This window comes from Nyctereutes procyonoides, unplaced genomic scaffold (genome assembly GCF_905146905.1).
Source record: "Nyctereutes procyonoides isolate TBG_1078 unplaced genomic scaffold, NYPRO_anot_genome, whole genome shotgun sequence".
Lineage (NCBI taxonomy): Eukaryota > Metazoa > Chordata > Mammalia > Carnivora > Canidae > Nyctereutes > Nyctereutes procyonoides.
Window position 1 is genome coordinate 35,963,104 of NW_026575134.1, and position 144,179 is coordinate 36,107,282.

Consider the following 144,179-nt stretch of genomic DNA (forward strand, 5'->3'; position numbering starts at 1 on the left):
TGAGAGAAGCAAGGGCAGCTTTTTGAAAGCCGACTTCTTCAGCTCGACAATAACACACAATGAGTTATTGACTTGTTTATATACGGAGCTCTTTTCAGTAACTAACTCTGACTCCCACAGTCTGGACAAATGATTGATTTCGTGGTTAGAAAAAGAGAAAGCTCTTGCGCTAAACTCTGTAGTGCAAACTACTTCTTCCCCATTTGTTCCCTAAATGAATAGGACCTTATTAAAATGCACTTTCCAAAAAAATACCTGCAGCTGGCCTTTATAACCATGTTTTGTATATATAAATAAGTAATTTGTCCCAGTCTTTTGTATATTAACAGACCATTGGGAAACTTGTCAATATATATGAAGGTTGATTGTCCTGTTGTTTATGCTAAACTGTATTGCCTGTATTGATCTGCATGTAAAATATGGATCAAATAATTTATTATTAAAGCAATTTACTGGTCAAAAAGTTAGGTTTTTGATAGAGATTCAGTTTTCTTGTTGGGTTACATTGATTTATTAAGGACATTATACATAACACATATCATATATTTCACATTGAATCACTCACTAGCTGTTCTTCTGAATACAGAGAAAAATACATGCAGAACTATAATGCAGGGCACCGAGAGTATGGTTGAACTCTTTGGTTAGCACCTATCTGGAATGTCAATATGAATTTAGTAGACAGTACATTCCAGCTTGTTTGATAGTTGTGCCTTTTTAAAAGATATTAATCATTGGGTGCTAGATTTCATTGAGAGTTATTTTCTCCTATAAAATAGATTTTATTTTATCTTACTGTCATGGTAAAATGTTTATGCAGTTAGGCTTTATGATTTTTATAAATATACTTTAAAATATTTGGGAGGAAGTTAAAAGAAGAAAAAGGCATGCTCTGTTAATGATACACACAAAAGAAGCTCACTGCTGTTCTGCCTGTATTTCTGCAGCAGGAGGTCTTGAGCCTGCTGTCCTCTCTAGGATGTCCATAGTTGAGCTTCCTGAGCCAGCAAATGTTTTAAAAACTCCTTAAATGAGCACTTGTTATTATAATCACAATGGGCCATACATATTATGCAGAACTATATGTTACTAAACTATGACCCTCTAGGGCTTAGAGAAAGTTTGGTGCCTGCTACCCTAGCATTAGAAGTTTTATGTAAAATACATATGGTCTGAAAGGTAACAATTGCTAGAAATCATTTCATTGAACCTCTGGCTTCAGGTATACTTCTGTGGACTTTTTTCTTAGTTCCTAAACAGATTGTTTGAGGTAAACTTACTTCTTTTTAATCCTATTTCTCTAACCAAACCATTTTTTGAAAGCACTTTTTGTTTAGTTTTCTTTGACAGAGCCATTATGTTTCTTGGTTTTTGTTTTGTTTTGTTTTGTTTTTTTGTTGTTTTTTTATTGTTTTTTTCCATTTCTGCCACTGTCTTTCATTGGTCTCCTGATGGTTCTATTCTGGTCACTATTGATATTGAATAAGACCAGCTTTAACCTGATCTTGGATAGCTAATATTTATTACATATTTTTAAAATCTTTGCAACAAAAATAGTAAATCAAATCTTCCTCTTTAGCTGTAGCTTTAGATTTTGATGTGCACAATGAATATTTATGGGTACTTTATTACATTTAAAAGGAGCAATATAAAGTTAGAACAAAGTAACACTTCCCTATTTGTTTATTTTTTTAAAAGATTTTATTTATTTATTCATGAGAGACACAGAAAGAGAGGCAGACACATACTAAGAGGGAGAGGGAGGAGTAGGCTCCATGCAAGGAGCCCGATGTGGGACTTGATCCTGGGACTCCAGGATCACCTCCTAAGCTGAAGACAGATGCTCAACCACTGAGCCACCCAGGCATCCCTACACTTCCCTATTTGGTAGAGATTTGGGTTTTCATAGTTACATGCAAATTTTAGCCATCTTTCTGTTTATTTTTTTATTTTTTAAAAATTTTATTTATTTATTCATGAGAGAGAGAGAGAGAGAGAGAGAGGCAGAGACACAGGCAGAGGGATGTCCTGGGTCTCCAGGATCAGGCCCTGGGCTGAGGATGGCACTAAACCATCTGAGAAGAACTGAGCCACCTGGGCTGCCCAACTGTTTATTTTTTTTTTTTTGAGGTGTAATTGACATATTAGTTTCAGGTGTACAACATAATGATTTGATATTTGTATATATCATAAATTGATTACCACAGTAAGTTTAGTTAACATCTGTCACCATACACATTACAATTTTCTTGTGTGTAATGAGAATTTTTTAGATTTACTCTCTTAATAACTTTCAGATGTGCAATACAGTATTATTAACTATAATTACCATCTTATACATTAATTACATCTCCATGACTTATTTATTTTATAGCTGGAAATTTGTACCTTTTGACTTCCTTTATCTGTCTCACCCACCTTCCACATCTGTCCCTTGGCAATCATCAATCTGTTCTATCTATGAACTCAATATTTTTGATTTTTGTTTTTTTTTAAGATTACATGTATAAGTAAGATAATATGGTATTTGTCTTCCTCTGACTTATTTCACTTCGCATGAAACCTTTGTTTTTTATTTTTAATTTCAAGTTTCTACCCTATTTATAAATGAAAAATTAACCTCAGAAATTTTTAATCCGTTAGCAAAAATTATTTCATAAATGTCAGATAAGAACAGCAAATCAAAAGCACATTGTTTTGTCATAATGAAGAAACAGGATCTTCTCCTCCAAAGTGATTGTTATCATGACATGGGACTTGAGGGAGAGATGCTATTAACACTGCATATTATTAATATCTCAGGGTGAAAATGCACTCTCTTAATTTGACCTTTTACTTTCAATAATGTTCTGTAAATGATTATATTAAAATCTCTCTCTTTTGGAATGGCTGGTCTGTTTCCAGAAAAGGCCCATGTCTGTATCCTTATATTTTGTTAACTATTTCTCCGTATCTTACTGGATTCTCTATTTGGTATGCATATGATGTTTTCCAGTAATTTTGATATGTTTTGACCTCAGCTTATATAGATTAGTATAGTACTTCTTTAGAAGTTGAATATTAGAATGGAGCTGATTTTCCCAACTGTGATGCTTTCAAAGGTAAAGAATTCCCACCTTTTAAAGAGTTGCTTGGAAGCAGTTCTAAATGTCATGGCCCTGGGAGACCTCATTAGAATCTGACTTACTGCTGAGGCACTGAAGAGTTTAGTAGCTCTGTTTTTGTTTTGTTTTGCTTCCCTTCAAAAAAGATCTGCTTAGAATGTTTGTGCATTTGGAGATTAATTTTGTAAGGAATGGATGAGCTTGGTGAATATTTCCCAGTACCCTCTCCTTCACACCTATCTCCTAAGATGAGAATCTTCCTATAAAGAAATAGCCATAGAGACTCGACACAACTATGTTGTACCACAGTTTACATCTAGGCATCCATGAGGTAGATATTTGATGTTTTATAATACGTTTTTTATATTACTTCAGAACAGGAAAAGAATTCTTTGGGGAGAATGATCCCAAGAACAATTTCACATGATATTTTCCCCCATTTAATTGAGATGTAATTGACATATAGCACTGTGTAAGTTTAAGGTGCACAGCATAATGACTTGACCTTCATATATATTGTGAAATGATTACCACAAGAAGTTTAGTTAACATCCATCATCACATACAGGTACAAAAAACAGGGAAAAAATGTTTTTCCTTGTGATAAGAACTCATAGCAACTTTCTACTTTCTACGTTTCCTACTCTTTTAGCAACTTTCAAATTTACAATTCAGCATTGTTAACTATGGTCATCATGTTGTAGATTACATGATGCTTATTTTTTAACAAACTTGTTTTGAGTGGTTCTTAATCCAGGACAGGCATTGTCAAATGTTGCCTTCTGTTCAAATTAAGCCTGCCACTTGTTTGTTTAAGTTTTACTGAGGCAGAACTATGCTCATTCATTTATGTATTATCTATTCCATGCTGCAGGGTAGAGTTGAGTAATTACAGCAGAGACTGTATCCCTGCCCACCCAAGCCTAAAATATTTACTCTCTGGCCTTCTACAGATGTTTGCCAATTCCTTATCTATGATCATCAGAATCACCTAAAGATTCCTGGGCCTGTCCCCGCTACCAAGACAGAATCTCTGATATACTGAGCTGTATCACATGTCAGTGGATGAAAAGTTCACTGGTTTGATACTATTCTTATAGCATATATATATGACTAAACTGAGGAAACCATATTATTGGCTCCCACCCCCATTTTATCTCAAGTATGAGTGGATCTTCAGACAGGATATGGATTAAAGATTTATGTTAACTCAAACATGACTTGCCAGGCATACAACAGAGAAACGTGATTTAAAGAAACAACAACAGGGGAGCCTTGGTGGCACAGTTGGTTGAGGTTCCCACTTTTGGTTTTGGCTCAGGTCATGATCTCAGGGTCTTGGAATTGAGCCCAGCACAGAGTCTGCTTGAGATTCTTTCTCCCTCTCCCTCTGCCCCTCCTGCTTGTGCTCTCTCTAGGATAAACAAATCCTTAAAAAAAGAATAAAGCAACAACAACATTAATAAAACAAACAAAACACATGGTCATTATTCATTCTTTATCCTCAATAGGGAGATACAACATGACAAGTCCATTGCTAAAGAATTGTTAAATATTCCAATTCAGAAGGTTCTGTGTTAGGCTGTTATTTTCTTTCTTTCTATTAATACCAGTTTGCTGAGTGAATGTTATTGTGTGAGTTCAGCTTTTTCTTTAGTTGAAAATAGCATTTAGTTTCAATGGGGACTATTTATAAAAAAAAAAAACACAGAATGGACCACATTCACCTTTTATTAACGTATGGGTTAGCAGCAGTATTGAAGACCTTTATCTGGCTTTCTAAATGGATCAGTTTGCAGGTAACTGTTCAGGTATTTAAGACATTATTTCTTGTCATGAAATATTATAAATCATTTTGAACTGTTCTAAAGTGTTTGAATTGATATTTGCTTTTGGTTTATGTTGGTTTTATCCTGATGTAACAGCAGCCAATTTATTCCCTACTGGCAATGAGAAATTTTAATAGGAAATATCAGCCTAATTTTAAAAATTGCTATGCTTATTTTGATAAAATAAAAAAGTAATTGTTGGTGTCAAGTGTCTGCAATTAAGGATCCCCTTCCAAATCATATTTTAGTAAACTTATAAACAGTAAAAGTGGAAGTGAAAGATTCGGTGTTAAATGTCTTAAATATAAAAATGTACTTTCAACTTACTTAACCTAAGTAGAGTTCCTTTCCTAAAAATATGGGCCAAATTAATTCTAAATCACTTTCCATGATTATGCTAAGTTGGTTATTTGAATAAATGTTGTAGTTAAGTGTCAGTAAGTGCCGATTTTCATGCAATTTATTTATTTTTTTCTAGTTGAACCTGGCTGTAAATGAACAGAAAGAGAAAATTACTGAAAAAGTAATTCTTTCAATGACAGCAAAAGAACACCATAAGGCACAAGAAGAAGTAAGAAACTTACTTTTTAAACTATTATAAAACTGCAATGAGTGCTAATTTCAAAGTTAAAACATATTTTACTTGGGTCTGATAGTGAACCAACTATAGTTATCTGATAACAACAAAATGAAAAAGATTGGTTAAAACTGGAATCATTTTATTGATATAGGCAGCTTGAAAAAGAATTATATGCTTGAAAGAGTAAATATTGTAATTTTCTGGAAAATATTTCTGAAAACTTTCTCATAAATTTCCTAAATTAGGAAATTATTACATGCAAGTTGAATCTGGAAATTATAAAACATGCTAACATAATAAAAGCATTAAAATTTTATTGAACTTGGAATAAGTACTAAATCTTATTTTTATTTTCTGAGTTTCTAGGAATTAAATTGTTGTTCTAAATTTTAGAAAAGCCAACAATGCTATCTCTTACCAAGAAAAAACTGTAGTTTACAAATGTCAAGCTTAAGTGAGCTAATCATAAGCTTCCGTAGGCAATATTGTAATGAAGAACTATTAAAGCAAAGCTTCTTCTCTCTAAAGCTCATGCTGTGAGGTTGACAGCATATTCCATAAATGAAATAATAATACAAAATTGGTATTAGACAAAAGAAGAAAATGATTTTTATGTAGTTTCCTGGAATGCAAAAGCATTTAATCTTTCTGAGGAGAGATCATGAATTTACTAATTCCCATGTATCATTGTCAGTGAATAAAATCATAATCAACTTAAAGAATAAGATAATGTGGATATTTAAAAATTAAACTTTCATGTAATTCTCTTTTGACATTTTGGCAAGGAAATCTATCCAAGCTTTGGGGTTTTAATATTTTCTCATCATTATGATTGCATCTGTTCTGCTAACTATGATACAAAAATTGAACAGGTACAATGTGTCAAATTTTCCTGAGTGAATTCAAGTCTTTGTATTAGAGACCATATTAATCTTTGAGACTTGTATATGTCCAATTTTAAAGACTACATTACAAACATATATTGGTAATCTCAGCAGGGAATATTTCATAAGAAAAATTCAGCTTTAAAAAAAAAGAAAAATTCAGCTTGAATGGGTTACAAGTATCGCAAATAACAATTGTAAAGTTAATTAAATTGTAAAGTTAATTTAAGTTACAATTTTCACTCATTCCACTTAATATTAACAAGTTAAAGACTAGATTTTTAGTTAGAAATTTAAAAAGTATTGCCCTCTACTCATTTGGAAAATGCTATCACAGTTGGAATGTTATATTGATATAACTTTGGTATGGTCAACTTTAAATATCTCTAATTAGTATCATTAAAATTATGTCTAAAATAACACATTTTTATCAGAAAGTAAATATAAAATAATCTGAAAATGAAGATTTGATATTTTCTGCCTTTTAAATATTATAATTATTTTTCTCTTTGATATTTTATGCAGAACTCCAGTTTCAATGGAATGGAAAAATTTGAAGTGACCCCAGAAAATTATCATTATGCTAAATATATCATTTCAATGACATCTTGTTAGCAACATGAAATAAAAATTATCTTTTCTAGAAAATCCAACAGTATTTATATTTATTTGATACTTCTTCTTTATTACCATCTTAATATTTATTTAATATCCATATCCTTCAATGATATATCCTTCAAGGATATATCCATATCCTTTCCTATATAGTGCCTTACTTGGTCACATATTTGCTTGATCAGCTACAGCTTCAAATGTCTCTTGTTTGCTTAAGGAATCAAATATACAATAAAGGGAATATGTTTTGTGTGATGTGTGTCTGTGTGTGTGTGTATGTAATAGTCTCTAAATATATTCTATACAGTATGGGAATTACTTCTATGACATTACTTTGAAAGTTATTATATTAATCCTGATGTGTAATTTCGAGAGGTTTGGCTAAGAAAAGTAAGTGACAGCAAGTTTTGGCCCTGATTCATATACAGAAATCTGAAATCCTGATGATGAAGAGAAATGAAAAATTTGGGGGGGATTACTCAATTATGAATATTTTTTACAAAAAATATTGCATTTCTAAATATATTTCCAAACCCAAACTAAGTATGACAAAATCTAAGATTTAGATTTAGATTTCTACTGTCTGTGGTTTTATCTTAAAATATTGTCTTATTTCATGTAATTTTTCCACACGAAAACTGGGAATAATAATGTATATATCATACGATTACTTTGTGGTGTGTTGTGTATTAAACCACTTTTTGGAAATGGCTTATTTGAAATGTGCAGGTAATTTGTTATTGTTGGCTTAAAATTTATTTCAAGTTCCTGAAAAGTAAATACCAAGATAGTATTAAATATGTATGTAATGTATGAGAAGAAATGCTTATGAGAGAAAATGGAGAGAGCTCTGGGTAAGGCTGGGAGACGTGTCAGATTGAAATGCAGACTAGGGAATAAAGGGGAAAGGAGAAAAAATGAGTGGGAAATATCAGAAAGGGAGACAGACCATGAGAGACTCCTAACTCTGGGGAATGAACAAGGGGTGGTGGAAAGGGAGGTGGGCGGGGGGTAGGGGTGACTGGGTGACGGACACTGAGGAAGGCACTTGATGGGATGACTGGGTCTTATGCCATGTGTTGGCAAATTGAACTCCAATTTAAAAAAAATGCAGACTTGGACACAAGTGAAGGAGAAAGGAAGGGAAGACTGGAGGGAAGCATCTTAGATGGCGGTGCAGTCTAAGGAAGGTTTGGTGAAGCTGGTGGTGTATCCTTGACCTAAGTTGTCCTTCAGAGGAGTTCTGTGACTCCCTAAGTTAGACCTACCTCAGTATCCTCAGCTATTGGTGCCAACCTGGTGATGGATTTCAGAGGACAGTAGCTGGGACCTTTGGTTCATTATGCTCCTGTAGTTAGAAGCCTGTGGAGCACATTCTCATTGCTTCTTCAAAAAGTATAAGTTGACATTATTTTTGTTGCCATCAACATAACCCTATTGCCAGATGTATTATAAAGACATTTAAAATGTTTCTATTTTAGGTGAAGGAGATTGTGATTACCATATGAGCATGGAGTAGTATATGTAAATGTTGAATCACTATATTGCACACCTGAAACTAACATAACACTGTATATTAGCTTCACTGGAATTAAAAATTTTGTAAAGTCTCTATTTTAATTGCCCCTTCCTCCATGAGTGGATGGGAATGTTAAAGTCTTGAATAGGCTTAAAGGTGGCACACATGATGGACCTCTGGCTGGAAACAAGATCAATCTCTTTTTGAGGTATCTTCTCCCTCAGAAGGGTTCTAGAAACTATTAAAAAGTTGGGAGTATTTGAAGTGGTATGAATAGAAGGTGGTACACACTTCAAGTTCCCTAATAGTTACATTGCAGCCCATCTTTCTAAATCAAGAGATACTTAACTTTGCTCATAGGTTCTCGTGTCTTTTCTAATCTTTGTCACCAAATCTGGGTTATGTTTCTTTTTACACTGAAAAACACTGTACCCTTGGGCCTGAAAGAAAGAAGAGATTTTAGGAAATTTAAAATACCTATTTTCTTTTTTTTTTTAAAGATTTTATTTACTCTTGAGAGACAGAGACAGAGAGGCAGAGACATAGGCAGAGGGAGAAGCAGACTCCCCACAGGGAGCCTGATGCCGGACTCAATCCCCGGACCCCGTGATCATGCCCTGAGCCGAAGGCTCAACTGCTGAGCCACCCAGGAGTCCCTAAGATACCCATTTTCATCTCCCTACCCTCTTTCTGGCTCTTCTTAATTATGTCATAAATTACAAAGTTTCTTGGTCTTAAGTTTAAGCACTGGCCTAGCTTTGAGTCCATTCCCTGTGTGTTGCATGCCAAGATGCCATTCCCAGCATAGAGGCTGCCACCTTTTGTGCTGATTTCAAGTGATAATTTGGTGCAAAGTTCTCTGGAGTCCTCCTTACTAAAATAGATGGGGACTCAAGGCCCTGTAGCAATCAGGCCAAGAACTGAACTCACCATTAGAAAAACCAGGAGCTCCTCAAAGTATCATTCATAATAGCCAAAGTACAATATACAGAATGTGTAATTCAGAACACATAACTTCAATGTGCATACATTTTAGAATGATTAGAAACAGAATAATATTTTATACTGAATCTAAATCATCTTGAGAATAAATTCAAAGGTTATGTAAATATGTTATAAAAACATGACCAAACTACCCAGTGTAGGTTTTTAAGCAAAAACCTCTGTCTATGTTTATAGACAGGTGTGCATTTGCATTCTTTCAGAAGTTTGGTCTTTTTCCTGATCGAATACTCATTTTTTTTTTTTGCTACCTTCTGCTCATTTGTCACTCTCCCAAATTCTGTACAAGTGTCACTTCCGTGCTGCATTTCCACGGAGAATGAAGAGTAGAATGTGTAGGCTTTCTGCTGCACAATGAGATGGTGCATTTTTTCAACATATGCATACGTAAGCCTTCTTTTGTGAATGGGACTGATAGGGTCAGATAATGTTTAAAGGAAAAGGCTTTATGTCTCTCAGGCCTCTATGTTTCCACATGGATGCTCCCACACACACATAGATTGAATTATGAACAGACCCATTAATGCTGGGATCACAAAAGGTCAAGTTTTGTCTTCTTTTACCCCTATTCACATTGCCTTTGTAGAGAGAGAGAGAGAGAAAAAAGGATTTGCAGGAAAAAAAGATTCATGATGAAGAATTTTAAAAAGCATTTTTCCCCTTCTAGCAACATCTGTGATTTGAAAAAAATCATATTATGTAAAATAATTCAGGATTATTGTATTACCTACCCAATTTTGGTACATGAGTTATACCATGTGTAGGGTTATCTTTAAGGGTAATATGTTCTCATAATAACTGAGAACAAAATGTAGCACTTTGAGGATAAAAGACCTTATGAATATGTAAAGTAACAAAGTTTTAGTATAATTGGATGGAAATTTTACCAAAATGTCAGGATTCTTGATATATTTTTTTCTATTTTAAGATCTGTTAATTTTTGCTAGGACATCTTTTTGGATAGTTTTATTTTAATAAAAAGTTGATAATTGATGTAATCATACTTCACATACATTAATAGATAATCATGGGACAACTGAAAATAACAAAAATGATAGAGAAATTTTTTGAAGCAACAAAAGATTCATAGGAAATAAAACTTTTAACCAATAGCCCTTTAGAATGCAAATGACATCATCAATTGTATGGTTGGTTGATTTCTGATGTCACATGAAATCCCCTATCTGTGAAAGGCTATGGATTGTGACAGTAAAATCAGTCATGTATAAAAATGTTCTCAAATCAAAGCCTGAAATTCCTTTTTTTTTTTTTTTGGTGGCTCACTATAGTACAAAGTACAGTACGTAAAATCGAAGAGAGCAGAATTACTGACTAGCATAATACATTGCATGACACTTAGTATACTTTAAAGACTACATAAATTCTATCTTTTTGAATCATATGATGCTGGGGCTGAGCATAGGTTCAGAGAGGATCAGTGCTTTGCAGAAATGGCATCTGGAGTTATTTAAGTCCTTTCTTTTTGTCAGACAGCTATAAGAGCAAGTCACTTGGCCTGGTTTGGTCTCTAGTTTTGGTATGATAGATATTATTATCCATCATTTTGAGGATAATACTGGAAGATAGTATGGCAAAGATGAGGTTGGAAATATTGACTAATATTAGATCATTTATCATTTCTATATTTTAAATGTTACAATTTTATAGTAGCGTTAACAGTACTATGGAAAGCACAGAAATTCATTCCAAAAAATGGAAAGGTTTTTAATCTTGAATACCAAGCTGACGAAGTTGGGGGGGAGCAACTGGAGGGTTCAAAATGCAATTGGACATAGATTAATTTGGTGGAGGGGGCAGGATGAATTTGAGGTGGAGAGACCAGGAACAGGGAAACCACTCAGAAGGTGTTTTAGTTGGGGGAAAGGATGAAAAGATGAGGGCTTGGACCAGAGTATTACTTATAAGAAAAGCAAAGAAGGAGAAGAAATATATGAATTTGGAAGAAGGATTGGCAAACTATAGCTGTAGGGCTGAATCCAATTTGTCAATTATTTTTCTGAATAAAGCGTTATTGGAATACAGTCATGCCCACTTGTTACATGTTGTCTTTAGCTGCTTTCAAAGTGCAACTGCATGGTCAAACAGGTTTGATGGAAACCTTATGGCCCACAAAACTGAAAATATTATCTATCTCTTTTAGAGAAAAAGTTTGCCAATGCTTTATTTAAGAGAAGGATTTTTTTCAAAGGGACTGTTTGAGAGGCTCCTGGGGGGCTCAGCTGATTAAACATCCAACTCTTGATTTTAGCTCAGATCTTGTTCTCGGGGTTGTGAGTTCAGGCCCCATGTTGGACTCCGTGCTGGTTATGGAGTCTATTTAAAAATTTTTTTAAATAAAAATAAATTTAAAAAAATAAAGTATTAAGGAAGTAGATGATTGATGACATAGAGACAAATAAGAGAGATATGGAATACCAAAGAAAAATCGGAATCATTTAAATTAGTTTGTTTATATGCACATGCTTTTAAAGTTGCTGGGGAAAGTTAAATGTCATTGAGGTGTGTGTGTGTGTGTGTGTGTGTGTGTGTGTGTATAATCTTGAACTAAGTAGGTAAAGTAGAAAAATTAATATTCAATTTATATGGATAATAATACAAATTTGCTTTCATTGACTTCTCTGAATCCTCTGTAGAAGGGATAGAAATCATGGATTTAACATCAGAGTTGGAGTACAGACAGGGACAAATACCATATTTTTATGAGAAAAAGAGAAAAAGAGGATGAAGTATCTGTACAACAGAGACTCTTGGAGAATGATTTCCCCTTTTTTTTTTTTTTTACCTTGGATACTGAAGTGAGATGGAGAATTTAGGTAGCAAATAGTTTAAAATTTTTATTTGCTTTATGTGAAATAAGGGTAGGGATAGAAAACACAGACCAAGACAAACAACTGTAACTTGATATGCAGAAAACACTTAGATTTAAAAAAGAAAATACTATAATAACCTAATATATATTAGGCACATTACTATAGGTTAGACATGGTGTCATTCATTCTGTAATCTTATTTAATTCTTAGTATGGTAAGGATATTATTATTCTTTATTACAGATGAGGGTTTTATTACTTGTTCACAGTCGCTCAGTCAGTAAGTGGAAGAGCAATGATTTTTAACCTAATATTTCAAAAAGCCCATGTTCTATTCAGGGTCATTCATAATTCTAAATGAGTCTCATTTAATAACTTTAAAGGGCCATAGATAAAGTGAACTTCTGCTTTTAATCTCTCTTGCTCTACCATATATCAACTAGTGTTTGTGTAAGAATCCAATCTATTAGAGAAAACATAAATTTGCACAACGCAGTGTTCATATAATGAAATTAAATATTGTCATTGGTACATATATTGGATTAATTGAAGTCTTAGGAAGATTTTATTCTGTTAAGCAGTTTAGAAGTCCTTTGCAAACTTGTCAGGTGCATGTTTCTTCTCATATCTAGAGACATTTTTTATTCATCAATTGTAAATGGCTATCTTTTCCATATTACTGAAGTGCAAAGGTTATAAATTTTCCCATAAATAAAATTAGCTGATAAAGGAATGCATAGCTCTCTGGCTCTTTACTTGAAGATAGCTCTATACTCAAATTCTATATTGAAGTCATTTTCCCTCCCATCAAACTAGGTACTCAAAAATCTAATAGGTGTGACATCAACAATTACTTCTTGCTAACAACCCTTGTAATTTAACCCCTTCAGGTGAGCAGGCTGATTGATGAATTGCAGACAGCTATCAAAAGCAACAGAGGTCATCTCTCTAAACTTGGCCCCCAATTACAGGCTGAGCAGGAGCAATTCTCCTCTTATGTCTACCAACACATTAAAAGCCTTCCAGCAAACACTGTTATCCCAGGAGGCCTGCAGCTCAAGGTGGGTGTCATTCTGTAACTCTCACTGAGTTCAGCTAGAGATGAAAACACTCTGCTCCATTTGAAGGCCCTTCTAACAATGCCACTCAGCTTGAATTTCTTTTAGTATTGTCTTTCTCACACCAGAGTTTGGCTTACAAGTGCTATGCTAATATTACCATTCAGGGAGTATGTTTTAAAAGAAAATACCAAGAGGCATTTAAAAAGCGGATTTATAAACTTTAAATAGTTTTCAACTCAGAAAAGTAATTATAACGAATAAATTTAATCATGTGAATGTTGCATACTTTTTCCAGGGAACACATATTTTTAACAGAAATCACTTTGTATTTCAGTTTTAAAAAATAATTTATTTAGAGAAATGGGAAAGGCTTTAATAATTGACAGACAGTGGCAAAAGGAATTAGAGGTGAAAGGCCAGGTGACTGATTGATGTTCAAACTACATTTCCAAGGAAAAGGATCTGTATTGGATAAGTGTGACACATGTCTGAGTTCACTTGGTAAAATCAATACTTAAGAATATACTGGGGAAAAAAGGTGAATTGGTTATTTGTCAGGACAAGATGGCTAAATGTCTTGGGCTACTTTTTGCTATTGCATCTCTGGAAGAGAAAAAGAAACTCATACTTAGTTAAAGCGAACTAAGTACTGAAAGTTTAAGGAATTTAACTACTTCTGTTGATCATAATTGAGTTCCCTTGTTAAGTCTGTCAAGTTAATGTTGTTTTATAATTTCATATCCCACATTTCAAGAGAAAAAAAAAGAATTACTCAATGGATGGCTCTTTTCCATTGAAGGAACAAACTTATAACTCATCATTTTCTTTTGATTATATTTATATTTGAATTGATAACATTCTGAGTAATTATATTTTGATCAATCTTTATCTCTATAATTCTTTTTTCTATTCAAGTTTGTTCTACAAAGATAAACTTTATATTGTAATTATGAACATTATATTTTCTATCTATAATTCTTTAAAATGACATTCTCAAGTTTGCATTTGGAATGAGAATATTATCGTGCAAAAATTGACCTTTGGGGAAATGTAACTCTACAATAAACAAGATAATTTATTTTCCATAGTCTGCTAGTCAGCTAAAAGCTTAGGAAGTGATGTTCAAGATCTTAAATTCAAGGGTTCCCATCATCCAGTAGCATTTTTCTTTTCCAGATTCCTGACTTGCTTACAGATCTAGTCCAACATTTTGCAAAGTGCTTGCTTTGATTATGGAAGAGCTAGGGGAGGGAGCATGGTTACCTTAATATCATTTATTTATGTTTGATGATCTATATAGTTCTGTTGAATATGTATGTATATGTATTACACATCTATGTTTATACAGATATGCACATGTATGTGTGTATATATGTACACATATCCATGGCTCAGCTTTAAGAACGAAAATAATTGATTGTGGTTGTCATCATCTTCTAGAGTAGTGGATCTCAACTATGATGTGATTCAAAATCCCCTGGAGTGTTTTTTCATATTGTATATGGTTGTATTCACCTCTTCACTGAGGTTCTCATCCTCATCATATCTTTCATTGGTCACTTAAAAATAGGGGCTTTTGGTCAGATCTTAATACTAGCAGGTCACCTCTCAAAAGGACACACTCTTTCTGTATTCTGTATTGTGTCAGTCCCATGCGTGCAATTACATGACATAATATAGTACCAAGTTTAAACGGACATAGAAGACAAAGGACTGAGAACGATCTATACTGGGTGTCCATCCCTGGTATGGGAAAATTCCCTGTAAAAAAAGTTGAAAACATAACAACTTTAGACGAATTTTAAGAAAAAGTTGCATCACTCATAATCACATTATTCATTATATGACCATTCTCATTTTTGCATGTATTTTTAAAAGATTTTATTTATTATTTGACAGGGAGAACACATGTAGGCACAGCGGCAGGCAGAGGGAGAGGGAGAAGCAAGCTTCTTGCTAAGCAGAGAGCCCAATGCAAGGCTCCATCCCAGGACCCTGGGATCATGATCTGAGCTTAAGGCAGATGCTTAACCGACTGAGCCACTCAGGTGCCCCTGAATATCATTTCCATACGCACTCATTTGCCCTATGTAGTCAAAACCACAATGTGCAAGCTTTGTTGTTGCTGTTTTCTGGTATACTCTGTTGCATTCAATCATAGGACCTTTTAGGTTGATGAAATATTATTGTTTTTAGCTTTAGTAGTCACACTCAGTATGCACCATAATTTATGAAGTCCTTCAGGTTTTTGGAGTTATTGCTTATAGTCCAAACTTCTATCCTCTGTCAGTCCTGCTATCCCCGGCCACTTTGAGAACATCTGCTATAGCCATGGCTCAATGACTTTTGCTTTTCCAGTCCTGTTCTTTCTTGCAACTCCCCCTCTTCGTCCCCATGGAGATGCTGTCAGAAATGTTAGCATTTCCCTGGGAGAGCAGGAAAGAAAGGATTGATAGGAAAGGGTATTAGCAAACCTTTAAGGGATGGTGGGTGGAAAAACTAGAAGGAAGTTGGGTGATTGTGACAGAGAATTGATAAGCAAGAGTGTGGGATGTGTGAGTGGGTGGCAGACAGCACAGGGGAAACGAGTGGAAGATGGGTACAGGGAAGTCCTTTCGCTGGAATTAGTGCTTTTCACACACAATTGGTCAATAATGCTCTGTGGGTTGTCTTCCATTTGCTGTGTGTGGAGGCAGATCCAGTTTCTGTGAGATCTAGAGCTGATACAATCTGGGGGAGAGGAACTTCTTTAAAATTAGTCCTGCAAGTGGATATTTATTTAGGATGAGAATGTAAATCACTATGAATTAATGGAGGATTGGAGATTTAGATCCTTTCTTCTGAGACTTTTTAAAGGAACTTCTCAGAAATACTTAACATGGAAATACTCCTTAATTGCTGGGGAATTGCTGGCTTCCCCCTTGTGATTCTCTATACCTCCCAGCAACTTCCAGTACTCTAGGACTGGAACAGGTAAGGCCCTTTTGGCCCATGCCTATGATTGTTTTCATACAATTAGAGGAATATGACATCTTTTGAAGATAATGAAACTAATGTGTGAGTTTTTTCAGCTTTTTACTACAACTTTACCATTCTAGTTCATCTTCATCGGCTTGTTTATCTTTAGAAAATGGGATAATTTGATAACAGAAAAGATGCTAATTTTTATCTGCAATACCCTCCTAGGATTCCTTATGCTTTGGATATCTGAATTTGTATTTAGATATTTGACTTTGATATTTGCTCTGCCAGTGGCACAAGAGCACCATGAATCCATTTGAGATTTATGTTCTCTTTGATGGTCAGTTTTTTCATAAGTTTAAAGTTTTCATTATAACCATATGAATTGGTAGAAAGTTTATTTAAATGTTTAGGAGTCTCGGGATCCCTGGGTGGCTCAGCGGTTTGGCCCCTGCCTTCGGCCCGGCCCCGGGCGAGATCCTGGAGTCCCGGGATTGAGTCCCACGTAGGGCTCCCTGCATGGGGTCTGCTTCTCCTTCTGCCTATGTGTCTGCCTCTGTGTGTGTGTGTGTGTGTGTGTGTGTGTGTGTCATGAATGAATAAATAAAATCTTAAAAAAAATAATAAATATTTAGGAATCTATGGAACAATTAAACAAATAGAAGGAGATAACTGAGGTTATCCATAAGATAGCGGCAAGATTTTTTCTTGAATAGGTTCATCACTGAGTGTGTATTATGTCCTTATTTCCATTGTACATCCCTTGATTTTTATCTTTCTATTTAACCTGCTCTTTTCCAGATATGTATTTACAATCCTTGAGCTGCTTTGTTATTTCACCTACATTATTTAAATAAACAATGGAAAAACAAATTTAGTATATGCATTAAGTATAGATACTAAAACGTACCAACATGACATTCATTTTCAAAGGAATTATGATTAAAGCGGAAAAATTGGAATATTCAAGGTTATTATGATTTTAAGAACACTCATTAAATGTTGGGCAAAATGTGATGGAGATCATCAATTTTCATATGTGGATTTTATCATAGTAGGCAAGTATTGGGCTGCTCATTTTAAAGGCAAAGAAACTTGAGATCCTATGAATGCCTTCCAATATCTTACAGGATAAATATTAGCAGTAGGCACTGAAACTGCTCCTCTACCCTACTTTCCATTCTTTCTTTCTCTCCCTTTCTTCTTACCTTCTTTTTCCTTCCTTCCTTCCTTCTTTCCTTCCTTCCTTCTTTCCTTCCTTCCTTCCTTCCTTCCTTCCTTCCTTCCATCCATCCATCTTTCAACTGTTGGGGGGGAAATGCCAGTATATTCACCTCAGCCTATTTCCTGACAGGCATCTGCAGCCAGGTGTAAATCTCTGTGCAGGAAGATACAGTCTTCCCTTCCTTGATGGGCTGAAGCGAAAAACTGCATCTGTATCAAAATCAGGAAGAGCAATTGGTTGGGGCATCAGCTCCCACGCAGAGCTGGTTGTAATGAGACCAGCTTTCCTTGTGCAGTCCTGACAGCCTTGAAGGTGCCCAGAGAATTGCCAGGTGGGCAGTCAGCAGGGAAAGTCCACAGGCCAGAGCTGGATTACTGTCCCAGCAGTTACCCAGACTAAATGCAACCACTGAACCTTACTGCTGTAGGCACACACTCTCTCTCGGGGAGATTGTCCTTCTCCATAGCAGTTAATTTGTTTTTACCTCTCAATTAGCTTTTTCACAGAGTGTTTGAGATGCTCAAGTTGTTGAGATTCTCTTCCTACATATGCTCCCGTCCCCTGGATTACTCACTGACATCTATGTTAGCCCAACTCACCATGAGTATTATCAAGCGTCAGTTGATCATCTGAACATAGAAATGAATACAGATTTTCTAATAAGTGCAAATGAAGTGATACATTTACACCTACTTAAGATTATACTTACAATTTCATTAATATTTTATGACAAAAAAATGGGTTATTCATTAAAATAAAAATGTGCTGCCATTGATGGCAAACTTTTGTATAGGTTTTAGTTACCAAAGATACTTATTCATATTAAGGGAAAAAATCAAATTTATAGGCACATTTGATATATTTTTAAAAGACACTGAATGCATAAAAACATATATTCTATCCAAATATGAGAATATGATCTTTGAGGCTAAGAATTTGAAGAAGTCTGATGATTTAGCTCATACTTAATCTTAAAATGTTTCATTTCCCCCAGTGAAATAAAATTTGGGGGATCTATGTTTTTCTCATCAAAAAGAAGTCCTCATTTTCTTTGAAAAGAAATATATTGAGTCCAGGAGCTTCCAAAAACCTTAATTTACCAAGCTCTTGTATATATTATATCATATTATATCCACCTACTAGGGCCTACATACCTGGTACTTGAATCCCAGTTAAATATAATTTTAAGCACTAAATTAATATAGACAAAGTGAGACCCTTATTTCATTTCTTCTTCAAACATCTGAATGTATAAAGGGTTTATTGAAATTACTTAGGTTAAGACATGATAGGCAGGCATATTTGCTTTGCCACCATCAGCTAGATAATTTTGAACATTTTCATATCTTTAACTTAGTGAGAATTGTAATTGGATACAAAGAAAATATTTTTGTAGACCATCCGCCTTGTTTTGGAAATTTCACTTTGTCAATAGACACAGAAAAATGGGATGGGAGATAAGCTCTTTAAAAATAAAATATAACACCAGGTGTGTTATACTGTATGTTGGCAAATCAAACTCCAATAAAAAATACACAAAAAAATAACAAAATGAAACATGACTTTTTAAAAAAGATTTATTTTTTTTATTTTAGAGAGGAGGGGAGGAGTAGAGGGAGTGGGAAAGAGAATCTCAAGCAGACTGCTAAGTGGGAAACCCTGTGCAGGGCTCTGTCCTACAATCCTGAGATCATAACCTGAGCCAAAATCGAGAGTCAACTGTTCAACAGAGTCACTCAGGCGCCCCTGAAATGTGATTTTAAATGCTTAACGGCAGCGGAATGCAGTTCTTCTCCCAGGTTAACTGTGAAGCCTATGATGGTCATTTTGCAGGCCTCTCCATCCTCAGCCTCTGTTGGCTTTTTTCCACCCTCACTCCCTGAACTCCCAATTTAGACTGCCTGGTGCCCCGTGTTCTCATTTATCACCTTTTTTTCAAGATTTACTGTTTTGAAAAGGGCAAAAGCTTCTTTCAAGGTAAGACAGTTTACAAAAACATATTTTTCTCAGATTAAAATTCTTTTTTGGAATCTACTATATAAATGAAACTAGGCTCTATTTGCCCTATTTGAAGCCAGGATGGTGGCTGTCCCCACAGACTCACTCATTACGTTTGTTCTCCCACTTGGGACCATAGACCTCCATCCACCAGCCCCACTCCAAGCCTGCTGAGGGATTCCAGAGAGCTGAGATCAAAAATAACAGCCTCAGAGGATCAATAACCTATAAGGCTGAATATCATTTCCTCCATGGTATTTTAATTATGATAAAGGAGTAAATCTCTGAGTGGAATTTCAAGTATTGACAAGTTGGTGGGAGACATATTTTGAGGTCAGAGTCTTTTGGCTCTACCTAAAATCCTACCCCATAGGCAGTCAGTTAATTTACATTTGCCAAATGGTGGGTTCTGCTTCAATTTATAGAGGAAATTTAAAACATCTCTTTTTTAAAATCAATCATTTTCTGTTATCCTTTTAATGGGCTTTAAACATTATTTGATTGTTGGTCCAGATACCACTTAGACTTATAAAGTTTAACAATTATACAATTCATTTTCACTTAAGTGAATTTTCATTTCCTGGGACAAAGCATACTGTCTCCTTACCTGTTAAATACTAATTAAAAAACATCTGTTAGGCACTAAAACACTTTTTCTTATATGTAGTATAAACATATTAATTCATTATTAAATTTTCATTGCCCTAATCCCATAATTTTAGTATTTGCTTTGTGATTATCACTTTATCTAAGTTAGACATGTTTACTGTTTGATTTATAATACACATTTGAGGGGATCCCTGGGTGGCTCAATGGTTTGGCACCTGCCTTTGGCCCAGGGCACGATCCTGGAGTCCTGGGATCGAGTCCCACATCCTGGCATGGAGCCTGCTTCTCCCTCCTCCTGTGTCTCTGCCTCTCTCTCTCTCTCTCTCTCTATCATAAGTAAATAAATATAAATAAATAAATAAATAAATAAATAAATAAATCTTTAAAAAAATATAACACACATTTGAGAAAATATAGAAACTGTGAATATTCTAAAAATTATCTTGCAAGTCTATAAAAATGAAAAACCTAACAGTACATTTATTTGATTTAATGTACATATAATGTTAATTCAGTTAGAGTTGATTTTCTATCTCCAATTGTGATTTTGAATTTTGATTGGATAAAGATTTTTTTTTCGGGTTAATTAGCTTCTCACGTAAGACAAATATTTCATTTTAATTTTCATGTTCTTTGACTTACGTTGAAAAATCTTTTACTATAAAATACTTTTCTGTGCCCTTAATTTTTTTCATATTAAGTTTCATCTTATTATAGTCTCCAAAACTAGATATAAGAATAAACTTTGATATTTGTAATTAAAAACATGATAGGACTTTATTTCTGAAGATCTCCTTATCCTTTATAAATAGATTTGCCCCAGGGCAAGTCATTTAACCTTTGTGAGACTTCCCTGTAAAATGTGGTTGCTTTGAGCATTGAGCGATTTAATGTGTGTGATTATGCACCCTGCACTATGGATTGCCATGCATGTGTGTGTGGATGCTGTGCCACGCTGCCAAATCCCCTCTTCCAGACTGAGGTACCCATCCCTCAGCTCCCACAGCTATACCTTATTGTCCTCCATGTCAAGGAGCTGCTTCTCCCAAGACTAGGCCCACATCCTGAGGGCAGCTTGCATTTGGCTCATACTCAGTGCAAAGACATGGTTCCCTTTCTTCAGTTCTGGACAACTCTGAAGGGCTGGCCATTCCAGCTCTAGGGCTCCCACCAGAGGCTTCTGTTGCAACCACATCACAGTTCACCTTCAGCTACCCATGCCGGCTTTCCTCATTCCCTCACCAGTGTTACTCTGGCGAAGGCTCACCGGTAAACTTCCTGTGAGTACATCTTGGTCTCAGAGTCTGCATTCTGGGGATCACAATCCAAAACAATGTGAGTTAACTTTGTTTCAACATATTTAATTCTATCCACCTGAAATATGCCACATATTTTTGCGTGGCTATTTTATATTCCTGTTCTTCACTGGACTTCTTATAGTAAATCCTGTTACTGTACAGCCTCTCAACTTTTGGCAACTCACTGCAGTGTCATTTTCCTATTATTGCCTCTTGACAGCATTGTATCCTGAGGTATTTTGAAGCTTAGGTGTTTGGCCTTCTATTCACGCACAGAAGAGCTTCCTGGGTGGTCTGCCTCGCTGTTATGGAGAGTTTGGGAACCTGCTGTTCCCCCACAGCTAGCTCTTAACCAGACTTATAGTATTAGAGGCTGGGTAATGGCACTGAACTAGACCTTATACAAGTCCTTAAATAGATAGGATACATGATGCCGAGCAAACCTGTCAAAGAACCACATTAGGTCAAAACTCATTCAGGTCATGTTTCCCCATAAAGTTTAAGTTTTTGTCACTGTATATATAAATAAAATTCTTCTAGTTCTTCACTGGTATTTTTCTGCCTTCACAAATACTTCATATGAACAGTTATATTTCGTTTCATTTATTTATACCCATACACACAGACATCATATTTCAGAAATATTAGCCTAGCTGCAAATTTTAATTCCCAACCCTGTTTATACACAAATAAGTAAGTAAAATTACTCAGGGATGAACAGTAGAAATGGACCATTTCTCACCATGACTATTGTTACTACTCTGGTTTGAGCCACCATCATCCATTCTTTAGATTGCTGTTGGTCCCTACAATCTACCTCTGCCCAGCAGCCACAATAATCCTTTCAAGTTAGATCCTGTTTTTGCTCTGTTCCAAACCTTTCTAAGGGTCTCCATTTCTCTATCCCTTTGCTCTAATGACACTAGTCTTCTTGCAGTTCTTAGAATGTACTGGGCACATCCTTGCCTTAGTTTCTTTGCTCAAGCAGCTCCCTCTGCCTGCACTGTTCTTCTCCAGCCTATTTGCTTGGTTAACTCTCCCTGTCAACTCCTTACTCAAGTCTTTCCTCTTTTGAGGGCCTGTTCTGGTCACCTGCTTCATATGGTGTTTAACATGCCCATCATACTCCCTGATCCCAGACCCTATATCCTCTGCCCTTTTTTAGATAATACCACCTTCTAACAATCTCAGAGGTACATTTACTATGGAGCTAATGAAACTGAAGCTTCAGGGTCCCTTCCCTGCACAGGTCTCTTCCAAAACTCTGGGAGAAACACTAGCAATGGGTGCAGTGCACATGGTCATGTGTTCCTATAAAATTTGCAACTATATCTGAACTGTAATTGGTTGAGACCACTGTTTCTACTCCAATTTCTTCTCTGTCAAGTTTGCCCTTGTACCAAGTGGTGTTGAAGTGGCCGTGTTTTTGAGGTCTGGTGGGGGAAAATTGAATTTGGGATACATTTAGTTTAAGTATAGTGGAATGTAATTAGTGTTTTGCAGTCACTTCCCTGTATAGTTCAGTTAGCTCTAACTGTTCTGATGTGGAAAGAGCTTCCAGGAAGGTGGCTACTGCCCGCTAGCCATAGAGCGTATTGCTTTCTGATGGATTAGAGTGCTTGGCATCAAAAGTATATGGGTGGTGGAGGAAAAAAAAGTTGTGAAAATAATAAAGCCAACTATTTGTAGGAAATTTTTCCTACAAATATTTAAAGAAACCTGATCAAGATTTCCCCTAATTTGACATTAATCCTAAATACTTTTATGAAATGACCAACAAAGTCGTGAAGCTGAGAGAGATTTTTCTTTTAAAATTTTTTTTTAGATTTTATTTATTTATTGTAGCTTAATTCCATGACTGTGGGATCACAACTTGAGTCAAAAACCAAAAGTTAGGTGCTTAACCGATTGAGCCACCCAGGCACCCTCTTTTTTTTTTAAACAATTTTTTTTTTTAGATTTGATTTATTTATTTAAGAGAGAAAGGGGATGGGAGGGAAAAGAAAGGAAAATCCAAAGTAGACTCTGTATTGAGCGTAGAGCTCAATGGAGAGAGATTTTTCTAATTAGTAATCAAAAATTTTTTCATTAACCATGCTAGAGGGAAGAATTATCTTTCCATTCTCCTTATAGAAAATGTTACCAAATTACCACAAGAAAAGGTGATCGAAGACAATTCAGCCAAAATATGTGTGTTTAGATAGTTAATGGTAATATTTTGTAATTTTTTGCTATGGGTGAGCTTTTTAATGTGTGTAAATTGTGATTTCTTTTCTCATTTTATTTACTTATTTATTTATTTTTTAAAGATTTTGTTTATTTACTTATGAGAGACGCACACAGAGAGAGGCAGAGACACAGGCAGAGGGAGAAGCAGGCTCCATACAGGGAGCTCCATGTGGGACTCGATCCCGGGACTCCAGGATCACACCCTGAGCCAAAGGCCGATGCTTAATCACTGAGCCACCCAGGCGTCCCTCTTTTCTCATTTTAAATGAATATTTTGTATCTAGTTTTACATTTGTAAATTTGTATTCCTTTTGTTAAAGAAGGCCCACCAAATTGTATTAAAGGTCCACCAAGTTCATTTAATTTGGTGGGCCTTCTTTAACAAAAAGAATCAACAATTAGCATTTACAAGACCTGGATGAATCCTGACTATGCTATATGATTTACTTACTTGTTCTATTCCTTAAAAGCAGGAATCTTAGCTCCTTGATATTTCTTAAGCACCTGAGCAGTGCTTGGCACGTGGTAGGCACTCAGTAAATATTTGTTGAGTGAATGAATCAATTACAACATTACAATAAAACATAGTGTTAATCTAATTTAATCCTGTTTAAGAAAAGTCAATATTGACATGAAGGAGAGTAATTGATGGAAAACACTCCTTAAAATTTTTTGGTTGTTAAAACTAATCATAGAAGTAAATCCTTATTCATAGATATTTTCTTCACTAGTCGTTAGCTACAGTGTTTTTCAAGAGGATCTGGATCACTTTTTTTTTTTTTTTTTAAGTTCTATTACCTTACTCCTTGGAACCCAAGACTAGCCTCAGCTAGCTTTTTCCATCATCCCACTCCAAGGGTAAGAATTTAATTTTAGAGCTATAGGGAGGCGAGGCCATGCAGAGAGCCACTGAGGAGCCAATACAGCAGTTGGTTTTTCGTAAGCCAAGGACCAGGCAGAAGGAAAGTAAAAGTCAACTATTCTTTAATTTTTCTATATCTAGTCAATCACAGAACTTCTGTTTAGAGAGTGATCTTTGTTTAGACATTGGACGGTAGAAGTTAAAAAAAAAAGTGCTTCCCATGCAAAGGAAGAAAAAAAATAAATATAATACTTGGATTTTATAAAAATGAGCATAGTATAAAGAATGAGAGGTAGGCCTTAAGAAAAGCAGAATCTCATAGTATTTCAGCTTGGGAGATTTTTATTTTTGTAAAAATACAGAAAACAATACATTATACCTAATGGAGGGCAGCCTTCTTTCACTGAAACGCCTAAACTTGTACTTAAACCCTAGAACATTTATATCTTTTTAAATGCCCTTATAGAGATTTTGGAAACCAGAGCCTTGTTTGTTTGTTTTTGAGAACAATTTTGGACGTAGAAGGGCAGACTTCTTACTGGTAGTGAAAGAAACAATGAACTAATGAAGATCTTAGATGTTGGCCAACTCCTCTTTGCTCTCTCAGTTTGGCAGTTAGCGCTCACACTGCTATTTTCTAGAACATAATTTTCTGCACTCTGATTCCACATCTAGCAAGTCTTGACAAAGCAAGGAACATCAATAAGTTCCCCAAACTGAGCTTTTGTCAATGCTAACCTTGCAATATGCTTGACATCCAGAATTGTGACTGTCCTTGCCAAATGTCACCATTGTTTAAGAGCTCTGTTCCAGGTTAGGGCTCTGAAGAGATTGTTGGGAGACTATTCTCCAACCACATTATTTCCCATGGGTTTGCAGGCAACAGCTGGGTTTACAAAGTTCCTTATAAAAGTAGAGAGATTTTTTTTTTTTCTCAGAATTACATATGTACTCAGAAAAGAAGTTTTTAAAAATCCTGGTTAGCAAAAGATGCTATAGGGTGTAGACAAGGCTGATAGCTTGTGCTATTTCCATGGACTATCAGCATGATGAAAAGTGCTGAGTGGAAAAAAACCTACAATTTTTGAACATTATTACGCTTTTTTTTTTTAATCTCTCTCTCTCTCTCTCTCTCTTTTTTTTTTTTTGCTAAAGCCTAAGGAAGTACTATTGAAGCACATTATTTCCCAAATGAGGTTAGGACTAATTAAATAACTCTCAAAACTGTCTTAAATAAAACAGATGGTTTTCTTTCCTTACAAATAAGGTATTTTCCTAAATCATCTTCTCTGGAAATAGCACGAGAGATAAATACAATGACTACTTGATGTGATATATGTATCAGAAAGGGAAGAAAAGAACTTTTGGAAAAAATTAAAATAAATAAGGACTTAAATTATTCATCAGATCTCTCTTGGCCTGCTTCTATTCTTAAGAGCCTGGTGAATGGATTGGCACACCCCACGTGGGTCCTCAACGTGGTTAGGGGATGGTGTTCACTCTAGTGGATCCTTCCTGCTGGACTGGTTTGTTTGGATACTCTGGACCAGAACGCTTGCTAGCACTTCTTTCCCAGCAAGTGTTGCATAATGCAACTTAAGAATTTTCTCTCTGTTCTCAACAACTTGTTGCATATGTGCACTTAAAATGGATGGCTTCATCATACTGTTACGCAATAAATATGTCAGGTTGTATTTCCTTTTAGTGAGTCAGAAGATGAGCTGAACACTGATATATATATATTTTTAATTAATTTATTTTTTAAAGTAAATTTTTTTTTTGGTGTTCAATTTGCCAACATATAGAATAACACCCAGTGCTCATCCCGTCAAGTGCCCACCTCAGTGCCCGTCACCCAGTCACCGCCACCCCCCGCCCACCTCCCCTTCCACCACCCCTAGTTCATTTCCCAGAGTTAGGAGTCTCTCATGTTCTTTCTGATATTTCCCACTCATTTTTTCTCCTTTCCCCTTTATTCCCTTTCACTATTTTTTATATTCCCCAAATGAATGAGACCATATAATGTTTGTCCTTCTCCGATTGACTTATTTCACTCAGCATAATACCCTCCAGTTCCATCCACGTCGAAGCAAATGGCGGGTATTTGTCATTTCTAATGGCTGAGGAATATTCCATTGTATACGTAGACCACATCTTCTTTATCCATTCATCTTTCGATGGACACTGAGGCTCCTTCCACAGTTTGGCTAGAACACTGATATATTTTATTATTTTTATTTTTTTTTAAGTTTCTTTTTTTTTTTTTAAAGTAGTCTCTACACCCAGTGTGGGGCTTGAACTCACAACCCTGAGATCACGAGTTGCATGCTCTACAAACTGAGCCAGCCAGGTGCTCCATGGACACTGATATATTTTAGATATAAATCAAAGATTGCTCATGCAATTCATGGCTTTATGTTCTTCAAGAAGAATGAAATAAACTAGTTAATTGGTCACTAACTGACCTTTTTTTGATGTTTGTTCCATTTAAGCATCCATTGCAGTCAGTGATTTTTTCCTTTAATGTCCACTTTTCCTTCTATTTTAGAACTGTAGGGGAATGCCAGTCAGGTTAAAGACAGTGAAACTGAAGGGAGAAACCAGAGACTTTCTTATATGATTCTAGTCCTGCTGATTTTCACTGCCAATTACTTGCACATGTTCATAGAGGCAGGCCTTACTTTGGATAGTTCCCATATGCATGACTTTCAGTTGAAGCGCACATACACATTTTACATATGTTCACACATACATATATAATTTTGAATATGATTATTTTTCAGATATTTGAAAATGGTAAAGACACTGGAGAGGTCTCTCTCTGCATCAGCAAAAAAGACCTGGAGTCTAATAGCCCAGTTCAAACTGGTGATATGATGGAAAAAGTGAGTTTACCAACTATTTATAGCTGTAAATGTCTCTCAAGTTACTTGTTAATTTAGATAATTACATCTTTAAAGTTGTTTTGAGAAGATTAATAATTTGCTGCTCTGTAAAGATCAATAGTCTCAAGCTTGACTTTTGAATTTCTTAGGCTCTCAGCTTTAGAAGAGTATTAACTCTTGGCCTCATACTTAACGGTGCCTTCATTATGCCTGTATTTGGAAATCTGTCTACAGTGGACTCTGGGATTGCCCTATTGTTTACACTTTGTAAAGAAGTGACATGATATTAAGTGGAGAGTATGTTCTGGGCTGGGGGTATTTCTAAGCCTCAGACCCTGAGCAACTAACATATAGCCTTAGTCTTCTCCGGTGCTCATTGCAAGCACATCCAGATGGTTTATCTTAGGCACTCTTACCTTTACTTATTTTCCAGACAATTGGGATGTTTCTCAGGCAGAACCAACATGTTCAGGGTCTTTATTTTGAGTCTTTGTCTTGCATAAAAGGACAATGAATACCCTGTTGTTTACAAATTGGGGTTATGCACCCGAGCGCACACCAGTGTTTTGGGCTCTGCTCCTTGGCCTTTGTTCAGAGACTTGCTCCTTTTTTTTTTTCCTACAGTTTAGCACCCTCAGACTTACTTCTCCCTAGTAGTATCCATTACCTGGCCTTCACAGTTGTATAGAGTTAGGAGAGTATACAACACAAGAGTTGAATATAATTAAGAGGTTTTCATCTGATCTGATCCTTGACTGGGCTCAGGAGAGATGGGAAATGCTACATTGATTGATTAGAGAGAGAAGGCTCAAGAGCCTTGGTTGGTTTCTTTTTGCTATCACATCCCTGACTATATGAATCACCATGGTAGGAAAACCTTCCTAGAATTCTCTACGTGTTTCCCTTCTTACTCACCTTAGAATATTTTACTTTTTGGTTTACATTAAGATTGAAGACAGTATTTATTTTATCTTATACAGGAAGATATTATTTTGTAGAGTTTTTGTGCTGCCTGATAGCACACTGAAATTGATCTATGCTTGCTTTTATGTGCAAGTAACTCTGGAGGAAAAACTTGAATTAGGGGCACTGTCAAGTTCTTTGTTATGGGGATTCCCTTGTGATACCCAAGGATGACTATTCCCTTGGTGCACACTTTTCTCTATCATTAGCCTAAGATGTTTCACACTCTTCTCAGGTCTCTGAACAAATTTGTGTCCTCTAAAGGCCTGGCGATGATAGCTTTACAGATAAATGGGTGAAGATTATCACAACTTTTGGTTGCAATAGCCTAACCCTAACCAATGACCTAGAGATGAAAGGCACTGAAGCCCTTACCTCCTGTAGGCTGTTGAATGCTCATCTTTGAACACCTAAAATGCAGTCTGTCACCAAGTTGAAAAAAAACAGATTGCAATGCTACTCCTGTGAAAATGAATTTGGTTAAGTTGTCAGGTGTTCATATCCTTCTGCCAAATACTCCTATTCTTTGTGTATGCATTTATTTTTTGGATCAGGCCTTAAATCTTTATATCTTTCCCCTTTATGAAAAAGATGATGCCTGTAAAGCAAAATCACTGTGATTTAAAAGATGATCAACATTACGCATTTTCTGAAATAATAGCAAAGCAACAAAAAATAAGCTCAAGGGCTTAGATCACACAGAAGTGTTGGGGCTTTATAAAAACGATCTATGAATTCAAACTACATTTGTGGTTCCAAGGAACAAAACCAAAACCAATGCAGATTTATACTGTTCTAGCATCCTGTCTATTATACTCGCAAAGAGAATAGTAATCATTATTTTTAATTCAAAGGATTTAGTTAGGCTGGATGAGAAGTAATAACTTTAATGAAGTGAAAAATGTGCCATTGTTTTCAGCCTTTCTTATGTGTAAGGGTAAAAATCCAGTCAATGTAGAGGTGATGAAAACAATGTAGAGCTGATGAAGTTAGAGATATGGGTATTTATCTCTTATTGCAACAAAACCTAAATCTTAGCTGTTCTGTAAACATAGTTGCTGGTCAAAGAAAACATCTTGCCTGGACAGGAGTTGATAGCCAATAGTGAAGAAACTGAGATACATGGCAAGATCGCAACTTTGTTTTCCTCTGAGCTTCTTCATTTAGCTACTCAATATACCTTCAATGGGAATTAATAGAAGGAGCAAAAAAAGCATCCTGTACAGCAGCCAGGCAAGAAAAGGCCACAAATGTATCCGCATCCCTGCGGAGATTACAGAGTAGCAAGAAATTGAGAGACACAAGACCTGACAAGGGAGAGAAGAAAAGGAAGCCTGTGACAGAAGGCTGGGGGTGGGGTAGGGGTAGGGGAAGGGAGTGATGGATAGTGTGGGGTGCAGAGCAGGAAAGAGCAGAGGCCTAAACATTCATACAAAATTGATGGATAAGGAAAAATGTCCTTTAAAGTTCCATATGCAACACATTTCAGTTGGATTTACTTTCACTTAAAATGTGCCTTAAATTAGGAATATCATGATGATTTAACAACCTTAAATGTAAAATAAAAGCGAACACTCAGAATGCTATTATTTAAAATATTAGAAGACAGCATTTCAGACTTCACATTTCAACTATGGCTTACTCATAGCTTGAAAACATTATTGAAGCAGCTCACAAGCATTTGCAAGGCTCTTAATTAAATTAAACCACCTTCAGAAAGAGTTCTAAGTGAACCAACATAGGCTGCAAATCATATTTATTTTTGCAATCCTGTAAGTGGTGAATTGTCCTACCATTGGTTCTCTGAGGTTAGTTGAGGATGGGGACGTTGCTGATTGTAAAACTTGAACGTGCTTTAGAAGGGTCCTAACAAAATGTGTGGCTCAGACAAGAAAAGCATAACCCTTATCAAAGAGGACTGTTACCGTGTGTAGAAGCTAAATGCTCTTTCTGTAAGACTGTCACATCTGCTTTCAGTCCCCGTGCCAAAGGGTCAGAGCTCAATCACAAGCCTGTGGCACCCCCTGCTGGTTAAAAGCCCATGCTCATTTTGTTACTTTACACTGAGCTAAACATTGCCGTCATTTCACACTTCTTTTAACATTCTATATGAATTTAATTATCATTTGTTTGGATTCATTTGTTACCGAGTAGAGACAGTTTATTATAGAGGTTCGCGTTTTACATTATTTCTTCTTCTTCATTATTTTCCCCCACCACCAGTTACTTCTCAAGATTCATCAAAGGTTTCAAGGCTCTCCCATCAACCCATCAGGCCTCAATTTTTCTTCAATCCGGCTTTTTGATGAGCATGGTCAAGAAATTAAGAATCCACTTTTGCTGAAGAATGAGCAAAAAATTTGGGTGTCTTATGGTAAAGCATACAGGTAGGAGCAAGGTGTTTATTCTCTGTCTGTCCTCAATCTTTCCAGGGGCAAGCTAATTTAAAAGGAGAGTTGAGAAGCCAAGTACCACCTTTTATGAATTGTTTTTTTAAATTTTGAATTCCAATAAAATTTCAGGGGCGTTTTTTTTTTTGTGAGGCAGTATTGTTTGTGAGATATGACATCTCTCTCTTTCTCTCTCTCTGACTTTCTGTCTTAATGCCTTGTCATAGTTCTTGAAGTCTGCCTGTCAGCACAGCAAGTGGGATTTGTTCATGTCTGAGTAGTCACCTTAATGATAGCAGATGGAAACGCCACGGGGGGCCCAAGCCCATCACACTGTCATTGTCGCACACTGCCCTGACCTGCTTCCACTCCTCTATTTTTTTGTCCCTTTTTAAAGGAGAAATGGATGGTAATTGAAAAGGATCTTAAGCAAGATTTATGAAGCTGTAGACAACATGATTCCCCACTATCTCTCTATGTTTTCACAAATAAAGTCTTAACCTTTTAAGCACCAATGACAGGACAGCTAAAGATAAATTGGTAAAGCTTGTAAGCCCCATCCCATCAAAGTTATATTCCTCAAAAGCGGCTTACATTATCCCACAATAATTACTGGTTATTGCTGCGCATTGTGTAAATTTTTGTAGATTGGTAAATTCCTGCATAAAATTATCTGTGTTTCTGGGAAAAGAAAAAGGCTGCAGTCTATAGGCACTGATGAGCTGGGCTGTTGTGTGGAATATCTTAAAAATTTATGCATATTTTGACAGGACACATCCAGATGAACTCTGAAACTGCTTGTCAGGAAACTTAAACACACTTTCTCTGTCTACTTTAAAATTTTTTAAGCCTTTATTTATCTGAATAAGGGAAATAGAGGAAAATAACTTTGCTTGTCGAGTATAATTGATTGTATATGAATTATAATGAAAATCGTGTAGACAGACTAGGAGGCGATTGGATTTGCTATGTATTCTAAGAGTCAAAATTTAAAATACCGAAATAAATCTACCCAGAAATTCATGCAGGTTTTGGAAGAAGTTGTTAGGATTAATTGTGGGTAGTATATTATAAAATTCTATTTCTTCTCTCCTAGTAGAGTAAAATTAAAGTGCTTAGTAATTTCTTATGCTGTGTAATTTATAGAATTAAAAATATATATGTAAGGAATGATGTTTTCTTCCATAGACATATTTCAAAATATAATTTAATTACATTGTGAGAGTTGTTTTTATGATGGTAGAACAATGATGAATTCTACAGTGGCAAGAAATCTTGAATAATTTAGCAAGCTCTTCCAATTATAAGGAAAGGCTTTAATAAAATATGTATAATAATTTCTTCTTAAATATCATTATTAAAGTGAAAGCAATGACTAATCTTAATGTTTTAAAGATGTGTGATATAATACAGTATTTTAATAAGATGAACCACTTGTTCTTGGTTTATTGAATCATATTTGTGGAATAAGTAAATGCTAAGTATCTGGAATAGTCTAAAATCAACTGAGGATTGTAGGTGCAAGAATTCATAAGTATATATATTTATATACCATTGTTATTTTAATAGGATCTTTTATTTTCTGGTTTTGAATCCAATATAAAGTACTAGGAGACCATTATAGCATTTTTTTTTGCAATTGGAATTTCTGAAATTTATGTCTAAAAGTCATTTCCTAGATCTAGTTTAAAACATATTGAGAGAATGTGCAGTATGTATTAAGTAAATGATACTCATTTTTAGACAGTAATTCTAATGTGTTGACACAGGGAGTTAGCTTACTCATTTATGAAAGATGATTTTGCCAACATCTGCTTTTATTTTGAGTCCTGTAATTATTTTTCTCCCAGTTTTCATTTTGGAAAATATCCAATCTACAGAAAACTTGAGAGAATAGTACAACGAACACTTAAGTGCCCTTCACCTAGATTCACCAGTTTAGAGTCTGCCGCATTAGATTTACCTTTTATATCCCCCTTTTCTCTTTTGAGAGGTTTGGGATTATTTCCAGGCCATCATTAACACTTCACTCATAAATGCTTCAGATCATGTATCTGAAGAATAGAATGTTCTCCTGTGTTACCACATTGTAATATCTAGAGCAGTCAAGAATAATGTAGCATCATCTAATATACAATCTATGTTTAAACTATCCAAAATGTAGTTTCGAGTTTTTTGTAGTCCAGGATCCAAATAAGATTCATGTATTACATTTAGTTATTTTCTTTAGTCTCTTTAATCTAGAATAGTCTCTCACCTTTTATTTTGTTTTTCATGACATCGAATTTTTTTTTTTAAGAGTTCAGGTACTTTTCTTGTAGAATGTCCCATATTCTGGATTTGTCTGAATGTTTTCTCATGATTAGATTCAGTTTAAAAATTTTTGACAACCCTACACGGGTGATGAGGTGGAGTCCTATAATTATGAAGTTAAATAGCAAGTCTTTGTCACCACTTTAGGAAAAAAATGGCTCATAGTTGATATAATGCTGGTTGCCATTGTTTTAAGAGATGTTTCCTATTTGATTTTAATCTCAAATAATTAATGTAAAACAAAGTAGCTAACAGAATGTAATATGAAAAATCAGATCACCATAACATTTAGTGAGCTCACAAAAATAGTAATTTATAGCTAAATATTAAGAATTCATTTAATTATCAGCTCCGGAGAATATTAATGGTGTATTGCATTGTAGTCATACATAAGAAATGAAAATTGCATGAATGATAATTGGTTGTTTTTCTCAACTAAATCCTTTTATTATTGAAATTATTTTTAAAAATTACATGTGTTACCACTATCCTTGACATATTATAAATCAGCCAAATAAACTAAAATGTGCATTTCAGGTGTCAGCATAAGGTATCAACAAGAGTGCTATATAATAAGAAATTCACTTATTTCTGGATCTTGTTACCCACTGATATTGTAGCTTTTATTGTTTATTTGTACTCAAATTTCAGTGTTTGTATAATTTTACATATAGCTTTGATGTTTTTTCCATTTTCCAGATCTCCACTTAACCCTGTTTTGGGTCTCACCTTTGACCAGGTGACTACATTCGACAGAGATGGCATTACAGTTGCATATAAAACCTCCTTGGATCCTAGTGCTGTTCTGCTACCTGGATGTGACAAGTAAATTAACATGTTCTTGGTTAAAGTAACTTGAATTACCTAATTTATATTTCAAAACTAAAAGATGTTATTTGAATTGTCTTAAAAAGCAATTATTTATGTTATTGAATTATTTCATAATATAATGAAATAGCTAATGTCTAAAAGACTTATCAGTAACTTTTCTTGAGTTTTAAAAACAACCATATAAAGCGATGAGTGGACTATAGTTTCTGCTTTGCAGAGATAACAATTATATTTGAAATGTAAAAACTGTTTTTAGTGGATGTTTCTAAATTAAGAGTTTTGAGTGGGATTATTAAAATATTAAGTAATGTTTTCTTGTATGAGTGCTCGTATTTAAGCATCTCATTTGATGATGACAAATTGAAAATAAAAGCATATTGCTTTTGCAATATGCTGGAGAATCGGTAGAATGGTGGGAAGAACAGGAGAGGATTTGAGCATCTAGCCTCATCTCTGCTCATGATTGTCCATGACCAGATGGGTGTCAGCTTCTTATCTGTAAATAAAAATACCCAGTATTTACTAAGTGTTGACCACACAGTTCTAAATAAATCGGGTAAGGATTTGTTTAATCCTCAAAACAATTATCTTAATCCCATTATTACATTATCTTATTATTACTCCATTTTATAGACACAGAACCGAGGCACAGGGGGGCAGAGTAATTTGCCCAAGCACACAACTAGTACATGACAGAGCCAGGATTCTAACCCAGTCAGTCTTTCTTAAGAACTGAGGGCTTAACCACTATCTAGCACTCTCTCATAGAACTTTCTGGGATGATGGATGCATATATTGTGACTATCGAGAACTTAAAATATGACTAATGTGACTGAGGAACTGAATTTTTAATTGTGTTTAAATTATACCAATTTTAATTCAAATAGGTATATGTGGCTAATGGCTATTATTGGACATTCAGCATAGTTCTGAAAGTATATTGGATTAGGTGATCTATCTTTAGTATTTTGTAATTTAACAAATTACAGCTTTCCTCAGTATTCAGGAGAAAAGGCTGTATGTACAGGGAAAATCCAGAGAACCAGAAGTGGTCTGCTGATGAGGTCACTCAGTGTAGCTAGACATTGCTCAACATATCTACAAAGATGAATTCTTTGGTCTTCCTTGATTGTTTAAACAACTCTAGCCCTCAATGACTGTTAGTATTATCCAGGCAAGATTTGAATGTTTTGTCTTGTTCTTTTTCTTTAAAGATACAAAATAATTTATCTGCTTTCCTTTTTTTTTTTTTTTTAAGATTTTATTTATTTGAGAGAGAGGTCGCAGGTGAGGAGGGAGGAGGGGCAAAGGGAAAGGGAGAAGCAGATCTCCACTGAGCAGAGAGTCCAACACGGGGCTCGATCTCAGGACTTGAGATCATGACCTGAACTGAAGGCAGACGCTTAACTGGCTGTGCCACCCAGGCCCCCCTCAGCTTTTTCTTTTTTATAAGCATTTCCACTTACAAGAAGATTCATTTCATGCGCCACAATCTTTCCATAAGCTACTAAATTTGCCCAGACCCTTTCCCTTCAAGTTTTAGCTAGGAGTTTAATTTTTAGTTCATGTATTCCTTCTTAATTTCCCTTCCCTGGGTGCAATAAGGACTGTTTTATTGAGCAGTTTTAAGTTAGATCTAGGTCACTAAGCATAACAATTTGAAGCTATCCTTACTCAAAACAAACTTATTTGAAGATAATTTTCATAATTTTTGGATTCCCCTTGAAATTTCTTTCTATACTCTAATGTGCATCATTTGAAATCTTAATAATCATACTCTAATTTATATTTCTCAGGGTTTTGAAAAAATACTATTACAAGTCTCAGAACTGGTTTCTCTTGAATAACATGCCATATGATATGTCTTAACATATCAGTGTTGAGCCAGATAATCTTTTTTTAGGGTAAGGATTGGTTCACTTTTAAAATAAGTGATTTGGGTGAACTAAGATGAACCCCCTACCCCCAGTTTGTGGTTTGTCCATGTGCCCACTAGACGGTGCTGCTCTATAAGACTCTCTAAAAATTGTGAAAATAATGTGATTAAAACAACCATTTTAAGTATAAAAAATATCCTTTATTCATAGTCCATTGTACTTAGAATAAAAGTTAACAGTGAAGATGGTCTCCACTATAAGTGATTCTGTAAGATTAAAAATCATTTTTTGTTTCCCTGTATTATTAATAATTAGGCATTGAATCTCCCAGTATTATAAATAATTGCAAAACACAAATTTAAAGTCTTCCTTTCCCAATTATAGAAAACAAAGCGCTTTACAATTTCTGTTTATTTTTTTTTAATTTTTTTAAATTTTATTTATGATAATCACAGAGAGAGAGAGAGAGAGAGAGAGGCAGAGACACAGGCAGAGGGAGAAGCAGGCTCCATGCACCAGAAGCCCGACGTGGGATTCGATCCCGGGTCTCCAGGATCGCGCCCTGGGCCAAAGGCAGGCACCAAACTGCTGTGCCACCCAGGGATCCCTACAATTTCTGTTTAAAAAGATTATGGACTATACATTTGTTTTTCTCTCCCTAGTAGAGTATACGATGCATAAATTATTATACTAGTAGATTAAAGAGAGTTATAATTAACTGCATTTTATTTTAACACAAATAATTAAATATTTTATTTTTCTTAGTTGGGAAGTTTGTGAAGGATTTCCAATTAATTCCAATGGTGCCAATCAACCGATACCTGATCAATTTGAAAAGGTGGATTTGGAGAACCATTTCCTACAGAACAAGGTTGGAATTATTTCTTGTATTTAATATGGGTAGTTTAAGTATTGGACAGTCATTCACTACATGGTGACTGAGTAGATTTTTTGGAAGTTTTTGAAAAATAAATTATTTTATGAATATTGGGGCAAGTTACTCTTTACTTCCTGTTAATTAAACACTTTAAAACTGAAGGGATATATGGTATTCCTACTAGAAAAATTTTTACCTGAATTATGTCACTTAACTACTATTGCTTGGTATATTTCCTTTATATCTGTATTAAAAAGTTGGAGTTGTTTTAAAAAGTCTTTAAGATGGCTGTTAAACAAGTATCTGATCTATTTGCTCTATGGGTCAATGTATTTAAGGAATAGGAATTCTTCAGAAACCCAATTCCTGACAACCCAATCCAGAAGTTCTGTTTATTAATTTACATGTAGAAATTTGTCATGCCAGTAAAGAATTTTCTTCTCCAACTGAGCTGGGAAAGGTATTTTAAATATGTCTCAATAAATGAATAAATAAATGAATAAATAAATAAATCTCCAAATATTTTAATTTTCCTTAGTGGCCGGGTTGTTGTCCACTTCAGCTGCATAAGCTTTAGTTTTTAAACTCATGAAATGAAAACCAAAAGGCACCCACAGAGATAGAGATGCCCCCCCAAAAGTTGGACTTCCTGTTAAATGATCTGGGCCCTTTATTTCCAAGAGACAATACAAAAGACACGTTGTCCCAACCTGCTCTGTTTTAATTTCTCCATGTCTGTTCAGTTTATTATGTCAAAACATATACTGAAAATATTAGTTGTTTCAAAACACATGTGAATATAAACTGTATGATTATAAAAGTAGAATAAAATAAATAATTATAGTTGACCCCTGAACAAGGGAGTTAGGGGTACTGACCCCTCATGGTTGGAAATCCATGTATAATTTTTTTCCACGTATAACTTTTCACTGCCCTAAAATTTAACTGTTGATAGACTACTGTTAACCAGAAACCTCACCAGTAACATAAATAGTCAATTAACACATAATTTCTATATTGTATGTATTATGTACTATATTGTTGCAATAAAGTATGCTAGAAGAAAGAGAATGTTATTAAGAAAGTCATAAGGAAAAGAAAATACAGTTATAGCATTGCACTGTATCAAAGAAAATCCACATGTAAGTGGACTTGTGCAGTTCAAACCTGTTATTCCAGGGTCAACTGTATCTCTAATCCTGTCAGATTTGAAGCAAATTTAGAAAATAAATAAATGCAAGTTGAATGGTACACTAAGAATTAATGTCTATATTTATATTTTATATACATCTCACATTAAGATTTATTTACCGTAGTTCTGATCCTGTTGGCATTTCTTTTAGGTTTTTGCTGTGATATTGTTTCTTGTTAAAAAAAACTTGTATCCCTGGTTGTTACCTACTGAAATTCCAAATCCTCATCAGGCTTTCATTGATTTCCATGATTCTCCTCTAATCTACCCCTACTCTCAACTTACCTGTCCAACATTCTCTTCTTGATCTTCTTTGTATACTACACTAGAGTTAGAGCTAATAAATTGTGCGCCATAACATGTTTTTCACTTTGGTACTCTTGACGTGTGTTGTTCTTGGTCTAGGATATACCCCCAACATTACCCTTCCTTCCCTATTAAGGCTTTTTTCAACTTCTTCTATGGAGCCTTCCCAGATTCTCCAGGAAGAATGAACCTTGTATTATTGAGCCTCCTTTTCATCTTTGAGAATGTTCTTAGGATTTGTGTTTTGGAATGGTCATTTGTTTTTGTGTCTTTCTCTCCCACTAAATTGATAATTCATTGGACACAGACACTCATCTTTATATTTTTGAATTCTAGCACAGATCTTGAATGTAGGGCAGGTACACAAATACATTTTTGATGAGTGATTTTTTTAAAAATTTGCCACAACCTTATCTTTCAAGGCTCAATATTCCCTAATATGTTCCTCATATGTTAGCCAAGCCTGCTTGTTCACTTGTTGCTTTCTGAAAGTACTTCATAATTTTTGTTATTATGCCCATATGGATCCCTTTACTTGGAATTCAACTTCTCTTTCTTTGTCACCACCCACTAGCTTTCTTTGTCACCCTTCTACTATATTCTAACACAGTGCCTGACATACAGCAGACATTCATTAAATGCTCACTGAAATTCTGTCATTCTAGCCTTAATCTGATTTGTACCTGTTTCATGAAATCTTTCTTTACCAACCTTCATCCCCAAACTAGGTATGTTTCTGGACTCATATCCTCATTGCATTCATGCTATACCACTTATGACATTGAGCTTGATGCTGTTTCTGTTGAACATTTTTTACAAGAATCAAGGTCAGCCAGTGCTCCAGGCGAACACATTTCAGGTCACACTGGGGAGGAAAAGAGAGAGAGTGGTAGGTTCTACTGAGAATATTGGGATCAGATCATAAAGGGTCTTAATTAAATATTAGAGATTCTGGATGTTGTTCTGTAAAAAAAACAAGGAGCCATTGGAAATATTCAAGCAGAGGCAGGATCTGATTTGATGTTTGTGTTAGAAAGATAACTCAGGAGTCCTTTTAATATCCTCCCTGCTGGATTAGACATTTCTCAAGGCCCAAGGGCATCCCAATCTTCCTTGTCATTGCTGTAATATCTAGAAGTTCAGAGTTAGCTAGATGAAATTGAATTCACTAGCTAATTAACTCATTCAACAGAAATCAACTCAAACCTGAAAAAAAAAAGGATATTAAAGAGTTATCAGAGAAAAAGAACTCAAAGGAGGCTTCTTTTTTTGATTCTATGCCAATGTAGGACTTTAAAGCTATTATTTTCTTTTCTTTTCTTTTCTTTTTTATTTACGATAGTCATACAGAGAGAGAGAGAGAGAGAGAGAGAGAGAGAGAGGCAGAGACACAGGCAGAGGGAGAAGCAGGCTCCATGCACCGGGAGCCTGACGTGGGATTCGATCCCGGGTCTCCAGGATCGCGCCCTGGGCCAAAGGCAGGTGCCAAACCGCTGTGCCACCCAGGGATCCCCAAAACTATTATTTTCCAATGTTGAAACATTAGAGAATAACAATCCAGTTATTTCACCATTATTAACTGGTTTTAATGATTTGGTGAAAATGAGAAACCTCTCATCTTAAATAAAAGTGTGTACACTATTATATTTTTAGAAGAAGAAATTGGTTTTGAACAAAATTTCAGTCCAACCAAAATAGTAGTATAAGAAAGCAATGATTTGATAAGCTGGCTAGTAAAAAGAAGCTTTCAAAGAAAAGTGGCCCTCTCCTAAAGCTATGAAACCTTTACAATCCTTTCAGAAAAGCGTCTCCAATTATATACAAAGAGGTGATCAGTGCATTGGAAATAGTAATTTAATAACCTGAAACGGAGCACTTTTAAAGAAAGATTCTACCAGAGGTGATAGATATCTATAAGGCCTTTTATTGTAGAATCTTGATGCTCATTGTGGTAAAGAAGACACTAAGAGGATTACAACAGGGGTAGAAAGAGGGAGGCAAAAGCCGATATTCTTGATGCATACGTTTTAAAATTGGCTTGAGATAGAGATATCAGTGCCCAACCCCTGACTGTTCTTTTAAATCTCTTATTGACAAGTAAAACCTTTCCTACAGAGAAAAATTTGGAACATATAATCCCTATTAGTAATGTGGGAGCTAGATATAACCCCAACAATTACAACCTGTTGCTCTTTTATCCATTTCAAAAAAAGATTTGGAATCCACTACAAATTGACAATTTGGCAAATACATCTTGCAATAGTTCTCTATTGTTACATTTTTAGATTGCTTCAGTTTAAGGGCAATGAAATATTTCTATGTACTGGAAGAGATTTAAACTTCATGGTAGTTAAGATGAAAGAAGAAACATTTCATGAGAAGAATAGTTTGAGTAATGCCTGGTTATGGGGAAAAATAGCAGAAAAATGGACTCAGTGTTTAGCAGGTAATACATCCTATCAAAATGGAAAGAAAACATATTTTGATACTAGCCTTTTGGTATAATCAAACTTTAGCAGGACATTGGTGACAACCTCTGGTATGGAAATGGTGAGGACAGTACCAAATAATGATTTAAAAATTATGGCATACTTGTTATGAGTTATAGGCTTATAACTTGGAAGTAGTCATGGATGCTAGCAGAATAAATTATACGTCACAAAGGAGGCCAGGACAAAAATGAACAATTTTTTACTCTCCTATTTCTTTGGAGAGCAAGTCATTGAAAAATAATACTTTCTACAAATAATTTATGCTGGGGGAAAACACAAAATTTTAATTTTAATTTTGAATGGATTGTCCTTAGCATAGGACACAGAACTTTAAATAAAATCCCAAGTCCCTTCCTTATTTTTAGACCAATAGTTGGAAGCTAATGAGGACTGAATATTGATATCTTAGGTATTTTGCCTTGTTTGGTAGCATAATTATGTACTCACTGGTGTTTTTCTGCCTTTAGACTTTTCCAGTTCTTGGCCTTTGAGGTGGATGTATTGATCAGCTATAGATTTAGGGAATGAAAACAAAAGAATGAACATTAGGGACACAGGAAAGAGATTTTAAAACATTTCTTATAGTTGTGATTTTAATCTGTATGTCAATTTTTTCTTAACCTGGGCCTAAATTCACTATCAAGAGTAAAAAACCTTATAAAATTTCCATTTAGTAAACAATTTGGTTACAATAAAGGGTGTGATCTGTGATCTACTCCTTTCAAGAAAAATTTCACTGTCCTGTGTTTTATTCCTCAGATCTGTAAGTAAAGACCATAAGTGGTTCTCTTATTATTTGAACTTGCATAGGAATATCAAAGGCTGCTCCACTTTCATTAGTAATCTGGGAAAAGAAAATTAAATACGTTTTAAAAGGCCCAGAATATGCATGCATCACATATACATATTTATAGATCCTGTGTATATATATGTGTGTATATATACATATACACACACATATGTATGTATTCAAAAGAACAAAAGAGTTTCCTAATGACCTATATGATGATATATTTTTAGAGAACAGTCTCAACATAAATACTGTCATACACATATGTGTGTGTGCACACATGCATACACAGCATACCATATTGCAGGTTGTCAGAACACCTTTCTTTTATCAATTGAAATTTCCACAGTTTTTATTTTTCCCCCACTTTCATAAATGTTTGGTCTAAAGGTAAACTATCCGATTAAACTAACAAGAGAAAAGAAGGTAAAGTCATGAATTGAAATTTAATGGCCATTGTCAATTATAAGTGTATCAGAACCCCAGACTTGGCAAGATTTTTTTCTTTTAATAACAGGCAATGAAGCTGAGTTAGTGGCCCTGGCTGTGTCTGGTCTATGTAGAATCACTTGGGAACTGTCCAGCAAAATATCTCCCGAAGAACAGCATGGTGTTAATACTGGGTGCCAACCCAAGACAGACACAAAGGACCCCTTCGCTCTTCACCAATAAGCCAACTGTTAAAAGATTAAACCATGTTGTGGAGATAACAAGAATTTAGGCGCTGGCAGCAGGTGCTGTACAAAGAAGCAGTTGGCAGTACGGTTCTTCTGACTAATTCCAGTCAAAACAATCTTCCTCCCTGTTGCAGAGGAGAGTTTAGAGTGTGATGGCAACTTGGAGTTAGGAGGTTGAGTAAGAGTGCCACTTTAAATGCTGAGTCCTGTGGCGGGTGGATTAGTAGAGTATAGTTTATCATTGTTCAGAAACTATGGGGGATTTCCCTCCAGAATCCAGCCACTACTAGCTAACTGGGGAATACACAATCAAAGAGCTGTAAGTCAAATCTGTTTATGTTGTAGGGTTGCTATATTTTTAAAATTTTATTTTCACATATAGGAGTCCTAAAACATTTTCTTCTCTTGAGGAGTGACTATCTTCCATTGTAGAATAATTACCAAGTTTATTAGTTATACCCTTTTGTTATTGCCTGATCACATTTGTGAATATTACCTTTTAAATTGTTATTTAATTTTTGTATTTTTAAGAATCAGTTGCTACTCAGCAAATATCTAGTATTAGCACAGATTTAGAATACACTTTTTAGTATTAGAAAATAACGTAAATTGTTATTGAAGCAATGCCATTTATTAGGTTTAAAGTATAAACTAATAGGTTCCCATAATCCTATACAAATAAATAGTGATACTTAAAAATTTAGTATAATTGCTAAGAAAAAATGATCATATAAGTCAGTGGAAAAGTTTATTAAATGTAAAGTAGAGTGGCATCCAGGTGGCTCAGGTCATGATCCCAGGGTCCTGGAATGGAGCCCTGCATTAGGCTCCCTCCTCAGCAGGGGGTCTGCTTCTCCCTCTCCCTCTGCCTCTCTCCTCACTGGTGCTCATGTGTGTGCACTCACTCGTTCTCTCAAATAGATAAAATCTTTTAAGAGATAAATATGAAGTAGAATTTCTACAGGTAATGTGAATGCCTATTAATTTTACAATAATGTCTAAGTGGGAAATGCTAGAAGGTGTACAATATTTTTCACATATGTAGTCTGATAATAAATAGAGGATGCATGGATGCTGTTCTTACCAGTTAGTCCCCTCCTGTCCATTCCCATAAGTATAACAAAATTCTCAACTTCCATCCCTTTATTCTTAGGAGATTGTGGGGACTCTTAACTGCTCTCCTTTGATGTCCCTATTCTATAATCCAATGTCTGCCCGTGTGTGTGTGTGTGTGTGTGTGTGTGTGTGTGTGTTATTGACTCTTCTGTTGCAAGTTTCTCTAGGTCAGGAAAAATATTTTCTAATATCCCATACCACACAGTATAGGGCCTTGCATGTCAGAGCTGACACTCAACAAATTGAATTAAATTACATGGGATTGGGCACTACTGGTTCAAAAGAGACCTTCTCAATCAGAAATATAATGTTCTAAGATAACCTGTTTGGGGTGTGTTGAAGAGGGTGGACTTTCTGACTGTAAGTTTAAAAAGTGCGTATTTCTTCTCATGGTGTAGGCGGATCCCAATATTGTCCTTCATGCCACTGTTTCCATCAGAAGGCGGAGCTCCTCATCTAGGGAAGCGAGCCAGGGAGGTCAGACCGTGCCTTCCATCCTGTCACCTGCAGCCAGTGTGTGGCTGATTACGAAGGTACCCAAGTGTCAGCTGTCCCCGAGTGACTTCCCATGGTTCCTGGCTCACAGTGTAGCTCCAGCTCCTGTTGCTCTCATGCACACAAGTATGCAAGTGAAAGCATGATAAATTGTTGAGTGTTATGAATGCTACTTCTCTGCTCCTGATTTGTCTAGTGCAGAGGGCTTCTGTAGATCCCCACGGGCGCATTCAATTCACTTTCAGATGTGCTGATTAGCTCATACTCCAAGAGTATTTAAACACAGTATAAAGCTTATGTACAGTCCAAAAACTCACCATTTTCATGAAATTTGTCTGAATGTCATTTGCTTCCACTCCTTAGTCTTCACTGGTGAGCCCCATGGAGCCTGTTGGGTTAGCACCATATAAGGACAGTGTATGGTCTTTATAAGGACAGTTTTAAGAGAAATTCCTGAGTATAAAATGTGAACAATGACTAACACACTAAATTTTATACCCATGTATTGACACTATTTAATTTTTTAACTTTACTATTATACAATGAATCTGATTTAGATTGAGAACACATAATTGCTCTGCCCTTCCTTCTTACTATTGAAATATGTTTTGTAATTGCCACCAAATATTTATGTCTGGAAAGAGATGGTGCAGTTTGTATCTACCCTTCTTTTGTCTTCGTTTGCCCCCTCACTATAGATTATTTTTGCCTTTTCTTAGCACTTCTGTGGGTACAGAGTCACTCAGGCAAGTTTGTTGCTACTTTATTAGGGTGGGGAGAGGTTGCAACTCTTTTCTCAAATGAAATCTGGATTGCCCTTAACTGTTAGTATTTTATTCTTTGAGAGCTAAAAACAAAAATATAGAGTAATTAAGATATAAAGGCACCAAGAAATATTCATTTCATATACCAAAGAGGAATGAATTTAGATGAGATACTTCTTCAATCTATTTCCAACTTGAAGATTCTTTTAAGTAGATGCACCTTGTTTCAGATTTTATAACAATATTTGCCATTTTGTTAAGCATCTGCTTTATGTTAGGCATCTTCTATGTATTTATTGTCTCATTTAATCTTATACATTATACAGCTGAAAAGACTGAGGCTAGTAAGAGGCAGAGGAAAGATTCTTGGTCTATATGACTTCAAAACTTACACCTTTTCACTGTAATATAAAACACTGCTCTGTATTTGGCCAATTTATGAGTATAATGGACGTGTTTTAGTGTTAACTTTGCCACTGAAACTCGTGTGACCTCAAGTAGTCACACACCGTAGCTGGGCTTTAGTCTTATCTGTAAGGAGTTGGACCAGTTGATATGGAAAGTTATTTTCTAGATCTCATATTTTTTATCTGTTTCTAGAATTTCATGATAGCAAAAGCCCTTTACTTGTCTAAAATTTTCTCAAAAATAATTGAAATGCTTACTGAAAAGAGTATGGGTTTTGGAGTTAGATAGATGGGAATTAGAATCCCTTATATGACCTTGAGAAAGTTACTTAGCTGCACTATACTCTTGTTTCCTTCTCTATAAAATGAAGTTAGTCATACCTATCTTGCCCAGTTGTGTGGTGATTAATCAGAAAGCATGTGTGAAGTGCTAGTGTAGTATCTGGTATTTAGAAAGTGCTTGATATATATTCTTTTATCCTTTCCCCAAGCAGATTTCTTCCTGTATAGACAAGCATGTTCAAATGAGGATTCCATCCAGTGTTTATTAGAACCAAAATTTTAAAAAATACTTTTCTAAGTTATCATATATTTTTTTTAGCACATAGCAAAAACATGAGAAAAGTTATGTGCAAAGAAGAAAGCAATTTGGAAAATCTTTTTAGGTTGAATGCTCTCTCCTTTTTTCCAAAATAAATATTTTTACCTGTTAGGATAAACAGATTTGCATGCTTTAAATCCTCAGTGTGTGTAAATAAATTCCTCAGTGGTTGTCACTTATTTAAAATGTGTTGTTGATTCCCTAAGTAAGAAAATGGCCATTTAAATGATATTCCCAATCCATTTCCTTATCAGAGTATCCTAATATTTAAAACAAAAGCAGTTCACAAACTACCTTAAAATATTTAACCCATGGTATTTAAACTCAGAGTAAAACTTTAAATTGGTACGAAGGTTAAGGATTTGTTTCAATCTCTTCAGTTCACTGCACTTTTTTTTTCCCTCTGTGCATACATATTTCAAGTAAGCTCTGTAGTTATAACTATAACAAGTGACACATGATGGACCCCAAATCGCTGCACTGTGAAATATGCACAGAAAAAAAGGACAAATGAAGATATCAAGGTCTGTTTTATTTTGCGCTGAACTGTAAAATGCCACCCTTGTCGGACAGAAGATCACTGATTCTGAGCAGGGCTCGCTGACTGCTAAGTTGTGGGTAGTGTTTCACTTTCAGCAACTGTTAATATCCGGGGTTATCCAGGCATAATGACCTCACTATTTGTGACACATTGTTGAATTTTCTGGTTCTTTTAACTTATTTAGACCTTTCTCCCCCCTCTCTATTCATTGGAAGACTGGAATGATCCTGAGCCGGGTGATAACGCAGGGCTGCCTAGCTATTGGTCATCCAATCAGAGTCAAGGCTGCTGAGGGAACATCACTAGAAGGGTATAAATTAATCCTACAGAAAAGGTAATGCTTATGAGCTATTTAGCTCAAAATAATAAATGTTAATTTTAAGATTTCCAAGCAGTCAAATCATGATGCCTACCAATTTAGATGGAATATTCAGTAGGTGTTTAACTTTGTGTTCATAATATCAATATTAATTTTTCTAATCTAAAACAAGCTTGAAAATGTATGCCACTTAATATGGTGGTATTTTCTAGGTTTTTTTTTTTATGATAGTCACAGAGAGAGAGAGAGAGAGAGAGAGAGAGAGAGAGAGAGGCAGAGACATAGGCAGAGGGAGAAGCAGGCTCCATGCACCGGGAGCCCGACGTGGGATTCGATCCCAGGTCTCCAGGATCGCGCCCTGGGCCAAAGGCAGGCGCTAAACCGCTGCGCCACCCAGGGATCCCTCTAGGTATTTTTAAAAGAGAAATGTTGGCGTTCAATGTGTACCTATGTTGTAGACAAACTACTGCTTTAGTCTGTAATGGAACTAATTTTCTTTATATCCATTTTGATTGTTAATTTAAATATTTAATGTTCTATGTGTATTCTTAACCTTCTCTAAATCTTCTGAATATGAAATACTGAACTAGGAAAGAAAAATTGAGAAGACAGAAAATTGCTAATATGTAGGGCAATAGAAGTCTCTTTCCAATCCATTTTTACTGACTTGGGAAAATCAAATTAAAAATGAAAACTAGATTTAGCAAAAAAATAGCAGCAAAGAAGAAAGTTGATTTATCACCAATGGTTTGGAAATCTTATTTCCTAGGTACTTTTTTTTTCTTGCCCATGTGTCTTTTGATTTCATCTAACATTGACAAAAACAAATTCTACTGTGCTTCAGGACTTAGAAAGCTATTATCCAACTACTTCTACATAGGATGTGCTTTCGGCCGAAACCAGAACTAGGGCACCTAGGCACAAAAGAAACCAGCCCAACCACAAATACAGAAGGGACATTTTCTTTAACAGACAGAGCAGAAATTCCAATAGTTATTAGAATATCACATAATGGTTAAGAATGTTGTTTATAGAGTCAGATTCCTTGATATAAATCTTACCTGTACTTCTCAAACTAACAACAACGACAACAACAAAATTCTGAACCAGAGTCTATTCTAATTTCTTTATATTTTATTGTCACATTTAATCCTAACAACAACCTGAAAGAGGAATGCAAACTCAAGAGGTCAGACTCTATAACCCACTCTTAGCCACAAGGCTACATTGCTGATGGGTCAAAGTCCAGACAAGTAATTGCTATTGAGTGCCACATGTGGTAGTAAATACCTCCATAGATGAGTAGGAGTATATTAATTAGGAAACCTAGACAGAAGGGAGAAGGAGACAGTATGCTGGTATCATGCAAACTAGTTAGTGCTAGTAGGGTTCTAAACTCATATTTCCCATGGCAGTTCCCAATTTGTTGAGGTACTATATGTGGAGTGGGTAACAAGATTTCTGGGGCAGAATCAGTGCTGTAACTGGAGACAAAACAAGAATCAACTTGCAGTGATAATGACAGGTTCAAACCATTGAACATGGAACCCAGTGATGTTTCAGCTGATGTTGTCCATGGTTATAAGAAAAAGTCAATAAGTTGTAACTGATCCAGAAATGACACAGGAAATTAAAATGCTTCTTGTAATTGCATTCCATATACCTAAGAAGCTAAAGGAAAAACTGAGCATGTTAAATAGACACATGGAAGATATAAAAAGACTCAAATTGAATTTCCAGAGATGAAAACTACAGTTTATGAAATGAAATATGCTGTGAGCAGTGGTAGATTAGACATTGTTGAAGAAAATATTAGTAAGCTTGAACAGATAGCAATAGAAACTACTTACAATGAAAGCCAGAGAGACACAATATTGGGGAAAAAAAGAACGGACCATCAGTGAGATATGAGAAACTTTATATGGCTTATTCTTGAGTAATTAGAGTCTCTGAAGGGAAGAAGCAGGGGAAAATATTGGAAGAAATGATATCTGAAAATTTTCCAAATTTTGTGAAAACTATAATCCACAGATCCAAGAAATTCAACAAATTCCAAGGACAAGAAACACGAAGAAACAACCAAGTTGTCCACTCTGATCTATTCAGCATTACATGGAAACTTTTAGCCAGTATAACAAGAAAAGGAAAAGAAATAAAAGACATCTAGATATGAATAAAAGAACTTAAATTATCTTTGTTTTCAGATAACATGATTGCTATGTAGAAAATCCTATAAAATGTACAAAAAGTTTTTAGAACTAATAAATGAGTTTGGCAAGTTTGAGGACTTGAGATCAATATACATATATTGCTTGTATTTATATATACTGGCAACTAACAATTTTGAGAATTGAAATTTAAAAACACCATTTATAATAACATCAAAGATATGACATGTTTAAGGATAAATCAGACAAAATATGTGTATGACTTCTGCATTGAAAACTACAAAACAGGGATGCCTGGTTGGCTCAGCGGTTGAGTGCCTGCCTTCGCCCCAGGGTGTGATCCTGGAGTCCCAGGATTGAGTCCCACTCGGGCTCCCTGCATGGAGCCTGCTTCTCCCTCTGCCTGTGTCTCTGCCTCTCTCTCTCTCTCTCTTTCTCTGTGTCTCTCATGAATAAATAAATAAAATCTTTTTCTAAAAAAAAAAAAAAAACTACAAAACATTGCTAAATGAAATTAAAGACCTAAATAGATGCATCAATATACTGCATTCATGAATCAAAAGACTCAGTATTATTATGATATCCATTCTCCTCTATATACTTAAATGCAATCTCAATCAAAATCCCAGCAGGTTTATTTTATAGAAATGATCAAGCTAATTTAAAAAGTCATACAGAAAGAATCTAAAATAGGTGAAATAATTTTGGAAAAGAACAAAGATAGGAGAACTATTTTATCTGGTCTCAAGACTTATGATAAAACTACAATAATGAAAACAGTATGCTGTGGCACTGAAGTATACAGTTACATTGGTGAAACAGAATAGAGCATCCCTAGATAGATCCACACATATATAGTTAATTGATTTTTGATAAACGTGGGAGATTCATTGGAGAAAAAATTGTTTTTGGACAAATAGTGATGGAACACCTGGATATCCATATGTTAAAAAAAAAAAGAAAAGGAACTTTGATCCACACATCTCACACCATATATAGTAATTAACTCAAAAGGGATCATAGAACTAAATATAAAACTCTACATATTTTAGATGAAAACATTGGAGAAAATATATATGATCTTGCGTTAGCCAAAACTTTCTTTGACATGATACCAAAAGCATGATCCACAAAGATACAAATTAATAATTGCACTCTATTAAAATTAAGAATTTGGGCAGCCCTGGCGGCTCAGTGGTTTAGTGCCACCTTCAGCCCAGGGTGTGATCCTGGAGACCCAGGATCGAGTCCCATGTCGGGCTCCCTGCATGGAGCCTGCTTCTCCCTCTGCCTGTGTCTCTGCCTCTCTCTCTCTCTCTCTCTCTCTCTCTGTGCTTCTCATGAATAAATAAACAAAATCTTAAAAAAAAATAAAATTAAGAATTTTTGCTCTTTGAAAGATACTATTAAAAGATTGACAAGGCAGGCTACACAGAAAGAGAAAATATTTGCAAATAACGTATATCCTAAAGTACACACACAACTTGAGAAAAACGTAGGCAGATAAATGATTTGGACAAATACTTTAACAAGTAAGAGATACAGTTGGCATATTAAAAAGTGTTAATCATTATTTGCATGCAAAATAAACCTACAATCAAGTACCACTACAGATATAGGAATGTTTAATGTTTAAAAGACTGACCATACCAAGTGTTGGGAAGATATGGAACAAAGACGATGCTCATGCATATTTGGTAGAAATATGAAATGGTGGTCATTTTGAAAAAGAGTTGGTAATTTACTAAAATACATGCATATATACATGCTCATGTGCAGGTATATACATGTTTCAGGTGTAAACATGTATCTATGTTATTGCCAAGCCATTCCACTCCTAGAAATTCACTTAAGAGAAATGAAAGCATACATCCTTACAAAGAACTTGTACGTGAATGAACGTTCAAGCAGCTTTCTTTCTTTTTTTTTTAAAGATTTTATTTTATTTATGTATTCATGAGAGACACACACAGAGAGAGAGGCAGAGACACAGGCAGAGGGAGAAGCGGGCTCCATGCAGGGAGACTGATGTGGGACTTGATCCTGGGACTCCAGGACCACGCCCTGGGCCGAAGGCAGGCACTAAACCACTGAGCCACCCAGGGATCCCCAAGCAGCTTTATTTCTAAAGCCAAAGTAAAATCTGGAAACAGCACAAGTGTCCATCCATCAGTGAATAGATAAATAAATTATGGTGTATCTGTATGAAAAAATAGTAAACAAAAGTAATAAAAAGGATACCAGTAGTAATAATCAGTAATAAAAAGGAACCAACTCTTAATACACGTAACAGTGAATCTCAAAGTAATTATATTGAAGGAAAGGAGCCAAACAATGAAAGGAGTATATTGCTTGATTCCATGTATATAAAATTTTAGAAAATGGCAACTAATCTAGAAAGCAGATTAGTGTTTGCCTGAAGATAGGAAGATGAGAAGAGATAGGACACTGGGATTCCAAGGGGCAGAAGGAAACTTTGGGGACAGATGGATATAGGTATGTTCATTATCTTGATTGTTATGATGTTTTAACAGATATATACAAGTTTCAAAACTTGTCAAATTTTACACTTCAAATATGTCTGTCAATTGTGCAGTATTTTACAATATTGTGTGTCAGCTATTTCTCAAAAAACCTGTTTTGAAAAATACAAAAAAGACAAACTAGGGGAACAAACAAAAGAAAAATCAAAATGATAGGTAAGGAATGACTGAATGCTTTCTTTAGAGAGAAGTGGGGGGGGAGGAGCACTCTCAGTGGAATGGTCGACCAGTGGTCCAGGTCAAAATGTCAGGTGTCTGGGAAGGTTATATATAGCTTGATGAACAAGCTTTTCATGTCCAGGGCTCTCCCTGGATTTAGTGGATACTGAAATCAGTGCCAATCTGGCCTTAGCCCACTGGGGTTATTTCCTACTCTGGCCAGGATTGTCATGGACCTGGGTGGGACTAAAACCACAAATGACATCCTTGCTACCTAGAGAGAAGAGAGCCTGGACAAGAAAAGAGATGATAATTTTTTAAAAACTGTAGTAAGTTAACTTGAAAAAAATCTCCATTTACAAGAAAAGATTTTATTTAATCCAGGAAAGAAGGAAAGGAGAGAAGGAGAGAAGGAGAGAGGTAGGATGGGGGGGGGTTGGGGGGAGAAGAGAGGATCCCAATGCAAATGAAGACTAGTTGCCTTTATATTAATGCAACTTGATTTTTTTTAAAGATCTTATTTATTTATTCATGAGAAACAGAGACACAGAGAGGTAGAGACACGGGCAGAGGGAGAAGCAGGCTCCATGCAGGGAGCCCGATGTGGGACTCGATCCCGGGTCTCCAGGATCATGCCTTGGGCCGAAGTCGGTGCTAAACTGCTGAGCCTCCCAGGCTGCCCTGCAACTTGATTTTTATCTGAGAAACAAAACCTATTGCAAGGTGGAAGTAAATAGTAGAAAATTTGGAAAACTAGAAGTTCTGGCTAACTGTGAAGCTACATTTTGTTTTTTAGAAAGCAATATGGACCAAGAATTTTAGAGATTACCTCACCTCTGGTACTTTCAAGTATATTTATTTTTTCCACAGTAGCTGAAGTGCCTATTTGTCTTTTTTTAAAAAAACACAACCATATTTTATTATAAATAACATAAATATCCTCATGCAACTTCTAGAGACAAATTTTTTCTTTTTCTCCAAGTAGTATAAAATGACCTTAAAAGCTATGAATCAAGATATAGTCTTTTAAAAACTAAAAATAATAGAACTAGCACTTAAAGTAGAAACCTGACAACTCACAGAGAATATTGTAAACATATCATGCCTCATTAGTTCGGTTATGTCTCATTTGGTGTCACTCATCTTATTCTTATTCAATATAGCAAGTGCTTGCACATATTTGTATATTTAATATTTTTCCTGTGATGTACATCTGGCTATGAGTGGATGAAAGACAAACCAACGATGCTATTACCAAGTGATCTGAAAATCATAGAAAATTATAAAAATCATAGACATTAAAATCAAAGATGCTTCTTCCTAAAAGGTATTTTGGATATCTTACAGACAAACCAGTTGCATCAAAGTCCTTTAATAAGGCCACCATTTAATCTTGATTTTACTTCATTTTTAAAGAATGTGGATATGTTGAATCTGGCTTTTAGTGTTAAATTCACTAACTAATTTAAAGCAGCACACACACACACACACCATCCATCCATCTACACACAGAGATTAGATTATGGAGACTACAAACTTAGGGATTTTGTTTGGCCTGCACAGTATTGTAGTTTTTTAATTGGTTATGAGTCCATAGAAATAGGGAGATTTTACACAAAAAAATACATATTTTTGTCTTTTATTGAAAAAAATCAGAAGAATGGGCAATACTGGGCTTTCATTGTCTCATGATACCAATGATATAGAAACAGATTCAGATGGGATATATACCCTTGGTTTGCTGCATTCTCCACTGTTTCAAATAATAGCCCTCACACTAGCTCTAGCCTGCTTCATTCATTTTTCTATTACCAGTCTCATAGTCTTTACTGTCTTCCTTATTTCAATGTGAATCTTTCAGTTATTAGATGTTTTTCATCTACTGCCCCCCCCCATCCCATGTAGGTCTTGCTGAAAATGGAGTGATAGCCAGCCAACATTAACATAGAGTAGGTTAAATGAACACTGCTCTAAGGACACTGTTAACTACAACCAGCAAGTGTATCTGTGTAGTGCTAGGTGCAGAGACGAAAAGACAAATAGGAAAACAGCACATCACCAGGGAATCAGAGAGACTGAAAATCATCTCTTTAGTCAAGTCTTGAAGTTTAGGAGGCTAAGAGTTAAAATAAAGGAGAAGGACAGACTGCACAATTGTAGAAAGGACCATTTGCCATGCATTGGATGTTAAAATAATATTCAAACATACAGAAGATTGTGTAACTTCACAGTTGGATTGATGGATCAAATTTCTTACCTCTACTCCAACTATGTTAAGAAGAATCATGGAAGGGAAATCCTTTTCCTCTGTTCTCTATGGATCCTACTTTTGGTCCAGGTAGAATTGGAAGATGCCAGAGCTATCTGAAGCTGTCTGGGAAAATAGATTTGTAATTGTGAAGCATGATGATGATGATCCTCCTTATAGTCAACTGGGAAATAATGAGCTTTATTTAGCCTATAAGATTTCTCAAACTGAATTGTGGTTATGGGCTGCCTTCTTGCCTCTACTCCCTGATAAATGGCATATTTCAAAGAAAAAAAAAGTATGTGTGTGTGTGTGTGTGTGTGTGTGTGTGTGTACACACACATTTTGTAGATTCCTATAAATAGTAAAATGCATATGCATGCATATTCAACGAGCAAGTTTCCTAGGGCAGATAATTCTCTCCTGACCTGTAAAAGGAGAGTATGTGACTAGTCTTGGAAGTCCAATGCTGTCAGAGAAGGGAGGGCTCTAAAGAGCATCTTTTCTAAACCCTTCTTTATTAGTAGAAGTAGTAACAGTAGTGATGGTGTTGGTTGTGATAATGACAATAATATCATTATCTTTATAAGAAACTCCATGTCCCCTAGAGAATAAATGTTCTAGAAAGGTCATATATCTAATCTAGTTAATGTCAGATCCAGGACCAGAATTTAGTCCAGCATGTTATAATATTTATCTGTTTCTCTCTAAAAAACCTTTTTAGCTTGCCACTTGTTCATCAAGAAGAGGAAATTTTGTGGTATTTTCTAATTCAATCTCATATGAGCATCACTGCACATTGGATCTAAGTTTGATTTCTTTACATGTAAAATATCTTGAAAAATAAATAGTTGCATTTTTATTTGTAGGAATTTTATTTTTAAAATAAGTTATTATATATTAGAATGATTATCTTCTTATCCTGGGTAGTATAGATGCCACATGAGAGATGTGTTTTTTTATAACTTTGGTAATAAAATTTAAAGGTTGAATTTATGTATGTATAGAGAGACTCCTGATAGGGAAATTACTAGCAAACTCACAGGTTTATATATGATTTGAAACTACGTGTTTGCAAAATTTCCTAGTCTATTCTTGAACAGAATTTGAGCTGTGATAATACTTGAGAAATGCTAGGAAACTTATGTTTCTTTCAGATTTTTTTCTTAATCAAGGTATAATTTATGTTCTTTAGCTACGCACTAAGAAAATGCCCTAAACTGCCGTATACTAAATTCAAAACATTTTTTGTAGTGGCCTTATTATTAATTTTTAAGGTGATAACATTTTGACACTTTATTCACATATATATTTATTTATTCAAAGATCTCTTTAATGTCCTATCATATGCCTGGCACTGTTATCAGCTCTAAGGACACATGTGGTCTCTGCCCTCACATTGTTGACAATCGGGTGAACATCTCTCTTGTTATATTATTTTTTGGGAAAAAGATGCTACAAATTCAGAAAATCAAAACTCAAATTGATGTAGTTAATGTTTTTATAATCACACTCATCCTCAAGTCAACACTATAATTCAAAAGACAAAATTCTGAATTTTATAGCTTTTGACAGCATCAGTACATTTATTACCAATTGCAGATGTCTTACACTTGGAAAATTATCATTTTCTACTTTATTTATCTTGAAGAAATATACTCACAATAATTTATGCAACAGGAGGAATTGCCTGTAAGCAATAATGTTGTACTGAGCTATAACCATTCTAAATTAAAATGAACTAAGTTTTATCAAAACCCAGAACATTTCCATCAAAGCATTACAGCAGTCACTCTGTTGTTATTTTTAAAAGAAAAGTAGTTATAAGCTTGGGATTGACAGCCTTAATGACCAGCAATAATGTTTTTATTATTTCTTCATTTAGTGGTTGAAACATGAGCTTTTTCCGTACCTCAGAAGAATTTGTATAGTCTGAGAATATTTAGTGATTACATGAACGCAACTATATAAATAAAAAATCTGGGGTGCCTGGCTGGCTCAGTTGGTTAAGGAGTCTGCCTTTGGCTTAGGTAATGATCTCAGGGTCCTGGGATGAAGCCCCGAGTCATCAGGCTCCCTGCTCAGCATCTCCCTCTGCCCCTCCTCCTGCTCATGGTCTCTCTCTCTCTCTCTCAAATGAATACATACAATCTTTTTTTTTTAAGTTGATAGTTTAAAAAAAAATCTATGTTCATACCAAAGTTTTTTTTTTTAAGATTTTATTTACTCATGAAAGACACACAGAAAGAGAAATAAGCTCCACGCAGTAGCCTGACGTGGGACTCGATCCTGGGACTCCAGGATCACGCCCTGGGCGGAAGACAGGTGCTAAACCGCTGAACCACCCAGGGATCCCCATATACCAAAGTGTTTTAAGTCACAAAGATTATGAATCAAATTCTAATCAGTGAGCCTAAACTATTGATTCCATTTTTAATTTCAAGTGACACAAGTTTCTTCTCCAGTCTAATTCCAGCACTTTTCCAATCTAATTGAGAAGATGTTGAACTGCAAGTCAGATGCTCTGGGTTCTATACCTATTTGATACTACCTGTAATTTTTTGACCAGCTCACTTCATATCTCTCTATCTCAGTTTATTCATCTCAGTTTCCTTCAAATTGTCAGTCTATATGTTGTCTTGGATAATGAATATCTTTATTATAATCATACATTTTAGTTCAGGACCCTAAGTCAAAAAATTTTTTAAAAGCTTGTCTTTACCTCTGTCAATTACAACATAAAAAGGTCTCCAGAAGGACCAACTCCCCTATAATACTCCCCTCATCCTACTCAACGCTGAAATGGAGCAAGAATTTCATTTGTCTAAAGCCTGAGAATGAGATTCTTAGTTTAGGGATCAGTTTGACCTTGACAGATATTTTATAAAGAAAGTTTACCTAAGTATTAGAACTCTCTGTATTTTCTCACATCCCTGCTTCCTCTTCTGTATTCTAAATTCACTTTCTTTTCACAGTGTCATTTGTCCTCTTCTTTACCCATATTTGACATCTGGGACTTACCCTAAACCCTACCCCATTTATTCAGATACCAAGTCAGCTCTCCTTTTATAACAAGTATGTAGTCTTTCCTACTCTCCGCTGCTGTCATAACTGTAGTTCAGTGTTTTTAAAAGTCTGGTCCATAGACCACACACATCCAAATTCCTTAGAGTTCTTACCATTGGAGTCACTTGCAATATTTGTTAATGTATATTTTGGGGGGCCCAGACCTTCAGAATCAAAATTTTGAGGGAAGGGACTTGGAAACCTACAGTATTATTAAGCATCTATCTCAATATGCCCAAGAATTCTACACATTTTCTAATATAAACTGGATGTGGGTAAAAGGCTAATGCACACTGAGCCAGTTTTGGACTGCTGCCTTGACATGTTCTGCCCAGATGATCATAAAGCACCTTGCTTTAGAATAGAGCATTACCTGACACCTCTTATTCCCAACCATTGAAGTTTCTGTCAAAACTCCGAGGCAGTAGGAAAAGTCTTATTTAACATCCCATTACACTTAATTTAATTCATTTGTCCTACCTTTGTAAGGTTTCTAAATATTAATGAATACATGATTAGTTAATTTAGGCATGATTAACTTCATTGCATTTTAGTTTTCCTTTTTTACTCAGATTTAGTTTAAAAAATTTTGATATTCCTTAATAAATTTTCTGGTTATTTCAGAAACAGCTGCCTGAGGTTCCTAATTTTCCATTGGTATCTTTTTCCAACCATCCTCTTAATCCTTATACTTTATTAAGCCACTTTCTGTCTCATAGAAAGAGGGTCTTTTGGGGGGACAGAAGTTTCTATATTTTTTTGATTCTATTTATTCTCTAAAACTCTTAATTACTGTTGCCATGGGTAATGTACACCACTACCACCACCACCACACCAACTCCACCACCATTGTTTTGGGTACCAAGGAAATAGGTTGTCTTAGGGAAGGAAAGCTTTAGTTGCTGAGGTAGCAGTGAGGATGGTATAATGGTAGAAGCCTTGGGAGAGTCTGGGCAGTCCTCCTTCTGCCAGAATATGGAAAATGATCCTTTCATTTGAAACCTACAAAACGTTTCAGCCTGGTGAAAAGTTGTCAGTCTCTAAATTACATTTTCATTACAGACATAAAGGAGATAATTCTCAGAAGTGGGTGTTTGGAACTGACAGCTGCATTTATTCTAAGGTAAGGACTTCGTAAGCTACTGCTTTTATTCCTAAATTTTTCTGTTCCCAGAATCTTATAAATATTCTTATTGTTAAAAGCAAGAAATGTTTTTTTCTGCACAAATAATTCCCTGTGTGCAGAAGTTTAGAATTTAACTTAACTCAGTACTTCCCTGTGAGGTTTTGTTTCAATTTAAAATACAAGTTCTCTAAAACCAAGAATAATTATTTCCAATTCATCACTATGATACAACCCAGCATTTCAGGGCACCAGGTTTTTTTTTTATTATTTCTATTGATTTTAAATTAAATTGATTATTTTTATTGAGGTCTAATTGACATATAACACTGTGTAAACTGAAGACACAAAAATGTTGATTTGTTACTTTATATATTGCACTATGATTATTATAGCATTCACTAACATGTCTATCACATCATATAATAATTATGTCTTTTTTTGTGGAGATTAAGATTTACTCTCAAAAAACTTTCAAGTATGTAATACATTATTGTTAACTATCATCACGATGTATGCATTAGGTCTCCAGGACTTATCAATCTAATAGTTGCAAATTTGCACCGATAAACAACCTCTCAATTCTCTCATCCTTTAGCCCCTCGTAACCTCTATTCCTTTCTCTGTTTATATGAGTACAGCTCTTTTAGATTCCACATATAAGTGATATAATGCAGTATTTGTCTTTGTCTGACTAATCTCACTTAGCATAATGCCCTCAAGGTCCATCCATGTGGTAGCAAATGGCAGGATTTCCTTCTTTGTCATGGCTGATTAATATTCCATTGTCTATAGTACATCTTTATTCATTCATCAGTTGGCACTTAGGTCATTTCCATATCTTGGCTATTGTGAGTAATGTTGCAGTAAACATGGGGGTGCAGGTATCTTTTTGATATCCACATCAGTTTTCTTAGTCATTAAAATGAAGAAATTAGCACTTTGGAAAACTGGCAACAGCTACTAAATTTGAACTTGTCTATACAACCCACTGTCTATGCAACATGTCTATACAATATCTTAGGGAAAAGATATTTACTAAAATGTTAATAGCAGCACTAATTGTAGTAGCGTCGACATGGGGATTACAGAAATGCTCATTAGCAGTAGAAAGAATGGATAAATAAATTGTGACATTCAGTGGAATATATATAGCAGAGTTGGAAAACTTCTCTAAAGGGCCAGATACTGAATAGTTGACGCTCTGTGAGCCATGCAATTCGTGTCCCAATTTCTCAACCCTGCCTTTGTACATTGAAAGCAGCCATACACAATATGTAAATAAACGGTATGGCTGTGTTTCAATACAATTTTATTTACAGAAACAAGTAGTTAGATCTGGATCATGGGCCTTAGTCTTCTGACTTTGGAGGATAGCAGTGCCAATAAACAAACTATAATTACCCATAACAATGAATATCAAAACTTAATAGTTTTCAAAGAAACCGGATATAAGAGAATATACACTATATGATTAAAGTTGTTTAAACTTTAATACTAAGCAAAAACAACAAATCTGTTGTGTTAGAAGTCAGAAGAGTGGGTATAGTTGGAGGAGGTTAGTGATATGAGGAGTACTTCAGGTGTGTTGTGATAATATTCCCTTTCTTGATCTGGGTGGTTAATTAAATAGGTATTTACTATAGTGAAAATGGATTGAATTGTATACTTAAGATTTATGTACTTTCTGTATGTATATTATATTTGCATAAAAATTTGCCTCAATAATACTGGCCTTGAATTCTCAAGATTTTCTTCCTATTCTGTGATTCCAAGCCTAAATGGAATGTTAATCATTGATAACTAAGACAGGCAAAAATTAGGTTAATCACTGGTACCTGTGTTTGCCTCAGGATCCCACCATTATGATTTCAGAAATGCTAAATTACTCAGATGAATGAAATTGGACATACATGGTGTATTAATTTTTTAGGGCTGCTATAACAAAGTGCCATAAACTGGTGGCTTAAACCACAGAAGTTTATTCTCTCCAGTTGTGGAAACCAGAAGTCTGAAATCAAGGTGCTAGCAGTGCTGTGCACCATCTCAGTCCTCCTGGGGAAGCTTCTTCCTTCCTTGCTCTTGCCATCTCTGGCAGTCCCAGACATTCTTGACCATGGCAGCATAACTCCAGTCTCTGCCTCCATCTTCACATGGCCATCTTCCTCTGTGTCTGAATCTTCACATGCCGTTCTTCTCCAGGCATGTATCTGTGTCCAAATTTTTCTGTTCTATGGCCTACCCTAAGGACCTAATACTAAATTAACTACATCTGCAGAGAACTTCTTTTTTTTTTAATATTTTATATATTGATTCACGAGAGACACAGAGACAGAGGCAGAGACACAGGCAGAGGGAGAAGTAGGCTCCATGCAGGGAGCCCAATGTGGGACTCCATCCTGGAACTCCAGGATCACGCCCTGAGCCAAAGGCAGATGCTCAACCGCTGAGCCACCCAGGTGTCCCAAGAACGTCTTTCCAAATAAGGTCACATTCCCAGGTACCAAGGGTTAGGACTTCATTGTACTTCCGGGGAGAACACGATTCAACCTATAACACAGAGCATGCCAGTTATCCATATATTTCCTCTCAGTTTCAAATCTACCATTTATCACCAAGCATCTGCCTCCTGCAGCTTCATTGCTGAGGATTGCCAGGTGGCACTTTCACATAGTTTCCTTGAGCGTGTTCCTCATGCATGGCTTTTTAGGGGTGTCACCAGCTAGGCACCTCCCCATGGACAGCTTCTTCTGGTGCTCCAAAGGCAAATTTAGGGTAAATCCTGTGGGTGAACTACCTCAGGGACTTCTTCAGCATCCAGTGAGCATTGGCTATGGCCTTTTCCATGTGGTTTGGATCTTAGCCTTGGGTCAGGCCTTTGCCTTGGGTGTTCTATCTCAGGCCTAGCAGCACCGCTGCTCCCTATATGTGCTATTCACATATTCCATAGTGTTGTCTTTAACTTTTACTAGCCAATTTCCTGACAGTCTAATCCTCTGTTGTCAATTGTTTATATTAAACTTTTCCTGTTCAAATTACTATGTGGTTTATATCTCCTTATTGGATACTGACTAATAAAAAAATAATAGTTTTATTTCTGTAGTGTTCTAGAATTGCATTGTTGCTGTTATTTCATGACCTACATCATTTTAAAAATTTAGAGACTTTGATACAATTTAAATTTAAAAAATAAGATAATAGCATTCCCTGGAGTAGTTATTTATTCGCACACTAGCTAAAATTCCAACCTAGTCACTTAATCAACCAGGACTACATACACTTTTAGCTTTGTTCCTAAGCAGGGAATTTGACATAGGCATCAAATGGCAAAGCATTTTTCAAATAAATAACCTTTATCCAACTTCATTCTGAGATTCACCCTACTTTTCCCCTTGTCCTGTTGCTGACTGTACTACATTCCTGAGCCAGAAGCTCCAGGTTAGTGGAGAGGGAGTCACAGACAGACCGAAACTACTTGTACACCTTGGTAAAAACAAAAAGTACATTTCCTTTGAGAGAGAGAGAGAGCAGGGAGAGGGGCAGAAGGAGAAGGAGAGAGAGAATCTTAAGATCTTAAGTAAGCTCTATATTCAGTGTGGAGCCTGACATGGGGCTTGATCTCATGCCCTGAGATCATGACCCTGAGATCATGACCTGGGCAGAAACTGAAATCAAGAGTCAGATGCTTAACTGACTGAGCTACCCAAGCGCCCCATAAAAAGTAGAGTTTTGAGACTGTACTAAAATATCCTTCTAGCATTTTGACCTGTACCTACACAGGAGGGCTTCATTCTGAGATATACCTAAACAGAGCTGACTCCTAGTACCCAGAACACAATTCTCTTCTATTTAAGTATTGCTCTTCCCGTCAACAGACACAGTAGAGCAGGACCAAGGTTTAAGTGTATTTTCTTTTCTTTCCCCAAATTCAGTGACCTAAACATCCACTTTTACTGGATAGCTTTTACTTCTCCCTTTCTTGCAATTTATAATTTCCTAATTATTCCCAATGGTACATTCCCAACAGTAGCTAGCAAATAATTCATACTTCTGTGTTTCAAACACATGATTTTTTAAGAGGATTTTGATTCTAAAAATTTTAATGTTCCATTTCCAAACATAATTGCTGTTCTTTTTTTTTATTACAATTCACAGAGCAGAACTATTAATAAGGAATTTTATTCTTTTAGAGGTTTAGAAATTTTTATTAGATCTAAATTTAGTCACGTCCAAAATTATTTCCATCTAGTTAAGGCTGAAGTGGAGAATAATTCAATAATTATTTGTGACTGGATCATAAATGGAGCTCATTCCATTTATTAAAAAAAAAGACAGAATTGCTTTAGGATATTAATAACTAATCTTGGCTCCACTACTTATTAGCATTATATAAGTCATTTAGTCTTTTGCAAGCTTCACATTATTTGTCTGCAAAAGGAAGATATTAATACTAACATGTTGAGTATTTGGCACAAATTCTGGCCTATCAAATAATTCTGGCATATTGATTCTACTTAATTGATAATTTGTAGATATTAATGGTAATAATAACATATAAATTTAAATATAACATTGACATTTTTCAATACTGTTTTTACTTGGATAAATTTCATTTCTTTTATTTGGCTTGTTTTTAAAGTTAAATATTACTCTATTCATTTGTAAAAAAACTAAAGTTAGATTACTTCCTTTATACAATCCATCAGTTCTAGCTAAGTTAAAGATTTAGACTTTAACATGGGACCATAAAATGTCTAGAAGAAAGCCTGGATTAAAGCATCTAACCCACACTAGTGGTGAGGAGACTTCTTTATGAGCATGCAAACAAAGATAGAATCCACAAAGGAGGGACGCCTGGGTGGCTCAATGGTTGAGCCTTTGCCTTCCACTCGGGGTGTGATCTTGGGGTCTCGGGACCAAGTTCCGCCTTGGGCTCCCCATGAGGAGCCCGCTTCTCCCTCTACCTGTGTCTCTGCCTCTCTCTCTGTGTCTCTCATGAATAAATAAATAAAGTCTGAAAAAAATCCACAAAGGAAGAAACTAATGGCCTTGAGTATGTAAAAATTTAAAAGTTCCTAAATCTTACGTCGCCTAACAAAGAGTAAATAGAGAAATATGACAAGCAGGGAAAATCTTTGCAATATAAATGCCGGAGATAGGATCGTACCCTTAGTATATAATCAACCTGATAAAGCAGTAGAAAAGGATTGCCATTTCAATAGAAATATAGATAAAGGATGTGAAAGGGAAATATATGACAGAAGAAAAATTAGAAGAGCGAAACCAAATAAAAACATTCAGCCTGCCTAGAAATTAAAGAAATGTAAAACAGTGAGACAGTATTTTCTCCCTGTTAAATATCAGTAGATATCAAACTAGGAATATTCTAATATTGATGAAAATGTAAGAAAACAAACATGAACTTTTTTTTGTATTTATATTTGGAGGGTTTTTTTTTTTAGCATTTTGTATTAGTTATCTATTGCTGTGTAACAAATTACCTTCAAACATAGTGACTTAAAACAACAGATATTTATTATCTCTGTTTCTGAGTCCAGGGACCTGGGAGTGGACTAGCTGGGTAGTTCTAATTCAAAGTCTTTCATGAGGCTGCAGTCAAGGTGTCAGCAAGTGCTGCAGTCATCTGAGACTTGACTAGGATGAAATATCTGCTTCTAAGCATACTTATATTGCTGTTGACAAGAGGCTTCAGTTTCTTGGCATATGGGCTTCTCCAAAGTACTGTTCACAACCTGAGCTAGTGAGATCCAAGAGAGCAAGAGAGAACAGGAGAACGAAATGGAAGCTACGGTGTGTCTCATAACCTAACCTCAGAAGTGAGGTAACAACACTTCTGGCATCTTCATTGGGTCACATATACCAATCCTGCTGTAATGTGGATGGAACCACACAAGGGTGCAAATAGTAGGAGACAAGGAACATTGGGTGCTGTTTAAGAGACTGGGATAATATTTCTGAGGGTTAGTTTAGCAATATTTATCAAAATCTATAAAAATACATATTCTTTTTGATTCAGAAATTCCTTTTTAAAAAAGATTTTATTGGGATCCCTGGGTGGTGCAGCGGTTTAGCGCCTGCCTTTGGCCCAGGGCGCGATCCTGGAGACCTGGGATCGAATCCCACGTTGGGCTCCCGGTGCATGGAGCCTGCTTCTTCCTCTGCCTATGTCTCTGCCTCTCTCTCTCTATGTGGCTATCATAAAAAAAAAGATTTTATTTATTCATTTATGAAAGACATAAAGAGAGAGGCAGAGACACAGGCAGAGGGAAAAGCAGGCTCTATGCAGGAAGCCCGATGTGCGACTTGATCCCGGGACTCCAGGATCACATCCTGAGCCAAAGGCAGACCCTCAACTGCTGAGCCACCCAGGTGTCCCTTGACTCAGAAATTCCACTTACAACAACTTACCCCAAGGCATTAATTAATAGTATGTATCATAATAGATCATTAAGGGTATTTATTAGAGCTTTGTTTATAATATTGAAAATTCAAAACAGGTAATCAACAGTGAGATTGTATAAATATATTAGATATGTCTTTATTATGGATACCATATGTTGATACTACAAATAATGTACAATAATTAATGATGACAGAGGAAAATGCTAATGTGATTTGAGAAAAATCAGATAAGAAAACATTTATTTATACTGTATCAAAGATTGTGTGTGTGTGTGTGTGTGTGTGTGTGTGTAGAAACAAAATTGGAAGTTTCTACACAAAACAAGTGATAGGAGGATGAATAATTATTTTCTTTAAGTTTCTATGTATTTTCTAAGTTTTCTATAAAAGGCATTTATGATCAGAAAAAAAGAAGCACTTTTTAAAAATATTCCTGATCATGTACTGACCAAGAGGAGACAGAGCATCTAAGAGTTTAAGACATTAAATATTCTTAATATTTAAAACATATTTTGTAGACCTGCTTGCTGTATTTTTCATAAGGACATGAGTATTTCTGTGGAGCCCCAAGTTCAGTCAAATATGTGGACTAGTTTCTAATGTACATAGGAGTGAAAAAAATCTCACAAATGGATGGGATCCTCTTTAGCAAGCAGAGAGGTATCTCCATATCCTGAAGGTGATTTTGGTCAGCATGAGATTCTGAGAAGATTCTTACTCAGTTTTCATAGAAAATTTCTCCCTCAAGGGAGTAGAACTTATAGCCGCAAAGCTGTTAAATGGCACAGCTGGAATGTGAAGCCAGAAGAGTACAGTACTGTTAATCAGTGTGTACTGGGGCTATTAGTTAAAGTTTTTTAAGTGAGAATGATGTGATCAAAGATGTATTAGTAAATACATTATCATTTATACAATTATTGTTATACAAATCATTAAATTTATCTTCCAGTGGTGAGTGGATTTGAATGAGAAGAATATAATGAAGCCCAAAATGCTGAGGGACTTGGGAAATAATGAGGGTTAAGACAATAGACATCAATTCGGAATAATGTGCAGGTGCACTGGGAGAAAAAAATCCAAAGATTAGGCTGACAGCTCCCTAGAAGAGAAGATTAGAATTCCAGATTTTAGAGGAAGGAGTTGTTGATACTGGTGGTTTGAATATTGAACTGGTAGGTGCCTGGTTAGAGATCAAGAGAACTTTGTCTTGGCACAGAGAATTCCAAAGAACTATGGTATCAAAATGTTAGAATAGTTATTACCTGGGGTGGGGATGGTTTAGAAAGATTCCAAATGGAAAATGCCAGTACAATTTGCAAATCTCTCCAAATACCTGGTGGGAGGATGAATAATAGAACTCATCACTCTGTGTTACTTGTGTATGTCTGCCACCTTAGCTAGGCTGTCATAACTCTAGGAAGGAGAGGCCCTGACATTTTTTTTTCTTTTTTTGGTCTTTGCTTCTGCTATGTCTAGCAGAATATTCAGATACATCATGGCTCTACCTTTTGGGGACAGCCTCAACCAACTCATTGGATATATATTGAGGTTTCCCATGTTCCAGCTATGCTTTCTTCCAATAAGAGGAAAATATACCTCTGAAGTAAACTTAGATAAAATGTCTTTACCTCTGTTAGAGGATTCAAAATATGATAGTTTCATACTATCAGAATATAAGGGATTTACAACTGTCAGAATCAGAGCCATGTTATTTACATGTGTTTTTTGGCCATTTACATACCCTCTTTGAAGAAATATCTTCTACCCAGATTCGTTGTTTATATTTTAATTAGGTTATTTGTCTTTTTATTATTGAGTTGTAAGGGGTCTGTATATATTCATTATATACATCCCTTATCAGACATATGATATGCAAATATTTTCTCCCATTTTGTAGGTTGCCTTTTCATTTTTTGAGGACCTTGTAGCACACAAGATTTAAATTTTGATATGGTATAATTTAGCTATTTGTCTTTTGTCACTTGTACTTTTGGTGGAGTCCCTTACATTTTTTAAATAGACTTTATTTTTTAGAGCAGCTCTAAGTTCACAGCAAAATTGAGTAGAAAGTACAAAGAGTTCTCATAAATCCCATTTCCCCACACATGTACCACCTCCCCCACTATCAACATCCTATATAGAGTGGTCATTTGTTACAACTGATGGATCTACATTGACCCATTATTGACCCAAAATCCATAATTTGCATTAGGGTTCACTTATAGTGTTGTATATTCTATGGGTTTGGATAAATGTATAATGACATTCATCCACCATTATAGTACGATGCAGAATTGTTTCACTGCCCTAAAAATTCTCTGTGCTCTGCCCATTCATCCTTCCCTTTCTGCTAACCCCTGGCAACTGCTGATCTTTTTTTTTCTTCCTATGTCTACAGTTTTGCCTTTGACAGAATGTCTTATAGTTGGAATCATACAATATGTAGCCTTTTCAGGTTGGCTTCTTTCACTTAGTAATATGCATTTAAGGTTCTGGAACCCCTTACATTTTCAACATTTTATATAGTTTCGAGAACAATGGTTAAAGTTATTCAGTATCTCTTTTTCCAGAACAATATAAGGATTTTAGTGCCCTTTAATTATTCCCTGAACACCTCTTCATATTTTTGCCAGAACTTTAGTTCTATGCTTTAAAAACGAAGTTTATAATCACATTTGAGGCAGGATATCTAGGTTTTATGGGCTAGTAAACAAGCTGGATGACGTTGAGCAAGTTGCTTAACTTCCATTTGTCTGTTTCCTTGTTTTTAAAATGGGCAAAATAATAATATCCATTTCAAAGGACTGTAGCAAGGATTAAAATGTAAATATATTGTCCTGTAGAAATTACTCTGATGCAATAGTAGCCTCCAAGTACACTCCTAGATAAGCTATCATAGATTTCATGGAACAGAAAGGTGCACAGACCAGATAAAATGCTCAGATCACAGTTTTTTTATTCAATCAATTTCAAATATGAAGCAAAATGTATGGGAAGAAAGGTGGGTTAGATGTAAGTGGGTTAAAGGGTCATAATACCTGAATCTCTGCAAAGTTGACATATCCTTTCTCTGTTGCATCACCCTTCTTTCTGATGATGTGGTTACAAGGCCCAGTGTGGAGGTTTGAACAAGGGTGCCCAACATACTAAAGGTGTCTGAGGAAATGGCACCCACTTGCTCCATCAGAGAGCTTGTTGGCAAATACATTTGACCAATAGTTATGCTCTCCAGTTAGCCTGATGGGCAGCTATGCATCTTATTTGGCTGAAAAATCCAAAATCAGAGTCAGCAAAAGGTGGCAATTAAAGATCTCACAATTATTCTGTGTCTCAGTTGCTTCATTTATATTTAGCATGTTATAAGTATTTGTTGCTTCATTTATGTATGTAGCAAATCATGATTATTAAATGCCTACTTTGCCCTTCTATCCCTTTCTATCTGTGTTCATAGACTTATGCTCTAGTTACTTTCTGTCTGATACTCCTCAGGTTACTAACTTATCAATGCTTAATGCAGTTAATGCATTTCATCCATCCCATTTGCTTTCTTGTCTTCTAGAGCAGAAATGAATACTCCGAGACAATATAGGAATTGCACATTGTATGTAGAAATAACTCAATAAATGCTAGCTATTATTATTATTATTATTATTATTATTATTATTATTTAGGATGGCTTTAATATTTTCATATTATCATCTCTCTGAAAGTAAAGATTAGCAATCTAGTTAAACTTGATCAGAGTAAACAACTAACTGAAAATCCTAATATTAAAGGTGTTTGGCTTGATTTTGATCTGAATTAGATAATAAGGTACATTGTATTAATCAGACCTTCTTACTATGAATTTAATTTATCCTCCCATCTTTACAGTTGTATAGATTATTGGCTGTTACTTACAAGGCTAGTAGTACTTTTAATGTTTTTCCTTTCCTTTAGGCTCATCCTCAGTTTGTTCTGACCTACCTAGAGGAGCTAACTGCGCAAGTGGATGTGACCCAGACAGAGTATCACATTCACCATGGTGCCCGGACTACAACTCATCAGGAACATGGTAGCAGCTTAACAGAAGAGGTCAGTGTAGTGAGCCAGAGGCAAGACAGAAATAGATCTCTAAAATGTATTTTGAAAAGAGAAAATGTTGTTGCTTTCAGGAGACAAGCACAAATTCACATCTTAATGATACTGATTGCTTAAAATCATACACATAATATAAATGTCTATATGCACATTTATATTTATATAAACATCATATAAACATTATTTTATTAAATAGTGGATGACCTAGTCGCTTTTGTTAGGACTGCTGCCTTTCCATCTGGCTGTATACAAATGATTTCTGTGCTGAATGAGGAAGACTGGAGGAACCCTAAAAAGTGTAATGTTAAATTTGGAGCATATATAGCTTAGATATTTCCACTCAATGAAAAGTAGCTACATTATTCTTATATTTCATTTATTAGGTTCTGCAAAAAAGTGCCAGCGTCCCTGGTCTGAAGCAACTGCCAGAGCCTTCAGACACCCACTTAATGCCAGAAGGTTCTCTTGGGGAGACAAGGCAGCTGACAGTGGCACTGGTGAGGAAACTGGAAGAGAAACATCCTAAGGCTTCTGCTCAGAGGTAAGACACTGACAGAAGGGAGCTTTATTGCTCAATAACATTCGATGTTTTCCTTCAGTTTCATGTAAGATTGATTTCTTGAAGATTATTGAAATATCTCAAAAACCCTTTGGCTTTCAAGCACAGTTGTTTTCGGGTCACATTTGATGAAGAGAGGTGACATTTATGTGTATTTCATTAAGGCTTGATGCATAGTATTGTTTATAAATATACTTGAGAAGGGTTGCTGTCCTGGGATCTCACTAAAATACTCTGAAATAACATAATTAAAGTGATACTGAGCATACTTCCAATTGTGAAAATGCCAAGAGGGCTTTAATAACCTTATACCCACATAGATAAGCTTTTTTTGCGTTTCATAACAACATTATTTTATTTAGACCTGAGGGTAAATGAAAATGGATGGTCTTAAGCAGTGATAATTTTAAAAATTGACATAATTTCTATAGAATAACACTAACCAATGACTTTGTTAACCAATTGAAAATCACCCTTGGTTGGAAAATAGAAACTATTTCTCTGATTCTCTTTATTTAACTGGAAAGTTAATTTTTATTATTATAAGTAGTAGTGTTATTATTATTTTGTTGAATTTGATGTTGTAAATCACAAAATGATGTTATAAATTGCAATTTTAATATAATAATTGTTGGAAATGAACTCTTAAAGGAGTAATATACTTTTTATTGTACTTACTAAAGTTTGAGAGAATTCCTAACTTTAAATATTCTGACTGTAGATAGAAATGTCAGTTGCATGAAGAAAGAAAAAAATGACTTTTAATCTCTTTTTAAAAAAACTTTCCAGCCTTATAGAGATAGTTGGCATATAACATTGTATAAGTTTAATGTATACAATATGACAGCTTTTATTTCAATTAAAAGCTATCTTATATTTTTAAATTATACATTGTTGCCTCAGATTTTAACAGAAGGGGAGTATTTTTTTTCCTGATAACAAATTTGACTTTTCAATTTATTGTCTCTTTGTTATCTAAACCTCACTTTGGTTTTGTTATTTTGAGTAAGACAGAGCACATAAACAAAAGAACAAATTTAGTACCTTGCTGTATAATAGTCTGGAAATATCTTGGACCTGTACAGAGACTTAAGTTCTAGCTTCTTTTTCTGCTACTTGCTTTTTAATCATATATAAGATTCTCAACTCTCTGATACCCCCAACATGACCCCAAAGGCACAGCTATTCAGCGGGGCCACTCTGTTCAGGTCACTAGAATGTAGTCACTTGGGAGCAATCTCTGAAGTTTTCATGTTAAATAGGAACTCAGGGAAAACTGAGCCACTGGAGAACTTAAATACTATTTTATGAGACCGTTGTTGGCCTTTCTAGACTCTCTTGGCAGCCACTTCTACTGTAAGCTTTTTGAGAGCATGAGGGGGTCTTGTCATTATCCTGGGTTCTACTCAAAGAGGCACAGGTTCCTGCTGCTCCCAGATTTCTGAAACCTATATGGGATTTCTGTGTTTGTCTCCTGTTGGCCGTGGTCCTAGTGGGTCAGTGTATAGGGACTCCAGTGATAACTCCTAATTTCCCATGACTCCCTCCTTCCCCAGCCTGAATATATTTTCTATGAGGATTGAGGGCACTAGGTGGTTGAGGGATTTGATTTGTCTTCTGTATTTTGTGGTTCTATCTCCTCTGAAGCAGTACAGTCTGATGATGGGACATTGGGAGAAAGGTATATAGTATTAGGGAATGTGAGCCAAAAAATCTTCACAAAACTAACAGAAAAACAAACAACAAAGCAGTTCATGTCACTTAACATAATACTTGTTTGAGTTGTTAAAATTAAGTGTTTTTAAATTTTCAGGAATATAGGAAGCGCTCAATGAGTGGTCTGTGCAAATGTGTTGAAAACAAGTAGAGTAGAAAACATTTTTTAATAGAGGTTGTAGTTAGACTTGCGATTTTTAGTCAATAGGAATTGACTAAATATATTTGGAATTTATTTCATAAGAAAATTCCCAGGACCCTTATCTTAGTAAGCCTTTCTCAGGATTTGTGTCTCAGGCTACAGCAACTCTTTTAGCCTTCTCTCTCTCTCCCCCTCTCTCTTTTTTTTCTTAAAGCCACGGGGATTTATCTTCATTCTACTCTCCACCTCCACGATTTACCATAATAGATGTAATTTCAGTTTCTCTCCTTCTTTCTGTTCCTTAACAAAGTTATTTTGAGTAGAGAGTAAGTACTTAGAGCAATTACTTTCCTCCCATTTTGGAAGGAATTGTTGGGCAAAATTAGAACATGGTACTGAATTTGGCATATTGATTACTTTGAAACTTAAGTTGTCTTATTAGGTTTACATGCTGTCCAAATATAAGAGAATCAGTGCGTTAAATTATCACAGCTTTATGGGAGGGCTTTACATTTTCTTGCTTTTATCAATGATAATTTTACAAAATACAGAAAAAAATCATCACAAAAAATAAAGGAATAATGTGAAATGATCTGAGCTGTGGAAATTGGAGAAAGAAATAAAATTTTAGAACAAAAAACACTAATGAGCAAATAATCTGGAGAAAGAATATACAATTGAAAAGAATAAAAAGATGCAGAGATATAAATGTATATTATTTCCTTTGAAGTAGCCAAAGAAGGAGAGAACCACAAGTAGCCAAATGTGAGGAAAGACAGAGAGATTGGGATGCCTGGGTGGCTCAGCAGTTGAGCACCTGCCTCTGGCCCAGAGTGTGATCCTAGGGTCCCGGGATTGAGTCCCACTTCGGGCTCCCTGCATGGAGCCTGCTTCTCTCTCTGCCTGTGTCTCTGCCTCTCTCGCTCTCTCTGTGTCTCTCATTAATAAATAACTAAAATCTTTTAAAAAGAGAGAGAGAGATTGGTAGTTAGTGGCAGGTAATATGTGAAAATGAAAGATGATATTCAATTTTTAACATATATGACTTCATGTCAGTGCTTTATGTGCATTATTGCCCAATAATCTATGAAGTGTGTAAATAGAGGTATTCATCTCTCTTTTTCTGATAAAGAAATTGAGGCATGGAGAGATTAAGTTACTTCGCTAAGGCCTTCCAGGTAGTAATTTAAGGCAGGTCTATCTGAGACCAAAGTCTTTTTCTTAGCCTCTATGCTATTTGGCCTAACTATTCATGTTCTGTCTTAGAGATTATTCCAAATCTTTAGCCTTTCAAATGGGGCCTATCATTTTAACTGAGTATCTTGGAAAAGGGCCGTTAAATAAAGTAAAAGAGAGGATCATAGGGGAAGAGAGGAAAAAATAAAACAAGACAACATCAGAGAGGGAGACAAACCATAAGAGACTCTTAATCATAGGAAGCAAACTGAGGGAGGGAGGTGGTGGGGGCATTGTATAACTGGATGATGGGCATTAAGGAGGGTATGTGATGTAATGAGCCCTGGGTATTATATAAGACTGATGAATCACTGAACTCTACCTCTGAAACTAGTAATACATAATATGTTAATTAATTGGGTTTAAATTTAAAAACATAAAAGATTAATTCTGTAAATAAATTAATGGGACATTACAAATTTTTTAAAAAGTGGAGTGGTTTAGAAAGAGAATAAAAGATATGTCAATATATGCAGCTTTTAGTGAAGACTAAATAAGAGGTAGAAAATATTAAGGGAGACTGTGAACCACTGACTTCTTACTGAATCCAACAGCCTAGATTTACTGATTTATAGAGGCTTGCACTGAATGGATTAGAGATTTAAAAAAATCTCTTAATAGGTGACTGTAACTTGTCATAATTAGCCAAGGTATTTCCCACCTTGAATGGTAGTTCACTTTGCATATTCTAAATTTGGTGATAGGTAACGAATAGTTGTCATTTGTTGAATACTTACCATGTGTCAACTGCTATTGAAAGCACTTATTTTTATAATAATTTTATACATTTATTTAATTATTGTCACAATAATCTGATGGTGGAGGGACTCTTAAAACTATTAAAGGTACAGCATCTGAGGCTCAGAGTGATTTCATTATGTGCCCAGTTATGCAGCTGGAGATGAGAGAGCTGGGGTTCAAACCCACAACCATTTGGATCTATATAGTCCAAGTCCATGCTTCTAACCACTGTTTTATTATTCTTTCCTAGTAGTATTTATTCCAGTGATTTTATAAAAGGATGGCATCATGTTGAATAGTCACTTGAAGTTATTACTAAAATTTTATCTGTATTATATCATAAAAACTTGATTGGACTATTGCCACTTTGATGGATGCATTATTTTAAATTATATCCTCAAAAAAACTATAGCAATCACCACAAATCCGCAAACCAAGTTTTCCCATCTGCAGAATCATTTAATATACATTTCAAACATTTATGGAAAGGAGTCTGATTATTGATCTTTACTATTATTTCTTTTTTTGTAATGTGGAAAAGATTTTTCCTGTTGAAGAAAAAAGAAAATCTCTTACTGTGTGAGGTCTTTAATCTGAAGTTCCTAGTTCATGATAGGTTATATTTTCTTGTTTGCTTTAGCAACACTTAAAGTGTTTTTTTCTTCTTCTATCAGTGAGATACGGAAATGTGGCTGTCTCCTTGCTTGGATAAACTGAATTGTGTGTACATTTAATTCTAAGTTTGGTCCAAAATAAAATAAATGCCATATTCCGGCATCTTTAAGTGTCTGGAATGTGTTTGTTTACATTAGTTTATCCAATGGAGCCCTTTACCTTATTCAAATTGAATAGGGGGTGGGGAAGGACTGGGACAGCCAACAAAGCACACTGACCCAGCTTGTCACCCAGTGACCTGTGAGAAGGAAATAATGAACTGTGAGTAGCTGTCATCTTAACTGTTTCTGACAGTTTGCCTTTGGGCACATCTGTGTTAGTTGCATTGGAAAGGCCTTTGTTCTTTTCCCACTAGTGACTTTGTGGAGCGCTGAGGGGTTTGCTAGCTACTGTACTCTTAACCGGCCCCTTCCTTCCCAGGGAAGCAAGCAGCTGCCATGGATCACACTGACATTTCTCTTCATGACTCAACTTGGCATGTACTTCACTCTTTCAAAAAAGAACATAAATTTAAAGTCCTTTGATTTTTTCATTTAAAATATACTTCAGTATCTCATGAGTTTTGATACTAACAACAAAGCAAGTTATAAAACATGTTTAGTATTATCCTAATTTTATATGGATGGAGGTAAAGATGAATCAACAGCTAACCAGATGGACAGGTGACTTGAAGGAAAATATATCCAAATATTGACAGCTGTTATTGAGTTTCAAATTTTTATTTGTTATTTTCCAGCTTTCAATAGTTGATGATTATATTTGCAATAGGACAAAATCAATATACGTTATGAAAAACATTTTTGATGTAGATGCTTTTGATAATATGCTTTTTTAGCAGGAATATTTGGACTCAAGTAGGTAAGGATATATTCTATTTTGTTTCACATTTTCCACTGCTACTTTTTTTTTTAAAGATTTTATTTATTGATTCATGAGAGACATAGAAAGAGAGAGAGAGAGGCAGAGACACAGGCAGAGAGAGAAGCAGGCTCCATGCAGGGAGCCCGATGCGGGATTTGATCCTGCGCCTCCAGGATCACGACCTGGGCCGAAGGTGGCACCAAACTGCTGAGCCACCCAGGCTGCCCCTCCACTGTGACTTTTTAAATGAATTTTCATCTAAACTTTTAAATATTGCAGTATTTACATTTTAAAGTTAATCTAGTGCATAAAATTGTTATAATCATTAGGAGATGTAATTTGATAAGAAACAGGTGTTTCTGTCCCCTGGTTTCCTGAAATATCACTATTTCAATCACAACAAACACAGAACATTCTGAATAATACATATCAGACCCTAAAAGAATTGTTTAAATTAAAATCAAAGCTTTGTTTATAAAATATAATTTCTGGATCAGTTTTAAAACCTTATTTACATTTTTACAATTGCTATGAAAACAGTTATTCTGGTATAATTAAGTCTGGCTACAATTGGTGGCATTCACTTAGTTGTATTTACCTTTCCAAGAAAATATAAATCCAAACAATACTGCATTGATCAATTTTGATAAGGCCTTTTTTTATCCATCCAATAGAAGAAATGAAGCTTGAAAGAAATGACATTCTTTTTTCTGCATTCAAGGTTTTTCTCTCAGTAACAGTTTTGAGATGCACTAACTAATGGAACTATATTATAGTATTTCGCTTTTCAAAGAAAGGTAAATTAATAATAATGAGAAATTCTTTAAGCAGACAAATGATGATGGTGTCTATATGATTATAAACAGTAAAAAAACCCACATATTGAAAATTGAAAGTCATATTCTAATTTTCTTGAGTATTCAATAGCATATGATTTATTACTATTAAATAATTTATGTAGTTTTGCATATAGTTGATGGTAATCTGTAAGCATCTTCTGCTTATAACATTCTTCTCTTTTTGTTCATCATATATCAACAGTTTTTAATAGAGACAGTGAATGTGTGGGTCAGTTTTTGTTTGTTTTTTTAGAGGGAAAGAGAGATGGGGGAGGGGTGGAGGAGGAGGGAGAGAGAGAATCTTAAGCAGACTCCACACCCATTGTGGAGCCAGACACCGGGCTCTATATCAAAACCCTGGGATCATCACCTGAGCCAAAATCAAGAGTTGGATGCTTAACTGAAAGAGCCATGCAGGTGCCCCAGGTCAATTTTGATAATAGACTGTCTTTTTAAGGAAAGCAAACTGCCTAAATTGCTACACTCAAATTCTTATTTCTAGAAGTCTTACCAATTAAGAAAAATGTTAATATAATAATTATCTTTGATATTCACCAAATCTAATTACACTTCTTAGGATTAAACTCTCATATTAGGTTAAATTTGTGGCCTGGCTCTTGGAATGCTCAACTTTAAGCATTGGCCTTTAACTCTTTTATAGTGTATTTGTATATAGTATATACACCACCAAGACTATGGTGTTGTATTTAAGAATATAAAATTATTCCAGACATGCAGAGTTATGCTTATAATTTTTTTGAATTAGAAAAGTCAAATATCCTGATATTGGCTGATACTGAAGCCTGTTTGTGTTTTGATATATTTTTAAATGAATTCCCATATGTTCTCTGTGAATTAAAATAAAGCAAACAAGTAATCTAATTGCACCTGCTTCTTTGAAACAAAGTCCAAGTCAGACATTCCAAAAGATTAGATTTATATCCATAAATGTGCATTAATTCAAAAATTATCAAAGGCTTTCAAATAAACATTTTATGATTAATTTTTGTTCTCACTTACTGCCCAAACCTTCAGTTATGCTGCTTAATTTCAATGTTTTAAAATGCACCATTTATCTTTCTGTTTTATTCAGTATTGTCTATAAAGCTATTCAAGGTAGGAATGGGAAACTCTATTCCTACATTCTTCAAACTTGTAGCCCCCAAACTAGAATGTCTATATAGTATCATAATAGTGAAAGTAGTAGGTAGGTAATGAGGTTATAGATTCGAGTGGATGTGGATGGACAAGGAAGAGACTAGTGGGAAGAAGTATTAGGGCAATATATGGAATTGGGTGAAAGCAGAGTTCAAGCAGTCAAGGTACTTGTAGATTAGCTTCCTAACTCGTCTGCCTCCTTTGACTCTTGTTCCCTGACAATCCATTGTCCACTTAATGACCAGAGTGATCCTTTTGTATTCATAAGTCAAATCTTGGGAATCCTTAGGTTCAGATTATCTGATAACTTTTTATTTCCTTTAGAATGAAACCCAAGCCCTTACTAAATGCTACAAGCCTACTTTACTAGGTCCCTGTCTGAACACCATTCTCCCCACCCTTCCTCTGCTCCAGCCAGCCTGGCTTCCCAGCAATGTCTTAGGGTTGCCATGCATGCTCACAACCTGGAATTTTCTTTTCCCTGCCCTATTTGTCTTCAAGGTACTAACTTTGCCTATCATATACATATTTATTTTCTGTCTGAGTTTCCTTATTAGAATGTAAACTCCATTTTAGCAGGAACTTTACCCCCATCTGTACCTCCAGGGCCATAACATACCTAGTACATAGTGGACACTTAATACAAGGTTGTTGAATGAATAAATGAAGTAGCGTAATTAATGGAAATAAGAAAATAGAAAAGGAGGTAATCCGGTCATTTATATGTGTATTTAATATCCTTACTGTTGGATAGCTGCAGCCCTATGACCTACTCATATGTCAATCTAAAACAACCTATAACAATCCAAAACAACCTCTAACAATGGTTTTCTGATTTCCAAACTTCTCATTTCTTTCATTGTTTTGAAGTGTGTGAATATCTATTGAGCATTGTCTATATTCCAAACAGCATCCGAGGCACTGGGGATACAGTACTGAAAAGACAGATGTACTTTCTTGCCTCCCAGAGCTGCCCCCTTAGACTCTAACAGGGAAGGGAGATACTAAACAAATCACCACAGTAGAGAGAGAGAGAGTGATGAATGTATTGTAGGGAGAAGGTAGTTCATCCTAAACACTTCTCCTTTGAGTGATACGCCTTTGAAGTATGACTCTGAACATCTCACTTACTCACAATTCTCTTCATTTCCTACTAAGTTCAATGAAACATCAACTAGGAGACCCATCGCACTGTATTCTTATGGCAGATCCTCCTTGTTCTTATCCAGGACCATACTGACCATACTTGGATTATGCTGGGTTTGACCAAAATGCTCTTATTTCCTTTTTCCTATCTAAAATCCTACCTTCTGCAAGGTCCATTTTCACTGGCTTTTCTTTTTTTTTTTCACCTTTCTTTTTTCTGATATCTACATCCAAGGAAATAAATTTTCCTCTAAGCATGGCTTTAGCTTCATTCCACCAATTTAATGTCGTATATTCATTGTCATTCCCATTTTATTATAGTCTTTGATCCATGGATTATTCAGAAGTATATTTCTTAAATTTCCATATATTTAAAACATTTTTTATTTGTACGTATGTTTTTGACTTCTAGATTTATTTCACTGTGGTTGAAGAACATTTTTGGTATGATCTCAACTCTGCCATTTATTGAGATTTGCATTATGGCCCACTCAATATCTGGACAATTTCTATAAATGATCCACGTTTACTTGAGAATATGTATTCTATAGTCTGGAGGTGCAGTGTTCTGCATGTCAATTAAATCAAGTTTGTTTGATAAATGTGTTTTCAGTATATGCTTACTGATATTTTGTCTGCCTGTTAGATCATTTACTGAGAGAAATTTGGTTAAAATCTTCCACTATAATTGTGGATTTGTCTATTTCTCCTTTTATTTTATTACTATTCCTTTTCTATAATTTGAGGCTATTTATTGAGTGCATTTAATTTGAGAATTTTACCATCTTTCTGATGAATTAAACCTTATGCTAATATGGAATGTTTCTCTTTATCTCCAGTAATTTTTTTGACTATAGTTTATCTCATTTTATATATGGTGACCTCAGCTTTTTTATCAGTTTGTGTGATGTATTTTTGTATCCTTTTATTTTTAGATTTGATCTTTATATTGAAGGAGTGCTTTGTTTGTAAGCTTATCGTTTTTTTAATGCAGTATGATAATGTGTCTTTTCATTGAAGTATTTAGTCCATTTATTGATAATATAATTATTGATATTTGGAGTTAGATATTAAATCTAACATGGTACTTGATTTTTACAGTATATTCTATGTCCTGTTATCTTCCCCTCTCTCCCTTTTTGCCTTCTCTTGGATTTATTGAGTATTTTATATTATTTTTTCACTTCCTCCCAATTATCTTGGTAGTTTTACATGCTTTTAGTGATTATTCTAGAGATTATAATACTTCCTTGACCTATCTACATCTAATATAAATTAATATTTTTAGGGGCACCTGAATGGCTCAGTGGTTAAGCATCTGCCTTTGGCTCAGGTCGTGATCCCAGGGTCTTGGGATGGAGTCCTGCATCAGGCTCCCTGAAGGGAGCCTGCTTCTTCCTCTATCTATGTCTCTACCTCTCTATGTCTCTCATGAATAAATAAGTAAAATCTTTTAAAAAAATTAATGTTTTTACCACTACTCAGATAATTCAAGGACCTTGGAACTCCTACTCTCCTTGTATATATATGCTTTCTGACTAAAGGCTGATGTATGTTTTAATTCTATATGTATTTCAAACTCTACAAAACATCATAATTATTATTTTTTAGTCAATATTCAGATAGTCTTAGCCACATTTTTAATTGTCCTGTTGATCTTTCTGTATCTCTGGATTTCCATCAGGAATCACTTTTCTTCTGTTTTAAGAATATCCTTTAATATTTCCTTAGGTGTGAGTCTGCTGCTCATTAATTCTCTCTTGTTTTTAATTATCTTAAGATATATATGTTTCACTTCCATATATTCACTTTCATATTTTTACTGAGTGTGAAACTCTAGGTTGTCAGCTATTTTTTTAGAACACATTGGAAATATAATCCCATTGTCTTTGACTTCCATTTTGGTTATTTTAATTGAGAATGTATAAATCTTATTGGTCCTTTGAAGACAATGTTGTTTTTCTCTGGTGATTTTAAGATTATCTCTTTGTATTTGGTTTTTACTATGATTTTTCTTAGTGTTTGTGTGTGCACGTTATTTTTGTTTTGTATTTATAATACTTGAGGGTTTAGGGCTTAAGTCAGTGGCCTCCAGTATTTTATCAGTTTCGGGAAATTGCAATTTTTTCTTCAAATACTGTTACAGTTGCATTTCCTCTCCTCTGAAGCAACACTAATGATATATATATATAATTCCTTTTTTACTCTGAACTTTGTTTCTTATGCTCTATTTTATATTTGCCACCTTTTGTCTCTTTAAGCTTTAGTGTGGATATTTTCTTTTGACCTGTCTCTCAGATCATTAATTCTCCAACTCTTCTAATTTGCTGCTAAATCCATATATTGAATTCCTAACGTGTGCTATGGTATTTTTCAGATATAAATTTTCCATTTGGTTTTTATAGCTAATATTACAATTTAATTATTCTTCTGTTATTCAACAATTTAGGTAGTTTTCAATATTTCAAGTTTATAAACTGCACTATAAGAAACATCTTTGACTTTGTCCAGAATGCATTCATTCAATCTATGAGTATTTATTAAGCATCTTAGTTTTTCTGCCCAAAAATTTGTTGGACACTAGGAATTAAAAATATATACAAAAAGTCCCTGATTTTCCTGAATTCATAGTGTCATATAGCATTTGGCTACCATGTTACTAGTGAAAAATCTGACTATGATTTTAAAAATTGCATTGATTTAGAGGTTTGTTGAGTTAATGTTTTTATTTTCTGGGTTTATAAATATTTTCTGTTTTATAAATTAGCTTACCAAAGAAGGGGCCTAAGTCTGACTTTCTAATAGCATTTTATTTTCTCTCTTAAAACATAAGTCATCCTTTATTTTTTTATTTTATTTTTTTCATGCTTTCAAATTGGACTACAGAGTTAGCCAAACTATACACTCTACATTACTATCCTAGAATTATTTTTACTTTCTAAAAAGAGAAATACTAGGAATCAATCCTTAATCATGAATACAAATACTTATGAAAACTAAGTTGTTTTTGTCTTCGGTTAAGTTACTTAAGAATGATTATGTTGTGGTTCATCTGATCATTTCAATTGCCCAGCAATTTATTGATTTGAATACAGCTAACTGACAATCTTTTTGATTGACTCATTATCATCAATATGTTTGTCATGAGTCCATTCTTTTTTGCAAAAAGTCTCTAATTGGCCCATTCTGTGAATTAGAGGCAAGGTGATCAACTGAGCAGACAAAACAATATTCTAATATTCATATGCTCAGAATACATAGTTACTGATTTGGTGATTTTAGTATCAAAATTTAAATCTTTTGACTCCCATTGCTAAACTTTGTTCACTGTATTCTCTCCTGTTCAGTTGCTCCCTAATACTGGAGAGTCAATTCATTTATATATGATACATAATAAGCATTAATTTCTCACTTTTATATTCAGTCAGACATTTGATAAATGTTTTTGAGTGCCTCTACTATTAAGAGGTATGATATAGCTTCCTAATTGACATCTCAGAACCTGCAGTGAGATTGGCCTAGTTTCCAGTCCTAGTTGTAAGTACTCACGGTTTGATTTTGTGTAAGCTAATTAATATCACTGATGCTAATGTCCTCATATATAAAGGGGGATAGCAATTATTGTGAAGTTTAAATGGTATCATGGATATTAATGTTTAGCTCAATTCCTAGCACATAGTAAATACTCAGTAAATGGTAGCCTTTATGATGATGATGATCTTATTAGTGTTGATGATAGTATTAAATGAACAATATCATAAAGATCCAAACCAATTCCTGCCTTTAAAAATTCTGAAATTTTCATTGCAGCTGTGCACATTTTTAATGTTACTCAAAAAGAAATTTTTGAGTTCTCATTGGCTATAGAGAATTATACTACATAGTATTTGAGTATGTCTTTTAAAAAATATCCTTCAGACTTTAAGGAATATACACATACTAAATATGTATATTCATAAAGAAATAACTTAGTGGTGACAAACTACAGTCATGCTATAAAAATGTGTTCGTAGCTTTTGTGAATAAAAGAAATTGGATATATCAAATCACTGTATCACCAAGTTGGGGGATACAAATAAGTATGATAGTCTGTTCTCAAGTAAGTTAAATATCGTTGGAGAGACAAAGAGATTAACATTTTAATGACTGTTATTATTTTTTATTACTAATATTTATCATTAAACTTTTGGGTAAACAAAATAAAAGGAAGAGGGAAATACATAATTCTGTATTATTAATTTTTAATATTTCTCTCTTATGTTTTGTTGTCATAATTATAAAAATGGGGACATGTTAATTTTTTGTGTTTAATAACAATACCAGACATTAACATGTTCTTAAACATTTTTCCACAGTATTAGCTATATGTCTATATTATTGTTGCTTAGTGTGAATCTTAATTTGTGTAACCAGTGCCACATTTTAGGACTTTAAGATGTGTTGAAGTTTTTTGCTCTTATAAACAAGATGGCAGTAAACAACAGATAGAAACCTGAAACATAATTTAGGTGTTTGACAATAACAATCTCTAACAGGATTTTCACACAGCAGTACACACACACACACACACACACACACACAAGCACATGGGCACACCCACACACCCACAAGTGCATGCACAACTAACTGGTGACATTTAAGAGTTCTGGGTTGCCACAATGTCAAATGCTTGGTTTTGATACTGCACCATAGTTGTATAATGTATTATTATTGAGAGAAACTGGAGAAAGAGTTTATGGTACTTCTCTAAACATTTCTTTGTGACCTCATGTGAATTTATAATAATTACTTCAAAATTAAATGTTTATAAAAGAAAACATTTCCAATGTAGAAATATGTAGGGCTAAGGACAGAATATATGTGAAAGGAGAGCTCTTCAGAAACAAAATTACTTGACTGCACTCCTGATCTATGCAGGCTCAATACCAAGAAACATTTATTAAAAAACAATGTATAAAAATATTTATCTGGAGCCTCTGAAGAAAGGACCATTAGCACTAGACACCAAGTGTTTCTCTAAATTACTGGCAGTCCATAGTATTTAGTATATTTTTAATAGGGAGTTCTGGACTAAGATATTTGAAGACATCTATTGGAAGTCTATTTCTCCATAAGAATAATAAAATAGGGTCAAATTCAATGAAATGTGGGAGAGGTAAGGATTTTGCCTTACATCACTTGTAAGAAGTGGGTCAGACAAGCAGACAATTCCTTGACTAGGAAGAGTGAAAATTAAATTTCTAAATTTGAGATTCCTTTGCCTTTTACGATACTCTTGGAAACTCGTGTAGACAAAAGTGTGTGTATATATGTCTGTGTGTGCACTGTGTAGAGGGGAGACTGAAGTGTTCCTTCTTTATTTTAATGTACATATTCACATACATACATATGAGTAGCCTTGTGAGACTGTAGATAATATATATGAGCATATTAATGTGAGACATAAAATCTTGTATTATGCTTACAAGTCTTGTAAAATACTTACTTTGACTTGCTAGGTTGTCATATTTTATTATTCCAAGGTTTAACAAAAGTATTTTTAATATCTCACCCAGCAAATCTCCCTCCCTGAAGGTCAGTTGTACTGTATTACATAATATGAACATGAGAGTGGTATCTCATATTCACAGGATCCAAGGATTAGGGCAGGACATCTGTGGGGGCCATTTTTAGAATTTTACCTGCTATACACTGCTGCTTCCAGGTTAAGGATTAGTTTAGATAATTTCTTCATTCATATTCAAACTATAGAATTCTTCATGGTCAACACTAGCATAGAAAGGAAAAAAATAGAAGATAGCATCTAAAGGGTGTTCAAAAAAAAAATTACATGCCTAACAGCCTAAAAGTTTAGGCCAAACAGCCGCGATAAGTTAATATCATATATAGTTCTTAGAGCAGGGCTTCAGTTGTGATACAGGAGAGCAAAAAAAGTAAGATTCACAGGTAATATAATGACAAAAACTGTAACAGAGCTTTCCATTTTACTGGCCATCAAAAGTTAGAGAACTCAATAGTATAACTGATATAACTAATGCGGTGATAACTGCCTGTATAACTAATGCAGGTGATAAAATTCCCAGTGCAAAGTGGCTTAAGTGTGTAATTTGAAAAGAGCCCCGGGGAAATGTTGGTTTATATCCTGAACTGACTAGATCCCATTTTTCTCAGTTCTGCCATCAGGATTCATGAGGAGAGAACATGGTGTCAGCAGTTTCTGCCCTTAAATGTTCTCAAGTCTCAGGGCCACAAAACTTCCCAGAAGTTCCAACACAGTCTTCGAGTTATAAATAAAACCTCTGTTGTGTCAGGTCCCATTCAGAAGAGATCACTATGATGTGCTGATTGGCTTAGACCCAGGTCAGGTGCATCAAATCTGTTGTCAGGGGTAGAGTCAGCTTTACTGGAACCACCTGGACAGAGACTTAGGGAGAGTGGTTTCCAGAAAAAAGGAAGGGTGCGTTGCCAGAGGGCAGTGAGGGATGCTGAGCTGCACTAGCTAGGAATGTCCACAGCAATGTCTTTACAATTCAAAAGATACTTTTATAGGTGTGTCTGGTTGGCTCAGTTGGTAGAGAATGCAACTCTTGATCTCAGGGCTATAAATTTAAGCCCCACATTGGGTGTAGAGATTACTTAAAAAATTAAAATCTTTTTTAAGAAGGTATTTTTATAGATTCACTCAACACTAATAGGTTATATACAAATATCTCATTTGCTCATTAGAGTGAAGCAGCAATAGTGGGCCGAAAGGAAAGCTGGAGAGTTATTTTAGTGGTATTCAAACTATGCTCTGGGGAACCTCTGTGTTCCTCTCCTGCTGTAAGTGAAAAGGTGGAAAGCTTGGACCAATGCACAGAAGGAACTGCAGAAATTTTCCTTCTTTATTTTCACGGGAACTTTGTTTTTTAAGATTTTATTTATTTATTCATGAGAGACACAGAGAGAGGGGCAGAGACATAGGTGGAGGGAGAAGCAGGCTCCATGCAGGGAGCCCAATGTGGGACTCCCCCACCCCCACCCCGGGGAGCTCCAGAATCACTCCCTGAGCCAAAGGTAGATTCTCAACTGCTAAACCACCCAGGCATCCCTTCACAGAAACTTTTTAAAAATAAATTTTGTACTTGATAGCATTTGTTTATTCTACAACCAAATATAAAATGGTAATGTTTGTAAAACATTTAGAATAATACAGGTATATTTATGTAGTACAGGCACTCGTATACAAATGAGTGTATGCTAGAGCGCTAAGGGTGGCTCAGTCAGTTAAGTATCTGCCTTTAGCCCTGGTCAGAATCCCAGGGTCCTGGGAGCAAATCCGTATTTCATGGAGCTCCCAGCTGGGAATCTCCTTCTCCCTCTCCCTCTGCCCCTCTCCCCTGCTTGCATGCACTCTCTCTCTCTCTCTCAATTATCTAAATAAAATCTTAAACCAAACAAAAACAAATGAGTATATGCTGAGAAACAGTGCTTGGGACATAGTAAATGCTCAATGGGAGAGTTATTTGAAGTAGTCCCTAATCATACTCTATATCCCTTTGTTTTATTTCCTTCATAGCACTTAACACTAAAAGTGTTTTGTTTACTCATTTGTGATGTCTTACTATCTTTCCCCTTGAAAATATAAACTGCATGAGGATAGGCACTGTGCATCTCTTTCATGGCTGTGTACACTCAGAACCTGGAACATTGTTCTGCAGAGACACAACAAACTCAAGAAATATTGTTGAATGAATTAATGATTAAAACTAACCATAAATAAATAAATAAATAAATAAATAAATAATAAATAAATAAATCTAACAAACATAAGCATAAATCCCCTAAGTACTTTAAACGTAATACTGCTACATGATAATGCCTCTGAATGAGAAGTCTTAATTATTTTTGAGGCCTTATCTGTATTTCTAAATGAAATGCTTACAAATTTCCTTGATTAGCTATGCTAATTTGACATTTATGACACGCATCAGAATACACAGTTTCATTTAGGATCTTTAACATACTATAAATACCTTGAGCAAAGTGTAATTGAGATCTTTTCTCCTATTCACATGAATGCATACAATGCCTTGGTGTTTTACCACATTAACCCCAGAGGAGTTGCAATTTCTTAATGCTATTGACCTAGCTTTTCTAACTCACAGCTGTTTCCCGGTATAGTGTCTGACCTCTGGGACAAAACAAGGTTTAGGATGCTTGCACATTTGCTCCATGTTTTTATTTTTTTCTCCCGAAGTATGGCTAACTGATAAAGTCAATTGTCATATTACCTTGACTTTTGGCACCAAGACCTCCCAAGTCTAGACCTTAAAGTGTTAAACCCTTAATTATTGATTATTTCACAAATAGAAATTTATTGGAACAAACTCCTTTTTGTGTTTCACTAGAAAATACATGGACTTGTGCTCACTTTGGCAGCACATATACGAAAATATATGAACTTTTTATTGTCATGAGTTAAAATTATGGTTGAAATTAGTAGCACATATAAATTCAGCAAGTTTATGAGTTCCTTCTGTGTGCCAGCTCAGTGCTACACACTTTCCATATACTTCTGTTATTTAATCTCATGAGAATTCTTTGAGGGAACTATAATTTCTACCATTTTTTTCTTGAGAGAAGAATGATACCCAGAGAATTTGCCTGATGAGGTCAACTAGTAACTGGCAGAGCTGTGATTTGAACTTCAAGTTCCAGAGGCTAAATCCATTTTTTTTTTTAACCTATAACAGTGATTCCCAGATCAGCATCATCAGCATCTCCTGGGAAATTGCTAGAGATGAGTTCTCAAGGCCTGGTCCAGAACTGGGTTGAGAGTCAGGACAGCAATCTGTGTGTATCCTCCGGATAATACTAGTTAAAGTCTGAGAACCAATGCAAAAACACACAAGCCTACACAATTTGGCCTAGCCAGGTAGATAACTCAGTGAGTTAAAGGACTTTCATTTTGGGAAAATATGTATTATTAATAAAATTTTCAATTGTACTTTTTCTCAAAATACTAGCCTCCCTTAGGTCTATATTCACAGTCCTTTATTTTAATTTTTTCATTAAATTCAGTTTGGTCATTTTTTTTTACACAACATATCTCTATCTTCAAGTGGCCAATATTATTTTCAATGTGTATCTGAAATTTATTATTGCTATGGCTTGACCTTTCTTTGTTTCATATTGATGATATTAAAATTTTCTCCTTATTGGTTTATTAGTCTTCATGCTTTGGGTTTAGGTTTTTAATGATTGTGGTCCTGTTTGAAATGCAATTAATTTTATTCTTTTAATTAGTTAAGTAAACACAAATGAGCATATCAATTTATTCTTTTTCCCCAGGAATCATGGGACTAAATCACCTTATTTTATTAACAAATAAATTTGAAACAGATTATAATGTAGAGTATGACCTCTTAAAATATCATACCTCCTATTATATTTTAAAGCCCTGCTTATATCGTTCTCTCTCTCTTTTTTAGGATTATTTATCTAATTGAGAGAGAGAGAACAGAGGAGGGGCAAAGGGAGGGGAGAGAGAATCCCAAGCAGACTCCCTGCTGAGCACAGAAAACTGATATGGGGCTTCATTCCATAACTCTGAATTCATGACTTGAGCTGAAACCAAGAGTTAGAGACTCAATCAAATGAACCACCCAGGTGCCCCTGCTCATATAATTCTTTTTCATATATCCCATTAAAAGAAAATTTTGACACATTTTCTTTTGTTTTCTTTTTCATTTCAAATCCTAAACTTAAAGGAAAAAAAAAACCCCTACTATATAAAGTTGTATAAACCAGACTGCAGCCTATAACCACATAGTACACACTGCCTGACATACAGTAGGAGTTTAATAAGAGATGAATAAATTAAAGTGATAATTTTGGACACAAATTTTTATTTATTTTGTTACCATATTTATATTAATTATCACATAACTAAATATCCACAGTAAGCACTTACTATAATGCTACTTAGATGTCAGCATTTGATAGTTACTTTTTCAAATCATAAAATTTGGAGTTTAGAAAAAAATTGACATTATGACATAAAAAACACTATTTCTTTTGTAACTCCTACTTTTTTCACTTTGAGCTTCTAAACTTGATTGCTCTATCAAAAAGGACACCCCATTTTAGGTATATCCAAAGAATAGCACTTCCAACAATAGAATTGTTCCCCAGGAGAACTTTTTGTGAGGACATAGCATTTGAGTCGAATTTACTATTTGGGTCTTCAACCATGCTTCGCCTAGAGCACTATCAACCACAGAGACACATTGACACAAAAGGTGGTGAGCCGGCTGAGAGGCCAGGAAGTGAAACAGGTCAAACAAAATAATTTCTGGATACTCTCCTCTTCCAAAAATGTGTTATGAAATCTAGCATTGACCTCTAGTGTATTTTGCTTGTTAATTGACCCAGAGAATCAAGTCTTCATCTTTGTAACATTCACAGCCCAAATTATTATAATTCCACATTCTCCTGGAGTCTTGTTTTGTTTTTTAAAAATTTGGCAGGCATTACAAAACATGGAAGCATGCACAAAATGTTAAAATTTCTCCAACGAATCATATATTTTTCAACTGACTTTAAATATATAGTAAGTAATAAAGACAATAAAGTAAGTATGATGCTAAAAAGAATTTAAAAATTAACAAATATACCTTACATGTCTAAATGCTTATTAATTCTGCATTTACATTCATTAACTGATTCACATTTCTATTTCTGTTCTCTGTTGTTCTAAAAAACACTAAATAAGAGACTAGTGCTTGTTTGAATCACCTTTAAAGCCATGACAAATGGTGGGAAAGGATTAGCATCTAGGAAAATAAAAATTACAATTAACGACAATCCTGATAAGAGGAAGAAATATTCAGATGCAAGCCAATTCCATTCCTTAGAAAGGCGTGGTAGTTCACTGAGGGAAAACAAACACATGTTAAGTTGTTCATGAGCACATCTGGCAAGGTAAATCCTGGGACATTACAGAGATAAGAAACTTGCAGGATTCTCTTGGAAACACCAATTTTTAAAAAGCAAGTTGGCTCCTCTGTCCTTTCAATGTGTCCCCAGATGTGCGCAATTATAGACCTACTAGTTTTCTTTAACACTGGCTCCACTCTGAGTAGAATCCATTTCTGGATTCAGTGTCAAAACCTGAAGATTGATAGGAGCAGCTTAGAATTTGAGTTTTGAGAGCCTCTGGATTCAGGGACACTGAGGATGATCCTGGAGGGGAGGCTAAGCTACATTTCCATTCCTCTACTCCCACGAGGGTACCTCTGCTTTGAACGTTGAGCTCCTACAAAGGCAGTGCAGGGTTATGGTTAAGAACATAAGAATATAGATGTTCTGGTCAGGCTGCTTCAGTCCAGATACTACTCAGCATGTACTAGTTACATGACCTTGGATAAGAACCTTACTTCTGTCTCTGTTTTCCATTTTTATATGATGGTGCCTAACTCTTATGGTTAGATTAGTGCCTGGCACATAGTAAACACTCAGTAAATAGCTACATGAACAGAGAGATTTGCTAAAACAAAACAACTCAAAACAATAACGAAAAAGTAAACTCTTGGAACCATGAATTTTAAGATAGTAATAAAAGCTAAGGGTTAAGGAGTCTGAGGGGACCTGTCCTTCTGCTATTACTTTTTCTTTTTTTCTGCTATTACTTTAATAAAGTAATCCACACCGTGTTCTTTTAAATCACATATATTGATTTTATTTTATATTCTTTGTTTTACTAACGATTCATAAAGCATGTATATTGTGTTTATGTATTATATTTTTGAATGGTTAGGTTAGGGGATACGTGCGGAAGACAGTCATGTAATTTGCTTTTTACAGTGTCTGTCACTGAGACATAGGTAGATCAAAGTTTGATGATGGATTTTTAAGAATGATAATGGCAATAATATTGATAATCTCTACATAATTATCAGAGGAAATAGGATTATTCTATATGATATGAGAAAGGAGAGCAGTGGTTTAATTCACAACAATGAATGTTATTTAAGAACATACACAGAATATGGTGAATAATTTTTATCTTTCTCAATTCAGAATAAATAAGGGCAATAAAGGATTTCGTGAAGCACATTCAACAAAGGCCTGTCACTTGCTAGCTATTCTGCTAGGTGTGAGGAGATATAAGATCAGTCTCAAAGGAATAAGCAGTTTGATGAAATGTTCAGTTTCTATAGAATAGAGCAACTTCAAAATGATTACTTAAAATAGCATTGATTAGTGCCAGAAAGTAAGAAAGAACTTCAGTTAGAAATGTAGAAGGAATGAAGGCAATAGAAAATTGTCATTAGAATAACATAGCAATAATTGCTGCAGGCAAGACCCGCCAACAGAGGCTAAAATTAGTGGATGAAAGTTTAAGGTAAAACAGCATATTTCTAAATAAGGTTTAGGAGTATAAATATTCAAGTATCTATTAGTTACCAGGGACAATATAGTAATTTTACAGTGGAGAAACTTGGTAGATAGCATCCTAACCAAAGGATCAAAATTAACATCACCAATAATAAGACAAATGGACATATGTACCTTCTGAAATGATCTGAGGATACTGACCTCTGTGATGTTCTTCCCTGAAACCTTGTACCTCAGTCTAATAATGAGAGAACATCAAAGAAATCCAAATTGAAGGATATTCTACTGATGAGTTTTCTACAAAAGTTCCAAGTTTTCATTTTCTTGAAATAGTGGTCAACTATCCCAGATTAGAGGAGACAAAAGGACACATGGTAACTTCATGCAATTATGGTATCCTGGATTAGATCCTGGAAGAAAAAAAAAGAGTGGAAAACCTGGGAAATCCGAATGAAGCCTAAGTATTGCTAACAGTGTTGCACCAATGATAATTTCTTAGTTTTGGTAATCATAGGGTGGTTATGTAAGATGTTAACATAAAGGGTAACTCGATGAAGCTCTCTGTAGTATTTTCACAGCTTTTCTATAAATCTAAAATTACCTCAAAATAAAGAGTTAAAACATAGAGCCAAATCTTTTGAAATTCTGAGATTTCTTATGTATGATTCCAAAACAAAGCAAGGGCAGAAACTAGAGATCTACTAAATAGCTCTAACCTTGAAATTTTGTAGAATTTTTTCTGGAGACTTTCTCATTATTCAGAAATGCATAATGTTCATATGACTCCTTTCAGTAAACAATGCCACGTCATTCAGAGTCAATGTGTATATGAAATGTATATAGAATGTATATATGAAAGCTGGACAGGGAGACTTTTTTGTGGTACAGAGTTGTCATTAACAAATCCTCCACTCAGTATATTTCACAATGACAGGGTAACTTCCTACCTTCATTTGACATATTAGTTAGGCCACTGAAATCTTTAAAATCGTCAAATAATAAATGGCCATTCCATTTGGAAGATAAATTCCACAGAATTTGAATTTGAAAGAGATGTTAAATGACATATAAATAGTAACAAAACTAAACACTTATAACAGTATACATATATATATACATATATACAATACATACATATATATAATTTTTTTTCTAATTGTCTAGAATTTCCTTTTGACAAAGGTTTAAGTTCTACCTCCCTACACTTAAAAGAGACCTCTTTGGGCCAGCTTTGTAGGGTGGGTAATTTTTGTGCCTGCAATTATCAGACAACATACAATCTTGTGCATAAATCATTGCTGCTGCAATTAGCTCATTTACTACTTCTGCCCTGGAGACAGAGGAAGCTGCCCCTCCCTAAACAGCTGGGATGGAATTGCTAGAAGGGCCTTCCGTCCCTTTTGATAAACAGTCACGGCCTCCCACCTCTCCAGGTGTGTATTCCTTCACAAGGATTAGGGGAGGGGCAGGGGTTGCTACCTTTTAAAATAAAAGATTCACTAAACTAGGAGAAGTGATTACGCTGGATCTAAAAAAGAGTAAGATAATTGTCCTGAGTACTTGCAAACAGCCTGGGGTTTATTTTATCCTCCCGTAAGCTCTTTAAACTCTACTTTGCTAAAACCAACTAAAATAAGAAAACGGAAACTGTCCTCACAACTTCAAAACAACTTTTCTTTCTTGGGAACAAGAAAGTCACCTCTAATTATAGCAAGGAAATTATAAACAAATCTGTCCCATCCATTTGTTGTTTGTGTTCCTGTTGTTTATATGGTTGCCCCAATTACGCTTTTAGTTTTTATTTTTGTTTACGCTATCTCATTAGTATTTTCCCCCCTACACAATTTTTTACTCTTCTCTCTGAGGCATAATTGTGTTATAGCAGTCTGAAAAGTCATTTGTTTCTTTTCTCGGTTATAAAACATCTTCCTTCCATAGCACTCTGACTTTTTAAAGGGAACTGCATAAAAAAAAATAGTGAATAAATATACAAGACTTAAGCTGATAAGTTACAATTAAAATATACCGTATCACATAATATTTGTGCTTAAAACGTTAATGGAAACTAATTGTCCACTTGTTATGACCTATATCCTTTTGAAATATATAGTTTCTGAGTCATTAATCTGAAGCAATATTTCTTGGAAATTCATTCAGGTTTCTGCTCTATCTGAACTTTGTGAACCTCTCATTTATTTGCTGGGCATATAAAATGTCGGTGATGGCCTCAGCAAGCCAAATTTCTTATAGATTCTATCTCACATGCCAGATTTCTGGCAGAAAGGTGGTTGACTAAGGGAAGTCTACTCCATTAAAATATTATTCTCTATGGAACTGAGTTTATGTGCAGCGGTATCATTGTATTAATTTAATCAACTAAATATGTCATACTTAGAAAAATACCATTTACAGAATTTCAAACATCTTAAAGGCCCCAATATATTTATAGATAAGATCCATAATTTATTTTGTCCATGATGACATAAAAGAAAAAATATAACCATGGTTTTAAAATTTAGGGCCCTAACAGTACGAATTTAATTGTCTTTCTCAATTCAGTTTATTATTCCAGTAGGGATCTGGGTTCAATGCTTGTGTAAGAGAAACTTTCTTTTAAATTTTATATAATAATCCATTGGTGAGTGAAATTAATTTCACAGTAACCTATGCTTTCTTTCTAGTAATCTAATATTATACATTAATTATGGCATTTGGGGTTATTATTATATAAGCCATGGAGATTTGTGCTCTAAAATTTTCACTTTCTACAAAAAGTGATAAAAGTGATTTCTGCAGGACACGTCTCTGGCATTTTGCTTTTTAAAATCTTTTCTTGTAAGATTATGTTAACATTATGAATTTTTTTTTCAAAATTTGGAGTCATTCTAAGAAATATTTTCTATAAAAGTATAGTAATATCTAGAATTAGACTGTACTAGTGCTTTAGTGAATTATATATACAGCTCTTTGATCTTGGATATTTAACATTACCAAGTTAGGAGATTAAAAAAAAGAGCCTAATTATATGGATTTGGGAAGTCACTAATGGGAAAAAAAAGTTTTTAGTGTTTGTCCTTTTTTTGGAGTTTTTTTTTTTTTAAAGATTTTATTCATTTATTCATGAGAGTCACAGAGAGAGAGAGGCAGAGACACCGGCAGAGGGAGAAGCAGGCTCCACGCAGGGAGCCCCACGTGGGACTCGATCCCAGGTCTCCAGGATCAGGCCCTGGGCCACACCACCGAGCCACCTGGGTGTCCTTTTTTTTTTTTTTTTAAGTGTTTGTCCCTTTGGAAGTAAATATATTTCTAGTATTTGCCAATTCATCAAAGGTTCGGAAATGGCAACCTGTTAGTTTCTATCAGTCTGCTATGCGTGTTCTAAAGCTCTTATGGAATCCTTGTGTTCATAATTCAAAATTCCTTAACTAACTGTCCACATGTCTCCTATATTTTTAAGACTGCCTTAAAGATAAATGATTCTGAAAATAATTCATCAAATATTGTAATCTGGAATCCTAACACCTTTTAAAAGGCACAGAACTTTCACTTGCAACCCAAGGGTCAATGTGTTATAATTTTGTTTTACTTAAGCCTGTAAGAACCCAGATAAAAATAACTGGGTTTAAGTGTGGTTTCTTCTGTTTTTTAGTCTCAGAAGGGGGAATTTCTAGATCATTTTTTTTTCTTCCCCTGGGAAATATACAATTCTCTATGTTATGGCCACTAATGTTGGGTAATAAGTTAGTCCTCAAATACCAATAAGATGATGTGGGCTTGATGGAAGTTAAATGTCCCTAAATCCTATGAATTGATCTGCAGGAGCTGTTTTCCGCATGAGTGGTGGCTTCACCCAGGCAGACATCCGCAGAGCTGCGGAGGTCAGGGTGATGGAGGAGGAGTGGGTTTGGCGGCACATATGCACTCTATTCCTGACAGTGTCTTGCTTCGGCAAAGGGAAGTGAAGCGCGTATACCATGCTCAGTGGCATTTCCAAATGCTGCTCAGCTGGGGGCCCAGGCTTATTGCATCAATGGCACATACCGGGCAAAAAAGGAAATACATAATTTTGTCAAAGTAGTAGATCACAATCTACCAGTCCTTCCCTCCCCCTTCAAAATCATCACCCCCACACACTAATAGCTCTAATAGATACAGACTTTATGCATATTTCAGTCACAGCAGTATTTCTAATGCATATGTGAAAGGGCCCTTAATTTATGTCTACCAACTGTGTGGTGCCCTTCTTTTGGGTAATGTCATCATCCTAATGGTGTTTCTATTATACTCAAAGGTAGCAAATGAGGCTTATTGCAAGAAGGTAATTGATTTTCACTGAGTGAAAATGTAAATAGCCATAAGAAATCCTATGAAAGATAAGCAGTTCAAAATTGCCAGAAAAAAAATGATTTGTATACATGACTTATTGGTCCAAGTGTATAAAACGTTTCTTTTTTCTAGTCGATACCACAATAACTGTATTTCACATCATTTTATTTCAAATTGAAATAAAAATTGAAGAATTTTGATGATCTTGCTTTTACTAGTTTGTGTATATTATGAAAATTATCATCTTATATGGAAGGGGACTTCTTTTTGTCAGTGTGTCCTGGTAATAGAAACCATGTGAATAAAATTCCTTTTATGGATATGTAAAGAGAAATAATTCTTCTTTTGATTTTCTACAATAAGAAAAGTAGACCTTTGTTATCAATAATGTGTTCTTTAAAAAATACAAACCAAAATCTCATTAAAAGTCCTCATGAATGTCATAAATTCCAGAGAAAAGCAAAGCTCAAAATGTGCTTTATTATTACAAAGAAAGGTTAGAATCACAGGGGCTGAAGCATTTGATTTGATGTGAATACAGTTATGACTTATATTTTCTCAGCAAGTATATAATCCTTAAAGTTTATGTTAGCAAAAGAAAAAGTGGGGTAAAATAGGATATCCCAAGACAATGGATTTGTTTGTTAAATAATGCCATTGTTGCTAAAATAATGTTGTTTTTAAATATACAGTAAAGAGCTTGTAAAACTATTTTTGTTCCCTCTACAAGTAAAATATAGGCCGTTACACATTGCCTTATAACCAATACTATTTACGTCACCACTACTACTTTCTGATTTTAAAAGATACCTTTTCTCTGAAGAGCCATTTCTATCAGAGAAGCAACATTGTAATCACAAAAATCTCCTTTTTCTGCCTAAATTTGTTGTAATAGTAATTAAACAATAGACCATACATTTTTTTTCCATTCCCTTACCCTATCTTGTTTATGATATGAAAGGACTTTTATTTCAGAAATTATAAAATATTTAATGAGAATGCTTTTGAATTCTTGCCTCAGAAGAAGGTCACTTGGATTAAAAAGAAGATATCATTTGTGTTGACCTTCGAGTTGGCAGAGAGAGAGATTTGATCAGTTTTATTTCTGCAGTTGAATAGGTCCAAATTCCTTCCCACTGAGGGAAGTTTAGAGAAGCGATTCTTTCCTTTTACTTTCAGCATCGGCAGATGCAAAATCTTTTAACATCTGTTTTATTCTTCATAACGTGTGTGGCTAGAGGCAGGCCTGACGTAGCCATCAGCTCAAACAGCAGGTAGACTGAAAGCATGATGACTTATTACACAGTGCCATGAACAAAATATACTCTTTAATATTAATTAGTCCCCAACCAAGCCCTTTGGTTTGTTACAGTTTTAGAGTCAGGCAGGCAGGACTCCCTAGTGATACAGAGATTTCATTAATCACTTCCAGAACCATGTACAAAAATTCCATTTGGTAGAAAACACAAATTCTAAGCAGGAAATTCAACTTTATGGGGAAAACAAGACCACGTATGTTTATTTCATTAAAAAGAAAACTCAAACAGGTTTATCATGGTGGGACTTTGCAGTTTCCACATTCCAAATTTGCTATTTCTTTTAAAAACCCAGGCCTTTTATTTTATTCTGAATTTACCTCAGATTTATCATGCTGTGTGTAAATAATGAAAACAGGAATGGCTTGAAGGCTACTAAACAATTAGTACATTCAGAAATGAAATTGCAGTAAAGATGGTGGGCAAGGCATCAGTCACTCTATTTGGTGTATTTGATAGGGAGTGTATAGCAAGGAGAGTTCTACATGGTACTGATGAATATGGATCTGAATATTTCGAGAGGATGTTTGTCTGTTTCTAATGACCTTAAAACTTTTTAGGACTATAGGACACAGGTAAAGTGAAACAATAAAAGAAGTATTTGGGTGACATAAAACAGTATCTCTATCATTAAAACAATATAATAGTCTTACGCATTTGTATTTTAAAAAGCTTATTTTGTTTTAGTTTGAAAAACTGTTAAGAACTAAAAGTTATTTCAACAGCTTTTGTTTGTGCTGGAAAAGACAGCTTTATTATATGTCATTTTACAGTATCCAAAATCTCAGATAATACTCTATTTTATAGAAATATCATTTTTATTACTTTTTATACTAATTCCCTGCTTTGGATTATAAGAGAATAAACAATGGTGTCTTCTAGGTATGCCATTCCAAATCTCGGGTGTAATCATGGGTGCAATTTTCTTTAAGGCTGAGATGAGAATACTGTTGGCAGTATGTAACTGCAGTTCAGTCCTGAATCCTGGAAACTTTAATTCAGGTGCATTGTGGGCACATAAAATTTGAGTTCAAATGCTTTTAAGAAGTCATGCCATTTTGTCGTTTGACACTAATTTTCAACCCAGCATGCTTTAGCAATGACTGAAATTAGTTCCAAGTGAATTACAGCTAAGCTATTTTCTACCATCTAGAAGAGATTTTTTATGCCAACTGAGTCAAGAGAGGTTTTTGAAATTTCGTTTAGTGTGTATTATGGTACGGATCTCATCAGTGTAGACAATCAAGTGTCCTGATTGTACACACCATTGAGATGTCACCGAATTGCTTTTTTGCTAATACTGTTCAACCCTAAATTTATTCTTATTGGTCAGAAGGCACATTACTTAAAATTCTCTGCTTTCTTTCCAAGTCATCAACAAGTGTTATTTCTGTGAAGTCCGTGAGACAGATATTGACCCATTGGAAACTGGACTAAAACCAGCAATTGATTTTCCTCATGACAGAAGTTACCATCAAATATGTCTTCTACCTGCCGACCTTGAAAAAGTGTTCTGTAAGGGTGTGTGTTATCATTCAGCCTCTGTGTCCTGAACACATTGTGGAGACTCAAGTTTTTAGGAGAGTTAGAGGCAGAGTATTTAGGCAACATGACTATCATGAGATACCATTTGACCATAAGGAAAAGAAGTTTCTAGGCTTTAAACAAAACTGAATACTAAACAAATGAAAAGGAACTTTATTTGATCTTTTGAATTTTCAAATCATTTCTTTGAGTCTCAAAAACAAAAGGGATCCGTGGTAGGTAAAGATCTGATTTGACCTCCACATTTCATAAGGGGTAAAATGATGTTGGTTTAGTTAGTATTCATGTAAATAAAACTATCCACAGGGAAAATATAGGAAGTATATAATCAAGTTTAAGTTATTAAATTCAAAATAAAGAGATCCAAACAATAGTGAAATATATAGTACTCCATTGCTGTGGAAGAAACTCAAGGGCAGCTTCATAGGGTTGCTGTGCTTCAAGGATTAAACATAACAACTAATTATATCAAATAAATTAAGAAAGTTCCTCCAAATGGCTTTTACTTGAATGATATTTTTTCCATCAGAAAGGCAAAAGTCTCCTAATTTAGTGAAAAGTTTAACATTTGTATATGAAGATAGTCTTCCTTTAACATTTAAAACCTTCCATTGTGATAATTTATATGCTTTAAAACTGTGCCCATAAAGTGGTTGAAGTACATAAATAAGTAATAAAAAGTACATCAAAGTAGTTATGACGAGACAGCCAGATGGCGGAGAATTGCAGTACTTGCTGTAATTTTATCAAAATTACTATTGTCATGGCATGTTAGTTTTCATAAGAATTTGTACAGTCACTGATCTCATACAGACAAATTAATTTCAGGTTCTCTCATGTGTAGTCACATAACAGCTATACTTGAGCACGCACAAAAGAAAATTAAATAATCATAGTCACATAAACTTGAAAAGCAGCACAATATCTTAAGTTTACTATTCCATAACGTCTTGGGATCAGTGATCATTTCTGTTATGTTAGACTCAAATTGATCTACAGTGGTACAGCCATTATGTAGTTTCTGCTATGTTTAGTCTTCATTATATAAAGGTACTGTGTCATGTATTCTATTAGTGAAGAATTGTTATTAAGGCAGTAATGTTGTAATTCCTACATTTATGGCCTTTCTTCACATTTCACTCTTTTATCTCCTTTATGTCTAAAGGGATAACAGAGTTTTTTATGCTTCCCTTTAAAGATAAATACAGATATGAATCCTCAACAATTAATGAGTTTAAGTGATATTTGAATTGAGAATGATCATTACAGGTTTCAAGCGTTCTCCCTCATTTCTTTGTCACAGAATTGTGAAAAGTAAACCTGATGCTGTGCATTCTGCATACCTCTGCTGTTCATATCCAACCAAGTTTCAATTCTAAAGGCTCCTTCCTAAAGTCACTTATTTTTATTGTCTCATTTCACAGCCCAATTCTTTCCACCAGGCCATAGCCCACTCTGTATTGGATTTGGCACATTTTCAATATACAATAGGTCCCAGTTTCCTTATGGCATGGATGTTTATCTGCTGTATTTACTTCATGAACATTGGAGTTTGTGCTGAGAACATCATGTTCATTAGGCTTCAGTTTTTGTGACCTTAAAATAGGAAAGACACATATTTTTAGCAGCTATTTCAATGACCTCAAACAAATTATTCAAACAAGTATAAAATATATCACCTGGAAACATAACAGTAGTCATGTATATCTTAGGAAAAGTACCATTAGATATTTTAATCCTTTATTCTTTTTCAACTTTACACTTTTGCCTCTAAAGAGAGAGAGTTGTTTAATTCACTGAATTTTAGTTGTCTGTGCTCAAGTGCTCTGTGGTCTTAAATGTATAGATAGCTTTTATTTCATGATACTGCTTTCATATTAAAAGTAGTACATGTTTTAGAAATTTCAAATGTGTAAAATCTTTTTCTTAAAGTATATAAGCTGTGGGAAAAAGTTATGCATTTTAGAACGTTGTGGCTTTTTCAAATTTGAGTTCTCACTCATTCTCCTGGCTTTTCAATCAGAGATGAGATGGGAACATTAACATCATCTCTCTTTGGGAAGAGGCTGTAAACAGGAGTGCCTGTGAAAGCAGTGCTCTATACATGTTCTATGATAGTCTTACAGGTTCCTTTTCTCTGTAAGATACTGTCATGTTAATTCCCAAGTACTTTACTTGAAATTACTATAGATAACATAGTTATATGCAGAATTATGAAGATTTTACATTTGGTGAAATGTCTCTGAGTTATATTATCCCTAAGTTATAGCTTTAAAAATTAAGTGACACAGTAGGAGTTTATAATAAAAATGTTAATGGAAATGGAGATAAAGATATTCATTGCAGCATTATTAATGCTAATAAAGACTGAGAAGCAAGGTATCTGACCATGGGAGCATTGCTAAGTAGATTACATTTCATCTATGGACTATTATGAAGCATTAAGCATTTTCCGATAGTTTTTTATAGCACAGAAGCTTGCTTATGCTATAATTTTAATTGATAATAATATATTACAAAATGTATATACATGTCATCTAAATATGTTTTTAAAAATCTAGAAATGGTATTGTAAAAAGGCTGAAAATTTATGCTGTTAAAGTGGTTGTCTGTGGGTTCTGGGCTTTTCAGATTCTTTTCTGATTCCTTATATGTTTTCCATATTTTCCTAGTATTTTATAATAAACTTGTCATTTTCTTATAATGTGGAAAAAAGAATAAATGCATAAAGTACACATAGCATATAAGAATTTGAAATAACATATAATTCCAATCCCACCATATACTTTTATTTTTAAATATCATTGCAGTACTTTCTATATTATAATATTTACTTTTAAATGTCTTTCCTCCTTAAGACTGTGACTATGAGGGTAGAGACTATATCCCTTGTTTCTAGCATAGGCCCAGTAGATAAAAGTTGCTTAGTACTGTTTTTAGTGAATGGATATTTGATATTCTATAGGAATCCCTATTTTTACATAGTTGAAATTTATTTTCCTATTACTTTTGTTCCACTTTTTCTACTTACCCCGACTACATAATGCTTTTGCGTGACTGTGCATAAACTTCATAATGATAATCTCAGTGTTTTAATAATATTCTATGGGACTAAAAATCATGATCTTAGAGTGGATATTTCAGTTATTTCCTATTGTTCTTATGGACAGAATTGCAGTGAATATTCTCATTCAATTACCTTTATGTTTCTTTCAAACTATTTCTTAAGATAAATTTCTAGGACATTACTGTTTCTTCAGAAGGTATGGCCATCTTTATAATACTTGCTATACATTGCTCTTTTGTATTGCCAATTGATAATACAACCAGCAATGAGTGAGTATATTGATTTCTTTCTTACATTCATCTGGATTGAGTATTAAGTTTAGCTATTTTTGCTGCATTTAGTGGATATTTTAAAAATCCAGGTTGCAAAAAAAAATCCAGGTTGCTTTAATTTTGCATTTATTTGATTACAATTTCCCATGTATCAGTTTTCTAATCTTTTTAATTTTTTCTTTGTATGAACAGTCTGCTTATATCCTGTGGTCATTTAGGGTGTTTGAAATTTTTAAAACCACATTTGAGTACACTAATTACACATTAGAGAAAAATCCATTGCATGTTATATTTGATGCAAATAATTTTTCCAATATGTGGTTGTTCCTTTAATTTTGCTATATTTCAATATATAAGAATTAAAAATATATATTCTAATCCACTGGTCTTTTATTCATGTGGTTGTTTTACTGCTGAAAATGAGCAGCATTTTCTGATATAACACAATGATATACATTGTCAACATTGTATGAATATGACTCATTTGTATGTAACTCATTATTATGAAGTACATAATTATGTGTTCCTAGATTAGGTATTTAGGCTAATTGTTTTCCTCTTTGGATTTTCTCTATGTTTCTCTTCTTTGTCCTACCCTGCCCTTCCCTCTGTCTTTACTTTTCTTGCACTTACTAAGTGTCTTCCTCATTGTTCCTTGCTCCACCATGAGACTTTGATTGCCTATGATGGACTGAGACAGCAGCCAATTACCATATTGTACTGCTGTTCATATCCTACTGTGACCTGTTGGTTTAAATGCCCGAACAATATCAAGCCTTTGTTTTAATCAGAGATCAATTCGTATATTATACATGTATGCATAGACGTGGACAGATGCATGTATTTTGAGGAAAAACAACACAAACCTAATGACAAACTTCTTTGTCCATAATTATAAACTAAGGCAGGGACTTGCCTTGCATCTGGACAGCTGGACACGAGACTGAAGACTAGATTACTCCCTGCCATGCAATTACCTCCATTCTTGGGACCAAGTCTATTGTTTATTGATCTTGATCCTTCCTTAAAGTGGAGCCTTTGCTGTTTGGTACTGATAAGCTAATGCTACTTTTGGATTCTCACACTCTGAGTGACTCAAGGAACTTCCTTTTAGCCCATTGAAAGGTTGTTGTGATGGATGGATGATTGTTAAAATTTATAAAAGTGTAGGACATGTTAAGCATCTGACTCTTAGAACAGTCCTTCACCTAGTCATTTTTGAGTTGCTTTTATGGGTCTAGGACCAGGCCCAGCAAAGTTAGGAGAAAACATATTTCCTGCCCTTGAGGTCCTTATAATCTAGCTTGGAAGACAAAATGTGTGTGTGTATAGTATGTATGTATAATACATATGTATTACATATTATGTAATATATATAATATATAAATTGGAGAAAATAAAAAAGATAACAGATGAACTAGTTGTTAGATAAACAAGAGAGAATATAAAGGTGCAGATCTATATGTTATAGAATTTAACATTAGGGATGGCAATCTAAAAACTGGGTGGCATCAGTTAGAGAAGGTTTTATGGGTTGAATTCTGTCCCAAAAAGGTATGTTGGAGTTCTAACCCTCCAGTACCTGTGAATGTGACTTTATTTGGGAATAGAGTCTTTGCAAGTTAAAATGAGGCCATAGTTAATTAGGATGGACCTAATAAGTTAATTAGGGCACTAGTATGACTGGCCTCTTTCTTTTTTTTTTTTTTTATTTATTTATGATAGTCACAGAGAGATAGAGAGAGAGAGGCAGAGACACAGGCAGAGGGAGAAGCAGGTTCCATGCACCGGGAGCCTGACGTGGGATTCGATCCCGGGTCTTCAGGATCGCGCCCTGGGCCAAAGGCAAGCGCCAAACCGCTGCGCCACCCAGGGATCCCGACTGGCCTCTTTCTAAGAAGAGCAGAAAAGACACAGAGACACAGAGAAGAACTCCATGTGATGATAGAGGCAGAGACTGAAGTACAGTAGCTGCAAGGAATGCCCAAGATTGCCAGTGAACCACCAGAAGCTAGAAAGTGGCAAGAAAGCGTTTTCCTGTGTAGGTCTGGGAAGGAGCATCGCCCTACCGACATTTTGATTTCAGACTTTCAGCCACCAGATGGGACATAGTTTTTTACATTTCTATTGTTTTCTCACATCAGAAAGTGGATGTGAGGCTGTACTCTAAAGGAAAGGTGGGATTTGGATTAACAAAAAAAGAGGGCTGCCTGGTGGAGGAAACCTCATTAGCAAGGGTAAGCATGTTTTTATAGGGACTGTAAATAAAGACTGGAGTGATGGTGCAAGATAGTTGAGCTGATAAAATAGATCCAACTGATGGAAGGCCTCTAATAACTTAGTGAAGAATTGACTCATTTTATTCCTTCAAGCATACATTCAACATTTACTAAATACTTTCTGTGCATCTAATTAGTAACAGGAAGCCACCTTGGCTCCCAGACAAAGCAATTCAAGAGGAAAGCTGTGTCTTTTATTTTTCATAAAAGCATATGCTTTTATTTTATTCTCACCACCAAATTTTTAGAATTATTTTTTATTTTTAAAAAATATTTTATCTACTTATTTGAGAGATACAGAAAAAGAGAGAGAGAGAGAGAACAAGCAGAAGGGGTAGGGGGAGAAGGAGAGAGAATCTCAAGTAAATTCCACACTGAGCATGAAACCCAATGTGGGGCTGGATCCCAGGACCCTGAGATCATGACCTAAGCTGACACCAAGAGTCAGATGCTTAACCAACTGCGCCACCCAGGCACCTCCTAAATTAGTTATTTTTAAATAGATATTTCACATGGTTCAAAAATAAAAGTTTCGAACAGGTGTATACTAATTTTTCCTATGTACCACTGCCCCCTACCTTCCCTATCAGGCCAATCCCATACTCACCAAGAAATTACTCCTATTAGTTACCTGTTGATTTTTCCAGAGATTTTTTTAATGCATAAACAGAGAAATATGAATATATATATATATCTCATTCCCTTTATACAAATGGTAATATTCCATGTACTGTTTGCATTTTGCTTTTTTTCACTTAAAAACATGATTTTAAGATTTTTCTGTTATCAGTATAAAAAATGTACTCTGTTTTTCTTGATGTATATCTTTCCATTTTGTGGATATACCATAATTCCAGTTGTTTTCAACAGTGGGACATTTAGATTGTTTCTAACTTTTTATTATTAAAGTCAGTGCTACAATGATTAACTTTGTGCTTAGTTCATTGCACATATGTGTAAATATGTTAGGATACATTTCTCTAAAGTAAATGGGAAAAGTAAAACATTTTTTCAAGTTGATGGGATAAGAGGTCTCAGCAATTTTTATAGATATTCTCAAATTGTTCTCTAAAGAGACTATATAATTTACACGTTCTCCATATAAAAGTGCCTGTTCCATACATAGCTTTGGTAATACAAAATAATATAAAACTTTGAACCTTTGCCACTGGCAAGGTAAGAAAAAAGATCTTTTGTTGTAATTTTAACTTACAGTTCTATTATTTTAAGTGAACTTGATCCTTTTCCTATGTTTAATCAGGTTTCCCATTCTTTGAACTATTAATATCTTTGCCCAGTTTTCTTTTGAGATCTTAGTATTTTCTTATTGATTTGCAAGAGTTTTTTTGTATATTGGGAAAACTGCCCTTTGTGATTTGAGTTATAAAATTTTTCCCAGATTATCGTTTCTCTTTTGACTTTACTTGTGGAATTATCCACGCAAAAATTTACTTGGATTTTGTGTGAGAGTTAGAAAAGCTCTCCCTACTTTTTTACCTTAAAAAATCATATAATATGGGATCCCTGGGTGGCGCAGCGGTTTAGCGCCTGCCTTTGGCCCAGGGCGTGATCCTGGAGACCCGGGATCGAGTCCCACGTCGGGCTCCTGGTGCATGGAGCCTGCTTCTCCCTCTTCCTGTGTCTCCGCCTCTCTCTCTCTCTCTCTCTATCATAAATAAATAAAAATTTTAAAAAAATCATATAATACAAGGTGTCTGGCTGGCTCAGTTGATGGAGCATCCTGCTCTTGATCTCATAGTCATGAGTTTGAGCCCCACGTTGGGGCTACTAAAAATATCATAAAATAATCTAAAAGATATTTTCAAGTTATACATTTAAAATGATAAAAATGGAGAAAGAGAAGAGAAGTGGCCAAAGATTACCTCTACATTTTTTAGTTTAGGAGTCTAAGAGATTGGGAGTTGAGAATTAATCTAATGACTAGAGACAAACACTTCTGTCTTTTTTAATGTATTTGTTTTTCTTTTTCTTCTTCTTCATCATCTTCTTCTAATGTATTTCTTGACAGCTGTTTTGAGTACGGGTTTTGTTTTTCTAGAATTTTCTAGAGCAGCAGAGATGTGGAAGCTATATTTATGAGAACAAAATTATAACCTGGGAAATCATTATTCAGTGAAAGACAATTATAGTTTAAAATAGTTTTCCAACGGGTCTGTGAAGTTGTCTGGCTTTGGGAGTTGGGAAAATAAAAACCAAATGTTTTATTCATTTATGTTACAGATGAAGATTTCATTTCTCGTATTTTCATTATTCATATATTCAAATGGCAATACTTATTGAATGTTATCATTTGTTAGATGTTACCAGTGCTGTGGCTTCAGCGAAGAAAAACAGCAGCAAAGTTCAATTTGCTTGGTATTTGCGGAGTAAAAAATTAATATGTTCACGGATTGTGATAATGTCCTATGAAAGAGTTAAAAGGGAAATGGAATCAGTAGTAACTGGAGGGGGAGGTGCTGCTGCTTTAATAGTATAGTTAGGAAAGGTTTCTTGAAAAAGGGAGATTTGAACTGATAAATTTTGGGTGATGCCATTGTGGGTGATAAAGAAGAAATCAGAGAGGAAGACAAACCATAAGAGAGACTCTTAAGCATAGGAAATAAACTGAGGGTTGCTGGAGGGGAGGGGGGTTGGAGGATGGGGTAACTGGGTGATGGACATTAAGGAGGGCACGTGATGTGATGAGCACAGAGTATTATATAAGATTGATGAATCACTCACCTCTACCTCTGAAACTAATAATACATTATATGTTAAATAGTTGAATTTAAATTAAAAAAAGAAAACCATTCCTATTTAAAAAAATTGTGGGTGATACAAAAATGAAATGGGGGTGGGAGCCAGAGGTGGATGGTGGGAGTGAAAATGTGTTCTGGGCAGAGAGATTAGCGAGAGCCTAAGGCAAGAAAGGCTTGGTTTATTCTAAAAACAGAAGCTGAAGATTTAGCTAGAGCAGAAAGAGCTAGTGGGAGGGAGAGAAGTAGAGCTGAGGATGGAGATCTGAGCCTTGTAGACCCTGGTGAAGAGTTTGACTTTGATATTATTTTAAGAGTAAAGAAAAGTATTTAAATGGGGTATGACATGATCTAGTTTTAATTTTTAACATATCACATCAATTATACCATGTGAGAAATGATGTAATTGGACTATGGGAAAAAAAATCTGAAAAAATACTTTTTCTTTTTTCACCACCATTGTTCACAACTTTAAACACTCCCCCATTCAATCCTCATACTCTTTGTCACATCACCCTGTTTATTTCTTCATAGGATTTATCTCAACCTATAAACATATTATGTTTGCCTATTTCTCAAAATTTTTTCCCTCAGACAACCTTTACCTCCACCAATTTTGGCTATCCGTTTGCTCTGCCACACTTAGGCTATCATCTTTAAGTCTTTCAGTTTCTGAAAACTAAGTAATAAAAATGATAATAATGACAACAGCACCTACCATTTCTTGAACTCCTGCTGTATATCTGAGCAGTTATGCCTGTCCACCTCTTTCTGTAAAAACTGCACAACTCAGTGAGGCTGAGGCTATGGTATTGTTACTCCCATTTGATAGATGAGGCTGTGTAACCTTCTAAGGTCACAAAACCACTGGCCAAGTCAGGACTCAGCCTCAGGTCTATCAGATAAGAAAACCTGGGATTTTGCTTCCTAAAGCATCTCCCTTCCCAGCCATCTCATATTTCATCTCTTGTATTTCCCATCACACGCTGAGCCCTCCCTGGAGCCTCTGGTTCCCTGTTCTCATCCTTCTTCCATTTCAGCACAGCTTTCCCTGGTCCCCCTTGCCTCCAAAACCCAAACCGTTAAGAAAACTATTAAAAAACCTCCTTTGAATTCCCCTCCTGGAATTCCCCGGTCTCTTTATTTCTCTATTCCCTCTGTCTAATTTCTCTCTAATTTTTGAATTGCCAACATGTGGAAAAAAGTCCCAGAGTATGCTAAGTGCCTTCCATCACAAGTTCTTGCTGTCCAAACTCATCTGAGCATGGCTCAGGAAAATGTTCTTTACTTCTCATGGTGTTCCTAACAAATTTCTCTCAGTAGCTTTTATAAAGTTCTTCATCACTTCTCAGCTATCCAGTTCCAAAGCTTTCTGCTGCATTGTTAGTCCTGTAGTGACTACCTCACTGTGAGCTGCAATTTCCTCACCTGCAACAAGGAGATGGAGATGTGTAGCACACGGGGTTGCAAGAAGGAGATGAGGGATCTATGAAGAACATGGGGTGTCTGGCATTTAGGAGCTTCAATAATATTCTCTAAATCTGTGTTAAATCTCAATGAACGGGGGATCCCTGGGTGGCGCAGCGGTTTGGCGCCTGCCTTTGGCCCAGGGCGCGATCCTGGAGACCCGGGATCGAGTCCCACGTCGGGCTCCCGGTGCATGGAGCCTGCTTCTCCCTCTGCCTGTGTCTCTGCCTCTCTCTCTCCTCTCTGTGTATTCTCATGAATAAATAAATAAAAATCTTTAAAAAAAAAATCTCAATGAACGTGTCTCCTACTCAAAGAGCAAGATTCTCATCTTTTCTAGCTCATGGAAACCATCCTCTTCCTCTCCATCTCTAAACATACTTGAAAACATGAAAATATATATTTTTTCTTTTTTTAAGATTTATTTTATTTTATTTATTTGAAAGAGAGAAAGAGAGAGAGAAATCATAAGCTAGGAGGAGTGGTAGGGGGGAGAGGGAGAAGCAGATTCCCCACTGAGCAGGGAGCCTAATGCAGGGCTAGATCCCAGGACCTGAGATAATGACCTGAGCCAAAGGTGGATGCTTAACTGACTGAACCACCCAGACATCCCCAAAACATGAAAATATATTTTCTAGCTTGTTTAAAAGTGTTCCAGAATGCAAGCCCCAGTGTGTTCTGAGCTTATTTATTTAAAAAACTTAATGCCCTCTGATAAATTTGTAAGATCAAATGATAGACATTAGGGTAGTTGAAAATTTGCTAATGAAATATTAACAAAAATTTTTAAATAATTGGCGATGAGCTTGAAAATTGAAAAGATGATGTAGTATGTTTAGCCAATGATATATTTCTTCTACCTGTAGGTACATTTTTTGAAGAAGTTTGATTTTAGGTATAATCCTTAAAACCAAGTTATAAAGCATCTGCAATTAAAAGGAGGCCTTAAATGTCTAGAATATCAAACTAAGATTGTCACAAATAATGAAGCATGCCCTCTCTTATTGCTTAGAAAAAAATCATATTTTAATGATAATTTAATGAGAGGAGAAAAAAATTTTTAGCCACTAATGAATAAAATAACTACTTAAAATACTATTTTATCCTTTTGCTAATCATTTTTTATTTATACTTTTTGTGTATAGTATATATTGTACATTCAGTATTCTGCATATTATGCAATAGCAAATGTATTTGTTAATGAATAAATGCATATACACATTTTGGAGTGCACACTAAATTTTTAAATTATAGGAGTATACAAACAATGTCAAGTCCAGAGTATAAAGTTTGAATTAATGGCAGTTAAGATACATCTTTCACTTTATTTCCAACACTCACCCATACACAACAACTTACAGAAAATTGACATGCCAGTGGTTCCAAACTTGTGTGCATATTAAAAACACTTGGCGGGGGGGGGGTCCTTTACATACCTCAAAACCCAGGCCACCTCTGACAAATCTCATTCTCTAGGGATGGGACATAGGCACCCCTGTATTTTAAGTTCCCAAAGTGATTTCAGTTGCTGGCAAGTCTGGGCACCACTGACATGTGCCTTGTTTTTCAAGCTTAGGGGCCTTTGTACATGAGATCGCTCCCACTATCCCTTGTCCATTGAATAAATTCCTCCTCTACTCTTCATTAAAGAGCCAATTCAATTGCCCATCTTCAAACCTTCTTCGATGCCACCCACCCCAACCTAAGTCACATAGTTAATCTACTTTGAGTTTTTACCTGACATTTTTTATCTTTATTTTTTTATTCCAGTATAATTAACGTGTTATGTTAGTTTCAGGCATAGAATAACTGATTCAACAGTTGTGTAGGTTTTTCAGCGGTCATCATGGTAAAGGTACTCTTAGTCTCCTTTATGTATTTCACCCATTCCCCACCCTCAAATTACCTCCTCTCTGGCAACCACCAGAGCCTGTGTTTTTATCTCTTTTTCTCTTTGTTCATTTGTTTCATTTCTTAAATTCCACATCTGAGTGAAATCATAGGGTATTTGTCTTTCTCTGACTGCCTTATTTCACTTATCAGTATATCCTGTAGGTCCATCTATGTTGTTACAAATGGCAAGATTTCATTCTTTTTATGGCTGAGTAATATTCCACATATGTATATGTATATCCGTTAATCTATGGACGGACACTTGGATTGCTTCTCTATCTTGGCTATTGTAAATAATGTTGCAATTAACATAGGGGTCCATACATCTTTTTGAATTACTGTTTTCATTTTCTTTGGTTAAATACTCAGTAGTGGAATTATTGGATCATATGGTATTTCTGTTTCTAATTTTTTGAGGAACCTTCATACTGCTTTCCACAGTGGCTGCACCAATTTGCATTTCCACCCACAGTGCATGAGTATTCCTTTTTCTCCCCAACCTCATCAACACTTGTTATTTCTTGTGTTTTTGATTCTAGTCATTTTGACAGACGTAAAGTGAAATTTCATTGTGGTTTGATTTGCATTTCCCTGGTTATTAGGGATATTGAGCATCTTTTTATGTATCTGTTGGCCATTTGTGTTATGTCTTTTTTTGGACAAATCTCTATCAGGTCCTCCGCTAATTTTAATTGGATTATTATTATTGTTATTGTTATCTTTGGCTGTTTAATTGTACAAGTTCTTTATATATTTTGGAAATTAACCAAAATAAAAAACTTCTGCACAGTGCAGGAAACCATCGACAAAACAAAAAGGCAACCCACTGAATGTAGAAGATATTTGCAAATGATACATCTGATAAGGAGTTCACATACACTTTATATATGATCACCTTCTGTACCCCAGTTATTTATTTATATGTCAGTCTCCTCCCCTTAAATGATTTTATAGATGTCTTTGCATTAAACATTATATTATAAAAAACGTGGCAAACACAGCATTTCAGCAGAAACATTTCATGGTAGCTTCAAGATCTGAGAATTAATGGGAGAAAAAATACATTCCTCTCATGCCATTTGAGGGAAACCTAATACTTTTTGTTACTCATGCTACTCTTCTTTTTCCCATTGATTTGAGGAATTTAAAGGAGCCACTATTTATTGAGCACTTTCCATATGTCACATGTGCATTGTCTCATCTAATCATTATTACCACTCTTTAAGGGAGGTATTATGGTTCCCATTGTACAACCAAAGAAACTGAGGATCACAGAAACTAGATGACCATCACGAGGTCTTTCAGTTAAAATGTGACAGAGATGGGATTAAAATCCAACCTCCTTCTCTCTACTATACATCAATTTGTTTTTGCTTCAAAAATATCAATATCTAAATGCAGTTTGCCATAATAAAAGATGTTTTAAGAACATAGAGGACTTTTTTAAGTGAGTACATCTTTTTTACTTTTGCTTACATAATAGGCCTTAAACAATGTAGATCGTCTTGATCGGTTCATGTTCTCAGAATCTATGTGATCTTGCTTGCTTCTTAATTTCTACTACTTAAGTCTCTGAGGGCTCTTTACACAACGATTGACATCTAGTTGGCTTCATCTACCTGGAAACACATTTATACCCTAACTTTGACTCCAGTATTGATTAAAACATATTATAGATATCCATTTCTTCCAAAATTGACATTACCAAGCATATTATCAAGGATGTGCACATCCTTTTATCCAAACTGCTCCACTCATGTTTTTGAAATAACAATCCCTTTCCCCAAAGTTTCTGCAGTTATCCCTTAAGTAGAGTTCAAGCATACATAAGTCATTTCAGAAGGTCATGATGAAAAGGCAAAATCCATAAATACAGTAAGAAAAATATGGCTCTTATTTAAAACCCATACGATCAGATGGGTTTGTTGCTATTGGGAAAACATCAGAGGGAAAGAAGATCACCAAAGGGAAGGGAAAATTAAGCATGTAATAACATAAGCAGCTGGAGGAAAGGAAACAGAAGAACAGCTGATGAGTAGGAGAGGAGGAAAAAATGAAGCATTTCAGTGAAAACCCATTATTACCGGGAAACAATTTTTAATATGACTAAAAGTCTGTTTAACAGTAAGAAGGATTTAGCTACATTACAAAAAAAAAAAAACAAAAGAAAAAAGGATATTCTGGTGTCTTAAATACAGATAACAGAATTAAGAAAGGGAAGATATAAGATACTTCTTAAATTTTCGGATAATGAATGAGATTTAAATCACGATTGAGGATCTAGAATATTGGTGGGTAGAAGGTGAATAAATCCTAAGATGTCCGTCTTCCTTAAAAGCAGTGCTTGTGTAAAACTAAAAACCACTCCTTATGGTTGTGCCTCCATCTGATAGATTGATCATTATGAAGGCTTATAGTGAGGACAGCGATTTTTAAACATCATGGAATAAAAAAGACTGGCATCCTATCAAGTAGATAAATTTAGTAGCAGCCTTTTAAGCTGGTTTTGAATAAAGTGGTATGTTGTTCCTGAGTACAATTTTCCCTAAACTGACTGTCTTGGTCCATTTTTGATGCTATAACAAAATACCACAGACTGGGTGGCTTATAAGCAACAGAAATGCAATTCTTACATTTCTGGAGGCTGGAAGTCCAAAGTCAGGGTGCCAGATGGTCAGTCAGACAAGGGTCCTCTTCCAGGTCACAGACTTCTCATTGTATCTTCACATGGTGGAAGAGGCTAGGGAGCTCTGTGTGGTCTCTTTCAGAAGACTGCTAATTGTGTTCATGAGAGTTCTGCCTTTGTGACCTAATCACGTCCTATCTCCCCCACTCGGTAATATTATTGGGGCTTAGGGTTTCAATATATGAATTTTGGAGGGACACAAAATTTCAGACCATATCTAGGGCTTAAGCAATGAACTTTTATGATCTAGCACAGTTTCTGAGGATCAGGAATCCAGAAGCAACTCAGCTGAGTGGTTCTGGCTCAGGGTCTTTCATGAGGCTGTAGTCAAACTATCAGCCAGGGTTTTAGTCATCTGGAGGCTTGAGTGGGCCTAGAGAATCTGCTTCCACGTTTACTCATGTGAGTATTGGCAGCAGACTTTATTTTCTGGCCACCTGGGCTTCTTCATGGAATTGCTTATTGTATTTCAGCTAACTTCCCCCAGTGTGAGTGATCAAATAAACAGAGAAAGGCGAGTGTCTTTCATAACCTAACCTTAGAAGTGAAATACCATCACTTTTGCCATATTCTATTAGTCTCACAGACCAAACTTAGTACAGTGAGGGAGGTGTATTAGCTCAGACTGCCATAACAGAACATCACAAACTTGGAAAATTAACAGAAATTTATTTTTTCTTTTTCTTTTTTTGTATATTTTTATTGGAGTTTGATTTGCCAACATATAGTATAACACCCAGTGCTCATCCTGCCAAGTGCCCCCCTCAGTGCCTGTCACCCAGTCACCCCAACCCCCTGCCCATCTCTCCTTCTACTACCCCTTGTTCATTTCCCAGAGTTAGGAGTCTCTCGTGTTTTGTCTCCCTCTCTGATATTTCCCACTCATTTTCTCCTTTCCCCTATGATCCCTTTCACTACTTCTTATATTCCCCGAATCAATGAGACCATATAATGTTTGTCCTTCTCCGATTGACTTACTTCACTCAGCATAATACCCTCCAGTTCCATTCATGTCGAAGCAAATGGTGGGTATTCGTCATTTCTAATGGCTGAGGAATATTCCATTGAATATATAGACCACATCTTCTTTATCCATTCATCTTTCAATGGGCACCAAGGCTTCTTCCACAGTTTGGCTATTGTGGACATTGCTGCTATAAACATTGGGGTGCAGGTGTCTCGGCATTTCACTGCATCTGTATCTTTGGGGTAAATCCCCAGCAGTGCAACTGCTGGGTCGTAGGGCATTTCTATTTTTAACTCTTTGAGGAACCTCCACACAGTTTTCCAGAGTGGCTGTACCAGTTCACATTCCCACCAACAGTGCAAGAGGGGGGATCCCTGGGTGGCGCAGCGGTTTGGCGCCTGCCTTTGGCCCGGGGCGCGATCCTGGAGACCCGGGATCGAGTCCCACGTCGGGCTCCCGGTGCATGGAGCCTGCTTCTCCCTCTGCCTGTGCCTCTGCCTCTCTCACTCTCTCTCTCTGTGACTATCATAAATAAATAAAAATTAATAAAAAACAGTGCAAGAGGGTTCCCCTTTCTCCACATCCTCTCCAACACTTGTTTCCTGTCTTGTTAATTTTCCCCATTCTCACTGGTGTGAGGTGGTATCTCATTGTGGTTTTGATTTGTATTTCCCTGATGGCAAGAGATGCGGCACATTTTCTCATGTGCTTGTTGGCCATGTCTATGTCTTCCTCTGTGAGATTTCTGTTCATGTCTTTTGCTTATTTCATGATCGGATTGTTTGTTTCTTTGCTGTTGAGTTTAATAAGTTCTTTATAGATCTTGGATACTAGCACTTTATCTGATAGGTCATTAGCAAATATCTTCTCCCATTCTGTAGGTTGTCTTTTAGTTTTGTTGACTGTTTCTTTTGTTGTGCAGAAGCTTTTTATCTTGATGAAGTCCCAATAGTTCAGTACCACTTTTGTTTCCCTTGCCTTCATAGATGTAACTTGGTAAGAAGTTGCTGTGGCCACGTTCAAAAAGGGTGTTGCCAAAAAAAAAAAAATGGTGTTGCCTGTGTTCTCTAGGATTTTTATGGATTCTTGTCTCACATTTAGATCTTTCATCCATTTTGAATTTATCTTTGTGTCTGGTGTAAGAGAATGGTCCAGTTTCATTCTTCTGCATGTGGATGTCCAATTTTCCCAGCACCATTTGTTGAAGAGACTGTCCTTTTCCCAGTGGATAGTCTTTCCTGTTTTGTCAAATATTAGTTGACCATAGAGTTGAGGACCTATTTCTGGGTTCTCTATTCTGTTCCATTGATCTATGTGTCTGTTTTTGTGCCAGTACCACACTGTCTTGATGATCACAGCTTTGTAGTACAACTTGAAATCCAGCATTGTGATGCCCCCGGCTCTGGTTTTCTTTTTCAATATTCCCCTGGCTATTCGGGGTCTCTTCTGATTCCACACAAATCTTAAGATTATTTTTTCCAACTCTCTGAAGAAAATCCATGGTATTTTGATAGAGATTGCAATGAATGTGTAAATTGCCCTGGATAGCATTGACATTTACACAATATTAATTCTAGAAAGTTATTTATTTTTTCATGTTATGGAAGCTAGAAGTCCAAAATCAATGCAAGAAAGTTCTCTTTTTGCTGGGATTTCACCTCCTGGCTTGCCACCTTCTTATTGTGTCCTTACATGGCCTTTAATGTGTGTGGAGATAGAGGGGTGGGGTGAGGGAAGTGTGGGAGAGATATTGGATGTCTCTCTTCTTAGAAGGACAATAGTTCTATTGGACTAGAGGTCTACCCTTATGATCTCATTTAACATTATGTACCTCCTTAAAAGCCCTATTTCTAAATATAGTCACCTTAGGGTTTGGGGCTTCAATATATAAATTTTGAGGGCCAAAAGTCAGTCTATAACAGGAAGGAACTACTCAAGGATGTAAACTACCAGAAGGCAGGGATCTTTTGGATTTTCTTAGAGGCTGTCTATTGCAAGCATACCAAGTGATGGTGTCTCCTGGACTATTCCCTGCCCTGGTGATTTCTTGTGTCATTCAAACTAGACTTTCCAAAAATCTTTCCTCTTTGGAGTTATTTTTGGAGTTGCTTTGCTAGCTCTCTTTTTTTCAGGCTCATTTGGAGATGAAAATGAAAGTAGCATTATTCTATCAAAATATGAATATTTTAAGGATATTAAATTACATGCATAGTCAGTGTGTGTGTGTGTGTGTGTGTCCTTCCTAGATAAATATCCAAGTATGTGTAAATGTCAGTAAAACTAGTCAATGTGTTTTTAAGATTTATCTATGCTCATACATTTATATCTAATTAAATTTAATTCCTGTACAATTGTGACTATAGCACAATTTATTTATTTTGCTTTGGTAGACGTTTGCTACTTGTAGTTTTTCACTATTACACTTTGCAATTTTCTTTCTTCACTCAGCATTATGTTTTTGATATTTATCCATTATGGTGAATGTGAAGCTATCTATGTACTAAATAATATTTCTAGATGTTTATTACTAGTTTTAATTACTGCATAATATTACAAACAGTGAATATTCCTTGACAAGTCTTGTGGTGTGTGAATACAAGAATTTTCCTAGAGTGTATACAGGAAAGTGGAATTATTATGACTAAGGAGCACAAATAATTTTAACTATTTGGTATGGTCACATAACTCTTTAAGTGGTTCTATTTACAGGATAGGGGATGGAATGTTGTCTATTAAGTTTATATTTTTTATTGATTGGTAGTAGTTATTTATGTTATTTTAGATAGTAATCCTACTATGATTTGCACATATTTTCTCCCAAATTTGTTTTTGGTATCTTTTGTTGAATAGATATTTAAAAATTAGTAGGATTTATCAATATTTTATCTTATGGCTTATGCTAAATATTTTAAAGTTGGTCTGAGTGCATTTGGGTTTTTAATCAACCTAGAATAGATTTGTGTGTGTGCATGTGCACATTCACACTAGTAATAGTGAGGTAGGATATTTTTTCTTTTGTAATTGTAAAATATCTCAACTATACAGGAAAGTATGAAAGAAATTTATTATTTTTTTGTATGTAGAATTTTATTGCTGCAGCATCATTCAGTAAATAGTCTATTATTTCCTCACTAAAATTTTTAACATCATCTCTGTCATATATCACATTTCCATACATGCATGGATATTTTTTGGACTCCATTATGTTCCATTTATCTATGCATTTATATAGGTGGTTTTTAAATACTAAAACTCCCTTATGTGCATAATGAAAACAAAAAATAGAACTAATTAAAGATTACCTTTTAAAAATTCATATTCAAAACAGTAGCTTTGGGTTAGCTTTGGGTTCTAAGGAATTTTCTGATCATATAAATATTCATACATTAAAAATTTTTAAGATATTATTATATATGGTTTTTGAGATAAAAATATTTAAAGCGTAAAAGTAAAAAAACATGTAACATTACTCATTAAAAACACTTTTCACAAGAAAATTGGTAAGGTCAGTTTATCTTTTGTGAGGGACATACCTCAAGAAGGCATGTTCTGTTGACTCCATGTTCAATTTATTCCTTCAGTGTAGGCAACACCTGAACTGGCTTCTAAGTAATAGAATACAGGGAAAAAAAAAGATTAAATGTCCCTTTCTTTTTACATAACATTGTATGAGATGGCACTTTATCAGACTGGGGTGAGAACCTCTTCTACTGGCTTTCTAGAGGCAAACTGCTGTAACATGAACTCTCTATGTAGAGGACCATGCAGTAGGGGACTGCAGGTAGCATATGAAAGGGCCTTACTCATGCAGTTGTAAAAAACAAATTCTGCCCACAATCTGAAAGGGCTTGAAATTAGATCCCCAGCTGAGCCTTCAGATGAAAGCACACCCAAGCTGACACCTTGATTGCAGCTTTTTGAGATCCCAAGCCAAGGACCCCACCAGGCTACTTCTGGACCGCATGCTCATGGAAACTATGAGATAAAATGTATTAGTGATACTTTTAGCTGCTAAATTTGTGATAATTTGTTATACACAATAAAAAAACTAATGCATCTTTGATGTCATTGATACTTGGAACAGACCTTTATAGCTTATAAAAAATTATAAAATTACAGGAAGAACCATAAGATCTTGGATAAAAACCATTATACCTTAAGTTATTCTTATTCATTTAAAAAACTAATAAATCTTTTTTTGCAGGATAAAGGTGAACTTATTTATTTGGATCTGTAATTCTTTCATATAAAGCATTTCTCCTGGAAGATGATAATATGCCCAGAAATAAATGAAGATCTTGTTACATATTCTTATTGGGCACAGATTTTATTTTAATTTCTGAAATCTAGTATTATTGCAGTAACAGCCTTTTTCTTTCTATGTATCCTGAATAAGGAAGTAATTACTTTTAACATTTTCATATTTGCTTTTTCTACTATTTTTGGGTGCTTATGTGTTAATAGTCCCCCTTTCTTTGTGATTATTTTTTTCTACATCACTGAAAAACTGCCATTTAAAACATTTATATTAAGTATGAAATGTGAATTTAATTCATTAATGAATTAATTATTTATTTTAGTTATATGAAAATTTTCCCTTGTTCTGACCAATTTAAACATGCCCAATCAGTCTTGCCTGTAAAGACAGGCAACATAGTTCATGGTCATGTCAGTGCATCTTGTGTTTCACTTACAAGCATCCCAGTCTCCTTGAATCTAAAACCATTGTCTTTGTCAAACTGGCAGTTTGGTTTAAGGTCTTTTGTATATAGAGATAAATGCTATGTGTAACACAAAAGAAACAGAAGATGGAATACCTGCTCCCAAGAAACTGTCACATGAAAGATATAACAATAAATAAAAAGGAACATTTGGGGATACCTGGGTAGCTCAGCAGTTAAGTGTCTGCCTTCGGCCCAGGGTGTGATCCTGGAGTCTTGGGATTAAGTCCCACATCAGGATCCTAGCATGGAGCCTGCTTCTCTCTCTTCCTATGTTTCTGCTGCTCTCTGTGTGTCTCTCATGAATGAATAAATAAATCTTAAAAAAAAAAAAAGGAAAGGAACGTTTGAAACACCTACAGTAGCTCTTTTAACCAAGCCCATGCTGGAGCTCCTGACTCACTCATATCCACCTGTTCCCTCCCTCTCTTCCATCTCTTGGTGAATTATAAAAGGCTCCTTTATTTAGGACTAAATCTAACACACCTCCTACTCTGTTTCCTTTTTTTTTAAATAAATTAATTTTTATTGGTGTTCGATTTACCAACATACAGAATAACACCCAGTGCTCATCCCGTCAAGTGTCCCCCTCAGTGCCCGTCACCCATTCACCCCCACCCCCCGCCCTCCTCCCCTTTCACCACCCCTAGTTCATTTCCCAGAGTTAGAAGTCTTTATGTTCTGTGTCCCTTTCTGATATCTCCCACACATTTCTTCTCCCTTCCCTTATATTCCCTTTCACTATTATTCATATTCCCCAAATGAATGAGAACATACACTGTTTGTCCTTCTCCGATTGACTTACTTCACTCAGCATAATACCCTCCAGTTCCATCCACGTTGAAGCAAATGGTGGGTATTTGTCATTTCTAATGGCTGAGTAATATTCCATTGTATACATAAACCACATCTTCTTTATCCATTCATCTTTCTTTCTTTTTTTTTACAGAATGTTTTATTTATTTATTTATTTATTTTTAATTTTTATTTATTTATGATAGTCAGAGAGAGAGAGAGAGAGAGAGAGAGAGAGAGGCAGAGACATAGGCAGAGGGAGAAGCAGGCTCCATACACTGGGAGCCTGACATGGGATTCGATCCCGGGTCTCCAGGATCGCGCCCTGGGCCAAAGGCAGGCGCTAAACTGCTGCGCCACCCAGGGATCCCTCCATTCATCTTTTGATGGACACCGAGGCTCCTTCCACAGTTTGGCTATTGTGGACATGGCTGCTAGAAACATCGGGGTGCAGGTGTCCCGGCGTTTCATTGCATCTGAATCTTTGGGGTAAATCCCTAACAGTGCAATTGCTGGGTTGTAGGGCAGGTCTATTTTTAACTCTTTGAGGAACCTCCACACAGTTTTCCAGAGTGGCTGCACCAGTTCACATTCCCACCAACAGTGTAAGAGGGTTCCCTTTTCTCCACATCTTCTCCAACGTTTGTTGTTTCCTGCCTTGTTAATTTTCCCCATTCTCACTGGTGTGAGGTGGTATCTCATTGTGGTTTTGATTTGTATTTCCCTGATGGCAAGTGATGCAGAGCATTTTTTCATGTGCATGTTGGCCATGTCTATGTCTTCCTCTGTGAGATTTCTGTTCATGTCTTTTGCCCATTTCATGATTGGATTGTTTGTTTCTTTGCTGTTGAGTTTAATAATTTCAGGTTGTACTACAAAGCTGTGGTCATCAAGACAGTGTGGTACTGACACAAAAACAGACACATAGATCAATGGAACAGAATAGAGAACCCAGAAGTGGACCCTGAACTTTATGGTCAACTAATATTCGGTAAAGGAGGAAAGACTATCCACTGGAAGAAAGACAGTCTCTTCAATAAATGGTGCTGGGAAGATTGGACATCCACATGCAGAAGAATGAAACTAGACCACTCCCTTGCACCATACACAAAGATAAACTCAAAATGGATGAAAGATCTAAATGTGAGACAAGATTCCATCAAAATCCTAGAGGAGAACACAGGCAACACCCTTTTTGAACTTGGCCACAGTAACTTCTTGCAAGATACATCCACGAAAGCAAAAGAAACAAAAGCAAAAATGAACTATTGGGACTTCATCAAGATAAGAAGCTTTTGCACAGCAAAGGATACAGTCAACAAAACTCAAAGACAACCTACAGAATGGGAGAAGATATTTGCAAATAACATATCAGATAAAGGGCTAGTTTTCTGTTTCCTTTTTATCAGTCCCTATAATGTAAGCTGCTAGGAGCATTCTCTCTCAGGTCTCTCATCCCTTTAATTCTCTGCACTTTGTCCTTGACCTAAGCTCCCCCTCCACTCTTCTTTCCCAAGGCTTATGTTTTACTTTCTAGAATCTCAACTCAATAAATTCCCCTCTTCCTTTTCCCTGAATGTTTCTTCTACTTACTTCTCTCCAGTGAATCCGATCATGCCCTGAGGACTTTGCTTTCTCAGAAAAGCCTTCTCAGAAAAGATCTTTGCTTTCTCAGAAAAACCTTCTCAGAAAAGATCTCATCCCTCTGAGAAAGGGAGATGGGGGCAGTGCCCTCTGCACTCTGGGTTTTCACTGCTGATTCCAGACCATCACACCTTTACTGTCTTGTTAAAACTTCAGTTTTGTAGATGTATGAGCCATATGTAGGAGTAGGGCTGCCGTCTACTCTTACTTTGTTGTTTACCGACACGAAGTTAAGTCCCTTTTAGGCACTTGAATCACAGTTTTCCTATAAACACAAGCTCTGCCATTAGTCAGATGACCTGAAAGAACACATAAAGGACCCATGTCCCAGCCTCTCAGGTCCTTCCTCTCATCCTCTTCAATAACGTTTCCTAAACTCTCATCCAACAGCCACTCTCATAACTACATTGTTCTATCTCTAAAATTGCAAATCCTAATGTCCCATTCTTGGATTGTTTCACCAGCCTTCAGTCAATGAGATTGAGAAACCAGTCATTTTATTATTAGGGGAATGTTAGGAATCCTCACTCAACATTCTTCAATGTTCTTATTTCAAGGCAATATTATTTACAAGTCTGCTTTACTTTAGAACCAAGTTGGGTTATAGATGTCACTATCAGAGGTCCTGCTTAATCCCTCAGTTTCAATGAAATGAAACATTGCCTTTTTTCTAATTTCCTAGAAACACTTTTTCTTGTACCATATCTCTGTTTCTTAATAATGTGACTTCTGTTTTATTCTTTCTGTTTACATGATACATGTATTTTTAAACAAGGTGATGATAGTCTTTCAAAGAACTATTGAATTTTAGAATTTGTTTAAAGAAAATAGAATCCAGCTTTCTTGCATTAACACATGAGGAAACCGAAGCCTAGAGAAGTTAAGAGACTTACTTAAGATCTTTTAACAAGTTGGTTATAAAACAAGTTCTCTATTTTGGCACCATGCTGCCTCCTCTACAGAGTTCTATCTGTACTGTGATCTTTAAGAATGATGGGGAGATGAAGGCTTGGTGGAATAGTAGTGTACCAATGAATACTGAGGACCCAAGAGTTCTCCTCTTGGGTCACTTAATAAGAAAATAGAATTTAGTTTCTAAATGTGCATATGAATCAAAGGTGAAGCTAATATTTTGAATGTAAATGACTAGAGAAATTTTAGAAAACAGTACTCTTGGAGAGGTTTTTATTTGATCATGAATTTTTTTTTTAGTTGATCACTTAGTTTTTATTTTCAATCATCAAATTCTAAGCCTGGAGTTTTATCACTTTATTATTGGTATTATTGTTAGAGCTAATATGTTTTGAGTGCATACTATGATTCAGCCAAAATACTGTCTGTTACGTGGATAATCTCATTAAATCCTCCCTACCACTTTATGAGGTAGGTATTATAACTCCCTTCATTTTGAAGATGAAGAAACTGAGGAATCAAGAGATTAAATGACGTTTCCATTCAGACACTTTTAATAAGTAGCACAGCAGGAAGATGGATTGAGGTAGTCTAATCCCAGAACTGCTCTGCTCTGTTCAGTAGGTTGTTGTAAATGGGGCAGTGCTCGTGAGACAACAGGCCTGGGGATAAGGATTCAGGAATCATCAGCTCAGTCATCAGCCATGAGAATGTATAGTGGTTCCTCCTTTTCTGCATTTTCAGTTACCTGTAGTCAAGTCCAGTCTACGAGCAGATGATTCTCCTTTTGACATATTGTCAGGTCAATAGTACCCTAATGCTATTTCACACATGTAATGCCTGCATCATTTATCTCACTTCATCTCATCACTTAGGCATTTTACCATCTTTACAAGAAGGGTGAGTAGAATATAATAAAATACTTTGAGAGAGAGATCACATTCACATAACTTTTATTATAGTATATTGTTATAATTGTTCTATTTTATTTTTAGTTTTTGTTAATCTCTTACTGTACCTAACTTATAAATTAAACATTATCATAGGTATATATGCATAAAAAGTATAGTATATAGATTTTGGTACTATCTGCAGTTTCAGGCATCCACTGGGGATCTTGTAATGTGTCTCCTGTGGATAAGGGGGGATTATTATATGTGTTCTCTATGGGAATATATTGAAAGACTAGGGGCTTAGAATTAACTTTTTAAAAAAGATTTTATTTATTTATTCATGAGACACACACACACACACACACAGAGAGAGAGAGAGAGAGGAGAGGCAGAGACACAGCCAGAGGGAGAAGCAGGCTCCATGCAGGGAGCCCGATGTGGCACTCGATCCTGGGTCTCCAGGATCACATCCCAGGTCTCCAGGATCACACCCCAAACTGAAGGCGGCGCTAAACCGCTGAGGCAATTCATAATTAGGAGGAAAGGGAAATATCAAAAAAATTAGCAGGCACTGGTTGCAGAACTGAAAAGAGATCCAGCCCTATGTGGTGTCATCAAGCTAACTGCAGAAAGTTTTGAAAAGAATTGCATAATACTCCGTATCCATAACTATAAAAACATCAAGGAGAGGGAGAAGAGAGAAAAAGCTATTGACTAGATTGATAACGAAGACATTAGTGATGCTTGAGAGAGTAGTTTTGAGAGTGGGGGTGAGAAAATGTTTGTAGATGTGGGTTGAAATGGAACATAGCAATGTTTAGCAATGAAATGGGTTGAGTGAAAATAAATTCTGAGCGGTAGGCCTAAAGATTTCTTTTTGGAAGAAGAGTCATGGGCATGTTGGAAGGCAAAGAAGAAAAGTTGAAGGTATTAGCCAAGGAGGAGATAAATATGAAAGGAAGATAGCTTATAAGTAAGCAGTAGATAGATCAAAGTAAAACATTTAGAGGGTGGAGGGAAAAGTTAGTGAGTATGAGAAGCTTGAATGAGTGGAGGTGGCAAAAAATGTTTTTGTAGGGATTTATATCAAGTAGCCATGATCTCAGTGAACTATAAGTTGTGGTCATTGGCTGAGGGCGAAGACTGAGGAGGCGATCTGAAGGAGAGATGAAAAGATCTAGAATCCCTTACCATTTTCCCCATTCCACCCACCCTTGAGGCATGTGTCACATGCATTTTGCTCCCCTGATTGTCTCTAAGTTCTCTGAGAGTGGGTCAGTCTTACTTTCACCCTTTATTCCTTAGCGACGTGTTCTGCATATAATATATCTTTGTTGAATTGTGCTGAATTGAAATGAACTGAGGTGACTAAAAAGATTGCTTAGAGTAGCAAGAGCCTGCTGAGGTTGGGCTGTTGTGAATATGTGGTGTGACAGGTTGGGAGAGCTATCTGTTTTATTGCAGTTGTGCCCCAGGACCCAGAGAAAGCAGAGAGTAGTCCAGCAAGCAACAGGAACGGTCTGGACTCTAACTGGAGTTGTGTTATGACTGATCCCACAGTCCAAGTGATGTTAGGAAGTTACCAGGGGGTGGACTAACAATAAGAAACAATGATGGAAGTCCTTGCTGGAGATAAGAAAGGAGAATATCTCTAATAAAGCTGTCGTTGTAGAGGATCAACACCACGTTTTAGTTTGTTGTTTGATCAAAATAAAGATTATAATTTATATTATTCTTTTAATAAAGAATATATTTAAAGTTTTAATTATATTGGAGAGAATATAAAACATCTCATGTTTACACCAGGAAATATTTTACACTAAGAAAATATATGTTTCAATATTCTTAATTTCTACATGATATGTTTAGGAGGAACTGAATATATATCCTTCCATCCAGGTATGCTAGTAGTTGTGATAAAAATAGTGGCAAACATATGTCCAATTCTTATTAAAGTGCTCTTCTAACACACGTATTATCTACCTTAAATCACACAGTACTACAGTGATTTGGGTATTATCTTTTGTTCCATTTTATAGATAAAGGAACTGCACTGAGGCACAGAGAAAAGATACCTGCCCATAGGTATACTACTACTGAAAGATAACACAGGAATTTGAACCCTGGAAAACTGACTTTAACTGTATTATTTTTAAACTGTATTTTTAACTATTATAGCATATCATTTCCTGGCCACCCCTTAAATACTACATTCCAGTGAAATGTGGAGGACAACAAGATATTCTTTTGATTCGGGCATTCTAGATTAAGTTCTTATCATGGATAGAAATTTTGTCCCACTAACTCCTAGTTGTCCGTAAGGTCTTGGCTTAGATGTCAGCCATAGTATCATCTCCTGGAAGTTTTTCCTGACTCTCAAGTTCATAGTCAATGTCTCTTCTATGTGCTTCACAACACCCCATGTTTCTCTTATAGAACTCATCACACTGAGTAGTTTGCTTTATTGCCATGACTATCTTTGTGGTAGTCAAGTTGAGAATCACAGAAATAAATTACAGAGGCAAGAAATATAAATGAGAGAACTATTGGGTCAGCTCTAATTTATTAAAATGCTCCATTTTGCCCCCCAGCCTGGTGGAAATAGTTTCATTGTTGGCTCCAATAAGAATCTTATTAAGCGCTACTAAAGTGCTCTGAAGCAGCTTATGAACTTATGAATTGTGGACTGATTTATATGATTTGATTAACCTTACAAATTTTTTTGAAGAAAAAAGGAAAATTTTTGTTCAGATGCCTTGTATATATATTTAAAGACATCTGAGTCACCTAAATTATATTTAAAAAGTCCATCTAAATTTTAAAAAGACACCATTATTGATAGATGAGATTGCTAGTTTATTTCTATGACATTATATTAGTTTTGGGTCAAATTTATTTCATAAAGGGTAGGGCACAAGGGTCTTCTGAATGATTCTTGTATATAGCATATTAATAATTTCTTAAGACTGGGAGATGTTTTTACTATTCTAAATTATTATGGAAATGTATAGCTGTTACAACTCTTTTTAGGATATTGTTTTGGTGTCATGTAATATTTTTTCCAGTATAATTAACGTAGAGTGTTATATTAGTAGAGTGTAAAATATAGTGATTCAACAATTCTATATGTTATTTAGTGCTCATAATGGTAAATGTACTTTTAATCCCCTTCACCTATTTCACTCATATGTGGAATTTAAGAAATAAACGAGAAAGGAAAAAAGAGACAAACAAAAAAACAGACTCTTAAATATAGTGGGCATGTGATTTATTTGATGAGAGTTTTTGGTCAAGAATACACTCCCCAACTATAATTTAATTTCTATGAGAAAAATTGAACGTTTCTATTTATAACTTTTGACTTACAGAACTGCAGTATGGCTCAAAATGGAGACAGTGTAAAAGAAAATTAGAGGAACGACTAAAATATTATTTAAAGCAATAGATTTATAATATAATTTGAGAGCCAATTTCTTGCTACCTACTTCTCTTAAAGCTTATTCTGAGCCTTCTGGTGAGAAATAAAGCTCCCTGAATGTCTGTTTGGCACCCCTCCCTCTTCTCCTTTGGGAATGATCATTGTTGTTGGTCTACCACCCAACAGTTGGGCTCACAGCAGGTTGTATTGGAGGGTTTTTTTTTTCTTCTGAAAACAACAGTTGGTTAGGAGTTATGCATTAGTTTGTTTGATTTATTGTCTCTGTGACATAATATGTAAGTACTCTCTATGAGCCCAATGAAAAACAAAAATGTTTAAAAAAGAATACACTAAAATAATTTAATTATGCCTTGATAGGAATAATTTAAATTCACATTCATTGACAACTAATGAGGAAAACATTGGCAAAATTATTTCTGGATTGGATAAAAATACTATTTCCTCTCCAAAGTATACCCATTGAGGAGAAATTTTTATTTTTATGTCATTTCTGCACCCTTTAATGTGTAAGAATAAGTCATTAGATGGCCTCTAAAATAACTTCTGTCTGTACACTAGCATGAGTTTACATTTGAGAAGCTACTTTTTCAGCTAATCTTTGCTTAATAAATTTTAGAAAAGTTCAAATTAGACTATTCTATTTTTCCATGTGACATAGAGACTGCTCATGGCTTTAATTTTCTATTTTGACACCACCTTCACCGAACCTAGAGTACTTGAATGTTGCAGTACTAGGGAACCTGAAAATTCATTATAATCAAGAGGAATAGCTAGCTACAGCATCTAAATTGATGAACTGTTGCTGATTCTTTAAAAATCTCCAAAGGGAAACCAAGCTTATAAAATCTTTCTAACCACCTTGCATTGAGCTGTCACCTTCAATGTACCTTTGATATACTCCTTTTTTGTTAAAGGGGAAGATGGGAAACAGAAAGTGTATCATTTCATTCACACGGACTTTGTCTGGAAGTGCGGCTGTGATATGATTTCTGTCAGAAACAATCTGCTTGATATTTCTCTGTCTTTGCTTGGGAACACAGAGTGGCCTGTCTGTTTTCTATCCCTGGGTGCTGGGCTATCCTGCCTTGTCAAACAGCATTTGTCTTCACTCACTACCTGCTTGTTGAGTGGAGCTCAGCCTCGCTGTGGTGGCAGAGGAAGCCTTAGGCTGCTCAGCATCTGTCTCTTCATGTAATTAACTGCAGCCCTGGATAGGGAGCAAAACAGAGATTTGGTGCTGTGAAAGAGTAATGTGTCTAGACAGGAGTTTCTGAGCGGGGAAAAGATTTGTTAGTGTTTCTGTTCAAATAGGAGGACACATTTTTTTTTTTTTACCTTAAAATGTTTTGAAGGCAAAGTGACCATTTGCTTCCGAAGCAAACTTTGGAAAACTCACTTACTGTGCCCTAACCATTCTTTCAATTGGCAATTTTAGCATCAACACAAAGATAGTCATGAATTATAGATCATTGAATAAAATAAGAACTTATGAGTCAATACCGACATGAACAAATGAGTAAATGAAAGATGGAGATAGGCTCTTCTTTAGAGGAGAATGCTAATTAGTAAGTGTTGAAGGAAAGATTGAGTTAGAAAAATCACCATTTCACAACTGGTATGTAATAAATGATTTGGACAAAAATCATCAGTAGATGGTAATACTACTGGATGAAAGTTGGATGCGGATCAGGATATACATAGTCTTAAATTATTTTTCACAAATTATATATGTACATAATTATATGTATAAAATTATGTATAGGTATATGTCATATATTCACATATCACATATAAGATATATATCATATCTATATGTAATTTTATGTATATAAAATTCAGTATGGGTTAAGGATATATGGGAGCTTTTTGTTTTGTTTTTGTAACTTTTCTGTAAGTTTGAAACTATATCAAAATAAGTAAGTACCAAAAAATCCTATTCACTTGTCCTCTTTTGATTTTCTTTCCCAGTAATTGGAGCATGGCTCAGGCTTGGCTCTTTTTAGCATAGTATTAGGAAAAATGGGTTATGCTACCCAGAAGCTTTACTCACCAGCTGCCAACAAAGCTTCATTAATGTAACATGTTCTGCAATCAAAACCTGCTCTCTCTTGGGAAAAGAGTGACATTCTGAATACTTGCCTTTCACAGAGACCCACTTAGAGACTTGCAATCCGTAAGAGTTTCTAAGTGAAATGTGAATATCTGCATGTGTGGCTCCCTGACACATTTTATAGTACCCTTTGACTTTATAGAAAAGGGCCCTGAAATTTAGAAAATGAATGCTTGTAATTCTTCCCGTGTCATTCTTAATAAGCTTGCTTTCAGGATCTAGACGGCAAAGAATCCTCCTTTTCTAAGACCTTATTGTGTAGCCATAGCAGCCCTGATAATTGCTTAAATGAGAAAAACAGACTAAATATTATAATAAAGACTGCAAACAGTATTGAAGGCAATTATACGAAACTCTTTCCTGGATATTTTTGGTATTCATTTAATATAGAGCATTGTGATGCTTGAATGAATAGATTTATAATCTAACTTAAAAGTTGGAATTAAGTAATTCAATGTGTGTCTGGAAAGAGCAGCTATTACTCCTAACCAGCTGATTAGGTGCCTTGACATGCTTTTGCATGCGACAACACCCTTGGTGTCGCACTTGCAACCGACAATGGGCTGACCACTCCTTCATAGCCAGGACAATTTCTCTTATTTGGAGCAATTGGCTTTGACTTCTCTTTTCTTTCCAGTTGGTGATTAATAAGATGTAGGTTGACCTCCCTTCTAATGGGGAATGGCAAGAATGAGGTTTGCCAACGCTTTGAGTTCCTAACGTCTCTTAGGAATAAATATTTAATTTATTGACATTTGTGGTTTTTTGCTATATGTTTTTTACATTGAAAAAACACTTTGAGGGATGCCTGGGTGGCTCAGCAATTGAGCATCTGCCTTCAGCTCTGGGCATGATCCTGGTCCAAGATCGAGTCCCACATCAGGCTCCCTGTGAGGAGCCTGCTTCTCCCTCTGCCTGTCTCCTGCCTCTCTCTATGTGTCTCTCATGAATAAAGAAGTAAAATCTTTAAAAGAAAAAACACTTTGAGTTTTATATTTTCTTTGAAACATGAGTTCTACCCTACTGTTCTTTTCTGTTTGTTTGCTTGTTTGTTTGTTTGTTTATTGTGATAAAAGTGGTATGTGGGAGTCAGATTATGCAAACTCCTTATTTTAAGGATTAAGGATTGGGCCCCCAAGTTACCTGAGGGTCATCCTTGTTGGCAGGGCTGGAAGTTCAACCAAAAGCTTCAGGTTCCTAGGCTAGTGTTGTTGCTACTTGCCTAACAGCCTGGAGCCTGTTCACTTTCTTGGAGATTCTTGGGAAACAGAAGCACAGTAAAATTTAGAGAGAGAACATCTAAGGAAATTAAAGTATTCATAATACTCTAAAATCTTTATATTTTGAAATAATTTTAGATTCACAGAATAATTGTGAAGATAGTCTAGAGTTCCTATATCCCTTTCACTCAATTTCCCCTCATGTTAGTCATTTATTAAAACTAAGAGGGATGCCTGGGTGGCTCAGTCAGTTAAGTGACTGACTCTTGGTTTCAGCTCAGGTCATGATATCAAGCCCTGCATTGAGCTCTGCATTGAGCCTCTTATCCTGCTTCATGCACAGCACAGTCTATTTGAGATAGTCTCTCTCCCTTTCTCTCTGCCTTTACTCTCCGCCCCCTACTCTCTCTCTCTCTCTCTCAAAAAAAAAAAAAAAAAAGAAAAAGAAAAAAGAAAAAAGATGAAAAACCTATGAAGTCAGCACTGGTACAATAGTCTTAACTATAGGGAGGCTACTGGGAGCATAAAAGATGACAACAGCAGCTAGGCCAACTTTTGAACCTGCGAGAGGTGGGAGAAGAAAAGGAGAAGGTGATTTGAGCCAACTCTCAAAGCAGTATTCAAGTAGAGACCTACCTTCTCATACAGAGATAAAATATAGACAAACTACTCAGGATGCCCCTGAACAGGTTCGCAACCATGACTTCAGGAAGGAGCTGGAAAAGAAAGAGAGAGTTGCTGCAAGAGAAAAAAACAGAGACCGTCCAACAAGAGAACATACAACCTCCTCGTTCGTGTCAAAGAAGCCTCGGTTAGACCAGATTCCTGCTGCCAACCTTGATGCAGATGATCCTCTAACAGATGAGGAAGATGAGGATGAAGATTTTGAAGAGGAGAGTGATGATGATGACACTGCAGCTCTTCTTGCAGAACTAGAAAAAATTAAAAAGGAAAGAGCTGAAGAGCAGGCCAGGAAGGAACAAGAACAGAAAGCTGAAGAAGAAAGAATACGTATGGAAAACATTTTGAGTGGAAACCCTCTCCTTAATCTCACTGGTCCATCCCAGCCTCAGGCCAACTTCAAAGTTAAAAGAAGGTGGGATGATAATGTTGTTTTCAAGAACTGTGCAAAAGGTGTAGATGATCAAAAGAAAGACAAAAGATTTGTAAATGATACACTGAGATCTGAATTTCACAAAAAGTTCATGGAGAAATATATTAAATAGTACAGTTTTATGTTCTTAATTAAAGACTGCAAGGTGTAAATGATCATTCTCACGTTGTTCTGTTTTTCTCTTTCCCCATCTAAATTGTGTATAGGCCTCCCTAATTTTAAGTTCCAAACTATCTTTTCCTTTATTGATAACTTTATTTGATGAGGACTTGGGAATTGGTTTAACCTAGTTTCCATCCTCTGAATATTTCCAGTAATATGCTTTCCTTTTAATATGGGAAAGGGAATCTTCTTGTAATAAATATTTTCAAAACTTGAAAAAAATAGTCTTAACTATAGGTTGTTCAGGTTTCTCTAGTTTTCTCACTGATTTTTTTTTTCTATTCCTGGATCAATTCAGAATACCAAGTTGCCTTGGCAGTTATATCTTATCTCCTGAGTTTCTCAAAATATTTATTTTTCTTTCACAACCTTGACCCTTCTGAATAGTGGTCAAGTATTTTGTAGAATGTTCCTCAGTTGGTTTTTGTGTGAAGTTTTATTATGATTAAGCCGATGTTATGAATTTTGGGTAACAATATCACAGAAGTCATATGCCCTTTATGTTGCTTTAGATCAGGGTATGCATAATGTCAATATTATATTTTATTGGTGATGTTAACCTTGATAACCTGGTCAAGATGATATCTATTCGCTTTCTCCACTAAAAAGTTACTATTTTTCTCTTCCTATACTCTATTTATTAGAAGTAAATACTTGAGCCCATACTCATGGGGAAGGGAATTAAACTCCTCTTGCAAGAAGGAACATTAAAAAAATCTGCAGATATGGTTAAGACACCACAATAATTAACAAATATTTGAGGGAAGATATTTTGAGGCTATGCAAATATTCAGTTTCTCCTAGGTTTTGCTCATTAATTTAGTGTTTATCAGTGGATTTTGCCTGCTGCAGCTATTGCTATGATGTTCTAATGGTGACTTTATATTCCCCTCATTTTTTCTACATTATGAATTGGAATTCTTTTGGAAGGAGAGATCAGTCCATTCTCTCTCACTATTACTTATTTTTTTCTATCTATTAATTCTATTCATATGGGCTTATGGGTATTTATTTTATTCTTTGGGTGATAATCCATTATTTGTTTGACTTGGTTCAAATTGTTCGTTTTAGCCAGTGGGAGCTTTTTTAGGTTAGTTCCTATGTCCTTTGACATACATTCCCTTTATTTTTAACTCCTTTTTAATTTTCTGACAGTATAAGATGTTACAGGATCATCTCATGTGTTCCCTGTCTCGATCATAGAACCAGCCATTTTCCCAAGAAGTCCTGGTTTCTTTCACTGTAGAAAGATGTTTAGAAATTAAGATCTAGGTACTAAGTGTGCTTGTTGCTGTTAGAGTATACTTTTTCCTAGGCCTTCTTGGAGGGCAGATCTAGGAAATACATGCATATATATATTATCTTTGTTAACACATGGATTTATGTTTATTTTTCTGTCTGTGTATATGGTAAAAAAACAAACAAACAAACAAACAAACAAAAAAACATGAGTTCATACTGACATGTTTGATTTCAACCCAGCATTAGAGAGTTCATTCTGATATTCCCATCTTGGTCATAAATAAGGTTATTTGAAACTTTTTTCTTTGACATTGGGAAACATGACTTCTATCACTGTCACATATATTTTACTATTTGTTCAAATTTAATATATATGTAACATAGTGTCAGAATTGCTGAACTTCACTACTCTAAGAAACAAATTTAAAAACTAGAGTGCAATGCTTGGGTGTAATTCTTTTTAGCATTTTAATATCAAGACAAAACACTTGTTTTTTAGTTATTTAAGCTAACTCCTTTCTTCCTCACCCCTTCAGTGAGGTCGTACTATACATTTGTAATACAGTCAGATTGATTTACCACAATCTGCATTCCATCCTAATTGTCTCACAATTTTAGTTGGTTTCTGTATGTTTTGTGCTTTAATTTACAAACAGTGAAAGTCACTATTTCTGGTGTACAGATGTAAATTAAAAAAATCTGCAGATATGGTTAAGACAAATGCATAGTCATGTACTCACCACCCCAGTATCACAAAGAACAGTTTTTATTTTTTGCATATTTGACTTTATTTAATCTTTCCAACATTATGTGACATGAGTTATCACTTCCATATTACATAAATATATGTCACATTTTAATGAATTAATCAAGTAATTAATTATTACCATACAGTGTTTTTTCTTAAAGATCTTATTTATTTATTCATGAGAGACACACAGAGAGAAGCAGAGGCATAGGCAGAGGGAGAAGCAGGTTCCCTGTGGGGAGCCTGATGTGGGACTCGATACCAGGATCCCGGGATCACAACCTGTTTTGATCATTTTGTCTTCTTTGAAAAAATATCGGTTAAGGCCTTCTGCTTGGTTTTAATTGGATTAAGTTCTTTATGTATTTTGGATATTAAGCCCTTATCAGAAATAGCATTTGCAAATATCTTCTCCCATTCTGTGGGTTGATCTTCACTGTGAAAAAGCTTTTTATTTTGGTGTAATCGCAATAGTTTATTTTTACTTTTATTTATCTTGCTTGAGGATACATATGTAGAAGAGGGTTTTTATGGCTGATGTCAAAGAAATTACTGCCTGTGTTTTCTTCTAGGAGTTTTATGGTTTCAGGTCTCACATTTAGGTCTTAATACATTTTGAGTTTACTTTTGTGCATGAAAGTGTAAGAAAGTAGTCCAGTTCCATTCTTTTGCATGTAGCTGTCCAGTTTTCCCAGCACCATTTGTTGATGAGACTGTCTTTTCCCTGTTATATATTCTTGCTGCTTTTGTCATGGATTAATTGGCCATATAAGCCTGGGTTTGTTCCTGGGCTATTTTGTTCCATTTATCTGTGTGTCTATTTTTGTGCCAGTACTATACTGTTTTGATTACACAGCTTTGTAGTATATTTTAAAATCTGGGATTATGATACCTCCAACTTTGTCCTTCTTTCTCAAGATTTTTATGGCTATTTGGGGGCTTTTGTGGTTTCATACAAATTATAACGAACAGTTTGATCATTCTAAAATATTCTTTTGCATGTCACCTTTGTAATCAATATCTTCCTTCAACCCCATTCTTAGGCAACTACTGATAACATTTCTGTCCCTATATCTTTGCCTTTTCCATAATGTCATATGAATGGAATTATAGAATATGTAGTGTTTTATTTAGATTTAGCTCTTTTCATTTACCAAAATGCACATCCATATTGCAGTGTGTATCAACATTTTATCCCTTTGTATTGCTGCATAACTTTCCATTGTATGGATATACTACAGTTTATATATTCACCTGTTGAAAGACATATTGTTTTTTTTCCAGTTTTTGGTGATTGTGAATGAAACTGCTATAAACACTTTCCATGCACATTTTATAAACATATATTTTCAGTTCACTTGAGAAAATACCTAGTATGTGATTGCTGGGTCATATGGAAAGTGTGTATTTATAAATGTCTGCCTAACTGTTTTCCAAAGTGGCTACTATGTTGCATTCCCATAAAACATAAATGTTCCTGTTGCTATGAATCCTCAACAGCACTTTGCAGAATTTTTGTTTGTTTGCTTCTATTTTGTTTTGTTTGCCATGTGAATACGTGTGCATTAATATCTCATTGGGATTTTAATTTGCATATTCTTGATGACTAATGCTGTTACTCCTCTTTTCCTGTGCTTCTCTGACATTTAGATGTCTTCTTTTGGTGAAATGTCTCTTCAGATCACTTGTCTTTGAAAGGATTGGGTTGTTTCTTTTCTTATTGTTGAGTTCTAAGATTTCTTTATATATTCTGGGTACAAGAATTATCAAATATGTGATTTACAAATATTTTCTTCCAGTTTGTGCCTTCTCCTCTCATGGTCTTAAGATGTTTTCACAAAACAGAAGTTTAAAAATATAACACCTAATTTATAAGTTTTTTCTTTTATAGATTGTGCCTTTGGTGATATATCTAAAAAGCTCATGACCAATTCCTTTTTTTTTCTAGATATTTTAAGAGTTTTTCATTTCACCTTTGGTCTATGATCCATTTTGAGTTATTATATAATGTATGAGGTATTTAAAAGTTTTGTTTTATTTCATATAGATGTCCATTTGCTCCAGTGTTATTTATTGAAAAGACTATCCCCCCTCCATTGAATTGCCTTTTACTTGTCAAAAATCAGTTAGCTATATACGTGTCAATATATTTCTGTTCTCTATTCTGTGCATTAGTTGATATTTCTATCCTTTCATTAATAATATACTATGTTGATTACATAGCTCTCTAGTAGGATTTTTTTTTCTAGTAGGATTTTAAATTGGGTAGTGTGCATCATCTAGCATTGTTCTTTTTCAGAATTGTTTGGCCATTCTAGTTCTTTTGCTTTCCATGGAAATTTTTTTTTCCCATAGAAATTTTAGAATGAGTTTGTCAAAATCTGCAAAAAAGTTTGCGATTTTTATTGTCATTCCTTTGAAACTGTAGATCAAATTAGAAAAATTGACATTTAACATCTTAACATTCTTGTTTTCTGATTCATGAATATGGTGTATCCCTCCATTTATTCATATATTTGATTTTCTTCATCAGTGTTTTGTAACTTTCAGTATATAAATCCTACAAACATATGTAAAATATTTATACCTAAGTATTTATATTAATATTTTGTATAATTGCTAAAAAGCAAGCAATTGTACAATTGCTAAAAAAAATGTGTTATTTTTTATTCAAATCCGAATTGTTCATTTCTGGTATATAGGAATGTGATTGACTTTCATATATTGATCTTTGACATATAACATTGTTTTTTTCCTTATTTTAATTTTAATTTTTTAAATTTAAATTCAATTGCCAACATATACTACATCATTAATTTCAGATGTAGTTTTCAATGATTTTTTTATCAGTTGTATATAACACCCAGTGCTTATCACATCACATGTCATCCTTAATGCCCATCACCCAGTTACCCCATCCCGTCACTCCCCTCCCCTTCAGCAACCCTCAGTTTGTTTCCCAGAGTTAAGAGTCTCCCATGGTTTGTCTTCCTCTCTGTTTTTTCTCCATTCAGTTTCCTCTCCTTCCCTTATGTTCCCCTTTCTTATGTTCTGCATATGAGCCAAACCATATGATAATTGTCTTTCTCTGATTGACTTATTTCACTTAGCATAGTACCCTACAATTCCATCCACACCGATATGAATGGTAGGTATTCATATTTTCTGATGGCTAAGTTATAATATTCCGTTATATATATATAGATATACCACATCTTCTTTATCCATTCATCTGCCAAAGGGCATCTTGGCTCCTTCCACAGTTTGGTTATTGTGGACATTATTGCTATGAACATTGAGGTCATAGGTGCCCCTTCATTTCACTACATCTGTATCTTTGAGGTAAATACCCAGTAGTGCCCTTGCTAGGTCATAGGGTAGCTCTATTTTTAACTTCTTGAGAAACCTCCATACTCTTTTCCAGACTGGCTGTACCAGCTTGCATTCCCACCAACAGTGGAAGAAGGTTCCCCCTTTCTCCACATTCTTACCCATTTGTTGTTTCCTGTCTTGCTAGTTTTAGCCATTCTAACTGGGATAAAGCAATACCTTATTTTGGTTTTGATTTGTATTTCCTACAACATTGTTAAACTCTCCTGCTAGTTCTAGGAACTTTGTTGTAGATTCTTTGGTATAATAATATTGTGATTTGGGACTGTTTTATTCTTCCTTTTCAATCAATGTGTCTTTCATTTCTTCTTTTCCCCTCTTTTAGCACTCTGGCTGAGAGTTCAGGTATTACATTGAAAAGGAATAGTAAGAAATGACATCTTTCCCTTATTCTTGATTTTAGAGGGAAATATTTGGTCTCTGATCATCTTGAATATGTTGTTAGCTGTAGGCTTATTTGTAGATACCCTTATTAAGGTGAAGAAGTTTTATTCTATTCCTAATTTAGTTGTGAATTTTTATCATGAAGGTATTTTGAATTTTGTTGAATGACTTCCTGTATATCATTGATTTTTCTTATTTAGTTAGTTAATATGACAAATTACATGATTGATTTTCATATGGTGAACCAGTATTGAATTCCTGAGATGACTCTCACTTTGCTATGTGTTGTTTTATCCTTTCTTTTTAATTGATAGATTTGATTTGGTCATAACTTGTTGAGGATTTTCTGCATCCATGTCAATGGGAATATTGGTCTGTAACTTTCTATTGTGAACAGATTTTTCTCTGGGTTTGGTAGTGGGATAATGCTGGCCTCATAAAATAAGCTAGGAAGTATTATCTTCTCTTCCATTTTCTGAACAAGAGTGTATAGCATTGGTATTATTTCTTTTTGAAATGTTTGGTACATTTTGATATATTTTGGAAAGTAATTTTTAGTGCTCACTTCAGCAGCACATATACTAAAAAATTGGAAAAGTAATTTTTATAATTTTTACATGGAATTTTAATTTTTCACTTAATAAAGCTTAGTTGGTATTGAGGAAAGCTAAACTTAATTTGAGACTGAAAATCAAAATTAATTTAGTTGACTTTAGAATCTGTTACCAAATATGCCAACTGGAATGAGTTCACCATGAGCTGTGCATTATACTGTGGGATGAAATTCAGTACTCAGAATTCATAAAGAGCAATTTTTATTTTATTTTATCAAGATTAATATTGACAATTAGGAGTTAGTAACTTCTCCCAAAACAGTATACACTGTCTTGCAAAAATACTTAGAACCAGACATCTAGCCTTTGAATTTTTTGTGTTTTGTTTTTTTTGTTTTGTTTTTGTTTTTGTTTTTTTGGTCTTACCTGTGATTTAAAATTTCAGCCTTCCTTCAGCTTTGTGTTTCTCAGTATCCTCATGGCTCTCCCCATAGAGAAGCCATGAGGGTACTGAGAAACACAAAGCTGGAGGCCCACTCTCTGAGGTCTGCTGAAGGTGTGATTCAGCAAATCACCATGGTGATGGGAGCAAAAGCCAGGTTGCAGTGGTATTAGTTATAACTAGGTAATACTTGGGAGGCAATTCCTTTTTTTTTCTGAGCATAGTTGACACACAGTGTTACATTATTTTCAGGTTTACAACATAGTTAGTCAACTTCTCAATACATTATGCTGTGGCCACCACAAGTGTAGCTATCATCTGTCACTGTATGGCACTATTATAATATCATTGAGTGTGTTTCTTCTGCTGTGTCTTTTATCCCCATGACTTACTCATTCCCTAACTAGGAGCCTTTGGCCTCTCACTTTTCCTTCACCCATTTTGCCCATGTCTACAGCCCTTTACCCCTGGCTATCATCAGTTTGTTCCCTATATTTATACGTCTGATTCTTCTTTTGTTTGCTTATTCAATTGTTTTTGCAGATTTCACAGATGAGTTAAATCATATGGCATTTGTCTATCTTGGTTTGAGTTATCTTACCTAGCATAGTACCCTCTAGGACCATCCATATTGTTGCAAAGGGCAAGATTTCATCCTTTTATAAGGCTGTGTAATATTCCACTGTGTGTATATGTGAGTGTGAGAGGGTTGTACACATCTTCTTTATCCATTCATCTATGGATTGACACTTGGATTGCATCCATATCTTAGCTGTTGTAGATAATGCTGCAACATAGGGGTACATACATCTTTTTGAATTAGTGTTTTCATTTTCTTATTTTCTTTTTTAAATATCCAGCAGTGGAATTATTGGATCATATGATATTTCTATTTTTGATTTTTTTGAGGAACTTCTAGTTTTCACAGTGGCTGTACCAATTTACATTCCCATCAATAGTGCATGAGGCTTTCTTTTTCTCCACATCCTTCAAAGGCAATTTCTTTTCCAGAGTTCACTGCAGCCTTCTTTGGAGTCCTGCCTTGAACACCTTGATTCTGAGAAGTTAGATTGGCATCCATCTTTGGTAGGATTGCTTCACCAAGTTTGGGTTTAAGGGATTATTTGGAGGTCAGATCTTCTGCTCAGTTGGTGGGACTTTACCTTGCTAAGTAGCCTGTCTTGGTTTCTCTTCAATTATTACTTATTCACCATTGGGGGTTAACTGTCAGCCAGATGATCACCATTTTAGGGCTTTGTTCTCTTGAAAGTAGATTTCAGGAACATAAGTTTAACATATGGTTACTTTTTTGATTAAAAGAAAAAGCCCTTTTTAAATGGCTTAATGTTTGGCATTTTACAGTTAACATATGTTCAAATAGGATCTTATAAATGTAAGTATAATTTTATTTAATGTCTTTCTTAAGGGATCCCTGGGTGGCGCAGCGGTTTAGCGCCTGCCTTTGGCCCAGGGCGTGATCCTGGAGACCTGGGATCAAATCCCACGTCGCGCTCCCGGGGCATGGAGCCTGCTTCTCCCTCTGCCTGTGTCTCTGCCTCTCTCTCCCTCTCTCTCTCCCTCTCTCTCTCTCTCTCTCTCATAAATAAATAAAAATTTTTAAAAAAGCTTTAAAAATAATAATAATGTCTTTCTTAAGATACCTTAAGAGAGAACAAATTTTTTTAAGAACAATTTATATTGAACTTTATTTATTTGTGTACTATTTCTTTCCCAGGAAGGTAAGGCAGGGAGCAGATCCCTTTCTTGGTGTTTTCTCAACAATATCCGGTAGCATATAGCATATAGTAGGTGCTCCATAATGCTTCTTGAATGAATAATAAATATGTAGATAAAGTACATAGTTTTCCTTCTTCATGTTTTATCCTTATCCTCCATATTCAGTAAGTTTACTGTTTCCCAAAAAACATTATTAAAAAACTGTTTTTCTCTTTTTCTAATATGCTTACCACAAATATCTGAGAGAATATTACTTACGGCTCCTCCTATTTAGAAAACATATGCTTGTATGTGTATTGGTGAAATCTTTCCTTAATAAGCCTTGTCTGATGTTTTACATTCCAGATCCCTCCAGAGCACCTTTTTTAAGCTGGAGAAGACAAGGGAAATCAGGGGAAAGAGGAAGAGATCCCGGGTGCAGGTTCTTACACTTGCTTTGGTTGGGTTGAGAATGACAGCAGAGCCTGGTGGCCTCAGGGGTGCATGGCAGGCCCTGGATAAGTACACCTTCCTTCATTCTGACTCAGCTGCCACTGATTTTTCCTTCATGTTACTTAAGACCCTTACTGATTTTCACCACCAATGCAGTTAAATCTTTAAAAATTGAGTCTTAACGTTCTGCTTATTGGGAATGTCCACCCAAACCAGGTGACCCTGCATTGTATCCCTTTGTCTCTCTCTTGGTCCCCTTCCATAGCTGTGTTCAACTTCAGGTGTCTTGTCTCCCTCCTCCTTAAGGCAGCCTTCTTATGCCACTTCTTCCTGTCTGCTCTGGAGGTCCTGGGCTTTCATTAGAGCTGAGCACCTGCTGCTTCAGGCCAGCCTCCTTGTGGTTACTAGGGATGTCCCTTAGCCCTCCCTCAGCAAGCCCGTTTGTCAACTGCCTCACTCCCTGGCAGCACCTATTTTTATGCCAACAATATTACAGCTTTCTCACATCAGCTTCTCTTTGCAATGCTCACTTAAATGTGGTTGTATTATCCTAGGAAGCTTCCCACCCCAGAATTATTTTGGAATGGCATAATTTCAAGTCTATTGGCCTGGAAAATGCCGCAAGAATGGGAAGTTCTCACCCATGTTACTTGCTCGAGCATAAGTTTGCTTCACTGCACTTGTGTGATTAGCGTTAGTGAAACTGTCTATTTGTGGCATGTCTTTACTAAATAACTCTTTAAATACAATTCCACTGTGTAAATAGCTTAATACAGTTAATAAGAAGAAAATAAACATAGAATTGTATTATAAAAGCACATGTGCTTTATTATTAGCAGAACCCAAATGTTTTTAGGCCTCATTAGCCTAAGGTACAAATAAAGTCATGCCACAAATGGCCATGTTTCTTGGCTAATAGCCTTACTTGCCTAATTGGAGGACCTTAGCCCTTCTTGCTCTTCCTCCTTACATCTCCCTGGTTATTCCTGAGCATCTCCACAGTGTTTCACATATGTATTTACGGATAGTCCTCTTGTCTCTCATATTCTTTGGCTATATAACTTCCTCATTAGGGGCCTACCCCCATAAAGTAGGGTCTTATCTGTACTACAGGTGATTCCATGCCAACATGGGTTCATTGTTCCTGGGAACATCTTGTAGTGTATCTCAACAATACAAATACCTCAAGATGCCAAAAAGTGCTGTGACCCCTTCAGTCTACCCAGTGATGACATTGGGTTATGCTCCTTGAAGAGCATACATTTAAATGAGATCTTACAGGAATAAATAATTTTATTTGTATCTCTCTTAAGGCATCTAAGACATTTTACATTGCATACACATATTCAACTGCATCCATAAGTTCTGCTGTAGTTGACACCTCAGCTCTGGGTTTGCCCTTTGTCACTTAGCTTCTAAAGCCACACCAGTGATACCTTGTGTTTTTGCAACATCTCTTGAGGAAGCATCTCCTTCATGTGGACAGTTTCTTTCTTGGCAGATTTTTGGGCTGGCTAAAGTAGATTATACATTAGCCTTCAACTTGGTATTTCAAGTATTTTGGGCTCAGGCATGCACACACACAACCCTTCACTCCCCAGTTCTCCAAACACAGATATCTTCCTTTAATCTCTATTTCCCCCTTATTTCACCACCTTTGGGAGCCTGAGAGGTTTCTAGCACATCATTTTATAAGTATAATCACACAAATTGGTTTTATTTTTGGCATCTCATGACACTTGCTAAAAAAAAAAATGTCTTCCTAGACAGGGGTGTGAAAAATACCCTGCATTGTAATATTATGTTATTTAAAGAGGATGTTTTATCCAAGATTCTATGAATATATTTTTGGATATATTTGAGCAAAAATAAATTATGCCTGGTAGTGCTGTTTTAGACCTAGAAAATACAAACATGTTTGTTTCTGATGTGTAGAAGAGAGAACAATCCCACCTAAAGGAAATTTAAATGTATTTATTTTGATTTTTATGTGATGTTGGTGCATTTCTGTGGATTGGAGAGTGAGAGTAAGGAGGACATCAGATTCTCAGATTTGTTTTCATTTTTCAAAATTCCCAAAGATAGTGATAGAGCTATCAGATTGATCTAGCGATAGAGAGAATAATCTGTGTTTGTTTGGACTGTCTTGGGTCTTCAAGAATATGAATGGTTTTGATTCTGGAGGAGTGGTTTACTCATACTAAACTAAATATCCAAAAATACCTACTTTTTTCTACATTATGTGACATAGGCTTTCCAATGGTCATTTGTTTGTGTCTATATTGATCTTTAAAGGTGTTTGACACATTTAACTACTGCCTGCTTGTGAAACGTTTTCTTCTTGTGTCTCCTTCCTCAATAGACACTCCTTTTCAATCTCTTTTGCTACCTCCACTTTTTTGTTGTTCTCTCAACATCAAGTATCCAAGGCTTTGTCCCCTGAGCTTTTCGCCTCTTCCTCTACACTCTGTGGACGATCTTATCAGCTTCTATGGCTTGAAATGCCATCAAGTTTCCAGTGATTCCCAAATCCATAGCTCCAGTCTTAACCTCTAGAGACTTGTAGATTTCTGTTTGGAGATGTAACTGAAATCTCAAACTGAACGTATTCCAAGCAGAATGCCTACCTTCCTTTCCCAGACTTGTTTGTGCTCCAGTCATCTCTATCTTTTCATGGTCTCAAACTGAACACCTGATAATTTCTTCACTTTTCTTTTTCTTTCACTACCCCCATCCCAATCCATCCTCAAGTTCAGCTGATGATCCTGAGGTATCCATTATTTTAATTTCCACTAAACTCTTGTACAAACTACCATCATCTGTTCTATAGCAGTTGGCTCCTGTCTTTTTGCTTCCATTTTTGCTTCCCTGCCATCTCTATTCTCCATAAGTAGTCAGAGTGGTTGCTTTTAAATTAAAATCAGCTAATCTTGTTCTCATCCTTAAAAATCTCCATCATATTTGGAATAAAATCTCAACTTCTTTTTTCTTGATTTTTATTTTTATTTATTTTTTTAAGTAAGCTCTATGCCCATTGTAGGGCTTGAACTCACAACCCTGAGATCAAGAGTCACATGCTCTACCAACCAAGCCTGCCAGGTGCCCCAAAATCTAAACTTCTCATCTTGGCTTTCCAACCCAAGAGTATGGCTCTTGCCCACCTCTATGATCTCTTTTTCTACACCTTACCACTCTTTTCACCCTAGTCTATTCCAGTCTCTTAGCTCTTCTTCTGTTCCTGGAACATACTAAGCTTTTTCTTTTCTTTTCTTTTTTTTTTTTTTTCCATCTAGAGCTTTTGCACCTGCTGCTTCTCTGGTCCCAGTGGTCTTCACATGGCTCTTTCTTGTCATTAAAATCTTTGCCTAGATGTAGCCTCCTAAGAGAAGTTTTCCCTGATAACCCTACATAAATTGGTTACACAGGTACTCTCTGTCATATTATTGTATTTTAATTCTCTGCATAACACCATTTTCAGACTTTCTTTCTTTCTTTGTCAATTATAAGCTCTGTAATACCAGTAAACTTGTTTGTGTTGTTATGACTATATCCCAAGTGCCTAGAAGAGTTCTTGACATTGAAGACACTCAAGAAATATTTTTTGAATGACTGACCTAATATATCATTTATGATTTTCTCTAAATATATAAATATACATGTATCCCTTTTTTAAAATAATAAGTTATTTTCACTAGTCACTTCAGAAAATATCATCCCTTTTGATGGCATTTTTCAGTGCGATGAGTTCTAGTTATGAGTAGAGCTGTTCATCTTCTTATATATATTTGGAGTTTCATAGATTTGTGTTACTCTAATAAGTTAAATGGATTAATTTTTTTCTCTTTTCCTGGAAAAGAAACTGCTAATTGTCTATAATTCTTATATATATTTGGAGTTTCATAGATTTGTGTTACTCTAATAACTCAAATGGATTAAATTTTTTCTCTTTTCCTGGAAAAGAAACTGCTAATTGTCTAAAAAACATCCATTCTTCCCTCTTCTTTAATTATCAGGGGTGGAAATGGGTCTAATCAAAATACTAAACACCTCAGTCCGCATTGTAGATATAGATGGCTTATTACATAAAAAGTAGAAGTCATTAGGTTAAATCCTTGGGAAACCTACGTAAAAGATACTAACTAAGGTATTAGGCAGGTACCCTTTTATCCTTACCATTTTTCCTTCTTGCTGCTTGGAGAATGGACATGATGGCTAAAAGTTGCAGCAACCATTTTGTGACCATGAGATAGCCATAAGCAAGGAAAAGATATAAGAATAGTGGAGGGGAAAAAAAAGGCAAACTATAAGTTTCTAATAATTGAATGACTATTATACCAGCCTTGCACTACCAATCTCTGGATTTATGTATAATAGAGAAGTAAAGTTCTATTGTGTTTATTAATCCACTATTTGAATTTTCAACCATATTTGACTTAATAATAACTAATTTCCCTCCCTCCCCAAAATTATGGCATCCCTTTGAATGTTGAATATGTCAGAATGTCAATTTTAATAAATTGTTTCATAAAATATTCTTGCTATTAATTTTGAATAAATTATTTGGCATAATTTAATTTTGGAATTTGTGTCCATATTCTCATTGGCCTTTCTTTTTTTTTTTTTAATTTATTTATTTATTTATTCAGAGAGAGAGAGAGGCAGAGACACAGGCAGAGGGAGAAGCAGGCTCCACGCAGGGAGCCTGATGTGAGACCCGATCCCAGGTCTCCAGGATCACACCTTGGACTGCAGGCGGCGCTAAACCGCTGTGCCACCCGGGCTGCCCCTCATTGGCCTTTCTTTTGATAGAAACCCTTTGGCTTAATGAGAAGAATATGGACTTTGGAATCAGATGATCATAAATTTGAGACTTAGCCTTGTCACCTATCTCACTTTTGGCAAGTTTCTCAATTTATCTGAGCCTCACTTTTTTCATTTCACCTTATTAATACCTCATCTAATTTTAGGGAGAGTAAACTGAAGTAATGAAAATATTCTATCTCTTGTTTGAGGTCATAATTCTACACAGGTGTCTAATGTATAAAAAGTCATTGGACTATACATGTAAGATTTGTACAGTACTCTATGTAAATTATATATTAGTTTAGGAAATCAGTGTCTTCTTTGGGCCGATTATCAAGGAATGACTGTTCAGATAGAAGGAGGGGGTCATCTGATTTCATGAAAAAGATCGTGGCCAAGGTTAAATGTAAGGCCATGAGGCCCTGTGTGATGTTCCCCAGGAGCCCTGGGTTCCCACTCCCTTTAGGACCAACGTTATTTCTTCCCAAAGTTTGTGAGTTGTCATCTCTAAAGGTTTTCTCCTTATCCAGTTCCTTGTCCCGTTGTCCCCAAATGTACTCAATTGACACAAGTGGAAGCAGTTTCCCCTGTCATTTGGGAGGTGCCAATTTACTTCTGTGAGAGACAGGCTGGTTTTCACATTACACTGGCAACTATCCTGGACTTTAAAAAAACAGCTGTGTGGTTGCCAGCTGACCTGCTTTCAACCAAACAGCTGCTGCTTAAAGTCGTGGTAGAGTTTGTAAATCCTTGGGGACTGAGAGTTGCTTTATACCCACCTTTGTTTGAGAATACAAAATGTCCAGGTGATGAACAATGTGAATTGCTCCCACTTCAGATTGAATCACAGCCGATGACGTTATGGCTGGCTGGTTCAAACTGACTTACCCAAAGATGAGACTAGATGGATGGGTGTGTGTGCACCAAGAGTGGTATGAATCTGCTTATTCTACTTCTCAACAATTGCTCACCAGGCTAAAATAAGTGAATTTTTTTGAGTGTGAGAGAAACACCTGCCTTTTCCCAGGTTATTTTTGAAGGAAAACAGTGAGCATATAAACAGGAATCTTTTTTGTGTGTGGAATATGGTGTTGAACAGCATATTTTTATTGATGAAAGAGAGAGGAGGCCGAGTCATACAGTTCATACAAACACAA

General features: G+C 35.3%; 1 protein-coding gene across 1 annotated transcript; it reads left to right on the forward strand.

Moving 5' to 3' along the window:
- Window positions 1-128,531: 128,531 nt before the first annotated feature.
- On the forward strand, window positions 128,532-129,398 carry LOC129494267 (spliceosome-associated protein CWC15 homolog). The gene has a single exon (XM_055301104.1). The coding sequence runs from the start codon at window positions 128,545-128,547 to the stop codon at window positions 129,238-129,240; it is 696 nt and encodes a 231-aa protein (XP_055157079.1). The 5' UTR covers window positions 128,532-128,544; the 3' UTR covers window positions 129,241-129,398.
- Window positions 129,399-144,179: the final 14,781 nt, after the last annotated feature.

What these genes read in the sequence shown, in the direction of transcription:
- LOC129494267 (XM_055301104.1), top strand. Translation starts at nt 128,545, where the DNA reads ATGACAACAGCAGCTAGGCCAACTTTTGAACCTGCGAGAGGTGGGAGA.